Source organism: Enhydra lutris, unplaced genomic scaffold, assembly GCF_002288905.1.
Source record: "Enhydra lutris kenyoni isolate GAN:26980312 unplaced genomic scaffold, ASM228890v2 scaffoldscaffold21, whole genome shotgun sequence".
NCBI classification, from domain to species: Eukaryota; Metazoa; Chordata; class Mammalia; order Carnivora; family Mustelidae; genus Enhydra; species Enhydra lutris.
The window spans coordinates 27,378,169-27,501,750 of record NW_019154105.1 but is presented as its reverse complement, the minus strand read 5'-3'; the positions used below and the strand labels follow the sequence as shown (position 1 = coordinate 27,501,750).

The window sequence follows — 123,582 nt, the reverse complement described above, 5'->3', positions numbered from 1 at the left end:
GGGGCAATTTGCTGTGCATCAGTAAATCACTAATTCAGCCCTTGAGCCTAATCATGTTTGGGGAACTTCGAGAACCTGACAACAGCAAACGTATTACTTAGTGTCTCTTACAATTCTGTGCTAGCACGAGGTGGTGGTGGAGGTTTCCCTGAACTGGGAACACCACTGCCCTCTTCTCTGGATCCTTACTGCCAATTTGGGGGGACAGAAAGATACAGAAACAGCTTGAATAGTAACTACTGACTCTTGACCCTCTACTGAGCCAAGTGCTTTAGCAACCTTATCTCCTGACGGAAATACAGCTAAGTTATGTGACCTAGTTGCTAACTGAGGTCCCCTTACTTTCAGCTCTGGGTAAGATGGCCTGAATCTGGGGCATCTGAGGTGGCTCTGCCTTTGGATTGGGTCATGATCTCAGGGTCCTGGGATTGAGCCCCACATTGGGCTCTCTGCTCAGCGGGGAGCCTGCTTCCTCCTCTCTCTCTCTGCCTACTTGTGATCTCTCTCTCTGTCAAATAAATAAATAAATAAAATCTTAAAAAAAAAAAAAAGAAAGAAAGAAAAAGAAAAAAAAAAAGATGGCCTGAATCCTCCTTCCACTTCCTCCCAGAGGCAGTGGTCCCCACCCCCCCAAAGATTTCTGTGAGTTGTGGGGAGGTTAAAGAGCAAGGTTCAGGTTTTTATGGTCTCTCTCAATTACTTTCCACTGTCATATTTCAGTTCATAGCTGGTCTCACTCTTGCATTTCTGACTTGGGTTAGGAGGCTACAATGCAAAGTAGAGAGAGTGTATTTAATACACCTAGCCGGGGCCGGGCCCTCAGCAGGCGCTCAGTATTTCCCAAAGTTCTGAGGAAGCAGGTCTACACTGACAACAAGTGCCACCTCTCTACTGTGACAAGCACACCTAGAACTCGGAGTCTTCCTTGACTTCCTCAAAACAAAGTAAAACAAAACATTCTCTCCATGGGGTTTATTAGCTTATTTTACTGAAGATCTTGGAAAGACAGGGAGGAGTTTACGTTATAGAAACCCAAAACAACTTTAAATAGAATAGATATTCCTTTGTTTTACAAATCTTTTGTGCTCTCCATATCATCTAGCTTAGGAATCTCTCGCTTAACCTTTTCTGGTTTCCGCATCCACCCCACATATCTGTTACTTTCTAATGCAGATCCAATTATCTCTTTTTCTTGGTCTCCTTCTTACTCATTCATCAAGCTCTCAGGACCTACTTACATCTCAAATGGGTATCCAAGGTGGAGACGTCAATCCTCCTCTCTCAGTAAATGACAGAATAAGCAGAAAGTTTGCACAACACAGTTAAACTTAACCTAGCACAGTTAATCTATAGAGCAGTGCCCCAAAGCAACTTCAAATTATTCATTCTTTTCAAGTGCACATGGAATATTTCCCCAAATTGATCATGTACTGGGCCAAAGAACGAAAATTCAACAAATACAAAGTATCAAGTTAATACAGAGCATATTCTCTAATGACGAAACTAAGCTAGAAACAGATAACAAAAAGATAGTGAGAAATCCCTAAATATTGGAAATAGAATAATAAACTTCTAAATAACCCATGGGTCAAAGAAGAGCTCACAGTGGAAAATATTTTGAACTAAATAGTAATGAAAATGTGGCATATTGAGAGATACAGGTGACTTTAATAGACCACTGACCCTCTATTGGGCCAAGTGTTCTACCAAAATTACTTTCTGTTAATGAGCATCATTTGATCCATACAGATATAACTGTATCTGTAGTTATGCTCTATATAGGTATCTATCTATCATCTATCATCTCCTATTGTTCTGTTCTCTGGAGAATCCAGACTAATACAATACCAAAATGGAAAAAATGTTAAATGAAAGTAAAATTATAGGCCAATCTCTATCATGGGCATGGATGCAAAATTCCTAAGCAAAATATTGACAGACTAAATCCAGCATTGTATAAAGAGATAATATGTTATGACTAAGTTAGGTTTATCCCAGGGAAGCAGTCTCAGTTTAACATTTGAAAGTCAACCAATATAATTCTCCACCTCAGCAATATATGAAAAGATTTATCTAAGAAACCATTTGTTAGAACTTGATATCCTTCATTATTTTTTAAAAGATTTCATTCATTTATTTGAGAAAGAGAATGAGAGAGAGAAAATGCGAGCAAAGGGAGGAATAGAGGGGGAGGGAGAGGTAGGGGAAAGAATCCCAAGCAGACTCCATATTGAGTGTGGAGCCCCACGAGGGCCTCAATCCCATGACCTTGAGATAATGACCTGGGATGAAGTCAAGTGTTGGACATCCAACTGACTGAGCCACCAAGGCATCCCTTGTTCACTATTTTTTAGAAAATGTCTTAGCAATCTGGGAATAAAAAGAAAACTTAATAAAGTATATGTACAAAATCTTACAATGAACATGGTAACACTGAACTATTGAAAAAAAAACTATTGAGAAAACTATTGAAAAAAAATTTTTTTTTCTTGAGATCCGGCATGGCTTTTTTTTTTTTTTTTAAGATTTTATTTATTTATATGAGAGAGAGAGAGAGCAAAAGGGAGAGCACAAGAGGAAGGAGAGGGAGAAACCAGCTCCCCACTGAACAGGGAGCCTGACATTGGGGCTCGATCCCAGGATCCTGAAATCATGACCTGAGCCGAAGGCAGACACAACCACACAGTTGTTCCCAGTCATGGCTTTTTTGATGAGGTCAGTGAATGCCTGCTATGACTACTTCGGTTGTCCTAGAGGTCCTACCCAGAACAATAGGGCTAGAAAAACAAATAAAAGGTATAAGAATTGGAAAAGAAAAAATAAAATTGTCATTATTTCAGACCACATGATTTGTTTATGCAAGAAAACCCACCAGAATCTACAAATAAACATTTAGAATTACTAGAAGCAGAAATGAAATGGAAAACCCACGTTAGGAGAAACTGGGAATAAGTCATCACTCAAAAGAACTGCAAGCCTGCTTCAAGTCATTCTAAGTCCTTGCTCCTTAAAGTATGGAACCATGGACCATCAGCCCTGTATTAGGATTCTCCAGGGAGAGAGAACCAATAGGATGGAGATTAGATAGATAGATAGAGATAGATAAATCCATCTATATAAGTGGATTTATAATATGAAATTGGCTCATACAATTACAGAGGCTGAGAAGTCCTGTAATCTACCATCGGCAAACTGGAGACCCTCAGAGACCCAGAGGAGCTGGTGGTATAATTCAGTCTGAATCTGAAGGCCTGAACCAGGAAAGCCAATGATACACATTCCAGTCTGGGTTTGAAGGCCCGAGAACCAGGAGAGCTAAGGGCAGGAGAAGATCTATATCCTAGTTCAAGCAACCAGGCAGGAAGAAAAAAAGTGTGAATTCCCCCTTCTTCCACCTTTTGTTCTACTCAAGCCCTCACTAAGCTGTATGTCGTCCACCCATATGAGGAGAGAAATATACTGAGTCCACAGATCTAAATGCTAATCTCATCCAGACACACCCTCCCAGAAATACTCAGAAATGATGCTTAATCTGGGCATCCTCTGGGCTGTCAAGTTGACATGTAAACTTAACCATCACAAGCACTGACATCCCTGGGGGTGGGGGGCCTTCTGGAAAATGTGGATTCTCAAGGTTTGCCCCAGTTCTCCTATATCAAAATTTTCACTTTAACAAGAGCCACAAGTTATGTCAGTTGGAGAAGCTCTGATCTTGGTGGACCAAGAAAATCTCAAGCCCTGAACTGAGACTGAGGTGACTCCGAATGGCTGAAGGACCAAGACTCTTGGCAAAATAAGTAAATAAAATATGATAAAATAAAATCCAATGAATAATCCTCTTAGGAGGGAGCTAATAGATCTCAAAGTATTTCTACAAGTAATTCGTACACACAATGTCCACTACATAACCAAAGATAACTGAGCACAATAGGGGATAGGACACCGTAAACCATGATGAGCAGAAACAACAGAAACAGACACACTGAGGCTTCAGGTATGGGATCTATCAGATACAGACTACAAAAATTATGCTTACTGTGTTCAAGGTCATAAAAGCCATGCTTGAATATTCTGACAGGAAATGAAGACCATAAAAAGTGACGCGGCAGGTTTGAAAAAAAAATTCTAGAATTCTCAAAAAAACTATACTTGAAATTAAGAATTCAGCGAAATGTTAAAAAAAAAAAAAAAAAGAGGGGCACCTGGGTGGCTCAGTGGGTTAAAGCCTCTGCCTTCGACTCAGGTCATGATCGAGTCCTGGGATCGAGCCCAACATCGGGCTCTCTGCTCCGCAGGGAGCCTGCTTCTTCCTCTCTCTCTGCTTGCTTCTCTGCCTACTTGTGATCTCCGTCTCTCAAATACATAAATAAAATCTTAAAAAAAAAAGATTTTATTTATGTATTTGAGAGAGAGAGCTGGCAGGGGTATGGGCAGAGGGAGAGGGAGAAAGAATTTCAAGCAGATTCGACGATGAACAGGGAGCTCCATGCAGGCCTTGATCTTAGGACCCTGAGATCACGACCTAAAATGAAACCAGGAGTCAGAATTTAACTGACTGAGCTACCTAGGTGCCCTCAGTGAAATGTTTTTTTTTTTTTTAAAGATTTATTTATTTATTTATTTGATAGACAGAGATCACAAGTAGGCAAAGAGGCAGGCCGAGAGAGAGGAGGAAGCAGGCTCCCTGCTGAGGAGAGAGCCCGACGTGGGGCTGGATCCCAGAACCCTGAGATCATGACCCGAGCCAAAGGCAGAGGCTTTAACCCACTGAGCCACCCAGGCGCCCCTCAGTGAAATGTTTTAATACCAGAATAGAAAACTAGCAGAAGAACTGGAAGATAGGTAAGAAGAAACTCAAGTCCAGAGATGGAAGTCTCCCAGGAAATAGAGATAAGGGGAAAAGGCAAATGCATGCATTTTATTTTTGCAAAGACATTATCTTTGGTCTACACATAAAGAAAAACCATAGGGGCTCCTGGGTGGCTCAGTGGGTTAAGCCTCTACCTTTGGCTCAGGTCAACAACCCTAACCCTAACTCTTAACAACCTTAACCCTAACTCTTAAAAAAAAAAAACACATTTAATAATCTCTTTACACCTTTACACTAGTGTGCTTCAAAGTCATGTGCTCTGTGCAAGCCTAAGGATAACCCTTCAATAGTTTTAACAGAAAGTACATAGAACCCTGGTATTATGTAATCCCCCTTAACCTGATGGTTGTTATTCCAATGCGAGTTTAGTCAGAGGGCCTTTAACCATGTGGTCTGGCACATGCTTGCCATTGCTGAGTCCTGAGGTAAAATAAAGGCCCTGATGTTTGGGGTGGGCTGAGGGTGTGGCTGACCACAACTTCTCTGACTCTGGGCCCTCTGAGTAGACCTGCTGGACTGCCTTGGAGTAGAAGGCTCGGACCTGTGGTAGATTGGGGGGAGGGAGCTCAAGGGGACTGCTTTGGAGACTTCGAGAAGGTGGCTAAACTAGAAATGATTAATAAGCTGGCAACCCCGCGAAATACAACATGCTCTTAGCTCTCCTTATTTTTAGGGGCTCTGAGGAAATCTATGGATTAGAAGTTAAATCAATTCTATGGAAATTTGGGGTTCCTGTTAATGATAGCACCAGAGTTCCTACTCTATAATTGGCTACAGGATGACTGGAAATTCTAATTCCTCCTCAATTGTAGCTTACTTTGTAGAGAGGAAAAGTGGACAGATTCCTCATGTTTGTACTGCTTCCTGGCAGAGTAAGATACTATATAAACATTTTCTTTGCCATAACAGAAATTTTCTAACAATATCCTTGTAAACATTTTCTAACATTTCTGGCAGTTTTCCACTTGGATTTATTTTTTTCCCTTAAAAATTTTAGCTATCTAGCAATATGCTGACTATAGCTTTTGTTTTCTTTCTTTTTTTTCCAGATTCCCTTTACATTTAAGATGAGAATTCACTTGTTTCTTCAGTATGCCTCTAAGGGGACAGGTATTATGGACGGACTGTGTGCCCCCCAAAATTCCTATGTTGGAATCCTACTGTCTAATGTGACGGCATTAGGAGGTAGAGCCTTTGAGAGGAAATCTGGTCACAAAGGTGGAGCTGTCATGAATCCGATTAGTGCCCTTATAAAGAAGAGACCCAAAAGCTTTCTGTCTCTCTCTGCTCTTCACCATGTGACCATACAAGGAGAAGACGGCCATCTACAAACCAGGAAAAGAGCCCTCACTGGATAGTGGGTCTGCCGGCCCCTTGATCTTGGACTTCCCCGTCTCCAGAATTGTGGGAAGTATTTGCTGTTTGTTGAAGCCACCCAGTCTATGGTCATTTGTTATATCGGCCCAAACAGACTAGAACAGCTCTGATAACCCAGTGATGCAACCTGGGGTGGGGGTGGTCAGTAGAGAGGAAGGGAGTCCAGTGGGGAGAAACGGAAACATCCCAATCTCTGTCCCTACTTGACAGTGGTCACACTTGTAATAGCTGATGTCTCCTCTGTTCCAGAGACCAGGCTTGCCTTTCTTCTCTCTTTGCTCTCCAACCAAATTTTCACTTAGTGGAATCTAGTAATTCAAGAGTTGTATTCTCTTGCCTCTCATTTCTTATTTGCTTTTTTTTTTTTAAAGATTTTATTTATTTATTTGACAGACAGAGATCACACGTAGGCAGAGAGGCAGGCAGAGAGAGAGAAGGAAGCAGGCTCCCTGCTGAGCAGAGAGCCTGATGTGGGGCTCGATCCCAGGACCTGAGATCACGACCTGAGCCGAAGGCAGAGGCTTTAACCCACTGAGCCACCCAGGCACCCCTCTTATTTGCTTTTCGAACATCAGTATGCTCTTTTAAATTTTTTTAAGATTTTATTTATTTGACACAGAGAGAGAAAGAGAGAGTGCGCACAAGCAGGGGGAGCAGCAGGCAGAGGGAGAGAGAAGCAGGCTCCCGGCTGAGCAAGGAGCCCGATGCGGGGCTCGATCCCAGGACCCTGGGATCGAATTTAGGATTTAGGCAAATCCTAAGGGAATTTGCCCATTTCAGCATCCTGGAGTTCATCATCACAGGGCTGGAGAGGACTCCAGGACCCAGGTAAATCAGCTCTCACTCTACAGGTGAGAAGACAGAATTCAGAGGCACTAGGTGACTGATGGAAGGATACAGCTAAATAGTAGAAAAGCTGGAACAAGAACAGTTTTCTTTTTTAAAAATATTTTATTTATTTATTTGATAGGCAGAGATCACAAGTAGGCAGAGAGGCAGGCAGAGAAAGACAGGGGGAAGCAGGCTCCCTGCTGAGCAGAAAGCCCAACTCGGGGCTCAATCCCAGGACCCTGAGATCGTGACCTGAGCCAAAGGCAGACGCTTAACCCACTGAATCCCCCAGGTGCCCCTACAGTTTTCTTGACTCCCTGGCCCAGCATTCCACCTTCCTCAGGATCCTGCCTCTTGTATAATTTGTTGGGGAAAAGCATTTCTAGGGAATATCATGAAGATCTGATGCATAGTCCAAACCTCTTTACTATGAAAACTGACGTTCCAAACTGAGTTACGGCTGCCTGACTTACAAATGTCTCAGATACACAGACGGGGCCCTAGTCCTGGATTCGCCATCCTGCTAGGGCAGAGCTGATCTCCCACTGGGGCAGGGCCCACATTTCAGGGGCAGATTTCTTTCCCAGCCACCCCTCTGACCTCATGTGTCTCCTTCACTTTGTCAGACCCAGTGTCACCACCTTGTGGAAGCTCTACTTCCTCCATCTTGTGAGGTCCCTTGACTAGAGGGAAGCCATGTCCACCCATTGGCAAACTTGGTCACCAATGGATTGCCTGCTGGCTGTCTGGCGGTTAGAGTTCATCCCACTTTCCCTTACTCTCTCTCTGTCTTCTGCCCCTCCAACAACACTCCCACCTGAAGGAGGCAGGACTTTGCCTCTGCTGGAAGTTATGAGGGGACAGAGACTCAAGGACCCTCTTGTGGTTAAGGACATTAGCTCCTTCTACCCACGGCGGGGCTCCTTTGAGGTCAGGGTCTACTACCACAGCCCTTGTTCCCCTCCAGTGACTTAGCTGAAGGATCAGGCCAGGGCTCTTTGAACATTTTAATGTGTACCGCTGCATTATTTAGAATTTAAACATGGAGCAATGCAGTGTATACTCTCGATGTATCTATTTGTAACTCACATATATGTTTGCCTACAAATTCATATATCAAATATAAGTAAAGCTTAATTTCCCTCCAATATTTTGGGGTAAAAAGAAATAAACACAGAAGTTATAATAGTTTCTCCCTGCACTTCCTCCCTCCCCCGCCACTCCCCAGAACTGCAGAGTTAGGCAGTGGATGGAGCCACACCATGGGACACGTTGGCGTTCAGGAGTAGTAATAACAATTGCGGCCCCTTTTGGAGGACCTCCTGTGTGCCAGGTATGGCACCAAGGCCTCCGTTAAAATGTTCCATGGAATTCTTGCAGGGGCACCATGTGGTTAGCATTATTGATTCTCATTTTATTGTTGAGGAAATGGATCCTGAGTTCAGTTCATGATCACCACCGGCCAGAGGCAGGGCAGAATTCAAGCTCGGTCTCTCTGATTTGAACCACGTTTTAGTCGCTGTACCTGCTTCTTCTGGGGTCAACAGCAGACTGCCACTGAGGGCTTCCCGGGTTTGGGCTCTCTGCTGAGCCCTGGGCAGAGAGACCGAAGGTAGCAGACGCTACCTCCCTAAAGCTGTTGCCCTCCTGGGTGGGCTCTGACATCCTGCAGACTCCCTTAGATCTGACTGTAAAGAGTTTGATAAGGTGGAGCCTATTTTATGAGGTTTAAAGAAATCACTGCATGGAATTTGCTGGGGACATTTTTTTTTTAAACCTTAAAATACGGTGCGCCTGGGTGGCTCAGTGGGTTAAAGCCTCTGCCTTCGGCTCAGGTCATGATCCCAGAGTCCTGGGATCGAGCCCCGCATCAGCTTTCTGCTCAGCAAGGAGCCTGCTTCCCTTCCTCTCTCTCTACCTACCTCTCTGCCTACTTGTGATCTCTGTCTGTCAAATAAATAAATAAAATCTTAAAAAAAAAACCTTAAAATACATAATTATGCAGCCTTATAAAACATTGGTAATTCTATTGGCTTTGTGTCTTGGAATCTTATTTTCATTTATAGGGGTATTTCGGGGGGAAAATGCACTTTAAGTTTCAAACACTCAACATATGAGGTAACTTTTCACAGTCTTTTCAAAGATCTTGGATTTCCCGAACAACTGACTGAGGCAAGAAAGCTATTATGGCATTTTGGAAAGATTGGCAACGAGAAGCATTGATGGAATTTTCAGATACAGTACTAGGTCTTCGTGTATTCTGGCTAAGTGATTTGATTATTTCAAAATACTCTAAAGTGAATATATCATAGGAAAAGAAAAGAAATCATTGCTCCCAATTCTTTTACCAAATAAATAACTCGAAGCTTGACGGTATATTCTTTGCTCAGCTGGAGTTTGCGTTAGTGTCCCTTACTTACAGAGCCTTGGCCCTTACCAACATAAATATCTAGACACTGAAGGTATTTCTCTTCATCTCCACTACTGTCACCTGATGGCAAGTGACTGCATCCTTAAGTAGTAATGGCGAATGTCACCAAAATCACTACTTAGTAAACGCCTGTGTTCAGAGACTGAACTTGTTCTTTTCTGTACTAGTGACAAAACACATTGCTTTGCAGTTGACAAGTCCTTTTCCATCTATAATCTCTTTTTGAGCCCCACTATCGTCTAAAACGGATTACCTATTATTATATAATAACTTGTGTCTCATGATTTTGCAGGTTAGAAATTTGGGCAGAACTTGGCTGGGCAGTCCTTCTAAGTGGCACTGACTGGGGTCACTAGCCGGCATGTGGATGGTGGCTGGGCTGGACCGGAGAGTCCAAGGTGGTTTTCCCATATGACTGTGCCTTGATGAGGACAGCTGGAAGGCTAGATTTAGCTGAGCCCTTTAGCTGTTTTCTCTATGTTGTTGGGTAGTTGGACTTTAGATATGGTGGCTCAGGGCTCCCAAAGTATTTCTTGATAGAAAATGGAAGCTTCCAAAAAAATAAGGTCTAGACTCGGAAATTGGAATAATGTCACTTCTGCCATATCCTATTCACTATTCAAAGATCGTGAGCCAAGACTCCACTTCTCAATAGGAAAGGTGTCAAAAAATGTGTGGCCATCCTTACCCCACCACAGCTAGATTTCAGGAGGCGTCTTCTGCATTCTCTAGCTGAGGAAACTCATACTCAGGCTAACTGAGTTGACTTGCCCAGGATAGCATATTAAGTAACTGCTGATTCTAAGACCGGTGTCCATACATTGCAGGACACCTTACTGGACTCAAATAAATATTTTCTGAGGGACACAATATGCAAACACTGCTTCTTGTTTTGCTCTTCCTGTTTGGAAAGTCACTGGAGACGTCCAGGGCATCCGAGGCCCAGATGGGCCTTCTGTTCTGTTTCTGCTGGTGCATGTCCCCAGTGCCTCTCTTCTCCCGTTTGACCTGTTTCCTGTCTGAGGCAGGAATGAGGCGAGCGGCAAGAAGGAGAAAGTGGAAGACGGTTAATCAAGACTTAATTCCACCAAAGCCAGCAATGGGTCACAGCGGTCTTCCTGTGTGGCGCAAATGGCTCTTTGCAAAGCTCCTCTCAGTCCATGACATTTGCTCTCTTGCTCGGATTTGGTCACAGGAAACTCCGGGATTATTTCTGGAAGAAGGCATTTTGTCTTTACCAATAAGCTACGCTTCCAGCTGCCTTTATGTCAAAATTTCAAAAGATGTTTCTTTTCTCATCTGCTGAAGCACTGATTAACTTTTTTTCAACTTTCTTTTATAATACAGCCTATTGCTGTAATTTATAATATTTATATCCTAATTATGTCAGATATTATTTATAATATAATCATATTCCTACAATAGCCTCTTGCTACTATAGCCCATTGCTATATAATAACCTTTCGATTTAAATTTATGCACCAAGTTTTTGCAAATACCTTGTCTCTTCTCTTTCAAAGTGCTGGGACTGGTTTTATTTACTGCGTTTAAGCCTGCCTCATTTTTCACCCAAAACAGCAAACGCATTGAAGAAATCTACAGGGCACACTGGAAATCTACATCATATGTTGAGTAGGGAAAAATTCCCTTCCAAGTGCTTATGAAAGTAACCAGGCTGAACAGCACATCACTTACACAGGGCCAGGACTTCAAAGCAACAGCAAAATTAAAGTTCAATCAAAGCATCATTCACTCAGAACATTTTTGCTTTGTGGATATCAAGTACCACATGTACTTGCAGTGGCTAGAATTTCCATAAAAGGAACAACAGGGGTGCTAGATTGCGTTACCTGAAAGTGATGGTAGCTGTTATCACAAAGGGAAAAAAAATTAAGGCAGAGGAAAGATGATAGGAGTAGAGTTAGCTGAAGATGAAAGGCAGAGTGCTTGAGCTCGACAGGGGGATATTAGTGGGCCCAAGAGCTGTGGCCATCTGATGTGTCCCTTTATTATCTCCTTTATTCGCAACGCTTGAGGTTTGGGGAATTTCTGTGATTTCTGAAGTACCACCTGGCCTGCCTCTCTGGCAGGGAACGCCAGCGTGGCTCCGTGTAATGCCCCGGTTTCCAAAATGGGATCTCTGGCTCCTGGAGCCACCTAAGACAATTATCTGGGTGCAGGAAAAATATTAATTAGAATTACGATTTTATTCTGTCATATTTTAGTGCTTTAAATTTCTGCCTTGGGGTTATCGTGATGGCAATGCTATTGAAAGCCAGGTCCATCAGAGGCCGCTTTGACATCACCTGGGAACCCGTTAAAAGTACAAACTCTTGGGTCACATCTCAAACCATGGCATCTCTGGTGCTCTGGGGAGGGGGCCGGAGGAGCTGTGCCTGAACACCACAGGTGCTGCTGGCACCCACTAACATCTGAAGAGCAGACTGGTTTCTGATATATATATTTATAATTAAGTACATACAGGAGACACACTCGGAAGCTTCTCCTGCGGGGATGGGCAAACACAAACGTTTGAAGATATGCTGTGGCGGAAATGTGTTAATTTGAGAACCACAGATATCCTTGTCCCTTTTCTTCTACTTTGCTAATCAACCCCAAGTCAAGGAGGGTCAGTTAGCCTCTTGTACTTTCTGGGTGAGATGAAGCCTAGGTTACTTAAGCACTCCGGAGAATGAGAATCAAGTGAGACATCACTCTCCCGTGGGACTGTTAGGGGTGTCCTATGAGCTTGCATACACCAGAAACCCATGGTGAGCCCTGAGCACAGAACAGATGCTCGCTTTTTCTCTACAACCCCCCCACCCCCGTAAGGCTGTAGACCCCACAGCCCAGTGGTTTATGCTTTTCTGCCTGCTAGGGGAGATCTATCAGTCCCAAGCCCATCCGTGTATGTACAGAAGCCAAAAAGATCTCTTATATCTACAGGCTACAACCTGGTACATTACACTTGGTGAAGCCTGGACCAGAAAGACAGGTGGAGAAGGCAGCAAATGAGTTTACTGGACGTGTTGACCTTCCAAGAGCTGCTTATAATTTTAAGCTGCGAAGAAGAGCCGTGTCAGGGATGGGCCTAGAGACTGTAGCGGTTCAACCTCGTGCTTTGAGGGACGCTTGGTAAAACCACGACATCACCGATCATCTTCAGAAAGGCGGGGGCCTCAGCCTCCAGCTGCCCGAGCTGCCTGGCAGCCAGACGCAGGGCAAGGAGTGCACGGGAGACTGGGAAAAGTGCTGGCCAGAGCTCTTCCCAAGACCCCTATAAGTACTCCTAACCTCCAGCATTCTTAGGAATCACCCAGAGAGCTTGTGCCCTTGGTGCATTTCTGGGCCTCACTCCCAGAGATTGTTAGTCTATGGTATGAGTAGGCCGGGGACCCACTGTATTGTGAGCTGTGTTTGTTCTGTGAACTGTTCAGTGAACTGTATTGTTCACTGTACTGCAAACAAGCTTCCCAGGTGGAAGACTGTAAGGGGTTCGTGCAGAAGAGATTTTATAGGCCCTGAATCGCACATGTCTTCAAGATGATAAGCCCTTTCCGAGCTCACTTAGTGTAAGATTTCTTAACCTTCTTCCCTTCACAAAAGCCAACGTGATTGCCATTAAGATAAGTACATGACACTTTCTTATTAATGTATTCACACTGGACAAAACCACAAACGTTGGTAAGGACTCCCTATCAGCTGCAATAATTCACTGCAGACCGAGGCATTGAAAAGGTTGTGTTTCACTAAGTTCCCTACTGTTGAACTAAACACTGCCTTAAAAGGAAAACTCATCAACATATAAAGAAGAGAGAATAGGTGTTAATATAGGGATGACCTTGAATCCACCCATGGTTTTTCAAATAATTCATTAGTAATCTTGAGTACTTAATTACTCAATTACTAGGTTTCCTGGTGCACAAATCACCACTGGCACATCACCGTGGCAGAACCTGTGGCTGTCCCCCGATGTTTCTTTTCCTTGGGCCTCTGTAAGAACCTTCAAATTTTAGCTGGGCACATGGACACCTGGGGTGGGGGTGGGGGAGTGGGGGAGGCTCCATTTCCCAGCCTCCCTTGCAGCTACAGCAATCATTGTAGGGGTTAGGAACAAGTTCTTGGTGACAGGATATAAAAAGAGGTGGCATGTCAAGTTTCAGACAGGGTCCTTAAAGGGGGTCATGCCCTTTCCTTCCTTCTGTGGCCAAAATGTAGAGATGAAAGCTAAAGCAGCCATCTTGGACTATGGTGCGGAAAGCAAGTTTTGAGGACGGCAAGGGAAAGCCAAGGAGGAGGAGCCTGGGTGCCTGAAGATGCTGGAGCTGTCATGAGATCCTTGGGCTGTCTATTTACAATATAGAGAACTTTATTTCTATCCTACTTAAACCATTGTTATTTCTGGCTTTTCGACACGTGTTGGGATCCGAAGGTTGAGAGCTCTAATCCGGCCAACCCTCTTGGGTTTCAAAGGAGGACAAGAAGCCTGGAGAAGTGAGTGGCTCACCTGAAATCACATAGCAAGTGAGGCACAGACCCGGGAATGAAATCTAGGTATCTTGGCTTCTGGATCAATGCCCTTTTTACCACCCCAGGCTTTCACAAAGTCACTGCGAGAAGCCATGCCTAGAATGGAGATCAGAGTTCCGCTATAGAACCGAGATGACTGACTGAACACGTGTGCCTACCTATCTCCTGTCCAAAGTCTTGTTGTAAAGGCAGAGAAAACATTTTTAAAAGGGTAAGTCCATGATAGTGTGGGAGTACAAGAGATGGTACTGTTAGCGGATTACAGATTGAGCGTTCCTAGAAATATTGCTGAGAAATTCACAAAAGGCAGAAGCAGATGGGATTGGACTGAGGAATGTAGCAAGTTGTCCAACTGCATGATACATTGAGACATCAGGAAGGAAAGCAGAGGACTCCACCTTCTGTCTCGGTCTGCTCAGGCTGCTATAACAAAATAACCATAGACCAGTGGCTTCAAGCAACAGATATTTATTTCTCACAGTTCTGGAGGCTGGAAAGTCCAAGATCGAAATGCAGGCAAATTTGGTTCCTGGCTTATAGACAGCTGCCCTCTCTCTCTGTCCTCACATGGTGGAGAAAGCAAGCTCTGGTGTCTCCTCCTCTTTTGTAAGGATGCTAATCCCATCATGGGAGCTCCATACTCCAGACCTCCTCTAGACCTAATTACCTTCCAAAGGTCCCACCTCCAAATGCACTGGCAGTTAGGGCCTCAACATACCAATTTTAGAGGGACATAAACATTCAGTCCATTACAATTCCCCATGCCACAACTAAACTCAGGGAGGTCTAAGAAGCTGTTACATTCATAAAACAAGGGGAGAAAACCCTTCGCTAATGGGTTATTATATAGCACATAGCTGACAAGTGAATTACTGAATAGGAAGACCAACCCAAGAGGTTGGGCTAGAACTCAAAATGAAGATGGCTAAAGGGGGAAAAAAGTTAAGATTCATGGTAGATAGACCTAGAAGTTTATGCATTTGTGTAGAAGGGAATAATGAAGAGACTAGAGAGGAAGAAATAAAGAAATAGTAGAAGAAAAATTTTCAGGGCTGAACAAAGAGGAATCTTCTAATGGAACATATCCTCTAAACCCTGAATAGGATGAAGGAGACTAAATCCAAGTCAAGAGACACCCTAGCGACATTTCAGAAATCACAGTCCTTGTTGCTACTGGATCTAGACACATTTCAATATTGCTTAAGACTGTGAGATTGCTACTGCTTCAGTAACTCAACTCCTGAAACAACTCTCCTATACTCTGTTCTCAAGGTGTACAGAACAAAGAGCCAAAGGCTGGGTCTTGATTGATGTGCCTCAAGAGGAAAATGCACAGAAACACTATAAATTTAGATTCTAGGGATAGTATCACATAAAACAGAATACAAAATAATAGTGAGGGAGATAAACAATAATTCATGGTAGAAAATAATAATATTATATCTGTGCCTGCTATTAGAGCCCAACAAAAAGAACATCAAGGAAACCTGCTGCTTATAAAGCTAAGTTTATTGAAGTTGCTGAGCAAGGAAAAACATGATCTGACAAAGTCTTAGTAGGGTCTCCAAAGAGAGAAGTTAGGAAAGGATACTTACAGAGTTTATAGGACTGAAGGACATCCCATTCTGTCAAATTGACAGAATTTGTACATTTGCCCAGTTGCTAGAACTGTCTGTGGTCTTTGGAACACATAAATCCATGTGATGTTACTGTTACTATAGTCTTATCTAGAAACATACGGGTCTGAATGAACTGGTGTTGAAATAATTTGGGTTTAGATAGTTTATATTGAGTATGGTTTGGTACTTTTGAAAAATCAAAGTATGGGGTTTTTTAAATTTTTTTGTTTATATGTTTGTTTTTGCAAATTGGGGTTCCCATTTCTTTTCCTCATTAGATCTAGGCTACTGCCTGGATGGACACTCAATGTTGAATGAATTAGTAAATTAACTATTAATGGGGAATCCAGAACAAAGGTAAAGGTCTTAAATGTCTACATGCAAAAGCATATGGCAATGTTGCTTAATGAAAATGCAGATTCCTGGGGATTCTCTCCCTCCCCACTCCAGATAATTTGATTCAGTAGGTCTGGCTTTGGGGTGAGGTGATTCTGATGCAACCGGTCTACAGTTGTCACTTTGAGAAACTAGCGTAGTGGCATGGGGACAAAGTGGGCTTGAGATGTTAATAAGTGCAAGGAAGTAAGACCTACAGGTACCTAAGAGATGGTAAGACAGGATGGATATGTGAACTACGGTCATCAAGAGAATCAAGAGTTATGATCCCCTCAAAACAAGCCAGCTGATGTAGAAGGGAGTGAATCTGTCCACCTCTAAGAACACACCTGCCTACCCGTCCATGCATCTCTATGTGATACACAGTGGCAAGCCCTTAGCTGAGATTTAAAAGGAAATCAAAGTAGACTGGTGGCAGGGCGGGGAGTGGCATTGCCATGGTAGAGCATTTTAGATTACAGTGTCCTCACAGATATGTTACTAGGTTATTTCTTATCAATAATAAAAGACCTACATTGGAATGCATTATGATGTTTTTTATTGAAGTAAATGAACATCAAATTCACCATTTTAGAGTGGACAACTCAGTGGCAGTTGGTCCATTCACAATGTTGTACAGCCATCCCGACTATCTGATTCCAAAACTTTTGCATCATCCTACAATAAAACTTTTTCCTAGGAAGCAGTTATTCAGCCCTGACTCCTACCCCCAGTTCCTGGCAACTGCTGATCTACTCTGTCTCTACAGATTTGTCTATTCTGGATGTTTCATGTAAAATGGAGTCATACGATATGGGACCTCTTGCATATGGGTTCTTTCACATGGCACATGTCTCCAAGCTTCCAAGTTTCATCCACGTTGTAGCATGTATCAGTACTTCATTCCCTTTTATGGCTAATAACACTCCATTGTATGCATATGCCACAGTTAGTTTATTTATTCATCCGTTCATGGACATTTGGGTTGTTTCCACCTTTTGGCTATCATCAATAGTGCTGCTGTTCAAGTGCGTGGATTTGTTTGAGTAGCTGTTCTCAATCGTTTTGGGCATATATACCCATGGGTGAAATTGCTGGGTCATGTGGTGATTCTGTTTAGCTTTTGAGGAACTGCCAAACTATTTTTCCCAGTGGCTGAACCATTTGACATCCTCATCAGAAATGGACAAGGGTTCCAATTTCTCCACATCTTTGCCAACACTTGGTATTTGTGTTTTTTTCTTTTTTAATTATAGCTATTTTGGTGGGTATAAAATGCTATCTCATTGTGGCTTTTATTTGCATCTCCCTAATGACTACCAATGTTGAGCATCTTTTTGTTTGTTGGTTGGTTATTTGTATATCTTCTCTGGAGAAATGTCTACTCATGTCCTTTGCCCATTTTAAAAGTTAGCTGTCCTTCCCCCCCCCTTTCTTATCATTCAGACTGTCAACAATATTTATTGTGAACCTAATGAATGTGGTGCATTTGGGTACGATGCAGAGTTACAAACACAGTAGAAAATATGTTCTTTTTCCCCTGTAGGTCTCATTGGTATCATGAAAAAAAAAAATCTGAATATAGTTGACATGGTTGTCTTTTTGTTACTGAGTTGTAAAAGCTCCTTATATATTCTAGGCCCCAGGCCTTTATCAGACAATACGATTTGAAAATACTTTCTCCAGTCCCATCCATGTTGATGCAAAAGCTGGGTTCATCCTTTTTGATGGCTGAGTAATATTCCATTGTGTGTATGGACCACATCTGGGCATGTATTGCAAGGAGAATTGGGTGTTATATGCAAACAATGAATCTTGGAACACTGCATCAAAAACTAATGACGTACTGTATGGTAACTAACATAACATAATAAAAAGTAATAAATAAATAAGTAAACTAGAGGTGTGGCAATAAAAAAAAAAGAAAATACTTTCTCCCATTCTATAGGTTGTCCTATGGTTTTTTTTTTAAAATAAATTGAATAGATTCAAAATTATCTTTATACTAACATTAGTTTCAGTCCTTTTCATTTTGATGCTATGAGTACATCTGATACAGATGCTATGAGTAACGCTTGTAAGGAACTTGCCATATTTCTTACAACAGGCATTGTTGTCTCAGCTTTTGGGCTCCCTATCGTATTTGCCAGAGCACATCTGATTGAGTGGGGAGCTTGTGCACTTGTTCTCACAGGAAACACAGTCATCTTTGCAACTATACTGGGCTTTTTCTTGGTCTTTGGAAGCAATGATGACTTCAGCTGGCAGCAGTGGTGAAAGGAATTACTGAACTATTGTCAAATGGACTTCTGGTCGTTTGTTGGCCCATCCGCGCACACACGAGCTGGGGCAGGAATGCTGAGTGGTACAGCAAGCCTCTTGGGGGTATCCTAGGTGCTCCCTTCTCACTTTCATTGTAAGCATACTATTTTCACAGAGACTTGCTGAAGGATTAAAAGGATTTTCTCTTTTTGGAAAAAAAAAAAACAGTATACATATATGCAAACCTATATGGTATAGATTATCTCACTCCTAATCTTAATGTCTGTGGAACAAGTTGCTCACAGGAACATATTTTTCAGGAGTATCAAGGCAGAAAAAAGATTGAGAATCACTTTTCTAGACCAAGGGTCCAGGTTCAAGAATAGGATGATGTATTCCTGATTCCTGTGTACCAAAAACTGGTATAAGGTCTAAAACAGTAACAGGCAGGACACCAACTAACCTAATATCTGAGGCCGCATTGAAGCCACACTGACTTTGCCGTTAAGCCATATGATTGGGATACTTCTGCCTCAGGATCTTTGTACTTGCTGTTTCCTCTGAGGAGAGTACTCTTTCCCCACATGGCTTGTACCCTCATCTCCTTTAGGTGTCTGCTCATATGGAACCTTCTTTGTAAAGCTTTCAACACTCTAGTCATAACTGCAGCCCCCATCCACTCTCTGAAACTCCCTATCCCCCATTCTGCTTTATAATTTTCTTTAGAAACACTGAAAATACCATATGTTTATTTATATATTTCTGTTTGTTTTCCTTATCTTCCAACAGAAATATAAGCCCATGAAGGCATGGATTTTTTTTAACATTGAGATACAATTCACATACCACACAATTTACCTACTTAAGCACACAATTTACCTACTTAAGCATACACCTACTTAAGCATACAATTTAATGGATTTTTAAAAATAATCAGATTTGCCTAACCATCATCACAATTTTAGAATATTTTCATTCCCTCCCCCCCCAATACATTCCCCATTAGCAGTCACTCTCCTTCTTGCCACCCCCCCACAGGCAATAACTAACTGACTTTTTGTCTCTATAAATTTGCCTATTCTGGACTTTCCAGAATTGGAATTACGGACATTCCATAAAATTGGAATTATACAATGCATGATCTTTTGTAACTGGCTTCTTTTGCTTAGCATGTTTTCAAGGTCAATGTTGGAGCATGTATCAGCACTTCGTTCCTTTTCATTGCTAATATTCCATTGTATAGCTATGCACATTTTATTTATCCATTCATCAGTTAATAGATATGAATAACGCTTCCATGAATATTTGTGTACAAGTTTTTATGTGTACATATGTTTTTATATCTCTTGGGCATATAACTAGGAGAAGAATTGCTGAGTCTGGGTCACATAGTAACTCTATTTTTAATCTTAAAAGGAATGCCAAACTATTTTCCAAGTGGCTGTACAGTTTTACATTCTTACTAGCAATGTACAAGGAGGGTTCCAATTTCTTCAACACTTATTTTCCAACACTTTTGCTGAGATTTGTTATTATCTGCCTTTTTTTTTATAACATTCATCCTACTAGATGTTCAGTGTCTTTTATTGAGGTTTTGATCTGCATTTCCCTAATAGCTAAGATGCTGAGCATCTTTTCGTGTTCTTCTTGGACGTTTGTATACCTTCTTTGGAGAAATGTTCATACAGATCTTTTGCCCATTTCTTGATTGGGTTATGTATTTTTTTTTTTTAGGTTTTTACTTAAATTCTAGTTAGTTAACATACAATGTAAAATAGTTTCAGGTGTACAATATAGTGATTCAACACTTCCATACATCACCCAGTGCTCATCACAAGTGCCCTCCTTAATCCCCTTCACTTATTTCACCCATCCCCCACCCACCTCCACTCTGGTCACCATTATTTTGTTCTCTATAGCTAAGAGTCTGTTTCTTGGTTTGCCTCCCCCTCTCTTTTTTCCCCCTTTGCTCATCTGTTGCTTAAATCCCACATATGAGTAAAATCATATGGTATCTGCTTTTCACTGACTTATTTCAACTTAGCAAATTAGTACTCGCTGGTTCCGTCCATATTATTGCAAATGGCAAGATTTCATTCTTTTTATGGTTGAATAATATTTCATTGTGTGTATGTATACATATATACATATACATGTATATATATATATACCACATCTTCTTTATTCATTCATCAGTGGATGAACACTTGGGCTATTTCCGTAATTTGGCTATTGTAGATAATGTTGCTTTAAACATTGGGGTGTCTGTATCCCTTTGAATTAGTATTTTTTAATTCTTTGGGTAATGACCTAGTAATGCAATTGCTGGACCATAAGGTAGCTCATATCCAGAAAGAAGTTGCTACAGCCAATGTCAAAGAGGTTACTGCCTGTGTTCACTTCTCAGATTTTCATGGTTTCCTACCTTACATTTAGGTCTTTAGTCCATTTTGAATTCATTTTTGTGTTTGGTGAAAGAAAGTGGTCTAGTCTCATTATTTTGCATGTTGCTGTCCAGTCTCCCCAACACTATTTGTTGAAGAGACTGTCTTTTCCCCAAGGGCTATTCTTTCCTGCTTTGCCAAAGATTAATTGACTATATACTTGTGGGTTCATTTCTGGGGTTTCTATTCTGTTCCACTGATCTATGTGTCTATTTCTATGCCAGTTCCATACTGTTTTGATCACTATAGCTTTCTAATATATCTTGAAGTCTAGAAGTGTGATGCCTCCAGCTTTGCTTTTCATTTTCAAAGTTGCTTTGGCTATTGGGGTTTCTTGTGGTTCCCTACAAATTTTAGGATTGTGAATTTTAGCATTTTATCTCTGGGAAAAATGCTGTTGGTATTTTGATAGGGGTTGAATTAAATGTGTAGACTACTTTGGGTAGGCATTTTAACAATATTTGTTCTTCCAATCCATGATTGGAAGATTGGGATGTTTTTCCATTTCTTTGTGTCATATTCAATTTCTTTCATCAGTGTTTTATCATTTTCCAAGTACAGGTAACTTTTTAAAGGTGTGAGAGTTCTTTATGTTGTTTAGCTACAAGTCGCTTACTAGATAAATAATTTGCAATATTTTCTTCCATTCTGTGGAGTGTCTTTTTACTTTCATGATGGTGCCCTTAGTAGTACAAGTTTTTAGTTTTGATGAAGTCCAATTCATCTGTATTTTTCTTTTGTTGCTTGTGTTCTTGGTGTCATATCTGAGAAAGCATGGTCTAATCCATGCTTAAGTTCACAAAGGTTTCTGCCTATGTTTTCTTATAAGGGTTCTATAGTTTTACCTGTTATGTTTAGGTCCATGATTCATTTGGGGCTCATTACTGAATGATGTGAGGAAGCAGTACAAGTTTATCCTTTGCCTGTGGACATCCAGTTGTCCCATTACCGCTGTTGAAAGGACTACCCTTTCTCCATTGAACTGTCTTGACCCCTTGCTGAAAATTACTTAAACATAAATGCTTGTAATTTTAATGTGTGCACTCTCAATTCTATTCTATTGATCGGCAGGTCTACCATTATGCCAGTACCACACCGCCCTGACTACTGTAGTTTGTGGTAAGTTTTGAAATTAGGAAGTGAGTCATCCAACCTTATTCATATTTTCAAGATTGTTTTGGCTATTTGGGGTTCCTTGAATTGCCAGAGATGAATTCTTATCTGTCTTGTTAATTGTTGTATCCCCAGAGTTTAGGACAGTGCTTGATACACAGTAAATGCTAAACAAGTATTATTTGAACAAATAAATGAATTCTTATAAAATTATAACAATAATGATTATGAAGTGGACATCTCTAAAAAATATCCTGCTTAGCATTCCTTCCCTCTATTCTTCAGGAAAGAACACTCACACAGGCTTGGAAAACTACCCCTCACTAACTTCATGTTGTTCTTTTGGGGTTTCATACCACAGTGTCCACCACCCCCTGGCCCCAGAAGACAGTATATGACTCAGGGCTGGCCAATTCCATCCCATCTCCTGCCACACGGAAAGGCTTTGGTATGATCACGTGAGTCAGGCCCTGTCAATTAGAGTTCTGTCCTGAGATCACCTGTTTTAAGGAGTGACAGCATCCCCCCACCCCACCAATTTTAAGAGAGTGCATCCTACCAAATTGAGAAACGTGCAAAACAACCAACAAAACCACCGCTGTCATAAAAACAGGTCAAAACAGATGGGAGTGGCAACAAGACAGAGTGGGGAAAGCCTCCTGTTGAGCTCTAGTTCCTGAATCCAGTGGACCCGAAGCTGTACTACCTCAGCTGAGCATAGTAAGATTCTCAACTGCATACAATGCAACTACTCTGGTTGACTTCCGCAGATGAGGAATTCAGTGGGAGAGCACTGGGACGCTCACAGAATGCATGGGAAGTTTGAAAAACCTAGCTGAAGCAAGAGCCAAATAGGGTAGAGCCGGATCCAGATCCTGCCACAGAAGTTGTGTGCTTAGGATGCCAGACCCTTCCTGCTCGTGCTCCACTCTGCTACTCTTGAACTTTTTGCTCTGCCCTCGGACTCTCAACCTTGCCACAGTCAAGTAACTATCTCTAATTCACTCTTGCACCTCTGTTCCACTCTCCCTCTCTCTTTTTTTCCAAGTAGGTTCCATGCTGGGCATGGAGCCCAACCCAGGGCTTAAACTCACAACCCTGTTGATCAAGACCTGAGCTGAGATCAAGAATCAGATGATTAACCAACTGAGCCACCCAGGCACCATTCTCTGAAGAGGTAAAGTCTTGGGCAGGAGCGTTTCCTTATGTGGCCCTGGGTCAGCCACCAGGGCCCCCCTTCTCAATGCCAAGACCAGCATTTAATAAATAAATTTGCTTCCTTTATTATATTTGTTTTGTCTTTTTTTGATTAAAGGAGCCAAAAAAATTACTCCCTGTTTGGCCTAAGCCACATTGGCTGAATTTCTATCATTTACAACAAAAGAAATCTGATTCAAGGAAACAAAAATAATAGTAACAGCCACAACAATTTATGGTATTTTAGCAGGTCCTGAGATAAACGCTTTATGTCCTGTATTAGTTTCCTATGGCTCTGGTGACAAAATGCCATAAATGTAGTGGTTTAAAACACCCACATTTAGGGGCGCCCAGGTGACTCAGTCGGTTACGCGTCTAACTTTTAGCTCAGGTCATGATCTGGAGTCCAGGGATCAAGTCCTGCACCAGGCTCCCCACCCAGCGGGAAGTCTGCTTTTCCTTCTGTCCTCCCTGCCCCCTGCTTGTGCTCTCTCTCTCTCAAATAAATAAATACTATCTTAAAAAAAAAAAAACCCACACATACTTACTGCAGTTCTTGAATCAGAAGTACAAAAGAGTCTCAAGAGGCTATAAAGTCAAGGTGTTGTGAGGGCTCTCTTCCTCCTGGAAGGAATTCATTTCCTCACCTTTTCTAGCTTCTAGAAGATGCCAGCATTCCTTGGCCCTTTCCAGTAACTGCTTCACTCAGACCCCATCACATCTCCTTCTCTGACTGACCCTCCTGCCTCCCTCTTTCACTTCTAAGGACCCTTGCGATTACATAGGGCCCACTGGGAGAATTCAGGATAATCGCCGCATCTCAAAATTCTTAATCATATCTACCAAGTCCCTTTTTCCCATGTTAAGGAACACATTCACAGGTTCCACAGATGAGGGCATGGGACACGCTTGGGATGCCAATGTTCTGCCTACCACACACGAATCATCTGTTGAGTCCTCACAACACTCCTGTGAGGTAAGTGGTGCTCCTGTGCTCATTTTAAAAATAAAGAAATCTTGCCCAGAGAGTTTAGATAATGTGTCCTGTGTTGAGCAGAAGAGTCCATGTTCAAGTCTCGGCTGCTTTTCCAAAATCTGGTGTGTTACCCTTTCGCAACCTTACCACTTGGCTTCAGTAGAGTGGCTGGTTTGGGAGTCTTGGTGAAGAAAATATGGACAGGATCTGATGGATGCATCATCTTTGTGTTTCCCTTCTAATCTGATGAATTGAGAAGAGACAAAACCCTTGGATCGTGAGATACAGTGAAGAGAAGCACCCTAATTCTATGATCCCTATTTGCAAACACTAGCTTATTCAGCAGCCTCCATTTCAAGCCAATAGAGCTGGCCTTATTTAAAGGGGCTAGGAATCTCAAAAAAACCTCAAATACCAGCTCCTTTAACAAAGCTAAGAGCAACAGTGGCATGAGATAAGAGTACGAAGCTGAAATTCTTCAGGCCCTGGAGTTCGAGGGGGAAGGATGTACCCAAAAGAGCGACTGTCCTTAACTTGGGAATAATACAAAGATCGGTGAGACAGTAGACTGTTCTCAGCTGACAGAACCACAGAGCATCTCAGGTAGCCTGACCCCCTTAGACCAGGCCTTAGTTGATATTAAGCACAGGGTGAAAAACGTCTTGAATGTTCAGCTATGGACTTTGAGATCTGGAAAATGCTTGATCTTAAAGGCAGTCCCCTAGCACTCAGCATGCATGGACAGAGTAAAAGCTGCTGACTCTTCCCTATGAAATCAGGGCCATCAGCTCTCCAAAGCCAAATTCTAGACAAACCGGAGCCCTTTGTTAACATAAGCAAAAGCTGGAGTCTGCATATGCTCGGGGCCCCTAGAAACCATGGGTGAACTGGTGGAGATGAGAGACATACAGGAAAGCTACTCTGTACTCCACTATTCCCACTTTATCCAGTCCCAGTGGACAAAATGGCCACCCGTAGAGAGTTAATCGAGTCTTGATTCACGAAACGTTTACTGAGTTTCCGTTCCATGCTGGAGACAATACGAGATCATCCAAGGCAGAGTTCAGGCTCTGAAGGTGAGTCAGCCTGAGAGAGGAGAGGTTTCTCGCGTGGAAGGATGGGGCCTGGCAGAGGGAGGAGGCCCATTGGACTTGGGAGGAAGGAGAGCTGGGCCAGCTTTGCTCTGTGAGCCAGGGCTCTCCAAGTGCAAGTGACAGAAACTAATTTTGAACTACAAATAGGAAGTGGAATGTCATGAGAGCAATTGTCTGGGAAGGCAGGGGATCGGCTAAGCCTTAGAAGTGCTTGGAACTAGGGACCAGATGGCCATCATGACGAGGCCATTGCCTGGGCTCTTCCGGGTGTCTGGAAACCTCTTCCTTCCCACTGAGTTTATTCACTACTCATTATTCGTGTGTCTCCAGTCACCTCTTCAGGGGAGCCTCACTTCTTTCCACTCTCTTCCCTGACTGAGGCACAACCAGAGCCTTGGCTGGTCTGTTTGAGACTTTGGGGCATATTAGAAAAAGATGACCCTTTTGGATGGACCACCAAGATGTGAAGAACAAGATGCCGCTCTGAGCAGACGCAGCTTCACACCAAGTCCATGGGTCGGTGAGCAGACTGTAAGTGGTACTTTAGCACCTTCGCCCCCTTGGCTGTGCTCTTTTGTGCAGTGCATGAACTGTACACCTGTACAAAGTTGCTGAGTCAGCTCTGCTATTGTATGCCCTCAAAAACTGTGTTCATTTTCTCCTACTTGTCAAAAGAGCCATTTTACTTTGCTTGCATGGTTACTTAAGGAATGCCTCCTCTGCAAGCTCATAAGCCCCATGAGGGCACCAAGTGGGGCTGTTTTTGCTCAACGTGTTATTCCTAGAGCCTGGCAGTGTCTGGCACACGGAAGGCCCTTGCTGATGGTTATTTCGTGAACAGATGAATGAGCAAGCAAGAGATCACGTGCCCACTGGGAGTGGGAGGGATCCCGATTGGCTATCAAAACTTTATCTGATGAATGGTGAGGGGAGCAGTTCCCCCAAAAGAAGCAGGGGTCTTCCTAGCAAAAGAGGGGAAGGCCAGGCAGGAGAAAGTCCAAGTGGCCCCACCGCTTCTGTGTCTTTGTCTCCTCACCTGTGGGATGAGGGAATGTGCCCGGCTCACCTCTGAGATTGTCCTGTCCAAACATTCTATTCCCCTTTGTTCCCGTTCTGTTCCCTCCTGCCAAGTTCCGTTTTAGTGAGGCAGGTGTTCAGTGGAAAAAGACATGACTGTGGGCAACCTCAGGCAAAGAAGGGCTTAATGGAGGTGAGCCTGAAGCGGAGTCGGGAAGGGCTGGGACGGAGCTGTCATGGAGACAGGGAGGAGGACAGGCTGGAGGGTGGGAGGGTGGGAGGCTGGCTGGGGGAAGTATGTTGTTGGTGCTGGGCCACGTGTTTGTTAGGAGTCTTATTTCAAGGGTAAATATCTTTGTGAGGGGTACTATGTTCACGCATGTGTATTTCCCCTGGATTAGCTTATCGGAGAACAGCAAGCCAGTCATGCACAAGGAGCAGAGGGAACGAGACATTGGACAGGTAAGTTCTGATCATCAAAATAGGTCCCAGGGACTACATGCGGCTCTGCCGTGCGTGAAGCAGGCTGATGGCAGCGGGCTCTGTATTTTGCCTGCGTGCCGTGGGGCGGCGGGGCCTTGTTTTGTTCCGTTAGGGGCAGAGTGACTTGGAGGCAGGGGAGAAGGAAGTGTCTCCATTTCCTAAGCCAAAAATGGAGTGAGGAATTTCGGGAATTTCACCCTTTCTGTGGCCCCTGAGTATCATGATCTCTCAGCATCAGTCTGGTCTCCTTCCGATTTTCAGGCAACTCCTCTGTGTCTTTCCTCTGGGATGTTGTTTAAGCTTGTTTCAATATTGCTCTTACTAGGGAATAGAGAGGTTCGCCTTCTCTCACTGAGGACGGACCTCGTTCTACAAAGGGCAGGGGTTTGTCCAGGAGGGCTGGCCACCAAGCACCACGATGACAGGAGCCCTGGGCTCCTGGCAGGGGAGCTGGAAAAGGGAGAGAAGGCTAGTGGGGAGCAGGGGGCAAGTGGCAGAGGCTTTTTTTTTTTTAAACTTTTTAATTTTTTTTATAAACATATAATGTATTTTTATCCCCAGGGGTACAGGTCTGTGAATCAAAGTGGCAGAGTTTTGACCCCCAAGCAGTGGTAATCCTTTAAAGCTGAATCACCTGTAACCATACTCTGCTACTTTGAGCCCTACTCTTTTTTTTTTTTTTTTTTAATGTTAGCTCCATGCCCAGCTTGGAGCCTAATATGGGGCTTGAACCCACGACCCTGAGATCAAGACCCGAGCTGAGATCAGGAGTCAGACACTTAACCAACTGAGCCACCCAGGTGCCCCTGAGCTCTACTCTTATATCCCGCAATGGGTAGTCTTGGTGCCAGATCCCCAGATTGTTTTAACAAGGAAGAGAATAAAGTTCCACACCCCAGAACTAGGGAAACCATGTTTCATGTTGCCACTGACGATGGGCAGAGAGAACACGGGACCTTTGCCCTGGCCCCCTAGAGTTATGCTGGGCTTGACTGCCTACTGGTACAAGAAAAATAGGTATAGTTTCCACAATAAAGGACTTGGAATGTGCGTTGGGTTGGGGGGGCGGTTGTTGCACAGGGTGAGCAAACAGCCCTTTGTACGAGGCCATATGAAGAAGCGACACAGCAAAGCGATGAAAAATACAGATCTGAATCCAGGTTGCCTGGGCTTAATTCTCCCAGTTCTGCCCTTAACTAGCTGTGTGACTTTGGGGAAGTTACTTTCTGTCTGTGCCTCAGTCGCCTCACCTGTAAAGCGAGTTTAACAGAAGTTTCTACCTCTCGGGATTGTTGAGAGAATTAAACGAGTTGACAGGAACACTAGAATAGTGCCTGGTAATAAGTGAGTGGTACTTAAATTAAGTGTTTGCCCGTACAGTATTTATAGCCCCTAGTCTATTATCTGTGAATTGGAAATGTTTCCCCAAGCTACGGTTATCTAAAATTTGAATGGAGGTTTAGAACAGATCAAGGTTGTAGTGACAGAGCTTTGAAACCAGAACCAGTGACTGTGAGGTGGAGGGATGAAGAATGAGATGAAAGTAGGTGCAGGGAGTCAAGGTCAGACTTGCCCAGGAAATTGACCAGACCATGGGGGTGGGGCAAGGTGGCTCCGGGGCCCCAGCCCAGTGGGAGCTGCTCAGGGCTTGGGATCAGGGGATAAGAAAATGAAACAATTAGATGAGAGGGAAGGCAAAGGGTGACTGTGGGCAGGGGAGGACCCAGAGTCTGGCTGGGGGTGGCTGCAGAAAAAGCAGCTTTGACTGCAACCCAGTTTGGAACTGGAGGTGAACGAAACTTGGAAACAGGAGTTTATTTTTGGCATCTCCTCTCCAAAGAGCACTGCTTCTCTCTTGCTCTTTGTCCAATGGTCCAATACACCACACTGCCTTGAAACTGCTGCCCCCCCAGAGCCAAGGCTTCCCTCCTCTCCTACTGTTCTACAGTCTGAAACCGTTCACCTCACCCACCAGTTCCCATTACTTGAGCACAGGCCCAGATGACAGTCAGACTGGGGAACTCCTCTCTTGCCAACAAATTCCGATGGCCACGGACTAGTCCCTCAAGTGTCTGGATTTTTAAAGGGAAATACTTGTGAACTCAAATGAATGTCTAATCTAGGAGTTCTTAATTTAGGGGGTGATGGGATGGATGTAGGGGGATTTCAGGCCTTTGACAGGGAGTCATCATTTTCAATGATTCTTAAAGGGGTCCTGTGACTCCCAACATGTTAAGAGCATTCCCTTTAACCTATCTTGGCTAAGGCAGTATAACAAACTAAAGTGTAAATATTCAGGTCAGCTGGAAGGAAATACTTTCCAATTGGACAAATCAGTGATATATATGTGTGTAAGTGGGTCTGCACACGTGTGTATATGCGCATGCACACACGCACACGCCTCCAAATTCTTTCCTTTTTCTAATTTGTAACGATAGATCTTTTTCTGAAATACTTGGATTCATTACTTTCTTCCCACAACATGGCTTCTGTGGTAACTTCAGTTGCGGGGTGGGGGGTGGGTTTCAGGTGTGTCGGGGGCTTGTGGTCACTGAGGCAGATGTAACCAGCTTGTAGGAGTGGGAATCTGCTTAGTCACAGGTTTCTGACATCCTACATCCTCTTCCTTTCTACAACAGGAAGTTCTTACTTCCATAACATGTTATCACCAAGGAAGTGAGCATGTATTTTCCTCGGCTCCTGTCCTCCTCTTCCCTCCCCCACTGCCTACTGCTGCCTGCCGGCTCTACCCACTCTCCCAGAATGCTTCACTTTGCCATAATGAGATGCTCGGCTGCCGTGCAGCCACCGACGTCTGGAGATGGATGGGGCCTCCTGTACTGCCCTGAGAGGGATGTTAGAAAGACATTGTATTCATGGAAGCAGGCTAGAAAAGGCGAGGAGAAATGAAGAGCCTGACAGCACACAGAAGCCATTGTACAAGTAAAATGGTTATTTTTTTCTGCCCATACCCTGCTAGCTGGAATAAGTGAAGCAATGGTATATTTATGAAAGTCACTATAAACCTCATGCATTGTTTAGATTTGATTGGAAAATTATACCTTCTGAGATCGAATTTAATGCAACATCATTAGGACTTGATTAGCTCGATGCGAATGAGGTGAAAATACCCAATTCAGAAAAGAACATGTGGTAATGAACACAATTTTATTCAAACACTCTGTTAAATCCCTAGGCAGGTATGATTTCTGAAAAATAGAAGGCCCTGGGTAAAAAGAAGAAAGAAAGAAAGAAAGAAAGAAAATAAAAACTCCAGTTTAAGCATTCTATAGTTGTGCTGGAGAAATTAACAACAACAACAAAAAAATTGAAATTGAAACACTGATGTCAAATCTCAGCAGAATTAGAAAATTCTTAGCTTTTCCGAGAGATCCCTAAAATGGCAGTTCATAAAGAAGGAAACCTGGATTTTCTAGATAACTTAGAAACACAGACTCATTTTTACTTGAAATAGCTCCAAGCATAAAAATTAAACCGTACCTCACACAACTGCATGAAGTTCACAAGGAAGTATGTGAAAACATCACATAATTGGGGCTCATGCATTTATTCCTGCTTCTGTCTCCTTTTATAAGTGCTTGTACATATGTTATCATATTTATCCCTAGAATATATTAATCCTATGTTTATAGATGGAGGAATTAAGGCCCAAACAAGTTTAATGCCTCCTTAAGTGGGAGGGTCTGCATCTTATCCCAGGCTGGCCCAAAGGTAATACTTAAAGACACTTTGCCTCTGGTACAGCAGATTAAAAATCTTTTATACCAGTAACTGCGTCACTCAGGGAAGGGTAATATGACTTCAAAGGACGAGGAAGAGAAATTAGTCACTATGGGAACACCATATGTACCTCTAGTTATGTAGAATCCCCTGTAATTTACTACAATCTGTTTAATTGCTTAGGAATTTCCTATGTACATCTGAACTTCCAGTATCAATCAATTTTCTCTAAGCTAGTTAGTTTGAATGACACAGCATTGATACTGGGTACTCATTTTTTTTCTTTACTGTGTAAAATCTCACATTTCAGTTTCAAACTAGACTAATTTCATATGGGTGGCATGTCTTGGTGAAGAACGATTTTGTCCCTAACTCAATGTTCACTGTAAACTCTAGAAAGGAGAAAGGAAGCCAAGTTAATAAAACACAGTGACTGTGGAGGCAGGGACCAGCTTAGAGGAAAAGGAAGGTTTGGGATGACAAGCTGGCTGTGTGGGGGAGGGATTGATTCAAGGATATGGTGAGTACTGAGGCTAACAGGTATGGAGACAGGTACCTTTCTGTGCTCTACTTACACTGACTCATTCACGTAGTTCTCACAACATACCTATAAGGTAGTTCCTATTATTTTCACTATTTTGCAGATGAGGAAACCAAAACACACAGAGACGTGAAATAATTTCTTTTAAATGATGCACTGTCTTCTTAAGCCAATGGGTCTTTAATCCAGGCCATCTGAATTAAGCCTATGTTCTGCTTCAGGAAAAAAGTATCAAAAGTGTTGCCATGGCTAACAATGCTCGGTGTAGCATTGGTTCCAGAAAGTTCCATCCCTTAAGGTCTCTTTTTTATTGTGGGAGTTACACTATTGCCCCAACAGAAGTTGATGGAAAAAAAAAAAAAAAAGAAAGAAAACCTTTTAATGTCATTATAAATGCACATGACAGGATATCAATTCTATGAAATAACCTGGAGTGATTATAAAGAGGTCACTTGCTTGTGTGGCATTGTCGGTTTCTGACCTCTAGCACAAGAGGGGCAGGGGAAAAGGAAGCTGATGAAAGGAGAGGATGATGCCATCTTTTCAGCTTGCCAGTCATGACCAGTTTTGAGGAAGGACTGTCCCTGTTGGTGACACTGGAGGAAAATGTCTACTTCTATGCTTTTCCATTCACCTAATGATTGGAACATGATTATGTATAGGTATTGAAAAACAAAACCTACATTTTATCTACCCTATTAGCATTTGGTAAGTGGCTAATTGCAATACTGTTCTATGTATATATGTGAAAAGTTACGGTGATATTCTTAGGAAATTAAAAGCTAGATAGCTGAAACCGTTTCCCAGTAGCACAGGCCTCAACGGTTAAAAGACTAATTCCCGTGGGCTGAAGGGGCTGCCCCCTCCCACTCATCTATCAGAGTAGGGAAATTATACTCAGCAGTGCCTCATTGGATACTCTAGATAAATAATCTCATTAATAATATACCACGAAGTCGATAGCTGTTATTGAAATAAGGTCAAAAGGCTAAAATAGATAAGAAGGACGGAGTCACCTGGAAATAATCTTTCAGACTCGTTTTTTTCATAATATATATCAATAAAGGCAGCCTGAGTGTCTACATACTCAACTCTAGAAAGAAGCCAAGTTTCACTATCTTTTAAAAACACATTCACCTCCATATTATTGTATCCTTAAGTAAATCTCTCAGGCATGGAGGGCATACGTTAACCTGATTAAGAAGAGACGGAATATTATATAACACAGGGAGTTTGACCACTTAGGTACACTGTTCCTTATTAGCTAGGTGGCAAGTTACTGAAAGGTCTAAGCCTCAGTTAACTTATCTGTAAAATGGGAATAATATTAGTAACCGCCCCCCCGCCCCTCCCTTAGAGTGTTTTGAGGTTATGTGGAATACTTTAACAAGGAAAGCACTATAAGAGTATAAGAGTAATGCCTACCACATGGGAAGCAACTAAAAAAAAAGTTGGAATCACTTGGATAAGCAAACTGTTAGTTGGTTATGAGTTTGGAGAAATGAACTATCCTGACTTCTACTGATAGATTTACTTTTTTTGGTTTGTCTGTTTCCATGTAATCCCATCTAGCCTGACTTTTTTTTTTTTTAAAGATTTTATTTATTTATTTGACAGACAGATCAACTTGAGAGATCACAAGTAGGCAGAGAGGCAAGCAGAGAGAGAAAGAACGGGGGTGGGGGGGGAGCAGGCTCCCTGCTCAGCAGAGAGCCTGATGCGGAGCTTGATCCCAGGACCCCAGAGATCATGACCTGAACCAAAGGCCGAGGCTTAACCCATCGAGCCACCCAGGCACCCCTAGCCTGACTTTTGATAACTAGTGGAGCTCTATACACTCTCTCACTTCAATCTGAGGCTGAATTAATTCCTCCCTGACATGACTTCTTTCCAGCTCTCTTCCAATTTTATCAGGGGCTTATTTATCGATTTGTCTAAGCAGGCTTGAGTTTATTTCAGTCTTAAGACTATGCTATTCTCTACTCTGTGCCCCCATCTCCCAACATATGCAGAACAGCATGCTATGGTGGGATGTGTGGAATTTGGGGAAAAGTGTTACTCTACCATCACAGTCCCAAGACACTTATTAATTTTCCCCCCAAGGATCTGAATATAAAGGCACAGAAGTGTAACATTATTATCTTACTAAACATCCCCCCCCACAGAGATCAAGTTATTTGGAGATGGTACCAATGAGAAAAAAGTTAAATGTTCTATTACATATTGAAAAAATTTCCTGTTGAATTTCATAAAAGGGAAGGCAGTATTCCAGCCAGGAAGTATTGGATTTGTATTAGATTCCTATTACAACTCTTAAATGGGAAGGAAAAGTAATTTACCCATCTTTGGAGTTTTGAGGCTTTGATATGGGTTTGGGGGAAAGACCTGGTCTAGGAGTTGAAAAACCTGAGTTTAGTTATTGCTTTGTAATTAACTAATTGAGTAAGTTGGATTAGACATTTAACTCCTTTGGACCTCAACTCTCATATGCTTAAAATGAGGAAGATGGATTTTCCCAAGGCTCCTCTCAGATCTAAAATTTCACATTACAGTCAACATTCAGTTCACTCTAAGGAACAATTAAGTTGTGTCTACTATTTGAAAGCACTATACTTGATGTTAAGGACATAAAGCTAAATATAAGAAAATTCCTGCCCTCAAAGGTTTATAGTCTTGTGGATTATTAAAATGATGGGGTGATATCTGCAGAGTATTATGTAATCACTCAATTACACCTATTTTACTATTCATACATGTGGGGCCCTGAGTTTTAGCAGACTAAGAATAAGCTTAGCCCCTCGATCTTCAGGCTGTAGTTCACCTACCAAAAAGATGTTTTAAATTACTCTCTAAGTCTATTTTTCATTTGAAAATAACCATAGTGACCTCACTGAAAGTGATGCTGAGAAATAACAAAGGTTAAATATTCTATATATTTTTGTGGACACCACGAGCCAGTAAAGAGCTGGGTGCTACGGGCAAAGAAGCGGGCAGGTCGCTCATGTAACTTACCCATTACATACATTATCACCAAGTTTGCAGCAAATAAATCAATATAGTAAATGGCTACCTAAAACAAATTAATTGTGAGCTTATTTTAATTTGGAGGTGTGAAGAAGCAAACCCATTTCTGTGCAAAACAACAGTTGTGTCTCGGCCCTTAAAGTACCGTGATCAATAAAAACATACGTTTTATATATATAAAATTTTATGATTTAAGTTCTACAGAATTTATTACTTCCTAGATAATGAAAAGGTTGCAAACATAAACGGGATAAAGTGCAGGAGCAGCTTTTCCATTTTGAGTAAGGAGGGACTTTCTTAGAGTTAGATCTACCCAACAAGGAATGGCCTCTTTCAGAGTTTAGAAGTACTTACCATCTCTGCAAGGCCCAGCTGACCAACCTGTCATTGTTAAAGTTCACCAATATGGATGAGAATCTTGAGAAGAAACCTACAGTGGATAAATTCAGGTCAATTCTGAGATTCTATGATTAGGTGAAGTGATTCATAAATATTCAAATGATAGAAGTATGATAGATATACAATTACAAGGATGCAATTTACCCATGAGACATTAGGGATTAAGAGGGACGAAGTATACAACAACAGGAGTGGTGTGGGACAGAGGAACTGGTTTGATCCAGTTCTTTAAAAATACCTTGGTTATGGTGTGACATTTATCCCGATTTGAAACCTAAATTTCAGAACCCTGAAACTCGAAAGCATTGGCTGAAGAAATCGAAAACCAAAATGACTAATGTTTTGTTACCAATTGTATGTGATGTAATCCTATTCCTTGATTATATAATGCTCTGGCTGTAGGTTAGGGTAGGGCCTTGGGATACAGATAAGTGGTGTATGTATCCTGTGATTGGGGTGGGAGGGGGCTATCCTTCCTAAATATCTCAAAATATCATTCTGCTACACTATGGTTAAGTGTGATGAGATGGTTGGGAAGCGTTGAAAAAAGTGGTTGCAACTTATGAAAATGGTGCGAATTCTTGACTTAGGAAGCTCAATGGTCCGACGAATTTACTTACATTAACACCTTCTTTTGCCAAGTAACAGCCAAATGAGGCCCTCTCAGAGTCAGTGAGTTAGATTCAGGCTAGGTGTCCTTGAGGGCTCAGCACCTACCTTCTGGACTTGCCAGTGTGCCGGACGGAAGCTCAGAGCGTGGCCCTAATTTCCTGTATGCGGTGTGGGGCGTATACAGATGTGTGCATGACGGACAATGCCTGTAGCATTCGAAGCCTTTAGAAAAGCTTACGTGACCAAGGGGGAAGAAGTGTGATTTCGAGATGTGCATCTCGAAAACGGGGAGCGGGCAGATTGTTGTAATTGTTGTACAAGAATTGGGAATTTATTCCTCACCCGAGGGTTTGCTGGAAGTGAGGACGGGGCGATTCTTTACCCAGTTTCCAGCAGTAGGAAACACCTCGCAAGAGAAGTCCCAGTCCAAGTTCCGCGCGGACGGGGCTCCTGCTGAGAACGGCTCGGAGGCGTGCGAGACAAGTGGGGAATCCCAGTAGGGGGGGACTCCCCTACTCCTTGTACGGGACACGAGCTGCCCCAACTGCGCTTTCCCTCCTCTGCTCTTCGCGGAACACCACGCGTGCTTTGTTTCAGAGCCGACGCATCTTTCTCGGTTGGTCTGCAGCTCCACCAATCCCGCCCGTGACGGGGCGGGGCTTCAGGGTCAAGGTGGACCAATTCCCCAGCCTCGCCCCTACACGCGCTTTCGGACCCCCGGGGATGAGTGACAGCAGCTGGGTCCAACCTGCTGCTCCAGACCGTGGCCCCCGCCAGGGGCGTTACGGGGACGAGGCGCCGGGGCCAATCGCATTGGAGCCCAAGGGGCGTGGCCTCATTGCCAGCTCTAGACCGGCGCCCCCCGCACTCCTTTTGTCAAATGAGAGACGCGGAGGGGCGGTCCCGCAGCCGAGGTTCAGCCAATGCTTGGAGCCGAGGTGGGCGGGCCGGGTGTGCTGGCGGCTGGTCCTCAGCTCCGAGCCGAGGTGCGGCGAGCCGGTGGGGGGACCGCGAGGCGAGCGCGGGAGCCTGGGCGGAGAGTGGGGTGTGAGCTGCCCGAAAATGCACTCGGATGCCGCCGCTGTCAGTGAGTAACAGAGAGCGAGCGGGCCGGGGCCGGGCGGTTGCCAACACTCTCCACTCCGCTCCCGCAGTCCCCGCCCCGCGCCTCCTGTCCCGAAACGCGCCGGGAGCCCCTGCCCGGGAGCCACCCCTTCCCCTCCCGGGGCCGCGGCGGGCGGTGACGCTGCGGTCGGCGCGGGGCGGGGGCGGGCGTGTGGGGGGGGAAGGGGCCGGCCTGCCGGGGGAGGGCGGAGGTGAGGGGGGTGGGGACTGGCTCCTTTTCAGTGTTGGGGGCAGGGGGGGCGGGACGTGCGATGAAGGGCTGGGACCGGAGTGCCTGGGGTGAATGGAGGTGGAGGCGGCGGCGGGCGCTAGCGGGCAGGGCCGGGGGTGGCACCGGCGCGGGAAGAGAGAGCGAGGGAGCGAGCGAGCGGGGCGCAGGGGTGAGGATTTCCTAGGGGCTGAGCGGTGCGGGCGGCTCCGTGAGAAAGGCGGGTGAGTGCGAGGGGAGCGCGGGGGCGGGGACAATGGGAAGAAGGGCTGGATGGCGGGGGTGGGGGGGAACAATGCGGTGGGGGAATGGGGGTAGCGGCCGAGCGGGGCAGGAGGGCGGGCACGGAGATGAGGGCTGATGTAACGGGAGAGCGAGGTGGTGGGAGGGATTGGGGTGTGATGGGATAGTTGGGGAGTCCGCTGGGCTGGAGAGGCATAGAAGGGTGGTGGGGTAACTGGGAGTGGTGAGAGGGGGCAGACGTTGGGGTAATAGGATTGAGCAGGTGTTGGGAAGAGAGGGTAATTGGGAGTGAGAGGAGAGGGAAGAGGGGAGGGTTTGGGGTGACAGGATGGGGGCAGGGGTAGAGGAGGTGCGGTGGGGGTGTAGAGCTAGTTGGGAGGAAAGGGGGGTTGGGAGGGGCCAGGGCAGGGGGAGGACTGTCAAGTCCAGATTCGGTCCGTGCGGGGCTCGGGGTGGGGGGGAGGTGTCAGACTATGTTTTCTGGGAGGGGATCCCTCCCCCCGATCAAGACAGAGTCCGTGGAAGGGGGAGCCCTGAGCTTCGGGTGTGGGGAGTGGAGGGGGCGGGGCTGAGGTGGAGGGGGCGGGGAGGTGCCCTGAGGTTGGCGCTGGCCGCGGTTCCCCCAGAGCGGCGGGAAGCGAGGTCAGCGCTGGCGCGGGCTCCGGCTGCGGGACTGGGAGGCGGGGCCGGGGCGCGGGCTGCGGGTTTTCCGTGGTGGGATCCGGAGGGGTCGGGCCTTGGAGACCGGGTGGGGGGTTTTGCGCAGGGGAGGTGTTGGGGTCCCAGGCAGTCCGTGGGATTGGCAGTCTGTGACGCAGTTGTCTAATTTCTGGTCGTCAGGTGTGGACTCTGGTGCCTGGGGACCCGCTTCCCTGCAGGGAGGGCCGGGCCAGAGGCCCCACGTAGCGCTCGCGGGGCGCGACCTCTGACAAGCTTGCGGGGAGGACGCTTTAGGGGTTTCCTTTAGGGTCTGGCTCCAGTGGCCGGGTGTGAAGGGGAAAGGCGGTCGCGCGGAATTCTGGGACGTGTAGTCCGCGCCGCGCGGAGTCGCGGTTGGGTTGGGTGCACGTGGGTAACTGTGGAAACGAGTCCCAGAATGCAGCGCGCCCCTCGGAGCCTCCCGGCGCTGCTAACTCGTGGTTTATTCCCGGAGGACCCGAGCGAGCCCTTGGGAGCCTCTCTCGTCCCCTGGGACTGGAGCGATTCACTGGACCTTCTCCCTGAGTCGGCGGGAGGGGGAGAACCAAGCCAAACGCAGTCCTTTCACACTTGGGTTCTTGATTCCCGAGTTGATTACTTCCCCCTGCGTTTAGTGGCCTTATAGCACATAGGTTTGGAGAAACATTCAGGGTGCAGCACCGTCCAAAGCAGAGTTTAGGATGCTGTATTTATTGTGGCATCCAGCGTTAAACAGAAGGTTAAAAGGTTTCGTCTTTAGGTAAATCTGGGAATGCAGTGGAGACCCCTGGAACCCTTCTGACGATAATATAGATTATGTGTTTGCATTTCCTGGGCTCTTTGAACTGCCCAAAGATAGGACTTCCTGAAAGAAGATGGCCTTGAAATGAATTGAGTAATTGAAGGTGGCTTAGTGGAATTTAGGGTGGAACTGTGCCCTTTCATAAACCCCGCATAAAGCTGAGCAAAGGGAATATAAGATGTCTTCAATTTTAAAGGGAAGGTGGGAAACAAATGAGGCTAGCAGAAGGTAAACTCAGTGGACGACCTTAAGAGGTTTTTGTGTTTTTTTTTTTTTTTTTTTTTTTTTTTAAGTTGAGGGTGTAATTCTTTTCTCTTGGCCTCTTTAATATTAGAGACCTTCCTCTCTGTAGATGCCCCAGACGGGACATCCTTTGCCAGTTCCTATTACAATTTATTTATATGCTGAATTACCATTTATATGCTGAATTTGAACATTGCAGAATCTGTCATGTAGAGGGCGATAACATTAGCTCAAAGATGACAGACTATTTTTCTGTGATATATAAGGTATTATGAAACTATTGGTAGCTTAGTCGCTAGAAGAATATTACAATGACCGTAATGATAAAATTTTATCAAAAAGTCCTAAAATTTGGAAACCTTTTAGTGTGGTTACAGATATACTGAACTTGATGAAGTGATTAATGATTAAATCGTGGCCGAAAAATGGGGCAATGTATGGTTTTTTCAGGAAAACATTTCTGTTCATCTTATATTTTACTTAATCTTATGATGAAGTATTCATGAAGCCTGTTGTGATATGTAAGTATGTAATATGGACATGTTTTTTAAAATACGCACTTAATGCTGGAATTTGTTTATATAAAGCATGAAGTGTCCGAGGTTGAAAACTAGTTATAATTGTGTTCAAGATGGTGTTTTAAAGAAAATATTAGGCTAGTAATTTCTTTCTCTTTTTATTTTTGTTACAGCGCAAAGATCAGGTGCCCTTTACACACACACGATCCCCCTCTCCTCCAGTCCCCCAGACCCTAGGTTTTTAAACATGATCAGCTTCTACTTTATGCTGTGGATTTCGGGTTCTTCTTTGATTTTTGGTCTTTGGGGAGGTTCTTTATTTTCATGTGAACTAAGATATGTGTTTAAACATGTTTCTTCTACTTTTCACAGAATTTTTTGTTATTTTATATTGGGAAGGATTTTTTAGGTTATCTTGTTTATAACATTGCCAGAAGAGAAAGTCTCCCTCATTTTCTCCATTTTAGAGGACTTCTGTACATCACTCTTTCCTTCCTTTGGTCCTGCCTCCAAGAAGTGCTCCTGTCAATCAATACTTGATCACGCTTTTTCAAATGTTATTTATCATTACATCCCTTTCTGTTTTTATCTTTAGCTGCCCCCAACAGCTCTTACAGGTTACTGCTTTCTTCTTCTTCTTCTTCTTTTTTTTTTTTAAGATTTTATTTATTTATTTGACAGAGAGAGATCACGAGTAGGCAGAGAGGCAGGCAGAGAGAGAGAGGGAAGCAGGCTCCCCGCTGAGCAGAGAGCCCGATGCGGGACTTGATCCCAGGACCCTGAGATCATGACCCGAGCCGAAGGCAGCGGCTTAACCCACTGAGCCACCCAGGCGCCCTACTGCTTTCTTCTTGACTGCAATATGTGTTTGTAATACATGTTTGCATTTTCTCATCTCAAGAATAATGATCTTGTTAACTCAGCAGAATAAAAATCAGCCTGTCAGAAACTGACCTCATGATTTGACCAGTGTTGTATCCGTCATTGGGAAGTAACAATACACTGCAAAAAATGGCATAGATAACAGAATTTAGTATTGTCCAGTAGCAAGAAGTGTAGAAAATAGTTGGTTGTAACGGTGGTGCAGTGTCTGAATGATGTTTTTGAAGACTCTAGTCTCTTTGCATCCTTTTCTTCCTCTATTTTTAGTATTTTGGCTTATGGAAAGCCTCGGGCTCATTGCTTCACGTTGGCAATGTGGTTGCTGTGGCCCCAGACATCATGCCTGTGTGAGACAGGGAAGGAAGGATGGAAGATGTTTTCTTATAACGCCCTCTTAGCAGAGAGGAGTCTTCTAGAAGGTCACCTTGGAGACTTCCCATTCACTTTTGTTGGGGAGAACTGATTTCATGGCACTGCTACTTGTAAGGAAGTTTGAAAAACTGGAAGTCTGGCATTTTTCAGTTTCTGTTGGGAGATGTGGCCTTCGCTAGAGTGGTAGAGCAGTGAGGAGAACACTCTGGGTTGGCAGCCTACTGGTTATATCCCTGATCCAGCTACTTTGTCCAGCTATCTCTGGCTTGGTCTCAATCTTTTTTTAATATGCTGATTTATTTTCTGCTTCATTTAAAAATAATTAAAGGTGACTTACTAAGTATAGATAAAAGCCTGGGAAGAGAAGGAAATTAGGGGCGCCAGGGTGGCTCAGTCAGATAAGCGTCCGACTCTTAATCTCAGCTCAGGTCATGATCTGGGTGTTGTGCGATTGATCCCAGGGTCAGACTCCACACTCAGTATGGGGTCTCCTTGGAATTCTCTTTCTCCCTCTTTGCCTCTCTTGTCTCTCTCTCATAAGTAAATTTAAAAAACAGAAGGAAAATAAACCATAGATTTACAGGCTGCACATAATTGCTTGCCATATGTTAGAAATAAGTCATATATTTGGCTCTGAGCTTCCTAGTAGTCAAAACAAAGAGGAAAACAAGACTAATTTCATTCATTCGCAATTCATTTAATAACTGAAGCTGGAAACTAAGTCATTCCTCATCCTCTCGTTTTCCTGGCTGGTGGTGAGAGCGAGACTGCCTATCCTCCCCCCATGGAACTCTCTCCTACCTGTGGCTGCCGTCCTAGGGCTCACCCATCTTGTTGTTAATCTGCAGTAATCCTTTTGCTAGCCTCAGCCCCTCTCACTTTGTCCTCTGCATCACCAGTTTAATCACCTTTGTCCTTAGGATTGCCCCACACAAAACCTCAAGGGCTCCTGTTTGCTTAATGAAATGCAGACTCCTTGGAACCTGGAGGTGAATTGGTTTGTGCAGTTTAAGCTCCGTTTCTGCCCCCTCCCACCCCCTGCCCACTGCGGCCTCCTTGCCCACTGCCCTCCGCGCTCCTTCTGCAGAACTGTTCTTTACTGGGTTCCTGTTCCCTCTCTAACAGACTCATCCTTTCCCTCCGTTGAATCTCCAAAGTTGGGTTTACCTCTGTTCTCAGTTCTGTCTAATATAGCAATAGCTGCTCGCTTACTTGTCCCTTTCCCAGTTAGAGTCTTACCTCCTTGAGATCTAGGACTGTCTGTTTAGTATCCATTTCTCATCCACGATGGCACTTTGTTTAGGGCCTCAAATAGGTATTGAATTGCACTTAAATGGTCAACTCTTAAATAGTGAATTATCTGGAAAATTTTAGTCCTCCCTCGTGCTATTTAGCATGCTTCTGAATCGTCTTTCATTATCTTCAGATTGTCTCTTCAGGGACTACAAACTCTCACTTATTCATTCGGTCTTTTTTGACAAAGTCAGCCATAAGCAAACCAATTTAAACAATAGTTCTTTTGAAATACGTGCAAAGATACCAGTTTCGAAGAATGTCTGTGGCATGGAGAAATTCTCAAGGAGCAAGTAAAATGCTGTTGATGGACTAAGGGCCCTGGAGTCTGTGTGTGAAAATGCGTGCTTCCATTTTGGATCTGGTGTGTAAGTCTTGTGTAGAGAAGGCTAAGGCAGGGCTTGGCAGGTCTGACGTTCCCTGTCTTTTTGTTTTATGGCCAGATTCTGGTCCGTAGGGTTTATTTCATGTTAACTACACATTGAGATCACTGGAAGGCTTTCTTCATTTAGAAAATAAACTTTGTTAGTTGGAGGTGGATTTTCTGATTATCTGATATTGACGCAGATATCTTTCTATAGTTGGTCATCTTGAATTAGTGTTAATAGCTTCTCATAGCTTGTTCTTTTTTCTTATTCTGAGATTGGGGTTAGGAGAAGTACCTCTTGAGAATTATTCTTTTAAGCAGAACATACATTTAAAAAATATGCTCTGGGGTGCCTGGGTGGCTCAGTGGGTTAAAGCCTCTGCCTTCAGCTCAGGTCATGATCCCAGGGTCCTGGGATCGAGCCCCACAACAGGCTCTCTGCTTAGCAGGAAGCCTGCTTCCTCCTCTCTCTCTCTGTCTGCCTGCCTCTCTGCCTACTTGTGATCTCTGTCTGTCAAATAAATAAATAAAATCTTAAAAAAATAAATAAATATATGCTTTAAGTAGAAAAAGATATTGAAATGCATTTTAAGGAGAATCATATATTTTAGCGATTATCACATCCCTGTTTCAGAGCTAAGGACTTTTTTTCTCTTGTGTCCTTTATTCTAGCAGACAAAGTATTTGCTACTCTGGATTTGAATTTTCTCTTAATTAGAAAACACTCTTAATGAGTCATTTTCAATTTAGGAAGGTAGGCTTATAGTTTTTGAAACTAATAGACTGAGTACAACACTAAATGATATGAAAAAGACTCCCACCCTCCCCAAGTAGCATTACCTGTGGTTATGATTCCTTTAAGTTCCCTCTTTGAGGAATTTTTTTCTTGTAAATATTTTTTGAAAACCTTTTATTACTTGCTATCACTAGTATTCCCAAAGATGGCGTGTCATCCATTTCTGTTCGTGGTGGGCGTCCTCCGTCTTAAGGGCCCTGGCTCTTTCCCTGATTGGGAAATTCCTACCTTTGCAGGCCAGGCTGCTCAGACACGCCCACCAGAGTGTGAATCCGAAGATTTCCTAGGCCTTCTGTGAACTAACCAATGGCTCTTTAAAAAAAGAAATCACGGTCCTGTTCTATTAGCTGGTTGGTTTCTGATGCTCGAAACTCAGAATCCTGACAGACTGAACATCCGTACCTGTCACTGGTCAAGATGTGGCAGAGGCCCTGGAAGAGACGGGCAGCGATGTGCCTTACTACCCCGACTGGACTCTCTGTTCAGGGTCCTAGGGTCCTGATCTGAGGTTACCCAAAGGACTGAAGGAGCACACAGTCAATGTCCGTTGTGGGCGCCGCCTTTGCCAATGGTCAGTCAGGCTCTGAGCTGCACATCAGCCGCCCTGCTGGATCTCATTATACGGAGCTCTTCACTGCTTGTCTTTTTCCAATCACCTCTTTGTCCTTAAAAAAAGAGAGAGAGAGAGAGAGAGAGAGAGAGAGAGAGGTGTGATGCTCAGGAGCTAATAATGTCTAACTTCTGGTGTGTCTTTTTGGATCTAATTTGGGAGTATTAGCCTGGAAATGTTCTTTGTGCCTTTTTTTGGGTAGAACTCTATCTGATAGTCTTGATTGCTTTTTAGTATTTACTGAGTATCCTAGACATACTATAAAATTGTACCTATTTTAAGTGTACAGCTTGATGAATTTTGATAAATATCTATACCGGCATAACCGCTACTAAAATTAAGGTCCAGAATGTTTTCTTGACCCCCACAAAGGTTCCCCTGTGTTCCCTTGCAGTCTGTACTTCTCCATCTCCTACCACAACTTTTGGCTTTTCGTATATGTCATCGGAAGCCACCTTCATGTTAGTTGATGATTTGTCATCTTGCTGTTCATCGGGATATTACAGTATAAAAAGGTGTGATAAATCTCTCCTCCTTTTTTTTTTTTTCCTGAACTATTAAGTCTAGAGAAAAATTGTCAGTGCAGTATAAATTATAAATCCGGTAGTGCTTTACCACATGGAACTGTCTAGAGTGAAGTTACTCGTCCTTTTCAAGTTTTCCAGTGGATGGCTGTTCTGTACCACCCAAAGACACAGACGGCTAGCATTTGCTCCCTGAATGTGATGATGCCTTTTAACTATTATCTGGGTCAGGTTGGGAAGACAGTTAATAGTTCAGAGTTGGCCCTCGAGTCAAATTGCCTGGATTCACATCCTTGCTCTGTTATGTCTTAGCTGTGTGACCGCAGGTGAGTTACTCATCAGCTCCTATGCACGCACACCTGCGTCCTCACGCCTAAAATGTACGTACCTACCACAGAGTATGGAGATGTTCGGTCTACACTGCTTACTGATTATCTACCATGTACCAGGCCCTGTTCTTGCCTCTTGTGAAGTTCTCAATCTGGCTTAGGGGAGGGAGCCTGTAAGCCCGTAAACCATACAGTGTGGTGGACGGTTGGAAGTTCTGTAGAGAAGGATAAAGCAGGGGGTGGGGCACACAGGTGCATGAGCACGGAAGGGAGAGGAGTGGAGGATGTTGTAGTTTTGTTTTTTTTTTTAGATTTTATTTTATTTGACAGATAGAGATCACAAGTAGGCAGAGAGGCAGGCAGAGAGAGAGAGAGGAGGAAGCAAGCTCCCTGCCGAGCAGAGAGCCCGATGCGGGGCTCGATCCCAGGATCCTGGGATCATGACCTGAGCCGAAGGCAGAGGCTTTAATCCACTGAGGCACCCAGGCGCCCCAGGATGTTGTAGTTTTTAATAGCAGGGTCACTGGTGGGAGTGAGGGGCATTCCAGGCGGCGGGAAGAGGAAAGCAGGGGCTCTGGGGAAGGAGCAGACCTGTGGTAGGAATTCCATAGAGGCTGGTGGACTTGGAGTGGAGTGGGGAGCTGGGCAGAGAGGAGGAGGTAGGAGGCGAAATCAGAGTGATCCCAAGGATTAAATGAGAAAAAAAACCCCCACAGTTTAGAGAAGTGCTTGGCTCTCTTCTGTTTTAGTTGCTAATGATTGCTGTGTAATGACGCTGTCCTCGTTAGGCTTTAAAAGGAGACCCTGGAGAGGAAGAGAGGTTATCAGAAAGAACCAAATGAGGCATTCCCTCACTTAGTCATTCACCAAACATTTGAGGGTTTCTTGTTGCCAGGCAGTGCCGTAACACACGTGACTGGGGGTTCGGGGTTGGGGCCCCGTGTCCAAAGAGCTTCTTCTGGCGGCTTTAGCAGTGCAGGCAGAGAAGTAATGGACAGCTTAAGTATGGCACGATGGCAGCTAGGTTGGTTGGGTTGCCCAGAGTGCTTTGGAAACAAACGGGAAGTCATTAAAATTAGACTTCATGGAAGGGTTAGCATTTATCATGTGGGTTTCGCTTCTGAAGTGTTCCCCCCCCCCCAGGAAAGAGTTTTGTGTGTGCCCACCCCCCTACCCCCCGCGGTGGGGGAGGGGGAGGGTGCTTTCCCAGGAGAAGAGACAGCAAGGGTCAAAGTACTGAGAACTGGGGCTGGAGAAGGGGCTGTTGGTAGGCTGGGGTGAAAGGGGATAAGGTGGAGGGTGAGCAGGAACCCGGTAGTGAAAGGCTGAGAAGAGGGACCAGAGAGAGGAGAGGAGAAAAGCCATAAGGCAGGGCGCAGGGAGTGTGGAGGAACAAGGGGGAGTGGGGAGGGGCTGACACATGTTTGGTGATTATTGTTGGGCTGTTCCAGCTGCTTTGCCTTTGTTAATACCTTCAGTTCTCACAACAACCCACAGAAGCAGATTGTGTACTGTTAGTATGCCCATTTTACAGATGAGGAAGTTGAGGTGCAGAAAGGTTAATTAATCTTCTCAAGGTCACACAGCTTCTAAGTGGTGAATTGAGATTCTAACTCGGGCATTCTGACTCCAGGGTCTAGGGGCCCCACCAGTGCCAGTGAACTCAACATTCTATTTTTGTCTTTGGCCTATGAATGTTGATAGCAGAGCCAGCAGATGTGGTCATCTCCATTTTGCTTTTGGTTCTTTTGTTGTTAGAATGGGCCCCAGTAGCATCAGGATGTAGGAGGAATTCCTTCTTTCCCATCCTTCCTGTCCCCTAGTTTCTGTCATCTTCCCCTCAATGACAGTAGGCTTTAAAAACTGATTCTAACTGGGGAACTGATCATGGCAAAGAGAAGTCTTGCATTCCTTAACTCACTAGTGATGTTGGCATTTTAGTCTTCTTGGGTCTTAATTTTAAACAGACCTGTGTTAACTACTTTTTAAGTACACTTTTTGTAGTATTTTTAAATATAGAAGATACCGGACAACATTGCAGAAAAGCTACAAAACATAAAATTTACCTTTTAGGGGTGTCTGAGTGGCGCATTGGTTAAGTGTCTGACTCTTGGTTTTGGCTCAGGTGGTGATCTCAGGGTCGTGGGATCGAACCCCACATTGAGCTTTGTGCTCACCAGGAGTCTGCTTAAGATTTTCTTCCCCTTGCCCTCTGCCACTCTCCCCTCTTGGTATGCTCTCTCTCAAATAAGTAAATTAACCTTAACCAAAAAAAGCCAAAAACAAAACCCAAACCCCTTACCTTTTAGTAGAACTACTAATGTGTTTTCATATAATATCTTTGAAATTATTTTTTTCTCTTTTTTTTCTGTAGTTGAGATTAAGTCCTTTTCTGCTTTAATATCCCTTTCTTCAAATGCCATTCCCAAAATTTGACCACAGATTACTTGTTCTTAATTAAACAGGAAGCTGAAGAAGATGGTTGTACATTCAAGTCCAGGCAGCTGGCTGTTGATGTCATACTTTTAATGACCCGTCACCTTGTCATCCCTTCTGCCTTGTCTTTACTTTCTGATCTGGCTTCAGTGTGTCTTAGTCTCTTTTACGTTCTGATAATAATGGGAGTAAAACAGTGCACCTTATGGGCGCATGGGACGGGCCTGTGCTCTGCTCGTGCTTCTTAGGCACCATCTCGTTTCACTGTTGCAGAAGCCTTGTGCAAAGGGGCCCTTTAGAGCAGCTGTACAGATGGGGACACTGAGGCACAGTGAGACTGGGTCACGGGCAGGGTCACTCAGCTGGAATGTCACGGAGCTGAGACTCTAGCTCAGGCCTTTCTGACGCCAGAGCAGCAGAACTCTTGTCACATCAGTGAGATTAAAGGATGATTTTTCCTCTGAACTGTCGAGTGGATCTGTGTTCCTCAGTGGGTGAGGCGGGGCACAGGGAATGAATCTAGGGCCCCTTGTACCTTGTCACACTTGGAGTGCAGCCACGCAGGGTGTCCTGAAGTGGCCGGCTCCTTTGAGATGGCACTGGCAGGCACAGGCCACGGAGTGGATGACGCAGCTAGGTGGCACGCCGCCTCTCTGTGCCGGATGGCTTCTCCTCGCAGCCTCTTTTATGGGTCCTGGGAGAGCCCCAAGGAAAAAGCCAGCCGTGGTATGCTTGGATGGCTTTCATTTTGGAGCGTTCCGTGAAAATGCTGAGCCACCCACAATGACCTGTCTCCCACCCCTTATCCAGGTTCCCCTTGCCATGCCTCACCTTCTGGCTTTTGTGCCTTGTAAAGTGGCAAATATTTATTGATGAGGAGAGAGATGCTAATATCTTCCCGCTGCTACTTGGTTTCTCATTTTCACCTGGCTTTTCAGTTTCGTCATCTTTTCCCTGGATCTCGCTCTGGTTCTTTTCAGTGCGCTGGTGGGGTACCAATGACTGAGTTAGATTCTGGTCTGTAGCGTGCGGAGCTTGTCCCGTTGGCGGGTTGGCTGCCTGCAGGCTGGGGACCGAGTCAAGAGTGGGGCTAGAGCTCCCTTCTCTCGCTGCCTATTAGAATCATCTGGGCTGCTGAAAAATCAGTGACCCCACTTCCATCTGGATGGGGGCCCTGGCCGATTTTTCCAGCTTCCCAGGTGATTCTCTGTGGGCAGCTGCTGGATTAGTTTGAAAGAGGCTTCACTAGCAGGCTTGGTTTGGGCTGTGGGGAAGAGGGCGCTGGGCCGATAGTGCATCCCGGGTAGTGCCTACCTCACGCCGGCCACTGTTCTAAGCCCATCACATCATTGACTCATTCCGGCCTCGCGGTATCCCTATGAGGCAGGCGCTGTTAGGCATTTTATAAAGAGATTCCTACTTCCTAGCAAAGAGGGGCATGTCGGATGAAGCGGACCCACAAATCTAGCACACAAACGTAGAGAAATAAATCTAAAGCTGGTGGGGGGAGGAGATGCTGCTTTTGATAGGGAGTCGGGAGAGACCTCTCTGCTGAAGTGACATTTGAATAGGTGGTGCAGTCAGCTGCGAGGCTTTGTGAACACCGGGAGTCATCGACGCGGAGGGCAGATTAAATGCAAAGGCCCTGAGGTAGGAATTCACGTGAGTCTTCAAGGAAGAGAGTGGCTGGAATGGAGTGAGCAAGGATAATGGAATGAGATGACTTAGGTCAGATCATGTAGGGCCTTGTAAGGACTTGTTGAAGACTTAGGGTTTTTTTTTTTTTTTTTCTTTTATGCTGCAGTAACAAATCTGAAATCTTGTTGACTGAAATCAGACATTGTTACGTGTTCTCTTCATAGGTTGGTAGGGGTCTCTTCTTGGCATCGCTGGCGTTCTCATTCTGTCTGAAGCCCACAGGAAAGAGGGCTCCTGCTTCTAGAAGGAAGGAGACAAGGCAAACCTAAAGAATACATTTCAGCTACCATACACCCTTGACTTTGACAACAGAGTATTTTTCTTTTTCCTTATCACTGAGTAAAATTGACATTTCAGGAGAACGGGCCATATAACCTGTAACTTAGAGAGCCCCTGAGCATTCCGTACCCCAGTTAGAGAGGCCGGGCTCTGCTTGCTCATGTTCTGGTTCTGTCTGAGAGACATTCAGGACCAATGCTGATTTTGATAACCTTTACTTTTTGTCTGATTTTTGTCTCACTTCTTTGTCATTAACATGGTCATTATTCTGCCCCTTCCCTCCCCAAGAGCCTTTACTGCTTTAGTTCATCATTTTCATTGTCATCCAGAAGCATTTATTAAGCACATACCTGTGCACAGTGCTGCATTAAAATCCTTTATACCTGGGCGCATGGCCCACTGATGGGCCAACTAGAGTCTAGCTAATAATAAAATATTTTTAGGGGCACCTGTATGGCTCAGTCGGTTAGGCGTCTGACTCTTGATTTCGACTCAGGTCATGATCTCAAGGTCCTGGGATGGAGCCGCATGTCAGGCTTGTCCCGCTCGCTCCTCTTCTTCCCCTGCAGGCATGCGTGTGCTCTCTCTTTCTCTAAGATAAATAAAATCTTTAGAAAAATAATGAAATACTTTTATTGATTGTTAGTGCTGAGAAGAAAGAGGTGTACCTGAAGTCAAATAACATTGGTGGTGTTGGTGGTATCTTGTCTGCCCATCTCTTCTCTTTAAAGAAAGGTGGTGGGGACCCCTGCGTGGCGCGGTTGGTTGAGTGTCTGGCTCTTGCTTGGGCCAAGGTCCTGATCTCAGGGTCGTGGGATCAAGGCCCCTGTGGAGCTCGGTGTGGAGTCTGCTTAAGTTCTCCATCTCCGTCTGCCCCCACTAAAATAAACAACAAAAAAAAGTTGGTAAGTTGTTTTAGATTTAGCCAGTTTTAGTAACTTTTAAGAAAATGTTAGTCTAAGTTTGTGTACTTGATTTTTAACAACTTCGAGTGGGAGAGAGTGTTGCTTTTTTTTCCTTTAACGGACCCTGGAGATTGATCCGTTCTCGCTCTGATTAGAAATAAGCTAGAATGGAGGAATGGGCTCCGAATTGGGAATTCGTAGATCTGTGAATCACTCCCCGCTTGGCCACAGCCAGCTGTGCGATCCTGCCTGAGCCAGTAAAGGGAGAATTGGACAGATGGACACGAAACACTGAACTCCTCCGTGCCGTCTCCTGAATGCAGTCATAGTGGTTTTTCCCGATAGTGCGATCACATTTTATCTGGACGATAGTTCTGATTCCCTGAGTAAGGTCAAAACCCCCTGTATTAAAAACGTCCCTTGGAAATGCTTTCAGAAGGTGCCCCGCTGGAGGTTCCCTGAGATCAGCCCAGCACGGCTGGTTCTTTCCTCCGGCGCTGGAACAGATCTCTGGCTCTTCAGCGGAGCACCAGTTGAAGCAGCTGGCTTGCATTTAGGGAACATGTTTTATGGAAAATACATTTTTAAATACTAGACTCATCCAGTGTTGTGAGAGTCACAAAATGTGACTAGCACGTGGGAACGGACTGACCGAGCAGCTATGGGATCTGTGTGCCTGTCTCCGGCTCATTCAGTAGAATGGACAGCGGTTATGGGACAAGTGAAGTTTCTTTTCTTCTCTCTTCCTCCTTTCTTTTGGTTTTTCTTTTTTCTTTTTCCTTTTTTTTTTGGCCAAGTGAATGAGGTCGAATTTGTGTGAGTTCCCTGCGGGTATGGGGAGGCCCCACTGTACTCAGTGTTGCTCCTCTCCACTGGTCCTGCCCCATCTCAAATCAGGCCCTAATCCTTCCTCGCCTCAGTCACTTCCGGTGGTCTTTGTGAGGGGCCATTCTGAAGCCAGGCCACCCACCGTCCGTGCCACGCATTTGCTGCCAAGTGATCCTTCTAGACAGTTCCCAAATTGAACACTGCAGCACCTGGACCCACAGCAGTGCTCCTCAGAGTTCTCCGCTGACATTCTGCTCTGGCAGAGGTTCAGTGACTTCAGCGTCCCCAGGATCCCGGCAGCAGAGCTCAGTGTGGTGACATCTCCTCGAAGTCTTGTGCCGTACTCCTTTGTGTCCATGTAACACTGTTTCAGGTGAATTACTCCTGAGTAGGTTTGATGCTGCTTGAATGTGCCATGTCTGTCTGGGGGCATACCCCCAGGTGGCCCAGGTGGAGACTGGGCCTTGAGAGAGTAAATCTAGACTGGTAAGCAGGGTTCACAGATTTTTCATGTTCTGACCTTGGCCTTCTTTATGAGTTTCGTCTTTTACCATGCTGCTTCTCACATCTGAAGGTCTAATGGTGTGGATGCCCTTGAAATGCCCTGAACGTACTGAAATTAACATTTGGTGCCTTTGATCTGCATTCATTCATTGAGTATTTATTGAGTGCCTGTTATGTGCCAGGTATCGTTTTAGGTACTAGGGATGCAGTAGTGGGCAAGACCAAGTCCTGGCTTCCATGAAGCTTACCCTTTAAAGGGGGCAGAAGATGACAAAGCTGTGATACAAAGAAAAGAAAAAGGAAAGGAACGTATGGGAAAGTGATAAAGATCGAAGAAGGGGTCCTATTTGTTGGTCCGGTGAGGTTGTATAAGAAGGCACCTGGTGGTGCAGCCCCGTGAAATGTAAGGGCAGCCGTATTCTCTTCAGAGAGCAGAAGGCTCGAGGCAAAGCACGAGTGAAGGCCCTGAGATTGGAGTGTGCTCGGAATATTCACAGAACAGCGGGAAGCTCACGCTGCTGAGGTGAATAAGCCAGAGGAGGACGGGTGGGAGATGAGATCGGAGAGACGGGCAGAGGCAGAGCGTGCAGGGCCCCGAACCCAAGAGAAGGGATTTTCTTTCGCCTCGAACACCTTCCCCTTCCATCTGTAACTTTTGGGTGAGGTTGGAATTAATTGTAGTCTGTTCCATATGCTAGCTATTTGCCCCTCTCTTTACTGATTCTCTCTTCCTCATTGATTTGAGTGTCATTTTATTGTATATTAATTACATATGTGTGTTTACACAGATGTACATATGTTTATCAGCGCTCTTCCATTGATTTATCTCCTCGCACATGTACCATTGTGGTGTAATTATTGTGCCTTTATACCCAGCATTGGCAAATTACGGCCCACGGGCCAAATTTGGCCTACTACTTAGATTTTATAAATAAAGTTTTATTGGAACACAGCTGCCCTCATTTGTTTATGTGTTGTTTATGGCTGCTTTGCGCTCTAATGGCACCAGCAGTTGCAACAGAGATGGCATGGCCCACAGAGCTAAAAATGTTTACGATCTGGCCCTCTACAAAGAATTGACCAACTTCTGCTTTATACTGTGTATTGCTATCTGATAGGGCACGTTCTTCCTCATTCTTCCTTTTCAACAATTTCTTGGCAAGGCCAACGTGTTTATTCTTTCAGATGAACTTTAGAATCAATCTGCCTGACTCCCTTCCTTTTCTCCACCTCTTTTGGGGTGGAGATCTGGAAGGCAGGAAGAGTAGGAATTTGATTGCATTTAATTTGTAGTTTAGTGCAAAGGGAAAGTGATTGCTTTATAATACTGAGTGTTTGCATTCCAGTAGTGTAATATCTCTGATATCTCACATTTGTGTGTTTCAGTGAACTTTCATGGTTTTTTCATTTGTATGTTCCATATTTGTTTATTCTTGTATGTATGACTGCTTTTTGTTGCTATTGTAATTGAGATCATTTCCCTGCTGTCTTTGACAAGTGACTATGGTATGAGGGAAGGATTTGATTTTTAAGAGTTGAAATTGTTTCTGACCTTCTGGAAACAAACTCCTATTAGGACTGTTAATTTTTAAAATTTGATTCTTTTGGTTGATAGTCATTGTCTGAAGTTACATAATTGTTTCCTTCCTAATGTTTGGGCCTGTTTTATCGTGGTACTCTATACCTAGGGTAGGTTGGGGACATGGACTTTGACCCCTTCCCCTGCCTCCTCCCCCACTTGTTACTCATTTTTTTCTTTTATCATATATAGGTCACAGCAAATGGTAATTACAAAACAACAAACAAAAACGCAGGAAGCTTTATCCCAGTCATCCTCTGTTGATGGTTGTAAGAATACCAGATCATTTAGGCATGCTGTTTATTAAGCAGACTATGCCTTTTTTGCACAGCCAGGTTTGGCTTTTAATACAGGATAATAGGGTTTGCATGTCGTAGAGGAGAGTGAAACCCAGTCAGTGCTTTACTGTGGAGAGTCATTTGATCATGGAATAAAGGTGACTTAACCTAGCATTTATCCTTTGGAACTGAAATATGAGCAGAAGAAAATTTTTATGAATCAGTTAGTGCTTTCCTAAATACGTTCTCTGGAAAGCATTTGATTTTTACCCTTAATATCTATTCCTTAAGGATGTGAAATCTATTTTAGATTTCAAGGTCTGTTACTTGCCCTGAGCACTAAACAGATGAACCATAAATTCAATATGTGTTAACTTTTGTGGATTTATCTTTTAATGGCATTTTGGTCTTTTTTTCTCTGAATTTGTGTTTCCTCCTTAGCTGCTTCTTTCCTTGGTGAAGCTAAAGAGAAAGTATACGTGTTGCTGCTTTCTTTTTCCTTTTGGTGATGCAGTGATGAGGTGATGAGGACAGTGGATGTGGAAATGGAGAATCCCTGACTGTATTGTATGATTTGCGAAATAAACCTTTTAGCCACATTGCCTGTGAACTGAAAGTTCATATGTAGAACCTAGTCTTAAATGGTCTTTTTTTTCCACTATATCAAGGTTATCTTTGACTGTCATCATGGACACCGGTTGATGGCGTATGAATATAGAAATGCCATCATAGGCTGTAAAGACGTACCAGGCCACATGCCTCAATCACAGAAGTGGCCCCAACTTGGGAGTTGGGGTTTTGGGGCTTGACTTGGACCAATGGAAATTAGGGACCATTTTAGATAGCGGTGTGATATGGAAAATGATGTTAGCGAATGTAGTGATAATTGGTCTCTTTTATTGGACACTTAATATGGTCTAGGCATTATAATGGATGTCTGCCATATCTAGGAATCATAATCTCATTTTATAGATAAGAGCGGTGAGATTTAGGTTAAATAACTGGTAGACCTGAGATTCACATCAGCTTTTGGTCTTCACAGAGAGGTCGTAAATCGAAGTGGTATTTTGGCTGTGATTTTTAGTACAGGACTCTGTGTGTGTGTGTAGAAGGATTTAGAAATTTTAATTCATTCAGTTTTTTTTTGTTTTTTTTTTAAGGGGGGGAACAGAGGGAGAGGGAGGAGTTTGGTTTTTTGGTGTTTCTTTTTTTGTTTTTGTTTTTGTTTTTTTTTCAGATTTTATTTATTTGTTTCACAGAGAGAGATAGCAAGAGCAGGAACACAAGCAGGGGGAATGGGAGGAGAAGCAGGCTTCCCACGGAGCAAGGAGCCTGATAGAGGGCTCGATCCCAGGACCCTGGGATCATGACCTGAGCCAAAGGCAGACACTTAATAACTGAGCCACCCAGGTGCCCCAAGAGAGAGAATCTTAAGCAGGCTTCACACCCAGCCTGATGCCAGGCTTGATCTCTTAACCCTGAGACCATGACCTGAGCAGAGATCCAGAGTCAAATGTTTAACCAACTGAGCCACCCAGGGGTCCCTCATTTAGATTCTTTTATGTGAATTTCAACAGTTGAATTAACATCAGAGTGGTGAAAAAGTATAGCATGGGGGTGGGGCATCTGGAAACCTGGGTGCTTGAATGATCTTTGGCAAGCCCCTTATTCTGTGACACCCCCCACCCCGGTGTGGCTTCAGTGAAGAGAGAATCTAATCTAGATCCTTAAATTTCTTCAGATTTTAGTTTTTGGGGGGGGGGGGGTGGGCAGGAGTTTATTTCAGGATTTAATGCAGAGATGATGATGGAGTGTATCATTTGTCTTCTGATTTTGAAACAGAGAGTACGAAGAAGGGGAGGTTATGGTGTGGTGATAATGTGGGTCAGTCACATTAAAGAGTGGGGCTCTTTGTGTTCAGGCCCCCCAAAGCCTCTTGTGGATCAGAGAGCACGGTTGCTCCTAGCTTTAGAGACCCCATCAATGTTTACTAAATATACGCATAAGTAAATAAACGCACACACATATGTTCACATACTCCAAATGCTTTCCTAAACGTTTTCTGTGCAACTGCACTGATTAAGATGGAAAATCATGATTCTGGGCCACATTATGTCATCATTTACCTTAAGTATGGCTGAAGCATTCAGATGCTAAACAAGTAACACTTGCCTTTAGTCAAGCCCGTTTAGGGTCTGAGGCCCTGCTCTGGTTGTCTCTCAGCCAAAAAATCTGGTTAGTTGGGCAGTTCTTGATGGCTGTGAGCAGAGCCTCTGGCCATCACTGCCACCAGGTGGGTCCAGCAGCACACCTGTGTGTGTGTGTGTGTGTACGTACGTGCCTGCTGCTCCTGACAGTGACTTGTGAATGCCAGGGGCTCTGCTCTACTGGCCTGCCCAGACCTGGATTCCTGGCACAATTTTGAAAAGAAAGTAAAGCTTTCTAAATACTGGCAGGGAAGTCCGCTTGCTTTCCAGCCTCCGAGCAGCAGCCCAGAGTCCAGCCCAGCACAGACAACTTGTAGTGTCTGCTCTTTGGTCTTTTCTTTGCATCTAATACATGTCCCAAAGAAATTGTTCCAGTGAAAGGCGATTTTTTCCCCCCTTTTTTATCAGAATGGCCTAACTTGGGGGAGTTACAGTATCTTTTCAAGGTTACTTTCAGACTAACTTTTCTGATGGTAAAGGAACTAGTATAAATCTTGATATTTTATGAAAATACTCTTTGATGTTTATTCAAATATAAAATGGTTTGTAGACTTTTAACTTATATTTATGTAGCCTCATATGTGTGCAAGCGACAAGAAACATTTGAACTTAGAGATTCAAAAGCCTAACAGTTGAACGTTTTATGTTGTGTGGGATTCTAAGATGGGGATATGATTGAGCATGTGATCCTGAAATTATTAGAGACGATGGGGGATAACGTTCTTGGATTTGGACAGGTTTATGAGCATGATTTCTGCTTCTGCGTTCCTGGGTTTGTGGCATTTTTTAATCTTGCAGTGCAAGTAACTGTAGGCTCCATCCCTGGGCTCTGGGCTCCTGGCCTCAGCTTGCAGTGGAGTCCTTTGATTTGTCTGTGTTCGTTTGATGGTAGGGGAGGGACTTAGGTTCCATTTTTGCTCTCTCTTGTATAAGAGCCAACAAAATAAATATATTGCAAGAAATGCCAAATGGTTGAGATGCTTTTCTGTACTTTCCTGTCCAGGAGCTTGCTTTGATACTGTATTAGTAATTCCGGGGAAGAGAAAGGGAAAAGGAAAGAGAAAGAGAAAGTGAACATGTTTCTTCTGAGATCTTCTATTTGTGTGACTTTAATTCGCTAACATTATTGACATTTTTCTCTTACATTCAGGTTCATTGCTGGTAGGATTTTACAACTACTGAGGGATTTTTGTTTTTCCTTACTGTTCACATGAAAATTTCATGAACTTAAACATTCGGTTGGGAATTTGACTTTATTGCCAGACTCTATTTCTAAGAGATAGGTCAGTAGTTGCATGTTGTATTTTATTTAATAAGTATCAAATTAATGGAGAATACCATTCAGTGGTATCCAAACATTTGTTTTTCTTCACTTCTGAGTTTTCTTCTTTTACACTGTTTTGGCAGCCTGGGAAATAAATGACACTGAATTTTCTTCTTTTTCTTTTAAAGACTTCCAGCTGAACCCTCATCTCTCAACACTGGCAAATATTCATAAGATCTACCACACCCTTAATAAGCTAGTAAGTCAACCTCTTAAAGACAAAACTACCAGCTGTTTAAAGTAGTTGTTTTACGTGTATTTGGTAAAAATTTAGAGAAGATTATGAAGATACTGGCTGTTTATGAAAATGTTTATGAATTTTCATACTTGCTGTGTGGTGTGTGATTTCTCGGTAATAGTGAACATATTTCTTGCAGAATCTAACAGAAGACGTTGGCCAAGACGATCACCCAACAGGTATCTGTAAATGCTTACACTACTTAATTTTAAATAAGCCTTGTAATATAAAGTTATGAAGGAGAAGGACGAGCCGAGAATGCTGTGTGTTGTAATACACCAACAAGCTGTTACTTGGTTGAGATGTTTCTCAGGGTGTCTGAGGGGAAGCCATGTTCTAGCTCCCTCCCAGCAGCGCATCTGTTGTGGGGCTCTGGCTTCTGTCAGAGTAATTCAGTCCCTTTAAAGGGGCTGGGAATCCTCCCTAGTGGCTTCACAGTACTGTTTCTTTACTCAAGTATTTTAGTTTATATTAAAAACTTACTACGGTGATGCGGTTCGAAAAGTATCCCACAAATGGTTATTGAATGGAGATGACCGATCATTTGATAGATGAGTAGAGTGTTGGATGTATGTGTTGTATAGGTCTTGAGGATTTATGAATTGGAAAATGGAAATTAATAATTACAAACAGTTCTCTAGACCTGTAGTTCTTAAACTTTAGCTAGCTTATAGCCCTCTAGGGAGGGCGTGTTAAAACAGATTGCTAATCTCCTCCCCCAGAGTTTCTGATTCTGTAGACTGGGGCTGGGGCCCCAGAGCGTGCATTTCTTTCTTTCTTTCTTTCTTTCTTTCTTTCTTTCTTTCTTTCTTTCTTTCTTTCTTTCTTTTTTTTAAGATTTTATTTATTTATTTGACAGAGATCACAAGCAGCCAGAGAGGCAGGCAGAGAGAGGAGGAAGCAGGCTCCCCGCTGAGCAGAGAGCCCCATGCGGGGCTCGATCTCAGGACCCTGGGATCATAACCCGAGCCGAAGGCAGAGGCTTTAACCCACTGAGCCACCCAGGCGCCCCTAGAGTGTGCATTTCTAACAAGGTCTCAGATGATGCTGGTGCAGCTGGTCAGAAGACCGCCCTTTGAGAACCACTTCCCCAAACTGTTGCTAATCTGAAGGTTCAGAAACTTGGACTTGATCTGTGGTTACTACATCTCCCAGCAAAAATCATTAAAATGTATTTAAAGTTTTTGAAAATGACCATGGAGTACAGGCTTGTTGGTGAATTTTGAACAGCACAAAAGCGAATGGAATAAAAAGTGACAGTCCTCGTCTCCCAGTCCAGCCTTCCCCCATTATGCCGTTTAATATGTGTTCTTTCAGACAATTTTATGTATGCATATACTTTTATAGTACTTTAAAAATTCAGCATCTCTAAGATCATAATGTACATATTACACAGCATCTTGCTTTTCTTTTCATTTAATGGTATATCTTGGAGGTTTGGGGATTTAGAACTCTCCTACCTTCTCCTCCAGGTTGGTTAAAACCAGTTGAAAATTAGGTGTAAGATGGAGATTGAAGTAACAGTTTTGTTGGAGAACACAGCTCTGGTGTGCAGCGAGAAGGCGGAGGCTTTTCTGTGTTTCACCTGAGTGAGATAGCCTGACGCCCAGTCACCGCCACAGCCAGATGAGCCCAGGCCGGCGCACCTGCTGTGCCCCCTCCGGCCCGCCGGTTATGACAGCGGAGGAGTGTGAGCTTCTGGCAGCAGACCAGTGTGAAAGGGAGTTCAGAAGGGGCTGGGCCCCTCTGCTCAGCTCTTTCTCCCTGGACCACTAATTAGATCAGACACTCCTCCTTCCAGGGCAAGGAGTGAGAGAGGTGGTGGGGGGTGGGGGGTGAGGGTGGGGGGCAGAGTCTGTGCTAGGAGTGTTCTAGAAGGCCAGGCCACAGAGGCTCTCTTCACCTGATCTTTCTGTGTCAGTAAATCAACTCAAGGGCAATCAAAAGCAATTTGCTTAATACATTTTGAAAACAACGTGTGCACGTGGTTTTAAAAGAAATGTCGAAAAGGTATAAACTAAAAAAATGAAAGTTTCTTTTCCATTTTATTACCCCAGCTGTCATCCCCTGTTAGCAGTCTGCATTTGACTCTCTAGGGGTAACTCTTAGATTCTTGTTTGTCTCCCCAATGATGATGGTATCCCCCCTAACAGTATATATTTATATGTGCCTCTTGTGTTTGTCACTCAGTGTATCTTGATCTTTTTCTAGTAGCACATTTATAAAGCATCTGCTTTATATTTTCATGTCTCTGCATTTTTAAAGTTCGTGGATCTATCATAATGTTTCTGCAGCCTCCTACTGATACACATTTAAGTCTCTTTGACTCGGCTGCTCTCAATTATGCTGAAATAAAATTTTCAGGGCCAGTTTTAATAGTTCAGAAGTAAAGCACGTTTCTCTCCAATTCTGAACTGATACATTGGTGGGCTCTGAGGAGTTTTTTAAACTTCTGAGTTCACGCAATTTTGATTGAAAACTGAATTTTGTGTTGGTACAGCCTTGAGGTTGTCTCTTCTTTAGCAGAAGTAATAAAACCTCTTAAGTTCTGAATTTTGTACATTATGTAGTTAACTCTGAACTTTAGATTCAAATGAGTATTGTTACTATAGTAATTTTATGTCTAAATATTTAACCTGAATGTGGCAATTTAAAAACTGGAAACTATAATTAAGAAAATGAAAGTGGAAAATGTATCTGGCCTCATGCCTCCTCTCTCACCCTTGGGGACAGAGGATACGTGTGCTGTTTGGTATGTAACATGCTGGTGCAATGCCTGGTACCTCGTACGTGCCCGTCAGTGTCAATTAGCATTAGTAATTTCTTCGAATAGTCCCATTTCATTAGCATTTCCCCATATGGTTATAGCATCACTTGTGATTACCATACCTGACAGAATGTGCTTTAAAAATCAGACATTAAATCTGTTATGTTTGGAAATCTGAGAACATTAATCACCGTAATGCTGCTTTGAATCTTTTTGGCTCAGCCATAGTCTCAGCAGTCTCTATAAGAAACTGTACATGGAGGAGCCAGTCCTAAGTCCAAGAGAGGCTGTTGTCTTCCTGCTCTGTCTCTTCTCACACTTTCCTTTGCTGCTTTCGGTCTTCCTCCCACCAAAAAAAGAAAAAGAGAGACAGACAGAGTTCATCTTGGACAAGTAGCCCCAAATCCAGATTATAGGGAATGAATAAGAAAAACCAAATGGAAGGGACAAAAAACAACGAATGAGGAGAAAGATGACAGATATCCAAAGTCAGTATTTAGAAAGGAACGGCAAAATTTTCTTGTCTTAAATAGGGAAAAAGTTTCCCATTTAGACACAAATAGTTTCACTCAGGCAAGCGAGTAGTTCAATGATCTGTTCAAGGACATGAAAGAAAATATTAGGTACTAGAAAGGTGTTTTGAAATGTAATCTGTTTATCAACCGAAATCACTATGTCTTTGTGACATTGTTCAGTGACAAGTGAGGCGAAACAGCCATATGAAAAGTACTGAAGTGGCAGAATGAGCTTTGAATGTTATTAAGTGAAACAAGGTTATAATAAACTCAATAAAACGAAAAATTAGTGAGATTTTTTTTGTGTTAGAACATGCATTTATGCTGTTAGGAAAAGTCAGACAAATTCTCTGATTTTATGGATCTCTTGAGGCCCCAAAACAAAAACATTCAAAAAGAAAAGGCAGTGGAGCACCTACTTAGATACTGTTTATTAAGAATAACAGGTTTAGGGATGCCTGGGTGGCTCAGTCGGTTAAGTGTCTGCCTTAGGCTCAGGTCATAATCTCAGTGTCCCTGGGATCTAGCCCTGCATCAGTCTCTCTACTCAGTGGGGAGTCTGCTTCTCCCTCTCGTGCACACACTCTCAAATAATTACAATCTTAAAAAAAAAGTGGGGCGCCTGGGTGGCTCAGTGGGTAAAGCCTCTGCCTTCATCTCAGGTCATGATCTCAGGGTATTGGGATCGAGCCCCACATTGGGCTCCCTGCTCAGTGGGGAGCCTGCTTCCCCCTCTCTCTCTGCCTGCCTCTCTGCCTCCTTGTGCTTGTGCACTCTATCAGATAAATAAATAAAATCTTTAAAAAAAAATAAGTTTAGCTAAATTATCCTCAAAACAGCAAGCAGGATAGTCATTAAACAGCCTTTGGTCTGATCCAGGTGAACTCGAGTTGCTGTTTAAAATAGATTTTGTGGGACCAACTATTAAATAAGCTGAAGGATGTTGGCAGTATTTCTGATTGTTTAATGTGAAAAGACTTCACCGACTACCCGATTTATTTGAAAATATAGACAGTGAATAGAAGATTTCATTTGTTCTATTTAGTACCTGAGATCACTTTGGATCCACTTTAGTGATCCGAAGTTCTTTTAATACTAAATCAAAAATAAGTGAACCTGAACTCAAGTCATAACCCTTGGGTAAAAAATACAAGCAATTTTTATTGCCTTCTTAAGGACCACACACACACACACACACACACACACACACAGACACACACCCCAGCATCAGGGTGGATTTCACACTGTCCATCTAGTGTAGAAATACTGAGACTTAACGCCAGGACATCAAGATGATATTAAAGAATGTCAGAGTTTGTGATTGTTAGTTGAGATTCTTCTCCCCCTCTTCCTCTTTCTTTATTATTATTATTATCAAAAGGCTTTTCTTTCCTGTGTATCTGCCGAATATTTCTCATGATATAAGATGGATCTTTAAAATCTTTTTCATTCAGTGCTTTCTCTTGGATGATTGGCAAAGAATGAAAACTTGTACCTGTGATCATTTCAAGTGAATTTTGGGATTTCTTAAAGTTCCTCTATGGAAGTTGCTTTTTCTTTGTTCAGCACTTATTGATCTAGGAACTTTTGGGTACTCAACTCTATAGGTCAGTTTTCTCATCTGTAGAATTGGGACGGTAATAATATCTCTCAGACTTGTGAGGATAACTTTAAAAATGCTTCAGAGTTATTCTTTAAAATGTCCGCCTTTACATTTTGCCTCGATCGATAATGTCACATTGATTGTACTTCCATAGCTACTTCTGGGGGTTAAAATAGTCCATTATTTGAAGTAGACAACATTTCATAACATTTTTATAAGTTGTTTTTTTAGTTTAAAGTTTAATTGAAGTGGATTAAGTGATATAAATTCTGAGTCAGTAAAGCCAAATTTTAATGACACAAATAAATAAAAATTTATAAAATATTCATTTAAGTGATTATAATTTTTATTATAAAAAGACATTACAGAGGTATTTTAAGAAGCAAACATTCTTGGGGCATCTGGGTGGCTCAGTCGTTAAGCATCTGCCTTAGGCCCAGGTCATGATCCCAGAGTCCTGGGACCAAGCCCCATGTCTGGCTCCCTGCTTGGCAGGGAGCCTGCTGTTCCCTCTCTTGCTGTATCTTTCTTTGTCAAAGAAATAAATAAAATCTTAAAAAAAAAAAAAAAAAAACATTCTCGAATATTTTTGTTTAAAAAAAGTCTTACTTGCCAGGCGACTTAAAGTTGAGTACTTATTTTATTGACAAATGGAAAAAAAAATTCTGAAATGATGATATACTGTCTATTCATTGGTATTTTAAATATCTGGAAAGGCACTGAGGAAACGTACTTTTTTTTTTTTTTTTTTTTTTTTAATTTTTTTTAAAAGAAAAAGTTAAAAAGTAGGCAGAGAGGCAGGCGGGGTGGGGGGGTGCGCGGGGGGGATAGGAAGCAGATTCCCTGCTGAGCAGAGAGCATAGTGCAGGGTTTGATCCCAGGACCCTGAGATCATGACCGGAGCCGAAGGCAGAGGCTTAACCCACTGAGCCACCCAGGTGCCCCTGTACTGACTTTTTAAATAGAATTTGATTTACACATGTTTTAGGAATGCTTATTTATTGAGAGCCTACTGTAGGGTTCTCAGTAATGTATATATTGGCTGCTGTGTATGCACAGGTGAACCAGATGGGGCCCTCCAAGCCAGCATGTACCTTTGTGTGTGCACTTACAAACCCTCGGTGTTGCCCTTGCTCAGGTAGACTCCCTGGAGCTCTGTCGGGGTAGGGGGAAGGGAAGCAGGTTTGGCGCACATAAGCCTTGAGTTGTGTGCTCTCTGTGTATTTTGTTGATTTGGTTCATGTGGCAAAGTGTATTGTAAGTAAACTTGCTTTCCTCAGCATTAAAAAATTGCTTCATGTAGCCTGAAACTTTTCCCTGACATTACGGGGTCTAGGGTTCTACCTCTGGAGCTATGCTTTATGGCCCTTTGTATCTACACTGGGGGATGAGTTTGACACGTCTTTCCTCTGGGGCGGGGTGAATGGGTCAGTGAGCCAGTGAGGGCACTGGGAAGGTGAACAGACGTTTCTTGGTGAAAGATGGCCCCATGTAGCCACTCGCCTATGCTGGTCATTAGACTAGAGCGATCTAAGCAAAAGCCGAGCTAGAAGATAAAAAATTTTTTTTTTTTTTTTTTAAAGATTTTATTTATTTATTTGTCAGAGAGAGAGAGAGAGGGAGAGAGAGCAAGCACAGGCAGACAGAAGGGCAGGCAGAGGCAGAGGGAGAAGCAGGCTCCCTGATGAGCAAGGAGCCCGATGTGGGACTCGATCCCAGGACGCCGGGATCATGACCTGAGCCGAAGGCAGCCGCTTAACCAACTGAGCCACCCAGGCGTCCCAAGAAGATAAAAATTTTAATCAAAGAATAAAATGCCGAATTGGGGCTCAAATAGGAGTGCATTTTACACAACGTGAAACTTTTCACAGAAAACATTCAGCAATAAGGAAGAAAATAAGAGAAAGTTGAACAAGTGAACTTAAGATGTTTGTATGTTTACCGAAAATAGGATACCCTTGAAAAGGAGGCCTCAGCGAAGCTAGACGTTGTGCCAGTGTGTCTACGAGGAAGCAGATAGCAGAGGAGCTAGTGGCTTAACCTTTATTGGTGAATGTTGGTGGAGACATTATTGTAAACAGTGTGCATTATTCGTGGGCTGAGGGGATATGGTGCGTTTTCCTCCGTGTTCCGCAGACACTGGTGTAAAGGGGTGGTTATTGCCGCATGAGGTGCTTAGAACCAACCCATCCCCAGTACTGGTTGGAAATGACTTTTTTTTTTAAGAGGGAGAAGGAAACTGAGCAGAGTGGAAGGGGGCAGGGAAGGGCAGGAGGAGAGGGAGAGAATCTTAAAACAGATGCAGAGCTCCATCTCATGACCCTGAGGTCATGACCTGAGCTGAAATCAAGAGTCTGATGCTTAACAGACTGTGTCACCTAGGCGCCCCGACTTCTCTTTATAAATAGACATCAAGGAGCAGAAAGTGAGCTTTGAGGTTTAAGACAGACCACTCTTCCTTCCTTCCTTTCTTTTTTTAAATTGAAGTGTAGTTGACATGCAATGTTGTATTATTTTCAGGTGGACGACATACTGATTTGACAATTCTATACGTTACACGGGGCTCCCCAGGATAAGCGTAGTTACCATCACTCACCCTTATAAGGTTATTACAATATTATCAACTCTACTCCCTGTGCTCTACTTTGCATCCCTGTGACTTACCTATAAGTGGAAGTTTGTACCTCTTAATCCCTTTCACTTACTTTGCGCATCCGCCCAGCCCACATCCCCTCTGGCAGTCACCAATTTCTTTGTTATTTATGAGTCTTGTTTCTGTTTGTTTGTTTTTTCATTTTTTTTAAATTTTTTTAGATTCTACATATATAAGTGAAATCATGTGGTGTTTGTCTTTTTCTGACTTACTTCACTTAGTATAATACTCTCCAGGTCATCTGCGTTGCAAATGGCAAGACTTCATTATTTTTTAATGGCCGAATAATATTCCACTGTATGTATACCCCATATCTTCTTTATCCATTCATCTATTCCTGGCCACTAAAGTTGTTTCCATTCTGGGCTGTTGTAAATAATGGTGCACCCAGCATTGGAGTCCATGTAGTCTTTTCAAATTAGTGTTTTTGTTTTTCTTGGGTATAAAGACCCAGCAGCAGAATTGCTGGGTCGTAGATATTCCTATTTTCAATTTCTGGGGGGACCTCTGTACTGTCTTCCAGAGTGGCTGCACCAGCTTACCTGCCCACCAGCAGTGCACGATGGTCCTGTTAGCGCCATGTCCTCGCCAACATGCGCTCTTCCTTGGACACACTGTTTCCAAGCCGTGTGGCTGGCTTTCCAGCCAGGCGGGACACACTGTTACACTCTGCAGACCTTACCCCAAAGCGTTCATGGACAAGAATAAATCTTTTTTTTTCTTTCTTTCTTTCTTTCTTTCTTTTTTTTTTTTTTTTTTAAAGCTTGGGTCACTGTGAAACTCTTTGGACCTTTTTGTACGCTTTAGTGTTATTTATAAACAGGACCATTCTATAGGGAAGACGGGGTGTGTGCGGTGGTGGGAGGCTCTTTCCCCACCTTCCTCTTCCAGTTGCCGCTGCTGTTGCTGGGGTCAGAGATACCGTCTGCCTTTTGTCTCCAAAAAATTCTCCGTTGCCATCCTTGCACAGGATCTGGGGAGCTGGAGAAGGGTGACTGCGGGTTGTCTTTTTCGTCCTGTCTGGGGTCTGCTTCTGAGCTAGAGGAGGAGGCAGGATCCTTGAGCTCATGCATCGTTCAGTGCCTGGCACTGGGCAGCCGCCCCGTTCGGGCTGTGGTCATGGTTTATGACAGAAGAGGTGCTCTCGGCCGCTTGGTGCCTGCAGCACGTCGCCCTGGGAACCTAGCACCAGGTGTGAGCCTCACTGTGAACCAGGATTGAGGTTCCAGTCCTGATCAGCGCTCTTCTTGGGGCTGTGACCTATAGCTACGGACAGCTCTCTCCCTGCCCTCAGAGCAGGTTTCTAGAAAGAGCTGCCGTGTGCCCTGTGCGGGCTCCCTCACCCGCATCCCTCTGCAGCCAGGCCCGCCAGAGCCTGACCTCCATCCTCGCCCCCTGCTGCTGTGGGCCCTTCATCCCTCAGTCCGGTGGGGACCTCCGCTCCTTCCTGAGCTGACCTCGGCTGCCCTGGACCACACCTCCAAACCTGCTCTCCTCCTTTGGCTTGTAAGTCTTGATGCTTTCGGAGTGTTTCTCCCCGCCCAGGTCTTTCTGAGCCCTTGTGCATCCACCCTCGCCTGGAGCTCTGTCCCTCAGAGAGGCGACACTGCGTAGTGGCTGAGCGCGGGGACTTCGTGGCACAGCTGCTTGGCTTCTGTCATCTGCTTTACCTGCTGCTTTCCGGCTGGGACTTAATCTTCATTAAGTTTCTTCATCTGTGAAAATGGGGATGCCAGCCATGCCTACATCCATGGTCGCTGCAAGCACTCGGGGCTCTGGGGTCTGCCTGAGCAGCGCGGACATCCCTCCGTTCCGGCCGTTAGAACGCGTGTCTGTTTATACCCCTGCCGTCTCTCTACATACAGTGTTTGGCACCGAAGCACTTTCAGGGCGTGTGTTTCTTCACGAAAGTCCCAGGAGGGAGGCATCATAGTTCTTGCTCTTAAAATGGTGAACCAGAATAGGTCAGTGATGGACCAAGCCACATAAACTTACTCACTGAACGCAGATCATTCGAACACCAGCACCCTTCCTTAAGCTCCCTCTTGTCCTCTGACTCAGGGAGAGCCCAGGGCCTTCTACCAAGGGACTAGTGGCAGGAGGAGAGACGTGGGGGTCCTGAATTCACCCCTCAGCGCTTTGGGGACCTTGGAAAACCACTTGAATGTCCAGGCTTTGGTTTTTCCCATCTGTCGAGCAGAGATAACAATCTCTACCTTGCCAGACTGACATTCGGGGTTAGTGTGGGACCCAGATGGCATATCTGGTAGCACCTGTGCCAGGATGGACACATTTTAATTATCTTATAATTGTTTTGTAAGTTGTAATGGCTTTAGACAGTCCAAAGCAAGACTGTCTGGGTTTGAACTCCAATTTTGCCACTTAACCTAAGCTCTCCCTGCCCCCCATTCTCTTATCGGCGTGGGCAGTAATGAGGATTCTCTTTTCATAAGCCGCCAGGTAGGAGGTTAACAAGTGAAGACATCGTTTAAGTGTTAGAAACCGGGCCTGGCTCACCCTTAGGTCCCTGTACGTGTTCCCTATTGGGATCATCTGTTAGTACATTTTAGTATCTTTTACCAAATGAAGGTTTGCTTCTGAAAATCCTGACCAAAAGTGGCAGAAGCAGACTAAAAATCAGTATGGAAATTTTGCTCAAGATCCTGTCAGGCTTCTGTCCAAAAAATCTAAATCTTGTTTTTCGGATATCAGCTATCCCTTGAAGCTTAACAGTATTGGGACTAATGTGCTTGTTTGTGTTTTAGATTCAAGGTTACTGGTTGATCTGACCTTGCCCAATGAAATACACAAATGAGATAGCAGTGCAGTTCCCTTTGAAGGAACACTGACCTGTGAAAGAGACCGAAAGCTTTGATGATTTACATTAGTGTTTTTGGAGAGTAAATGGAAATCATGATAACTTCCGTTTCTAATGTGTTTTTTCGGGGCGGGGGATATTAACTTATTCGAGTCATCGCTAGGTTTATTTCTTGACGATAACATTTTCCCAAAGAGGAACCAAAAACCTTTTTTTTTTCCACCTTAGAACATTTACAAATAACATCAAAACCCTTTACAGTATAACCGCGGACGTTCTTAATTTGGCGGGTGGCGTGCTCTGGGGATGTGGGATGTTGCTAAACTGGCTGTTGTGCCCTGTGACCCTTTGTCCCTAGGAAGCCTGCGCTCGTGCAGCTCTTCAGACTGCTTTAGTAAAGCGATGCCACCGAGGAAAAAGAGAAGACCCGCGTCCGGAGATGACTTATCCGCCAAGAAAAGTAGACACGATGGGTATGTCGCAGAGCCAGTAGATCAGACTCGATGACGTGTATCAAAGAGGCACACTTTCAGAGTGTAATTATCTTGGGATATTTATTTTACGTGTGGGTTTATGAACGAAATCCAAATTAGGTAAGTCGAGTTCTTAGAAATTGAACTTTTATCTCGGTCCGTTGAGCCACCAAAACTGGTGTAGAGTCTCTTTCTTTCCTTTCAAGGGCTTGCCGTCTGTGCCCGTTGAGGACCACAGGATTGGTACGTATCTGTCCTCTAAGAGGGTCTCACCAAACACAATCACAGGAATCCATAATTGCTTTCACGAGGGCCCCCAGGGCCCAGTGGCTGGGGGAGCGCCCGGGGGCCTGGCCGCTCTGAGCCTGCTTGGAGTGTTAGCCGGGCAGACCAGTCTCAGATGAGTGAGAATTTCTTTAGAAACCGTGAAAAATAAGACCCTGCAAACCACTTCTCTTTCAGAGAAGTGGTTTTGGTTTTCACAGAAGTGGTTTTGGTCACTCCGAAAGTCAGTAGACTTGTTTATCTTAGGCATCTTTAATCTTTCATCTGGATTTTCATGAGTCATTGGGAACAGACATCATAATTTCAATCTTTTCTGCCTTTTTTCCACTTTCCTCCATTCTGGCTTTGTAGGTTACTTCACTCATGGGCCTGAATATTCACATCTATGAACCAAGGGGATTTAGATGAGATTTTTCTGTTGTTTTCTTGCCATGGGACTTAATATGCTCTTCCTCATTTGGAAGGATAAAGAACTCGACTCTGAAAATGGGCATCCCTCGTCCTAGCCCAGATGAGCAGCAAATGTGATCTGTAAGAAGGTAGCAGTGACTAAGACAATCACCAGCAAGGTTTCGACCAGTGATTTTCAGCTTTGGGAAGCCAGTCACTTGATACTTCTTTGGTGGTGTTGATGCTCTGGTCATGGAGCTGTTAAATGATAATAGTCACATGGAGTTTGTGACTCTGTCCACCGCCCTCGTTACTTCTCACCACTCGCTGGGATAACTCCGTATGAGAAAGCTGCTTAGAAACCGGTAGCTGCATTGCGGGAGGGTGTGATGTCTTCTTGCCGATAGGATAGCATTTCACTGGCCACCCAAGGGGTAGGGGTCTGTAGCTTTGGCTGAGTTTCATTCTCGGTCTTTTCAAAAAAAAAAAACAACCAACTTTATTTACATACCGTAGCTCTCATCCACGTTAAGTGTACAATTCAGTGATTTTTACCAAGTAGTTAAGAGTTAACGCAACCATCACACAAACCAGTTTTAGAAGATGTCCACCACCCCAGTGAGATCCCTGAGGCCCATTCACAGTCCCCCTCCCCAACCCCGTTCTCACCCCCAGATGCCCACAACCCCCCATTTAGCGGCCGTGTACAGATTGGCCTTTCCTGGGCATTTCACGTGAGCGGTGTGTTTGTGTCACGCTTCTTTGACTTTGCATGTTGTTTCTGAGGTTCATTCATGTAATCACATGTATCGGTATCTTTTATTTACCAAATAGTACTCAATTGCCCTTTTTTTTTTAATTTTATTTTTCATAAACATATAATATCTTTTTATCCCCAGGGGTACAGGTCTGTGAATCGCCAGGTTTACACACTTCACAGCACTCACCATAGCACATACCCTCCCCAATGTCCATAATCCCACCCCCCCAACCCCCCTCCCCCCATTAACCCTCAGTTTGTTTTGTGAGATTAAGGGTCACTTATGGTTTGTCTCCCTCCCAATCCCATCTTGTTTCATTTACTCTTCTCCTACCCCCTTCACCCCCCATGTTGCATCTCCTCTCCCTCATATCAGGGAGATCATATGATAGTTGTCTTTCTCCGATTGACTTATTACGCTAAGCATGATACCCTCTAGTTCCATCCACGTCGTCGCAAATGGCAAGATTTCATTTCTTTTGATGGCTGCATAGTATTCCATTGTGTATATATACCACATCTTCTTTATCCATTCGTCTGTTGATGGACATCTAGGTTCTTTCCATAGTTTGGCTATTGTAGACATTGCTGCTATAAACATTCAGGTGCACGTGCCCCTTCGGATCACTACGTTTGTATCTTTAGGGTAAATACCCAGCAGTGCAATTGCTGGGTCATAGGGTAGTTCTATTTTCAACATTTTGAGGAACCTCCATGCTGTTTTCCAGAGTGGTCGCACCAGCTTGCATTCCCACCAACAGTGTAGGAGGGTTCCCCTTTCTCCGCATCCTCGCCAGCATCTGTCATTTCCTGACTTGTTAATTTTAGCCATTCTGACTGGTGTGAGGTGGTATCTCAGAAATACAAATCAAAACCACAATGAGATACCACCTCAATTGCCCTTTTTTATGTAGAGTACTTCGAAGCCATTCAAACATGGCAGCGTCCTCTGTAGGTCTCCATGTTGTTGATCGGTTACAGTCCGTGAGCTGAGAATGTCTCGGCCCAGGATTGGAAGCTCTCTGTTTGAACCATTGGCCAGTCCCACCTTTGTTTCTGGGTAGTGTGGCCTATAGAAGAGATACAAAACTGGGGGGTTTGCTGTTTCAGTATCTTGATACCCTACAGCCATGCTCCGTATGAAAACCCAGAATCTCTAATCGGGTGTATACAGATATTCTGGTGAATGTCTAGGTCATGAATAAATTCTTACTAAAATGTACTTGTGTATGATCTTTGTAATATATAATATGTAAACTAAAACTATATTCTTAAGTGTTGACATATATATATATATATATATATATATATATGCATACACATACGTGTTTAGGCAATTTATACATAGATGAGGAAAAGAAAAGGTATATAGTCGGAAATTTTCTGTTGAAAGGACTACTTTAAAGATCCTGCCTTCTCTCCCTTCCCCAGATGGGGAACATCTTGGTTCTTAGGTCCCAGTCGTCACAAAATACAGAACTCCTGCAGAGTCAATATTGTAGGAGCAGGCTGCTGGGCTTCCTGACTTGGTTCTGCAGCTTATGCTGGATGTTTCCATACCAATGGGGCATGACAGGAGAGGGGCCGAAGCCAGGCTCCTGTACTTCTCTCTTCTGAGTTTTTTTCCCCTTAGGCGCTTGGACATAATTTTATGTTTCTTTTTATTTGCTTAATATTCCCTTGACGTGTCCAATACCGACGGGTTCTTCCTTAGACTGCGTTCTGTGCCCCCCCCGATTTGTAAGACCTGGAAGGAGAATTTAATGCAGAGACAGGAGTGAGTTGTAGGGTCATTGCTGGGAGGAAACACCTTAGCCAATTCTGGCTGCGTCTCACTATATCATTCTGTAGGTTGTTCTGGCTCGTGAGGTAGAGGGGAGTATATTAAATCAGTCCTTACTGAGTACTTGTTAATCAGAGCAAAACTTGTATCAAGTATTTACCATTTAATTCTGTTTTGGGTCTGACTGTGTTTAAAAGTGTAGTTACAAAAGCTGAAGATTCCACGTGCAGGAAGCAAAATGTTTAAAATATACTGGAAATACTGGTTGAATAGATGTCTGGTTTGGGTAAAAGAGGAAAAAACTGTCTGCCACTTAAAAGAAACTCCGCATCTTTAAATAATTGCAGACTCCTTTCTCCATTTCTAGCATGTATAGGAAGTATGATTCAACCAGAATAAAGACGGAAGAAGAAGCCTTTTCAAGTAAGAGATGCTTAGAGTGGTTCTACGAATATGCAGGTAGGTCCTCGTTCAGATGATCTGAGGCTGTAAGGACTGCCTTAGGAAAGAGTGAAGAATTTAAAAATGTGTACTTTTCTAATGTGGTATGTGTGCCGTCTCTTCCTGTTTGAGGGAGGGAACATAGTCGAAACAAGTCACCAAATGTCCTATTTATAGCCAGCAGCTAAGCCAAAGAATTCAGAACACTAGAAGGGAACTGAGAAGATGAATGCACTTGGGAGAAATACTCGGGATTGCTAGGAAACCTACTTAGAATGCTGGTGGTGGGTGACTCTTTGGTTTGTACATCAAAGTTAAAATAAGCTTTGCTGCTTTGAACCCTTATGTGCAATGGAATTTCTTCTATTAAGTGTCTATTTTGAAAGCTCATTTGGCAAAAGTTTGTTTTGTCATTTAAAGTGTCTCAAATTCCGTCCTGTTTTTGCAGCTCACAATAACTGGTTGGATAATATCAGACTGAAATCCAGGGTGGCTTGTCACTGTGGCTGTGTGCAGGGTAAAAAGAAAAGGAGTATTTCCAGACGAGTTTGAGCTGAAGGCTCTCCTCCCCTTCCTCTTTGCTGTGTTTCTGGCCCTCTCCTAGCCTGCGTATTTGACAATTTCAGCCCCTTTCAAACCGATTTTCCTGTCCTCTGTCTCTGCTCCCAACTAGGTTTCATGGACCTCCTGTGGTCTTACTTAAAAAACAAAACAAAAACAAAAAACTGAGCAGATCGGACATGTCATTCCCTAACACTCCGTTCCAGCCTCACCTCCTGCTGCAAACTCCGTGCTCCCTGCAGGTTAAAAGACCGCTCCCGGACTCGCTGCCATCCCTCCACCTGGAGGGTTTCCTCTCTGCTCTGACATCTCACAGCTCTTGCTGGTCATCTTTGAAGCCTCGTCATTAGCTTAATAGCCTTCTTTGTACTGACCCAGGACATTTTCATAACTGGTTCACATACCCTTTTATTACGTGTCAAAGCGAGGGTTCCTCCTGTTGGTCTGATCTGCTCTCCCCCCGCCCCCCGCCCCCCTGCACCCCATCCCCTACCTCACCCTGTTCGTTTTCTATTAAGAACCTTGTGCCTTTGGCCACAGAAGTTGTTCCAGGGGCTGGCAGGTAACTCAGGCCAGGCCAATCTGATCAAATTCCCTGGGATTTTCAGATTGAAGCTAGGAGAAGAGCATTTTCTCTCCTGGGTGGTAGACTTGAAAGGACATGATCCTGTTTCCCTGTAGGTCTTTTGATTTTCCCGAGCTACTCCGATATCTTTCTAATGAATTCTCCTTCATTGCTTGAACTAGTTGGAGCTGGATTTTGTTTGCAGGGCATGGACCTTAGTACAAATACTTACATAGTATTAGAATGTATGTGTTTCCATGTTACATCGAGAGAAAGTGAATCTCTCGAAGACATTTTGTATTCCTAGGAAAAGCGGTTGGCCCTTTGCCAGGTGTTTGATACTTGGGTGCTGAATGTGGTCTTTTCATATTTATATTACTTTGATTATGAAGGTTTTTTGCTTTCTTGTCTTGGTTCACATTGATTTTTATGGAAATAGGTTATGAAAAGGAAAAAGTTTTGTCTTTTAAACAGACAAAAAGTACACTTAATTCTGCCATCAGAGCATAGCTATTTTGTGTGTGTGTGTGTGTGTGTGTGTGTGTGTGTGTGTCTTTCCAAGCAAACATCATTTTTTCATGGTATGGCCACATTTCTGTGTCCTTTAAAAAGGGCAGGCTACAGTTTTCCTTCTTGTTTGCTTTTCTCTGGCTCAGGAAGGTGACATTTGGGATAAAGATTAAGCCACATTCTTTAGGTTCCTTGAAATCCCTGCCAGGTGGTTCCTTGCAGTTCATCTCTGCAAACAGTTTTTGTGGGTGCGGCCATCCCTGTTTTTACTCCCCTCCCCCATTTTGTCTTCTTTTCCTGTGTTGGTAGGGAAAATGGCTTGAAATTGGGTCTAATGAAGAGCTCCAGCTGATACCTGCTTTCCCTTCTAATATCCCATGCACATGAATAAAAGCTGTAGATCATTATTCAAGAAAAGCAAATGGTGACATGACCCAGGGCGACTGTCAGGTGGTGCTGTGGGATGAGTCTGCGGGGCGGGGGGGTGGGGGGGTGGGGGGATGGCAGGCTAGGAGGCTGTGGTGGGGCAGGGGAGGGGATTGGGGCACTAACTAGCAAGAGGAAGGCTTTAGCACCCATGGTGAGTTCTGTTTCCTTGGGAAAGAGCAACTGGCATGGGCTTGACTCCTTGCACTCTCATCTGGGGTGGGTAGAGGGGCGGTAGGGGCCTTTGTGGTGTAGTCATCTCACTGGGGTGCCTCTTCCCTTCTTCCCAGAGTTCATTCCTCCTTTACACTGTGACTAGGGAACATTTGAAAGCCACATCCCAGCTGGCTGCAGGTCTCGCCCACGAAGGGGTAGGCTGGCCATCTTTTCCGGCGGTGTGGCTCGGCTGTGGGGTTGGGGAAATCAAAGCCAGAGAAACTACCATCTGCTCAGTCCAGCTCGCCTCCCTGGTGCCTCTGGAGGCCTTGGCGGCTCCTCTACAGGGGTTAGTTGGTGGGGGACCGAGAGCCAACAGAGTGGACCCCTGGCTGGTAAGGGCCAAGCTCCCCTGGTGCTCTGAGAAGGGGTTTTTTAACATTGGTACACATGCTGTGGTTCCTGGGGTGCCCTCCACTGCCCCCTGCTCAGTAACAGGGCCTTGCTAATCAGGTTGTCACTGGACGAAAGTGCTTGAGATTACCTGTCCCCCACTGCCCATGGCAGACCTCCATCTGCAACAGGAGTCCCAGCTCTTTCCATTAGGATGAAAAATAACCAGTGTTACCTGAGCAATTGACCTGATAACGTCTACTTTCTGAAGTCTATCTAAGAATAAGGAATTAAGCCAAACACGTGCCATTGTCGAAGTCAGAGTTACAAGGAAGCTCACATATATGTAAACCATAGAAGTTTTCCCAAGTCCTGACTCCAGGTCCTTAGTTTCTGTTTTGGATTAAGTTCTATGACAGGATTGTGTTTGGGTTTACCAGAATGAGATTAAGGACCAGGAGCAGATGCTAAGTGACCAAGTGATCTGTCAGCAAGGGAACAGAGGTTACAGGTAAGGTAAGGGACAGTGTGGCCTCATTTGCCTCAGGGATGCAGGGTCATGGCATTATGGAAGCTTTCCCCTGAGGGCCTGAGGCCACCATGAAAAAGGTTAAATATATTTATGAGGGGCCCCTGCTTAGGATGGTGGGGAAAGTGGGGGGGCTACTTTTGTTTTTAGAGCGTTGTCGGTATATCTGCTTTCCAGATATATCTCCACTGGCTTGTTACCAGGGCAATCCACAGCTTAGGATTTTCGATACAACTTTTAAAAATCATCTCCTTCATGCTTCACCTCTAACCACTTCGTGTCAGCCAGTTCTGTATTCAGAATGAAGACTTCTCAGTTCTTAATGGTGGAGTTAAGATGGCTGAATTCTACGTGTGAATTGATAAATTCCTGATCCCAACGAGCAGCGTGATTACAACTAAATCTCAGTGCATGCACGAGAAAGACCATGGCTAAAAGAGAAAAATTGTTTTAAGTAGCAGAATTATGGGTATCTTTTAAATAATGTTGATTGACAAGCTATATTTTACGGTTTTTAGGATAAAATACTACTTTGGCCAGAGTCATGCCCCTGCAAGGCATATGGTTAAAACTTGCTCTTTAGAGACAACAGAGGCAAGTATTGTAGGTAATAGGACAATGGCATCGCGTAGAATCTGGAGGAAAGGAAGAACCCTGGAGAACTTAACATGATAGCCGCGCGGTATATGTCAGCAAACCTCCCCTGAGGGCCTGCTGGGTGCCAGGCTCTGGGGTGCACTCAGGCTAACAGACAGACCCGAGAAGCATCGTCTTTGGGCTGAATACTGGCAGAGAGAGGCGTCAGTGGCCAGTCTGGAGGGTGGACAAGGTCAGCCGGGACCCACCAAGTGCCTGTGCACAGGCCTGGGGAAAAGGAGGCACCTTACAAGGCTCAAGGCTCACGGTTACGGCAGAAGAGCACTTTCCAGTTGGGAGGAATGGAAACCAAAGACAGGAATTTTAAATGAATTATAAAGTAACTTTTTCTTTCACATCTGCAACTACCTCTCAAGGGGTCCTCCCAGTAGTGACCAAAAAAAGGCATCTGTTCCTAAGAACAAAACCTCTTAGCATAATAGGAATGGGTGGATATTTCCTCACAAGAAGAACTCTTCTTGGATCTTGTCGCTGGAATCTTTACAGTAGTAGAACCATGGCCAGGACAGTGACCCGTACACACGCTTCCGTGCAGGGAGGTGACGGAAGACAGGCCACTAGCAGAGCGCATGTGCGGGTCCTCGCCTGAGCAGACCACCAGGTACGCACGGGGACCAAAGCGAGGGGCAGGATTTACAGGCCTAGTGTGAACCCTTGTGTGTCAGCAAACTAATAAGTGATTTCATTGTGTATTTGCTCATACCTAAGTCTGAGAGCAGAAAACACCTTTTTCTTTTTAGTCTCCTTTGCCCTGATTTTGTCTATTGGAGCGTTTTCCCATGTGGCTGTATTCCTGTGTCATTTGCAGAATATTTACGTGCTGCCCACGTGTGGGTGTCCACACCCTCAAAGCCAGAGCTTGCAGCCTGTCAGGTGGTAAAATGCTGAATGTGTTTTCATTTGAGTGAAGAGAGATAAGGGTTCTCACCCCTGGCGATGCTTATTTGCCCATGTTTTGGAAATGATGAGCCAGTGCTGTTAGACAAGAGATGGAAAGAATGGGGAATAAGTCATTGGAAAGGAGCAGGCAAAAACGAACATTGGCTGGAGATGAAATGATCAGATTCTCCCTGGAAAGCCACGGAGAACTTCATGGACGAACAGAAACAGCAAATAAACATGGACCTATTCCATGCCTGTAGAATTCTATAAGCAACTTATTTCGGGAAGGCTATTTAAAGGACTGTTTAATAAATGATTGTCTCTGAGGAGTAGGGAAGGGTTGGAGGGGAAACTTGCTTTCTAATTTTTTTTCACTTTCACTTTGACATGAACTTTTATATCATGTGTGTGTATTAATGTAGCAAAACATAACTGGATTAGAAATGCAGTTCTTTTATTTGGATAATAATTTTTATTATTGTCTTAATATTTAAGTATTATTTAAAGATTTCAGTATTTAAATTTTTGTTTCAACAATAGCTTTTACCCCAGTCATCAAGATAAGTAAATTAGGACTATGTAGAAAAACGTGTAAAGGGGCGCCTGGGTGGCTCAGTGGATTAAGCCGCTGCCGTCGGCTCAGGTCATGGTCTCAGAGTCCTAGGATCGAGCCCCACATCGGGCTGTCTGCTCAGCAGGGAGCCTGCTTCCTCCTCTCTCTGCCTGCCTCTCTGCCTGCTTGTGATCTCTCTGTCAAATAAATAAATAAAATCTTTAAAAAAAAAAAAAAAGAAAAAGAAAAACGTGTAAAATAAAAAGAGAAAAAAAGAAAATCCCCAAAAAGGGGAACGGATTTGAATATGTGAAACAAAACATTTTGTAACAAAACAGCACATTTGTGATGCGAAGGAGAATAACAACATGCAGAGAAAATATTTGCGGTGGCCACATTACAAGGGAAGGGCCTGAGTTTGACTTGAGGGGAGCCAAGGCTTTGAAGCAGGGAAATGACATAAGACTTTCCAACAAGCCCTCTAGGTGATTTTAATATTCATTTTATGTTGAGGACAGCAACCTTATACATTTATTGTTGTTTATTATTTTTTTTTTAAGTAATCTCTACATCCAACGTAGCACTTGGACCACAGCCCCAAGATCGAGCGTTGCATGCTCCGTGGATCCTGCCCCCCTAGGCACCTCTGTATATCATTATTTTGTATTGAAATTACTCCTGGCTGGCTCGGGTGGTTACGCATGCAACTCTTGATCTCCGGGTTGTGAGTTCAAGCCCCATGTTGGGTGTACAGATTACTTAAAAAAAAAAAAATAAAGAAGAAAAAAAAAAGGAATTACTCCTATGCTCTGTCTTCCTTCCTGGAGGGCAGGGCCCATGTTTTCTCCGTCTTTAGCAAAGGTCCACCGTGTGTCAGGTCAGTGTTACCTGGATGAAACAGAGCTATGAAGATGGTGGGATTCTGCAGGGCTTGCTAGATCTAGGGGCTGTGCAGAGATTGTAGAGGGACTCCTGTATTCCACTCTTCACTCATTCATCCAGTACGCTTTCTAAAAGCACCTGCTCCGTGACAGGTGGGGTGCTGAGGGTCCCTTGGAAGTACATAGCTCTTACTTTGGAGGAATCACGAGGGAAAGACACAGGAGCCAGGACTTAACGCAGATGGGCCGCATGTGAGAAGATGCTCCTGGGATGGCAGGGTCACAGAGGACTGCCCCTCCCAGTCTCTGCAGGGGTGCGGTGGGGGGGAGTGGAGGACTCCCTGTCTGGTTTCAGTCTTCAGGACTGAACGAGCCGGCCAGCTAACACTGGGAAGGGGGAGAGGAAGACGGGCTGAGGCCACAGAGAACAGTCTGGTGTTAGGTGTGTGGCAGGACATGTGTGCCGAGCAAACCACAGGTAAGTGTTTCTGGGTCTCAGTTTTTATTCATTGAGGACTGCTTATTGATTCATTTCTTTCTAAGAAGATTGAGCTGAAGGTGGAGAGATGGGAGGCTGAAGAGGAAGGGAGGCTCTAAATCCTAGAGAACCTTATTGGATATGCCAGACTTTGGACCTCATCCTCGGGGAGTGGGGAGCCACTGAAGGGCTTGAAGCCAGCATGGGGTTTATGTCTGGGATGGCTCCTTTAGGTGGCTGTGCGCAGGGTGGGTCGGGGGATGCGGGGCTATGGAATTCAGGAGAATCCCAAGGAGACTGCTGTGGTCATCTGCATGGGAGAATAAAGCCTGAACAGGCTAGCACAGGATAGGTGCGCCTCAGAAATATTTGGAAAGCAGAATTGGCATGGCACCTGCTAGTTGACCGGACGTGGAGCATGTGGAAGAAGGGAGAGGTCAAGGATGACTCCCAGGTTTCTGTTTTCTGGTGGGGCCACCAGCTGAGAGGGACTACGGGAGGATAAGCAGGCGTGGCATGGAGAGATGATCTGGTCAGTGAGGTGGTGGCTGAAAATGAAATGCAGGAGGTGGCTCAGGGCAGAAGATGAGTTCATCTGTGGCCGTTCGACAGGACGTGGTAGACAGTCCCAAGCTAAGAGGGAAAGCGTGGGCCCGAGAGCTTGAGTGCCCTTGCAACTTCCTTGGCAGAAGGTATAGAAGGGACTAGGAAAGGTTTCAAGATGGAACTCCACACGTCAAATTTAACATGTTGGGAGGAAGCAAAGGAACACATGAAGAGGCCAAAAGAGAAGTAGGAGGAAAACCAGATGAGAGAGGGTACTTCCAGAAGCTGTGGGCAGAGGCAAACTTTGTGAAGAAAGAGCTCCAAAGTTTCAGATAGCACAGAGAGTTCAGATAAAAACCAGTTGTCTGTTAGATTTGGCAGTGAAGGTGTTGTTGGTGACCTTGGCAAGAAGAGCTTCAATAGAGAGAGAGGAGCAAAAACTAAATTGCAGTGGTTGAAGAATGAATGGGCAATAAAGTAGAGCTAGAACATGTAGGCAGTTCTTTTAGGAGGAAACAAAGCTGAAGCCAGAGTGGGAAGAAAGAGGCTTTATTGCCTTATCAAGAACAGAAAGACTGCTTGCTTTTCTCCTACGGAAGAGAAGCAATTATGTTATTTCCCAGTTAATTTTGTAAAGAATGTTATGTGGTTCTCGGGTTTCCAGAGATTATTGTATATATTGAAATTATCACCAAAATAAGATAGAGCTATGAGCTCCTTGAAAGAGAAGGAGTTGAACTCAGGTAGCCTTATCTCTAGACGCAAATTATTTGTAGCCTGTGTCCTCAGGTTGGAAGACGTGGCAATAAACTGACTTAAATCATTGTGCAGAGCCGAATTCTTTAAAAAGTAATGGAAATTCCAGAATATTTTCTAGTTTATACTTGGTGACTTCTTTTTTTCAGAAAGGATTATGGCCTGTGTTACTTGATTTTAGTTTCCTTTAATCATATTTTAACTGTATAACACTACTATAGGAGTAATAGTGTACCTGGTAAGATTAAATTTATATAAGGTTTCATTTCATCACAGGTACTGATGATATCGTAGGCCCTGAAGGCATGGAGAAATTCTGTGAAGACATTGGTGTCGAACCAGAAAATGTAAGTGTAGCCTATTAAGGTAGGCAAATCAGTTGACTATTTTCCTTACCTCTTTTGTCCCTTGACAAATAAAGCAACAGTAAAAAAGTAACGGTGTGTGTTAGTTTTATGAGGCAATCTAGGCAACAAGTTCCAATCTAATTTGATTTCTAAGCAAAATTTTTTTTTTAATTTTTTTTTTTAAAGATTTTATTTATTTATTTGACAGAGAGAGATCACAAGTAGATAGAGAGGCAGGCAGAGAGAGAAAGAGAGAGAGAGAGAGAGAGAGAGAGAAGCAGGCTCCCTGCTGAGCAGAGAACCCGATGCGGGACTCAATCCCAGGACCCTGAGATCATGACCTGAGCCGAAGGCAGCGGCTTAACCCACTGAGCCACCCAGGCGCCCCTCTAAGCAAAATTTTTTCATTGCAATTGGTATGGTGTGACTGGTTAGTCATTTTTTTCTTGTTTACGTTCTTGTATTTGAAAGGCCTGGTTATAATAAAGTAATTAGGCTAGATGTTTAAAAAGTGGTATGGGCCTGTGTACCTTCAGTGGGGATCAGTCAGGAGACTGAGTCACAGTCTATCTGTCCCCCTCTGTAGTCATTCCAGCCCAATGTAGAGTTTGTCCAGATCTTTGAATAATTAATTATTCATCAGGGTTTTGAGTAGGTTGTAATGATCAAGAATTTTTCATAGCTCTTCCACTTCTGATCAGATTTAACACAGGGATTACTTTTTAATATATAAAGGCCCTAAGTATGTCCTTAAAAATTTTTAATTAGAAGTTACTTTATACACTTAATTATTTTTTCTTAAGTCTTATCATCATGGTATTGTTGAACATTTTTTCCTGTCCTACATCGTCTCTCTTACACTAACATGAAAAACGATACTATACAAGTGCCCTGGCTCATTAACCACGCAGTCTGATACCGCATTAGCCTCCGATTTAACAAACATGTCTTAGCTTCTAAATGAATTTATGATCTAGAAGAGATCTCAAGAGATCGTCCCTCTCATTCAGACTCTTCTTGGCAAGATCGCTGGTGCTCATGCTCTTAAAGACAACTAGAAATGAAGACGTCACACTTTTTCTTAAAACTTTTCTTTATCCTTAACATTTCTATGCCTCTGTCCTGCCCCAACTCCCCCCAACGCTTTACTTTTTCTAAAGAGCTTTTAGCTCATTACATGGATTTCTGTCCTTATATTTTTTATTTTAATGTGATCTAGTTCAGGGATCTTAATAAATTATTCAGCCTGCTCTAAAGGTTTAGGGACAACTGGGCCAATAAAGAGTATTTGCCTGATGAGGCCCATAGACTACTAGTCATAGACACAGAAAAGAATATTTCACCAGCTTTATGAAGGAAATTTCCTGATGGTGGCTGGGCTGAGGTTGGCAGAGTGTTTTCTGGACTGAATGGTAAGAGGGGTAAGAGTGAGTTGGGCCTGAGAGCAGACCTAAGGAGCACAGATGTCAGCCTGGATGGGAGGAGGGGTGGACAGCAGGGCCAGGAAGGGAGGAGATCAGGACCGCCAATGTGAGAGGCATTTCGAGAGGCTTTGTGGGAGCATTTACTCCCGGGGCAGGGAAGGCCTGTTGGAGAGGAGGGAGTGCTGCCCTTGATTCTAGTTCTTCAGATAGCTGTCCTCAGCTACAGAGAGCTGCTCTTAGTATCCTTTTGTGGAGCAGTGATGAGGCCTTTCGTTCTCGATTTCTGTAGGAAAAGAAATAGTCTTGAAATGTGAAATCACACTGAAGACCGGGAGACCGAATTCAGAATATTATCCTAAAGTATTTATTACCGTGCGTCAGTTCTAAGGCACCAATAGAAGTTATATTTTATATCATCACTAAGAAAGAAAAACATTTGCTAAGTAAACTGATATGCATCAGTTGTGAACACATCCCAATGTCGGAAGTGTTAACATTTGAAAAATAAGTGTTGAGATAGTTTTTTAAAGGCTTGTCATGCTCTGTTGACTTAGCACTTGAAAACACTTTAAAAGTAGGTTGTAGGGCACCTGGGTGGCTCAGTCATTAAGTGTCTGTCTTCGGCTCAGGTCATGATCCCAGGGTTCTGAGATCGAGCCCCACATTGGGGCTCAGTGGGAAGCAATAAATAATGAATAAAATCTTAAAAAAAAAAAAATAAATGTTGTAAAGCCCTCACCTTGCCTGAGACTTACAGCTTATAAAATTTAAGCAGGCTCGTAAAATTCAAATGTGCTGTCATTTACTAAGGCAACAACAAAATCCTTTATTTAAGTAATTAGCATCCTGATAAGCTACCATAAGAAAAAGTCCATTTTGTGTAAAGAAATACTCATCGCAAATATCGACTTGGTTTTTTAGCCACATTTCTTGCATATTAGTGTGTGTGTGTGTGTGTGTGTGTGTGTGTGTGTGTCCTAACCATTGTTTTAACTTAACAAGTGTTTATGTGGACTTTAAATCTCTCCAGTAGAGGATTTGAGTATAGATATTCTGTGAGAAGATACCAAGTTTGAATTAGAAAATGTGGGTCATTTCACCTAGGTAAATTGATATGCCAGAGTCAAAATTCCAAGAAAAGCTAAGGGTTAGGGAGAGATCCTCTACTGTGTAAATATTTGGAAGAACATGTAAGCTCTTTTTGGGAAGTTCTTCTGAGTAGCCCCCTGGTCTCTTAAGGTAAAATTTTTTAACCTGTTAAGCGATGATATTTTGTGATGATATGCATGGTATGTGGAAATACTAGTTTACTAATCAGTTCTAGTAATCTACCTAGTAATCTAGATTTTTTAATCTAAGAAACGTAGTAACTTTAAAAATTGACATGTATTGATTTAATTGAGATTTGGTGAAAGGGCTTAGAGAATCAGTTCTCACAGATAATAATTTCTAAGGTGGAAATTTCACCATAAAGTCAGCATGAAGAGAAAGCTTTTCATTAATCTTGCAGTTAGAAATTAGACAAAACTGGACATTTTTAGTCTACAAACTAGCTTGTTGGCGAACAAAAGGACAGACTTGCTGCATCTCCTAAATACTATTGTTCTGAAGTACTTAATGTGTGTGTTGGCTCTCAGAGGCTAATTAAATCATCTCAAGCGATTTCTAATTGACTGCTTGCCTTACTTTTTTCCTGTTATGTCATCCTCTTACCACCATCACTGTCGGACCCAGTGGGTCCATATGGCTGGTGGCTTGATGTTTGGGGAAGTTCTTCTGGTAACTGAAATGAAGCCTTCAAGTCCTGTGTAAAGAAATCAGATTAACTGCCAAACATGGAACATGTTAGTCCCTGGCCAACATTTGCAGAAACATATGTTTTCTTCCCATTGTTTTTTGTTGTTGTTCTTACAACAGGCAGACACGTAGCCATTTGTCAGTGTATAGCCCCGGTTCAGGACTTGGGTGTCCCTTAGGTATGGACAACTGTCCAGAGATAACCAGCCCCACAGGGTGGTGGGGTGGTCCAAGCAAATCCCCATCCCTCTTCTTTACCTGTCTAGGGATGACCTCCTTTCCTTTTCAGTTACTCCTCATCTTATGTTGGGTCTTTGAGGTAGACGAAATGGGAAGGCTTCCTCCTCTTCCACACTCATGGATGGGCAGGGTCAGCTCTGTCGCTGTGCGGAGCCCTGGATAGTTAGAAGCTGGACATGCCTTTGAAACGTTGACTTTACACCTTCAGGGATTTATTAAGCTCACCATCAGGATCTGTGGGCCGTCTTTTCTCTAAAGCTGCTAAGTGATAAGCTGTGCCGTAAACTAGAGTTGTCACGGTTCCTGATAACGCATTTCCGAAGGTTCCCTAGAAGCCAGAGTAGTGCCCCACTGAGAAGTGATCGGGCTGGGCCACTCAGCCTGTGCTCGGTCCAGGCACCACGCTTTTTAGAGTGGAATGTTGGGCTCCTCTCAGATAATTTTCCTCCAGTCTATACAGTTAAATTCACAAACATTATTGTGTATCTGTGATACGACTCCATTACTACATATGACCCATCACCCACCTTTTTATTTTTGTAGCCCGCTGCTCTGCACCTGCTCTTTTCACTTAATAAACCTTGGAGATTGTTCCCCATTTCTGCTGATGGCTCTACTTCATTTGTCTTAATGGTGGCATAGTATTTCTTTGTGCAGAAAGCATTCAACAAGGAAGTATTTAATTAGGCCCTTATTAATAGATGTGTGGTTGTTCTCAGGCTTTTGCTACTATAAGTAATACTGCAGAAAATATTGTTGAATAATAACATCTTTCTATACGTGTATCTGTAAGGTAACTTTCCATGAGTGGAGTTGCTGGGTCGTAACTGGTTTTAATTTTGGTAAATATTGCAGAATTGCACTCTGGAGTGGTTAATGGCTTTACACTTCCACTATCGTGCATTGTAAGAGTTCATGTTCCTCCAAGCCTTTGTCAACAGACGAATGATCAAACTATTTTTTAGATGTCTTCCAAACTAGAACGCATCATTGAAGTTACCCTGTTCATATTTCGGTGACTAAACTACCGTAAACACAGGCATTGGGAAAGTTGTTGATATGTTTTAATTCCTAAGATCTGTCATTCTGATTTGATTGGTCGTTCTAATTTTTTGTTTGTTTTTATACAGGTAGTTATGCTTGTCCTCGCTTGGAAATTGGATGCACAAAACATGGGTTATTTCACTTTGCAGGAATGGTTGAAAGGAATGACTTCTCTACAGTAAGTCCCAAGGCTGCCCTGGGAGTGGAGTTGTGGGGGAGGCCTCCATGCACTTCCCAGCTGGCTGTTTCCAAGGGAGGTTAGGGAGCCCGGGCTGGGTGACTGGAGGAAGCCAGGTGATCTGGCAGACTTCATCTGTGGCCACAGGTGTAAAGACCAAATCCCATTTTTACATGGTGAAGAGGACATTATGCATGAATTTAAATTAAAATTTTTATGGAATGTATATTGTTTATTTTAGTATTCTTCTAGAGCAGATCTGCCCAATAGAAGCCTCTTCTCATAGATGTGAGCCAGTCTGTCATTTTAAACTTTCTAATAGTCCCATTAAAAAAGGTTAAAAGAAACAGGTAAAATTAATTTTAATATATTTTATTTAACTCCAAATATCCAAACTGTTATTATTCTAACATATAATCAGTATTTTAAAAATTAATGAGCTGTTCTTTTTTTCATATTAAATCTTCAAACTCTGGTGCATGTTTTAACATTTCTGGTCCACCTCAGTTTGCATTAATTGCATCTAAAGAGCTCGGTGGCCGCGTGTGTCTGGTGGCTGTCCTATCAGCACAGGTTTAGAGCTTAAACAGTAAAGGCGTAATAGCATCTGGCTTTCAGGTAGGGGGAAGACTTTGACTTGAGTTTAACTTAAAAATGAAAATATTTGATATCTTCTATTTTATATTCTCATGTTAGCTTTGGGAAAAATTGGAACCTCATTACGCTGGTAATTAAAAAGTAATAATAATGATTCTATTTGTATTACCTGAGCCAGAATAAGGAAAAAAAAAAAAAAAACCCAGTGGTTTTATGATGATGGTTTTATGAGTTCACTTTGCATGCATGCGTGTGTGTGTGAGTGAGGGAGAGCACACACTAAGAGTTTCATTCAAGGAAACAGTTGTTCCCCTCTGCTGGGCACTGAAGGATACGGTTGGGACGGGTACGTAAATATTTCCGTGGTCCTAGAAGGTGAAGTGCTGATTCTTAACATGGGAACTTTGATCTTTTTTTTTTTTGCACTTCAACTTGGAATAATAGACTTTGATATTTACTGGATTGAAATTGGAGTGGAAATGGTTTTATGGTTTTATTGAAACAATTTGGAACTTGCCAACTTACTAGTGTCATACATTTGTTGTTGATAAAAATGCTGTCTTTGCACCTGGCTGTAGTAGTTGATTACGGTTTTCACAGCTGCCTGGTGAAGAAGACAGATCAGGCTTTCTCCTGCACATTTTACAAATGAGGAAACTGAGGCTTAGCAGGGGTACATGATGTGTTAAAAGTCAGTGGCAGAAAGGAGAAGAAAGCCCCAGACTTCTGATTCTTAAGTCACATTCTTCCTGTATCAACTATTGTCTGATAGGGAATGAGTTTTAGGTAAAAGTCAATAGCATGGTGCCTAGAGTTTGAGGGATTAAGTCCTCTGAAATCTCTTTTAAAAATTGTGGTTTTGGTGTTGGGCACATCTCCTTGACAGTTTTACATCTACTCACTTTCATGGTTTTCCTCGCTGTCTTTCTCTGCTGCCTTCCGAACACGGCACAGGATGGCTACGCCATTATAAGGGTCCTTGTCTTGATGAAGGCATGGCCATATCAAGGTTTTATTTCAAGGCTTCAGAGGAGGCACCGTTAATATTTTTCAGACACACTTTCATTTGTCTTAAGAGGGAGGGTAGAATATCCAATTTACGTCATTCTGGATTCTTCTTGACGTTTGCCTTTACCAAAGAAAGTTACACAATGCCAGGCTTTTCCCATGTGGGGGCCACCTTCCCTGGGAAGTGCGCAGCTCCCTGGAGGAGGTGTGCGTATGTTCGGGGGGTGCAGAGGGGGATGCAGGAACCCTGCTGGTCCTTCGTTGGGAGCCCTGCTTAACACTTGGTGTGACACACTTGGTGGCAGATGCGTTCCTGTACGAAACTTGGTCCTTGCCGTTTGGGGCGGAATGACAAGCCCGACCCACTCAGGACATTGAGGAGCCTGCTTTCTTTCCTCGTTGTGGAGCTCTGAGACGGCTTTCCTCATGACGGAGGAAGAGATAATTACTCAGAATAACCTCTAAAGGTTCTTTATAGTTCGGATTAGTCCAACATCGAGTTTTAAGAACCTCCACTCCCCCTCCCTCGGGCCTCCATAGATGCATCATTTGTTTAGCAAGTATTTGAATGGCCGTGACGTGTCAAGGGCAGTGTTTCTACATCCTGGGGAAACAAAGTCCATGAACAAGACAGTCCGTTCAGGGCAGGGGCTCGGAAGCAAAGTTCAGGCAAAAGATCTAAAAGTAATAAGGCCACTTTTCTCTAGGCTTCTTGAATTGAGTAAGTACTGTGTTTATACGGTGTGCACGCCCAGTAAATAAGGACAAGAAGTAAATAAGGATGGAAACTAATCATTCATAGGCTGGAAAGACGGAAAGTAGTCCATCTTCTGAATGACCTGTTTTGGATTTTTTTTTCTTTTTTGCTCTCTTTTAGTTTTATTAAACGTGCCTAGGGAAGTGTTTTGAACTCAAACTGGAATTAAAGTTATATGACAATACCTGTATTTATAACATATTAGTATATTTGATGAAAATGCTAAGCTTAAAAAAAACTGTATAGTGGGAATGTGCCAGAGACAGACAGCCCATGGGTTTTGGAACCAGAGGTTTGAATGAGCTCCACCACTTCCTGGGTGTCTCCACCAGCGCCTCTCGAACCAGAAAGGGGGAGTGGTGCGCTGTGGTTCACACCTGAGCTCTCAGAACTCTGCCCGTACACACCGGGGCTATGTTTCGTGAGTGCTGGAAGGAGTGACAGCAGCTGGTGGGGGACAGTCATTGCTAAGCTTTGTAGATCATTCTCAGTCAGAAGGCACAGCTCATTTCAGTCGACTCTTTGTTTTGCTTATTGCCTTCTTCCAACATGTAGGCTTTAGGTTACTTCTGATGAATTAAGCTTATAGGGATGTTTACCCTAAACAGAACAAAACAGTGTTAGAGATGTAGCTGACTCAGCATAGAACTGATGAGGGGCTAGAAAAATACCTATGGCTAAGTGAAGGGGTAAAGGCCTTTCCCCAGGTAATAGAGAATTTACTTTTGGTTTCAGAACCTTTGAGGCTTATTGTTCCAGTTTCTGGTGCTTCTGAGTCTGTTACAGGAGCAAAATCACAAAAGAAACCATCCCACAATAAGCGCACATTTTGTTTTGGGAGGTGATATCCCTGAGTGGAGTGGCATGGTCTGTCACTCTTGGGCTTGGGCCGATAGGAGTTTTCTCACTTGTGCTCCACCGAAAAGTAGGGAAGATGGGCTGAAGATGTGGCTGCTTTCTGGAAAGTCTCTGGAGGTTTGCTTCAGTGCCCCAAACCGGTTTCTTCACAGGCCCTGCACGTGATCTTGTGGAGTGACCACTAGATGGCGATCTGTGGCTCGAATAGGGTGGCTCAGCGGCCTGTTCCCTGATGGGGGTCAGTCTAGAGACTGTGGGGCAGGACCCCCCTTTTTAAAATTAAATTAAATTAAATTTTATTTTATTTTATTTTTATTTTATTTTTTCAGTGTTCTAAGATTCGTTGTTTAGGCACAACACCCAGCGCTCCATGCAATATGTGCTCTCCTTAATACCAACCACCAGGCTCACCCATCCTCCTGCCCCCCTCCCTTCCAAAACCCTCAGTTTGTTTCTCAGAGTCCACAGTCTCTCATGGTTTCCCCCAATTCCCCCCTCCGATTTCCCCCAATTCACTTTTCCTTTCCTTCTCCCAATGTCCTCCGTGTTATTCCTTATGCTCTACATGTATGTGAAACCATATGATAATTGACTCTCTCTGCTTGACTTATTTCACTCAGCATAATCTCTTCCAGTCCTGTCCATGTTGATACAAAAGTTGGGTGTTCATCCTTTCTGATGGAGGCATAATATTCCATTGTATATATGGACTATGTCTTCTTTATCCATTCGTCCATTGAAGGGTATCTTCGCTCTTTCCACAGCTTGATGATTGTGGCCATTGCTGCTGCGAACACTGGCGTACATATCAGGGCCCCTTTTTAAGCAGATTAAACCCTTTATTGATGATATTAGCCCTAAACCACGTCACTGTCTTTGGTCCATCCACGAAGTGAAAATTTTACTTTGGGCATTTTATGCTTTACACTCCAGACAGGAGCTCTGGGTGTCTTTCAAGCAGAAGGATGTCTTTGGCCGGGGTGGGGGCAGGACTCCCAGGCAGGCACTGAGCTTCATTCACGTTTGGCCTCGTGGTCCTGCCTGAAGACTCGCAGCTCCTTTCTTTTCTGTTAGCTGTGCCGCCAGAGCTCTTGTCTGGATGAGTGGTCCCTGCCCTCGAATCTGTTGCAACAAACATCTTTCTTCTTCCTTTCATTGGGCAGGAGTCCCCTAAACCACCTGCCCATATCTGGCTGATGTCCTGTGGCTTTGGTCCTTCACCTGCCCTTCCAGTGAAGAGCAGAGACCTCGGCCTTAAATGTTTTGGGGTTAGCTGGTTGCTCTCTTCTTTGACCCTCCCCCATATTATTAATAAAATATTATTAGTTATGTATATATAAACAATAAAAAAATCAAACCATACAGTAGAATGCCCAATGCAGAGATAGCTTGTTCTCCTCCTGTTTCCTAGACTCCCACTTACTGCTTTCTTGTATGTCTTTTTTTTTTTTTTTTTTAAAGATTTTATTTATTTATTTGACAGAGAGAAATCACAAGCAGGCAGAGAGGCAGGCAGAGAGAGAGGAGGAAGCAGGCTCCTGCTGAGCAGAGAGCCCGATGCGGGGCTCGATCCCAGGACCCTGAGATCATGACCAGAGCCGAAGGCAGCAGCTTAACCCACTGAGCCACCCAGGCGCCCCACTTGTATGTCTTTTGAGCAACTGTTCACCCCACATTTGGGGTCTGACACTAGATCTCTATCTAGGCTATCAGCATCTTTTTTTTTTTTTTTCTTTTCTTCCCCAGTCTTTCTCCATAGAGATCCAGAGTGGGCTTTTCAAGATCCAAGCCCAGTTATTGTGGTCTTTCCCATGGTGTTGGTGTAGAGGGTGGCTTCCATTTTTTTTTTCTAGCATTCAATTAAAAAAACAAAACAGTCTGGACAGCAAAACCCTTTACAAGGCCTGGCCCCACCTCCCTTTCACTTCCCCTCTTCATCTATCCTGTCTAGTCACAGTGGTTTTCTTTTCATCTTAACTTGGCATGCCCCCTTCTGCCACTGGGCCTTTGCACGTGCTGTTCCTTTTATCTGAAAGACTCTCTCTGCTAAAAATATTTGATGTCTGCTTTTAACTGTCAGCAAACATTTCAGTCCCTTCAAGAAGCCTTTTCTGACTTCTAAAATACTCTAATTGTTATCTTTTTTTTTTTTTTTTTTTTTACTTTCTAAACATCAGGAAGAAATAGAGGACATTCTAAATTGTTGTAGATTCATAGAAATGAAGCATTTACTCTAATTTTTGGCTTTTAAATATTTTATTATCTCCTTAGATTATGGGAACTGTTTTGTAGTTAGCTACAAAAAAGAAACCTTTAGAGATTTATTGCTAAAAATAGATCAGTGTGCTCTAGTATGAACCATATTATAGTTTATAAAGTATGTAAAATGTTTACATTGATAAGACTTACAGTATGTATTATTTATACTTAGTAGGAAGCACACCCAGCATTGAAAAGGTTAATATCACTGGTGGAAGTGGTGACTCTTGGTTCTCCTTTTTAAGGGCTAGATATTAGGAACAGAAAATTGTAAAAATAGCCAATTAGTCTACTTCCTTAGGAAAAATAAACCGTGTGTCACTTACCTGTAAAAAATAGGTTTTTATCACCAAAGCTCCCTGGAGAAATAGCTGATTTCAGGTATAGGGTAGAGATAGTACAAAGTGAGCTAGGATGTCTTGTGCCAGAAGCAAGGACGTGCTCAGAGACTGACGGGGACAAATCAGAAGGACAGTGGCACCAGCTTGGAGGGGTTGCTGACCAAATGAGGACAATTTGTGCATCACAAAGACGAAAGGCAATGCAAGATTATAACACTGAATAAAAAGCAAAAATCCTTAAGTCCAGAAGAGAAGAAAGGGGGTGAGTAGAACTTCTCTTTATAGAAGAGCTCCAGCCGGTAGTGTCACAGCAGGAGAGAGTCAGAAAAATCACCATTTCACATCTTCAAATTTAAGGTCGATTCAAGCAGGTGGGTGCTAAAGCTACCAGATGAAAGTTGTTGAGGAACAGGATTCAGTCTCAAGATAGCAGCCCATAAATTATATACCATTTCAGAGGAGGGAAAGTACCTGTTAGTGGAGAATCTGAGGGAAGGTACTTAAATTGAATGAAACAATTTAGAATCACTCACAATGGGCCAGACTGACATTAGGAGCTTCCCCATGGGACACAGGGAGAAGGATATCATGAGCAGTGTTCTTACCGTAAGTAGTTAGCTGAAGTATAATCCTAGGGAAATTATCTGACAAACTGGGATTCTACAAAACGACTTTTTTCGAAAATGGCATTGTCAAGAAAGACAGAAAAAGTCAGGACGCCCTTCTAGAGACTAAGGAGATAAACAGCTAAAAGCAGTACATGAGCTTTGATTGGATCCTGGATCAAGAAAAAGCATCTATAAAGAAAATTGGGGGAACAATTGGAAGTTTTGTATATGGGTTGTACATTAGCTAAGAAAGTTGACATTGGTAAAATATTAAGAGTGATGATGGTATTCATATGTTTAGGATTGAAGTGTCGTAATGTTGGCCAGCTACTTTCAAATAGTAGCTGGTACAGAAAAAAAGTGCCTGTATGTGAGAAAGTGCAAATCTGACAGTATTTGCTATGAACCTAGGGGAAGGGTATGTGGGTGCCTGTTTACTATCCTTTCCATTTTTCTGTACATTGGAAATTTTTTTAAGTCAAAAATGTGGGAAAAATAAGATCGTCATGAATGTGTTCTTTAGGTATTCTGTTTTATGTAACGACCCAGTTAAGAAAAAACTCAGGTTATAATTTGCCTTTATTCTGTTTTTCTAGATGTGATACAACAGAAAAACTCAGAAATACTTTGGAATACTTAAGATCATTATTAAATGATTCTACAAACTTTAAACTTATTTACAGATATGCATTTGACTTTGCACGGGTGAGTTCTCTGGAGCCTATCCAGATGTTTCCCTCCCCCCCCCCCTTTTCTTACTGCCTTTTGAGGTTCGTTTTTACATGCTGCAAGCAACAAAGTTGAGTAAGTTACTCCCAGGATGCTAGTTAGAACTTCTTCCTACATGTACGCTTTCTAAACTAACTGATTCTGGGCAAAAATGTAGCGTGTTAGCAAAAGCTGTGATGGCAGACCTTCAGTCGTTCTTGAGATTGGCTTAGAAGTCATTTACAAATGGGCATGCGGTAGACCGTTTTCTTAAATGTCTTTGAGACAGGCTTGGGAAAGCTTGTCATTCTCGTGAAACAGCAGACCTTCACCCATTGAGTTACCGGAGTAAACCACTCAGATCGAATCCACCTTCCCTCTGGGTGCTGTGTTGTGTTTGGGAGTCGTTTGAAGTTCAGACCCGAGCGGATTCCAGTGAACGTGACTCAGACATAGTTTCTAGTCATCGTGCTGAAAAGTGAGCAATCTTGTTTGTCACGTGGTGAGGCCCATCTGAGTGTGTGACCGTGGTTCTGCTGGAGTGAATGAAGTCTCGTTTTCTCAGCCGAGTCACCGTGGGTGGGGAGTCCCGAGGCTCGGGCTGGCGCTGTGTTCATTCACACACAGCCCACGGCCCATACGGTTATACTCCATTCAGGAACGGTGTTGTGGTCTCTGTTAGGCTTGTGCATTTCGTGGATTCAGGTGACAAGGCTTTCTTGATTGATTGGTTTTTTTTTTTTCAAGATTTTATTTATTTATTTGTCAGAGAGAGAGAGGAGCGAGAGTGAGCACAAGCAGACAGAGTGGCAGGCAGAGGCAGAGGGAGAAGCAGGCTCCCTGCCGAGCAAGGAGCCCGATATGGGACTCGATCCCAGGACGCTGGGATCAATACATGAGCCGAAGGCAGCCGCTTAACCAACTGAGCCACCCAGGCGTCCCTTGATTGATTGGGTTTTAAAGCAGAGAGTTCAGGGACAGAGAACTTTTTTTTTTTTTTAACATAACCCCATGCTGATCTTTTTCCCTTTTTACATGCTTTGACTCCGGTAGGTCAGCCCCAGGGGTTTACTTGATGGTGAATTCTGGTGCATCTGTAATAACACATTAGTAGTTCTCTAGTATGTCCTCATTTGTGAATTTTTGCATTTTCATAACCTACCAATAAAATCACAACACATCAAAGTTTATAGATGTTAGAAATGATATGGTGCAGCTCAGACACAGTGTTCTACTAAATGGCATTTGTGAAATTGTACATGGGAGTTATTTGCCAGATGCTTTTAGAATAGATACGTGGTTTTTAGGATTTTATTACATTTTATTACATTTTATTACATGAGACCGGTTTCCTCCCAGAGTCCGCTGTTCTTACTGTATGGGCAAAGTGTGTTTCAAAGCATTACAGCTTCTCACCAAAATAAGCCCTGTTTTCTAGCTTTTCTGTTTGGGGGTCAGAGATTGCCACATACCCGCTGCTTTAGCCCCGAGTTCCATTTTACTCCTCGCCCCGGCTTGCCTCATCTGTGGCCCATCAGTGTGGCCTGTCAGTGTGGCCCATAAGCGTGGCCTGTCAGTGTGGCCTGTCTCAGAAGCCCCCTTGGCTGGCCTCTTCCTTGGTGCTTCCACCACAGCCTTGCCACTCAAGGCCCTAGTTACTCCAGGCCTGCACTGCCGCAATCACCTTGTTTCCACATCCTGTCACTTCTCATCCAGCGTCCCGTCAGGAGGGTGTCCCTCGTCTGCCTTCAGCCCCAGGGTCACCGGGCCACCTTCCAGCTCTGCAGAGCCTTCCTTCCGCCCCCTGGGCCTTCAGGGTACGTAGTGCTTCGCCATGTGTTCGGTATGGCTCTCCCCCCACACACGGTGCGTGACGAGCAGGGGTGGGTTCAGCCTCCTTCACAGAGGAGGAGAGTGGGCCACGGAGAAGCAGAGACATCGCACCATGACCATGGACCATGCCATCCATCAGCAGTAGATAGGGACTCAAACCCAGGTTCTGGTCCCACGTCCAGGCCACGGGTCCCGCGGGTTTCCTTTCTCACAGGACACTGTGTTGTGACGTCCAGCCCGCTGTTTGCTGAACCTGCCCTGGCCTTTCTGCTTTCTGCCTTTCGTCATCAGACCCCCCCGCCCCCCGCCCGGAGCCCTGCTTGTGCTCCCACAGCTCTCTGCCACCTCGGGCTTCTGGGCCCAGCCACCCGCATCCCCTTGTCCCCTTGCCCACAGCCTCCCCTGCCCTCACAACCTCAGGGATCCTGCCCCTGCCTCCTCCAGCGCGGCTATGGAGTTTGGGCACAGGCCTGCCTTGTCTGGGATGGAGCCGGGGAGTCGGCATTTTCCTTCTTTGCATCCCCAGTAGCAGCCAGCAGAGATCCTTGCTTTTACTGAGCGCTGCCAGTGAATTCATAGGCCCTGGTAGGTAAGATGAGTAACTGCCACCCATATTAATCCTCACCAGACACATTCAGTTGGGCCAAAATACGCTCTGGGATGGCTTTGTCATTGGACCCTTCGGTTTGGTTTGCTTCACTGCATCCGCCATTTTGAGATGTTGTACGCATTTTCGTTGGCGTTCAGTTCAAGAAATTTTTCATTTTCCCTTGTGATTTCTTCTTGGACGCATTGGTTATTTAGAAACGTGTCGTTGGTGTTATTTTCCACATATTTAGGGCTTTCCAAGTAATCCTCTCAGTGATCCCTGGTTGAATTCTGTTGTGGTCAGAGAACATACAGCACGTATCATTTCAGTTCACCACACGTGTGGAGACTTGATCTGCTGTCCAGAATACAGTCTGCTGCGATGAATGTGTTTTTGTGTAAAACACATAAAGAATGAGTATCCTGCTGCTGTTCGGTGAAGTGTTTTATGACGGTCAGTTAGGTCACGCTGGTTGATAGTGTTGTTCCGGTCTTCTCTGTCCTTCCCGTTGTCTGCCTTCTAGGTTCTGTCCATCACCGAGAGAGGAGCGTTGAACTCTCCAGCTTTATTCCCCCTGTCGTTTTCATCACGTATTCTGAAGTGCAGACATTAGGTGTACATACAGTTCATACGGTTACAGCCTTTTAAAGCATTGATCCTTTAGCATCGTGAAATGTCTCTTTATCTCTAGTAATGTTCCTTGTTCTGAAATTTACTTTGTCTGATACAGATAGCCATTCCTACTTTCTTTTGATTAAAGTCTGCAGGATCTGTCTTTTTCCACCCTTTTACTTTAAACCCATTCGTGTCTTTATGTTTAAAGTGGGTTTCTTACAGATAGGATATAGTTTCCTATGGATAGCCTATAGACAGTCTGAAAATACCCTCTCGAGATGCTTAAACCATGTACATGTAATGTAATTATCGGTATGGTTAAACTTACGTCTCCTATAGTATTTTTTTCCCTGTTTGTCTCTTCTGTTTTGTTCCTTTTCCCCCTTTATCATGATTTCTTGGATTGAGGTATTTTTTTTTTTAAATGGTCCCATTTTAATCATTCCATCCCGGTATTGCCTTAATAGCTGTCTCTCTGTTTCATTTTTCTTGTGGTTGCTCTAGGCTTGACGTATACATCTTTATATTTTCACAATCTACAAATAATATTTTACCACTTTATGTATAATGCAAGAACCTTTACAATAGCAGACTTTCCTTTTGCCCTCCCATACTCTCTGCTGCTGCTGGGGGACATTGTCCTTGTACTATAAATCTCACAGTATATTGTCTTAGTCTGTTCAGGCTACTATAACAAGATACCAGAGACTAAGTAGCTTATAAGTAACAGAAATCTGTTTCTTGCAGTTCTGGAGGCTGGGAAGTCCAGGGTCAAGGTGCTAGCAGGTTAGGTCTCTGGTGGTCACCTGAAGCCTGATCTTAGATGGCTCTCTGCTGTACCCTCAGCAGAGGGTGGCAGAGGGGAAGAGGGAGTTCTCTGGGGTCTCCTTTTAGAATGGCATTCACCTCCAGCCTCATGACCTAACCACCTCTCAAAGGCCGCATCTCCTAATACCCGTGACCTTGGGGGTTAGGATTTCAACATACGAATTCAGGGGGAGCCACAGACATCAGACCATAGCATACATTGTTATCACTTTTTCTTTAAATAGACAAAAATATCTTTTATTAGCCATGTTTGTGCTCTTTGACGTAGATCCACATTTCTTCCTGGTATCCTTTGCCTTCTGCCTAAAAAAATTCCCTTTAACGTTCCTCATAGTACAGACTTTCTGGCGGTGAATTCTCTAAACTTAATTTGCCTTTGATATAGGAGGTGCTTCTCTGGATAAAAGATTAGAGATTGACTGTTAATATTCTTTAAATGATCTCTTTCCCTTGTCTTCTGTCTTAAATAGTTTCCGACGATAAGTCCGATGTTCATTTTTCCGTTGAACATAGTGTCTTGTTTTGTAGCTGGTTTTATTCGTTTTCCCTCCTTTCTGGCAAGTGGATTACAGTATGCCCTGGCATAATTTTCCTTCTGTTCATTCTGGTTAGGGTTTGTTCAGTTTTTTGAATGTGTGGACTTAGTTTGTATTACATTGGGAAATTTGTCAGCTGTTATTTCTTCAGCATTTTTTCTGTTCCCCCTTTCTGTCTTTCTGGGACAGCAGTTAACACCTGTGTTAGAAGCTTGATTTTGTCCCACGAGCCAGTGATTCCATGTTCAGTTTTGGGGTCTCCCCTTATCCTTTGTAATATTTCTTACTATGTCTGCTAATAATGATTTTTTTCTTCTTCAGTGTCTAATTCTGCTATTAATCCTGGCCTGTATATTTATCATTTTGGGTGCTGTATTTTTCAGCTGGAAAAGTTCCATCTGAGCCTTTTTTCTATCCATTTCTCTCCTCATTATGTGATAATATCTTCTCCTACCTTCTTGAACATCTAGAACATGTTTATGACAGGTGTTTTAAAAACTCTTTCCTGGTACCATCACGTCAGTCGTTTTTACGTATCTTTCTATTCCTTAATTTTTGTCTTGATTATGATCATATTTGACAAGTTCTCTGCATTCTTAGTAGTTTTTGTTTTTTTGGCTTTTGATTGGATGCCAGATGTTATTGGTTCCTGACTTTTGTTGTATTCCTTTAAATAAGATTGAGCTTAAGCATTTTCCAGGTGTACAGTTATAGTTCCTTGGAACCAGACTGATCCATCCTTTGAAAGTCCTGGTCTGGAGCAACCTTCAGTTTTGGGATGATTCAGCCCCACTGGTAAGTCTCTTGAGGATTCTACCCAAGGCCATGTGTATTAGATCTTTCCACTGTAGCTGGTGGGAACACAGGGTTTTCCCCAGCCCTGCGGAGGTCTGGGAATTTCTTCTTACTCCTTTTCAGTGAGTGGTTGCTGCCTTCCCTGCACTCAGTCTCTTCTCACACTTGCACAGATAAGTCCTTGGCCAATGACTAGGGGAGACACTTTGTGGATTTCTAGATACCTCTCTGTGTAGCTCCCCCCTTTCTGGTATTTTGTCCCACAAATCATAATCACCTTTGTCTCCTTGAACTACAGCCTGTGTCCTTTCCAACTCAGCAAGAACCCCTGGGCTTGGTTTGGGTTCTTCCTCCTGTGTTCTGGGTTGGAACCTGCCTCAGAACAATGAGAGGGTATCACCCTAGGCCTTCCGTCCTATCTCCTTCTAGCGGTCATGGTCCTATGCTGCCTGTTGTCCATCGTGTGACAGCCATCATTTCAGATAATTGGTCCAGTTTCCCAGTTTTTCAAAGTGAAAGGGGAAATCTGATTTCTCTAACTCCATCTTGGTTGGGAAAAGTCCATCTCCTCTTTTTTCCCCTCTAATATTTATTTTTTCCTTACTAAGAAAGGACTCCTGGAAGTAATAACATATAATTAACACAGCAGACCTTTTAAAACCAAACTTTTAATAGAAATTAAGCTTTCTTATTGTTTCAACATCCTAAATATTCCCTATTATAAATAACAATGGTTTATGTTAAATACTTTCAATTATACTTTAATATATATGAGGAAGGAAGCTATGATACAGTACCAGAAAATGGCAAGATGACCTCTTTGACATCTCTCCACCAAGATTATATAGCCCTATGAATGTGATGGTTTTTTCCCTCACTTTCAGACTTGTAGCCAATTAAAAATAGTGGTTAGTTGTCATTATTTTTCTAACTTAATTTTTGACTTGAACTTATTTTTATAGTCTCATGGATATATTAGAATTGTGAAACTTTAGAGCTGAAAGAAACCACAAGAGACCACGTGGTCCAGTGTCGTCATTATGCAGATGATGAGCCTGGAAGCCAGAGAGGAGGGGACAGCACGGGGCTCTTGCAGAGCCACACTGCATTCCCTGACTTCACACTGTCACCGTCTTGTGGTGTCTTGGTGGAGGAAGATGGTGGGACACACACATTCAGGGGTTGAAATGGCCAGTTCTTTCATACAAGTGGGCATTTTTGCAGAAGGGTCCCCCCCCCAAGTGTAAATATTATTACATAAACAAGTATATGGACTCATTTAAAATAAAACAGCCATTTTTTCTTGATTCCTTTCTTTTTTTAAGGATCTAGTGAGACTAAGATTGGACAAATGGAATGAGGTAAAAGACTAAGTATAGTAATTTGTGTTGATCTGGGAAGAGTTATTAAATATGTTACATTTGGTTTTTCCTGTTTTCTATGGCAGAGGCAGGTAGCCAGCTGCAGTCACGGGGCGAGTGGACACTCAGAGTTTTGAGGAGCGTAGATGGTGGGCCGAGGGGGGCGCGCAGCCCCGCCGTAGCCCTGAGAGGAGCAGGCCCCGTCCGTCCCGGAACAGAAAGGAGAGAGAGGGCACGTGGGGGGCCTCCTAGAGTGCCGGAGCTGATCCGGAGGGACAGACCGAGGGCTGGAAGCAGGGAGGCCTTCTGCTCGAGGCGCCGGGAAGAGCGGGCCAGTTCTCTGGCGGGAGTTCTTGACCCCGCACTCCTGGAGGTCCAGCTTGAAGAAGTGGCACCGGAGGGCTCCGTGGAGGCAGAAGAGCCCGAGCGCCTCTTCCTGGGAGGCGCGGTCGCGGGCTTAGTGGGCGGCAGGCTGCTCCCGGGCTGGCAGGGTGCTCCCGGTGGCTGGTACAGTGCTCCCTGCGGCGGTCCCTGGCGGTGCGCGCTTTGCAGGGGGCGGGCCGCAGCGCCTGGGCGAGATGGCAGAGGTTACACAGCGCAAAGCTCCGGTGTTGTCTTCCTCTAAGTGAAAACAGCCGCTGAGTCATTTCCCTGCAAACCCGAAATGACCGTGAGTGTCACCTACAGAAGCTGCGAAGGAGCATTTCCCAGGCCTGGCTCAGCAGCCCGTGTCGGCAGAGAATTCGGCCCGACGCGACGCTGACGCGAGTCTGTTGCGATCTCGGGAGCCGCTTCCGCTTCTCTGCTCACGTGGGTCAGTCTCCCCGCGCGTCAGCGGCGCAGTTGCCTAGTTTCCCTGTCTACGCCCCCCGCCGCACACACCCGCCCGCCCGCCGTCCCTCCACTTTCTTCTCCTTCTCTTCATTGTGAATTCGGAAGAAAACGGGGGTGGTCCCCCCCGGGGAGGATGCAAGTAGGAAGGAGGGGTAGTGCACTCATCCCGAGTTCCTTACCCTGAGCATCCCGTCAGCGGGGCGGACACGGTTGCTCAGCCCCTGGTTGTAAAGCTGTTGGGACGTCGCTGCCTCTGAACCTTTTTCAGGGAGGTGCTGCGCTACTCACCGAAGAGCTCAGGCTTGGACTTGACCGACTGGTTGATGACTGTCATTCAGCTCCCCGTGCCTCAGTTTCCTTATTTATAAAGTGGGGGTTATAATAACGCCTGTCCTAACAGAGTCGTTGTATTAAATGCGTTTAAGTATAAGGCGCCTTTCACAGCTTTTGGTGCGGTTGAAGTAGTCCATAAATTACCCTATAGAATTAGGAACAGCTGTTCAGTTATTCTACACTGACATGATTTAGGTTGTCTGCAAACCTCAAGTTCCAATAATGACTTGTTTTCCAAGAGTAGTGCTTACAGTCAGAGAATCTGTGCCAAGTAAAATGACAAGGAAAGACTGTTGGCAGATTTTTTTTTTCTTTTGTTTTAAAGGAAGTGTCAATAATTTAGCTTAATTAAGTAATTGTTTTGCAAACACTGTTATCTTAATGAATGCTGGGTAAGTTCTAAGAGCAAAACTCTTTCACTTTTCCCAGTGGAAGGGCACTCTTGGGTTTTTTGACATTTTGCTTGTTTTTTCACATGCATTTAAAAAAAAAAAAAGACTCCCCCTTGAAAAACTGATTTATTGTATTATCAGTTTCAAAAACAAAACCATATCAAAACTCGAGTTCTTTAGCACTGTCTTTACTTTGCATTTGTTCCCTTAGGTAGCTGTGTTTAGGAGGACTGCGTTTGCGCTTTCTTTTTTATAATGTCAGTGGTGACCTAGAAGAATTGCAGGGTGTGTGTCATAGGTCTTCAGTTTAGGCCTTTTGATTTCACGCACCAATTTCTGCCTTGGTATTTGCCATTTATGTTTGTGAGTTGTAGTCACAGTTGGTTTCTTGAGTTCACCTAGTCTCTCTTGAAAACAAGAGGGATTTTTTTTGAAGGTTTTTTTTTTCTTTATACTTTTAATAACTTGGGGTTCCCCTTTTCACATACAAGTTGTTTTTTTTTTTAAGATTTTATTTATTTATTTGACAGACAGAGATCACAAGTAGGCAGAGAAGCAGGCAGAGAGAGGAGGAAGCAGGCTCCCGGCCGAGCAGAGAGCCCGATGTGGGGCTTGATCCCAGGACCCTGAGATCATGATCAGAGCCAAAGGCAGAGGCTTTAGCCCACTGAGCCACCCAGGCGCCCCGTTTCTCATACAAGTTTTAAGCTGTTAACACTTCGTGAAAATTGGAAACAGAGAATCTGGAAGTTGGGAACCTCTTGTACAGAATATCTAGATACCTAGGTGGTGACAGATTCATTTTGTAATACCGTATTTACATATTTGAATTGCTTTGTTTCTGTTATTGTTAAGTCATTTGAGCTAGTTAAGAAAAAAAGTGTTTAATTTTCATATTTTACAAGAAGACTTATACTGTAACAGTCTTACATAAACAAAGGTACTTTTTATGTATATATTGAATATATGTAAATAGATACTACAACTTTAAATCAGACCTTGATAAACGTCATCACTTTCTACATTCACTGTTGTTAGACTTTAGCTTGAGGAATGCATTTAGTCCAGAGATGACACATAACTTCCTCAGATCTCCAGAGTAATTCTTTTGGTTTTACGGCTGCCCCACGAAGAGGCCCGATTCGTCTGTAACTGCGCTTTTAAATAAAAATCTCTGTTTAAGGAAGACAGCAAGGCAGAATCTAGTTGTGTGTTGTAGGGAGTTAGTGTATCTTTGGTGTCTAGAACCTGTTTGGTTCCTATTATTCTTTGAAAAATAAAATTCTTTTCTAAGCTGTTCTCCTAGACAATGGAAGTGCGTGCCAAGAGATACCCCCACTTCTTGGGTCAGGAGTAGGCAGGAAGGGAAGTTTGGTTTCTTCTCCTTTAGCCTTGATGGGCCTTTGGGGGATGCTGACGGACTCTTGACAGACTGCCTCAAGGTCCTTTCTGCTTAGATTCTGACCTTGAGATGCAGAAATCTGTCCTTTGCTCCTTGGTTGCTCTAAGAGCAGAGGGTCATGGGTCACTGTTGACAGGGGACTATTCAAATTTCTCTCAAGGAGCTCCTGTATGTCTTTGCTGTACTCCTTGAATTTGTTAAGGTGATTTTTTTTTTTTTCTTTTTTTAACTGCCCATGATGTCGATGGCTGCCTCATAGCATCCTAGAAGATTCTTTTCACTTCTGATTGGGAGCCCTTTTGCAGAGACTGCCATTAGGATCATTGTCCGAGAACCCCCTGGGCGTGTCTCCAGTTTTGCTGGTTAGGAGATGTGTGCTGTGGGAGCTCTCAACCGTGCTGTTCCCGGGAACTTTGAGCGTTTCCATTCATGGTCATTTGCACTTAGTCTGTATCCCCCCACTGGCAATGTTGGTTTTCAGCGAGATGCCACTGTTCAGACCGCGAGTGCGTCCATAATATCTTTCTCTTATTTGCTAGGCAGAAGATGGTGTTAGTGATTGCGAGCTGCCGGCTGGCACCCTTGCAGAGCAGGAGTAAGTGAGTGCTGTTCAGCTTCCGGTCCTGTGAGTCTGATGCCTTTCCTCCATGTTTTGGCATCACTGCCGAACACATGCATTGAAATTCCTTCATGATCATCAGTTTGTCAGATGATTATATTGTTGCAAAGAGTCTGTCCAGGTCCTTTGTATCTTTTTTTTTTTGTCACCTTAGTGTATGTCCATCGTGATGGGGACAGAGGCATTGATGTTGGAAGAAGGCACAACTGTATCAAGGCAAGACTAGCGACGTTAGGCGTAGTGAGTGATTGATTACAAACTCCTCAGGGGGAAAGGGTGTGCAGGACGCCGGTGGCCTCAGCCCTGTGCTACCTGAGCGGTTGTTCAGCAAATGAACTTTGAGCCCCGTCCCGTGGTGCCGCGTGTGTTTTTCAACAGTTTGCTCGTTATTTTATTTTTTTGTGGATTGCTTTATAGTGTGGTGTGCTGTTGCTGTGTGCCACACCCATGTTACAGGGTAAGGGGAAGTTGTCCCTTTGCTTGCACAGTGCATCGCAGAAGTGTGAGCCCCTGAAATGCAGCAAAGGAGGAGGGTGGTTGGCGAGAGGTGGGCAGTCTCGGGCACTCTCCCTGGGAGTGAGTCCCGCAGCCCTGAGCAAGAGCGTATGCGTGGCCAGGAGACAGGCAGAGAACGCCGTGGAAAGGAGGTCCCACCTGTTTGCATGGAACTGTGGAGCTGGGCCCCCACCATCATCAGACTCAGTTTGCGTGGCCTGTAATGGAGAAGGGGGACTTGGACCAACTGACCTGGTCTGTCGGGGAACAGTCCTTAACCCTTTGCGACTGGGACCAAAGACAGACCTGTTGCCCATCTTCCTGTATCTGCATCTGCCCTGTTTGCTGTTGTTGAGCGAGGCCCTCCCATGGGCCGTATTGTTCAAGTCCTTCACTTTCAAATCCAGTGTCATGGCCAGAAATTCCGTGTGTACTAATGAGCACCTCAGTGTTAGAGTCCTCGAGGTAACAGTTAATTTGGTCGGAAGGTATGTGTGGCTCATACGTGGCTGACCGTGGTAGTCCCAGTGTCATCCCTGAATTTGACGAACACTGAGATTCCGTCCCAAGCGGGATGGCCAGGCTCTCACTCTCCCTTTGTCGAAAATCCTTTTGCACATTTCCGCTGTACTTAAAATACCACAAGGAGGCTAGCTTCGGATATGTGAGGTTACCGCTCATGGGCCCAGATCCTCAGTCCCTTTACTTAGAAACAGCCTGTTTGTATGTCTGGAATGGAAACTTGTGTGAAAGGTGAGAACGAGAAAGTAGGATCCTTCATCGCAAGTAGAAGTGAATTTGAACTTAATCTGCCCATATTCAGGTTTATGTATTCTTGCTTTTCTGGTTTCCTTATAAAATATTGTCTTTCCCTTGGCTACTAGTTAGGGGTGTTCTGCTAAGAGATTCCACATCTAATAAATCCAAGGTAAGGAGGACTGCAGCACGTTAGACACTTTGCCCCCCAGTGCGCGGATGCGTTCATCCTCTCAGAATCTCCAGAGCCCCAGCATTTATTAGGAGTTGATTTAATTCCAGCTTTTTAGGTTCAAGAAAAACAATGAAAAACACTTAGCAGTGAAATAAAATTGTGGGAAAAAATGATTTTTCTTAAGGAAACCTGATTCCTAAGCATGGAAATCGAAACCTTTAAATTCCATTTAGTAAAGTTACAGGCTTTGGGGTCCATAATTATGATTTGGATAATTATTGTAAATGTCGCAGCAAGTGATCGAGTTGTAGATTTTTCTTTATCCCGTGAAATGATCATAGATACCGTGACTACATAACTAATCGCTCTTGCATTAGGGCGATCACTCAGTTGACATGAATCTTGCCCACGGTAAACTGATACGGCACCGAACTGATTAAGCCCTTCCTTGCGTTTGAACCGCCCCCTCCCCCACCTGAGGCTTGGTTCAGGGTTTTTATGGTGTATGACAAATGAGCTGTTTACTAATTTTGTGTTGAAGTGAAACAGAAATTTGGATTATTGGAATTTATTATTTGGGGGCATCTGGCTCATCCTTGTTTTTGTTTGTTAAACAGGAAAAGGACCAGCGCAGCCTAGACATAAACACTGCCAAGTGCATGTTGGGACTGTTATTAGGAAAAATCTGGCCCCTTTTTCCAGTTTTTCACCAATTCTTAGAGGTACCAAATTGCTATTTTATGGAATGTATGTTTGCTTGCTTAGAACTACCAAGTCTACTTTATTTAACCATTTCACATAATTTTCTGTTTGTTGTACTTTTCTGCCTATAGGAATGATGGTGACGTAATCGCTGTCTGTGAGCAGTTCCCCGTTTTCCCTGGGGCTGTCTGGGGGGGGCGGGGTGTATGTGCCGCATCACTTCTGGGTGCAGGTGCATTGGAGACGGCCATGGCTCTGTCCTTCCCGCTCTCTTGCCCCCCTTGACCTCCGCTAGGATATCCTGCTCTGCATAACAGCAGTAAAACAAGGTTCACTTTCTTTTGTGGCTGTAGATGAATTTCCACTCTTATGAAGCAAAGGTTCAGAAGCGGCTGTCCACCTTCTTATCATAGGAGTTGGTCCTGTACTGTTCTCTACTCTTTATCTCCAAGAATGCGGGCACCTAGCTCAATCTAAGGGTTAGGCACACTGGCAGCATCTCCCTCAGTTTCCATTTCCTTTGCGTTTGCGTTAGAAAAAATGTCCAGAGCTTGACTCCACCGAGGTTTGCTTGCTCTAAGTGTTCATGATCAAACGTTTTGAGCTGCTGGTTATCGGAGCTGGTTTTGATGCCCTGTGATACTGTAGGACCTGGAAGTAACGGAGACGTAAGTTTCAGCTTCGGGGGTTGTCACAGACGGCATCCTTCTTGTCCTCCAGACCCAGACCCCTTAAAAAGTGCCCTTTGCTTCAAAGGACGAGGGTCCTGGGTCTTTGAGAAAAACTTGGGCCCTACCCTGACTCCAGCTTCATTCTCGCCTTAATCTTTCTTACAGCTCACTTTATGCAGTGATCCAGAAAAACTTTGAGCTGATCTGATTCTTTGAGGACTGTAACTAAAAATTGCTTTTAACGGTCACTAACCAGGACTCCTCAAGACGGGTATAAGATACAGTTTTTACTATAAGAAGTATTTATTGATGTGACAGTCCGTGGCTACAAGTGATCTGTTCTAATTTCTCTGGCCGTCCCATGAAATGTTAGCTTTCTTCGAAAAATGAGTAGAAATAGGTCCTGTTCTCAGAGTAGAGCAGAATTTGAGCCCCGGTGCAAGGAGTTTTGTAGCTGAAAGACCTTGCCGCAAGCCAGTCTGACTTTGCATGGTTCCAGGAGCATCTTCAGCTGTTTCCAAGACCGATATTTGCTTTGAGTTGCTTCAGAAGTTCAACTTGTAGCCTGTGCTTTGTTCCCTCTTTTACATTAGTTGGCTTTTTTTTTTTCTTTTCAAAGGACACAGCGAGCGTTTCTTTTGAGCTTCTCTTGTGTTTGCACCCTCAAAACCGTGGGCTCAGCTCTCTCTGCTCTTCCCCTCCTCGTATTGGTTCCCAGTGTTCCTGACTTTTAGTGGGTAGGATTTAAAAACTGTTGAATCTGAGTTTTAATTTTTCAGTCTTTATACAGGAATTGTGTACTTTGAAAAAAAAAAATACCTATGGCATATTTTTTGTCTGAGTGGAATAGGAGAACTACTTCATGGGTGTTCTGATTTATTACTTTTATGATAAGATTCAAGGTTTGAGTGATTTAGAGCAGTAACTCTCTCCAACAGCTAGAGCACCTAGCTCTGAGACCGCTGCTAGCCCTTCGTCAGTTCCCGGAGAGTAACTTCCTGCTGTGTGTGTACTTGACAGTGAACGTGCTGATCAGGCCAGGGATTATTAATGGGGAGCTCCTCTTTATTTAGCACCTGCTTTCTGCCAAGCACTGAATGAGGTACTTTACATAAATTATCTCTTGTAATTCTTGCAGGATCTCTATGAAGTAGGTTAATGAGGGCTTTGGCAGTCTAGAAATTTCACTTCTAGGGATAAAAATCATGTTTCTTTGATGTGCTTGTCATTTTGTGTTGAGCCCTCATAATATTTTCCTAATGGGAATTGTCATCTTCAGTTCTACTCTTGCTGTCTCTCATCCTTCTCCTAGATTGGTGCTTAACATACCTCAAATGAAAGAGTTAACCTTCGTGAACTTTATTAAGTTGACGCGCACAGCAGTTGAAACCGTGTCATTTGTTCACTGTAAGTGTCAGTAATTCATGTCACTTTTCCCTCCGTCAGCAATCAAAATATAAAGTTATTAACAAAGACCAGTGGTGCAATGTGCTAGAGTTTAGCAGGACAATTAACCTTGACCTCAGCAACTACGACGAAGACGGAGCATGTAAGTACCGGGCACTGGGTGCGCGCTCGTGCTCGCTCGCTCGCTCTCTCTCAGTCTCTCTCTCTCTCTCTCTCTCTCTCTCACACACACACACACCCCAACCCCGCCCCCCCCCCCCCCCCCCCCCCCCCGCCCCATCCATCAGCACACCCTTCTCACTGGGAAGAGCCTTATAGCCCCTTTGTTTTCTCTCTTCAGGGCCAGTGTTGTTGGACGAGTTTGTGGAGTGGTATAAAGACAAACAGATGTCCTAGGACTTTATGCATAGCAGCGAGAGAGTCACTGTTACCACAGATCTGTCAACCATTAGCCATAAATTGCTGTTTGTATCCAAGCGCATGCTGCTTTTCTTGCACTGTCTCCCTTTTGCAGGGACGTTTTGGTGTTTGCTATTGAACGGGCCGGCTCAGCTTGCTGTGTAGCCTCGTCCTCTTGGAAGGCTGCTTTGCAGTTTGTACCTAACACTACAGATTGGTGACTTTGCCAGCGCCCTCACTGTGATGATGTGTATATTGCTGTTTAAATTTTGTATATGTGTATAAAAAGACAAAGCTTCACCTAGAGATTATTTCTGCAAAACTGTATTGTAAAAATAATTTTTGTGGCATATTTCTAGTCCCTTTTTTCAAACGAACCAGTTATACTCTATTTGGTCTCCAGTGTAGCATTTCAGAACACAAGAGAGAACAACCTTTACCATAAGCGAATGTTGCCAGAATTAACCTCATCGTTTAAGAGGCCAACTTGTGGAAAGAGGTGCGAGTCAGACCTTCGCAGAGGCACATGCCAAATATAATTTGGTTTACTTCAATGTGAGTGTTTTTAAATGATGGAAGGTACAATTATTTGAACATCTAGACACGTACCATGCCACAGATGCTTTCCACCACGCAGGGTGTAGGTTTTTATTCTCTGATGTTAGGCCGTAGTAGTTTGAATATAGGTACAAATGAACAAATTAAAATTGCACCTTTTTTAAATGAGTTTGAAACTCTTGTAAACTTCCTTTGCTGTTTTTGTTTTGGGTTTTTTTTGTTTTGGTTTTGGTTTTCCCTTTTGTCTTCTCTTTGTCAGTGTTGGGTCTCCCGATGCTTCCCGTGCCATTCTAGGTAACATTGATTTTGCCTGCTCCGTGGAAACCTGATGGTTTGCTGGCAATTTGTAACCGCAAAGCACCTTTAGTTGTGGTTTAGATTTTTAGTTAAGCTTTCATGGTGTTTAATTTTCTAGTTTTCCTGGAAAAAGAACTATACTATAAGTGAGAGGTGTTTTGTTTCGTTTTCTTTTATGCTAGGCTTTTCCTGGCAGAATGTCCATTGCAGGCAATGGACACGAAACCACCAGCATTGAGCTCATTTTATCACACGGTAGGACCTTTCCTGGAGGGGCCACTTGTCATTCATTACCCGAGTAATTTGTACAGAAAGGTGATAGCCATTATTTATGTGGATGAGGAAACAAGAGTAAACAGGACGGTATTTTTAGGTTTGTATTTTATGTCTGGTTTTTTTTTTTTTTTTTCTTTTTTTTTTTTTTTTTTTTCCCCCTTGCCTTACCCTTCTTGAGGAAATGTATAGATAACCTGTTTCCCCCTCAACTATCTGGTGCTATTGAATGACTAACTTAGTCCCTAAAGTTTTGTGAAAACATAAAAGTCTAATGATTTAAACTGATAAAAAGCTAATGGTGCATTTGGACAGGTGCATGCTATAGGTATGAGCAAGATCCATGATGGAATAATGATTGGAAGAGGTTCGGGTTATCACAAAATCTGGCCAAAAAAAATCTCTTGGACTAAATGTGAACCTTTAAATGGCATTAAATGAGCAAAAGCACACAGACAATGCTACTCCTGACCACTATGTCACAGTTTCTTTGCAAACAGTGTTCAGATTTTCATATTATTTTCTCCCTAACTGAACCACCAAAGACAGAAATTTTGTATGTATATATGGTGTGTGTGCATATACAAAATCATGATGCGGTAGAATGAAATCACTCCCTTTTTCTACCAAAAAGAAAGGTTTGGTTTGCTGTGAAATAAACCAGAAGTGTGAAAAACTCTGTAATGATTAAGCAGACTTCATCATTCCTTGCTTAGGAATGGTAGACTCGTCTCTCTACCTTACAACCTCATACCAGTTTGCACAAGTTAATAACCGAAGAGAAGAGAAGGTGTTGACGCAAGCACAGCCCTTGGGACCAATCTGTTCCATCCCAGCAGGTGCCTGGTGTTCGAGGCGATGGGCCAGAGGCAGGTGTGAATTTGTGAAGAACTCGATTCATTTTCAGAAGTATCCCGCAAAGTTAAAAAAAAAATAATAATAAATCACACTTTAAAGGCAACAGTTCTTAGATTCGATCTGCTGTAGTGTTGTTTAAACAAGTAGAAGTCATAGATGAAATTATTTTCAGAGTTATGGTTAGTACTGGAGAATGTTCGGGAACACTAAGCACAGCTAATCCTAACATAAGAGGATGGTTACGGGGAGATGGTCCATTTCAGCCGCTGTGAACATTTTGATGATCGGGGGGAAAAACCCAAGGGAAAACTATTCGTGATCTGGAATATGGAAAGTAAGTATTCCCAAGCAGTGACGATCTCGTACATTTAGAAGACTCCAAATGGTTTTCGAGCTCCCTTGAAAAAGAAGCCTCTGTGCCTGTGGACTGCTTGCCCTTGGCTCTTGATTTTATGCAGTTATTTTTAGGGAGACGAAAAGGGGCCAAACGAGTAACAAGATGCTTTTCTTTTAAAAAATGTCCCTAAGTTACATAAAATTGAGCAGTCATCAGACACTTAACTTACTGGCTAATGTTCAAGAAATTAGGGTGCCTTCTTCTGGTTTTTCTTTCTTACCTGTCTACACCCTTTCTCTCTTCCCACGGTGTCTTGAACTACACATTGCAATACTCCATCGTCATGATACAACTTTGCGGTGTTTACTGGTAGGTCAGAAATTTCACGATTGGATTTGCCATAAACACCCACTATAATGTTACATGCAGCCTTTTCAAAGCATGAACTCTGAATTAAGTTTTTACAAATCCGACTAGACAAGCCTCTAACCTTCTCTTTTAACAACACACATCTGTTGCCTGTCCGTCTCCATTTTAACAGTGCTTTTGAAGTTTATACGGAAAGCTTTCCGAGTTAGTGTGTGCCCTTGGTTTTTATTCTTACAACTGCTAAAATACCTCTGTAAGCCTTATCTTTTATTCTTTCATATGTTGTATAATAAATGTATAAAATTCATTGACCAACTAAGTGTTGGGTGTCTGTAAATGAGACCAAAACGTGGGTTGCTTTTCATCCTAAGGCCTTTCCCTGGGGGGTTACTGTTAAACGGACGGCAGCCAGCCTGTGACTGTGAACGCTTTGTGTGGTCAGTGTCTGCATTCCGCCCATAGACGCGTGCAAGTTCTGTGACTCCAGCTTAACTGAAACCCTGTTCTGCCACCTAACTTGAGTACAGCAAACTGGTTTTAGGTTTTAATGGAATTGATGTAAAATGATATCCCATAAATAAAAAGTATTTGTGTTTGGTTTCAGAACCGATTCGTGAGTTCTTTCTTCTCTTCTTGGGATTTTGCTTCAAAAACCACGTAAGGTAGTTTTAAAGTATTTTCTCTTTTACTTTTTGGTACCCCCCCCCACCACCGAACTCTTTATACCGAAGAATCAAAGCTACAGAAAAAAAATTCAAGAAATATAATGAACTTCAACCCATCCATATACCTATCACCTAGATTTTCTGCTTGTCAACGTTTTGCCACCTTTTCTGTGGCATTCTGAGTATGTGTGTGTGTGTGTGTGTGTGTGTGTCTGTACATACGTACACTTCTCTCTGTGGATAGATACACTTTTCTTCCTGAACCAAGAGTAAATTACATTATGATGCTTTATACCTAGTATTTTGAAACAAGGACAGTTTAAGAACCATGATACAATGATCACACTCAAGAAATTTCACATTGATACAGTTCTATAACCTAATAAACAGTCTAGATTAAAATCTCTCTCTTCATACCAATATTGGCCTTGATAACAATTTTATTCATAATCCGGGGAAAAGCACCATACGTAGCTGTCCTGCCTCTCTCTAGTCTCTTAATCTGGAACAGTTCCAGGTACAGTACAAACCCTCAGCCAGACAGTGAATTAAAAAGATATGCAACCATACGCTGTGGATTTCTAAAACTCTGAGCTAATAATTGAGTGCTTGGAAAATGCCAGAGCCAGGCAGAAGTGCCCACTTCACTGCCTCTGGTACTACTGTCCAATTAGTCTCTAGCAAGCATCAGCCCCGCTTACCACTCTGAACTTGTCTGATGGTGGAGTATCAGCTCGCCGATGGCAGGACCTCTGGCACAGCACAGGTGCCCCGAAAATGCACGTAGAAGGAAGCAAGTCACAAGACCGTGCAGGGCAGAAAATCGTGAGGACCTAAGAAACTTCATGTAAAGATCAGAGAACCCACAAGGACCGACCCAGACTTTTTAAGACTCCCAGGAGCTTGAAGGCAAGACAGGAGGTAGAAGACAAGGTTCCTAAAACACAGAATCTCCAGGTACACCATTTTAAATTGGTGACGCAGATGGGCTTTCCGCTATCATTTGGACCGAAGCTGGGCTCAACTCTGGAAAATCCTCTTGCAGACGCCTACAGAGACAGTTGGTGGAGATGAAGGAAAAGCTTCATTCTATATGGACTGCAAGCACTGGGAGAGGGCCAGCGGTAGGACGGGCCCAACCTGGGCCACAGGGAACAGCAGAAAGTCACGAGGCACTTTGTGCAACCCTACAAAGCAGGAACACGAGGTGGGTTTCTCTGGGCAATACTAGTCCGCATAAAAACCCCAGTCCTTGAAATGAAGTTCTCCAGCAATGTAATGAGCAGGATGCTCCGGGGAGGGAATAGATGACTAATGCCTGCTCCACACACACGCGCACGCACACACACATGCACACACCCAGCTTGAGCTGCATTGCCACAGACCTATGAAAGCAAGAGGTTACAGGATGGTTGCTCCAACGGAAGCACATTTTTTAAAAAAGATTTTATTTATTTATTTGACAACATAAGTAGGCAGAGAGAGGGTGGGGGGAAGCAGGCTCCCTGCTGAGCAGAGAGCTGGATTCGGGGCTGGATCCCAGGACCTTGAGATCATGACCTGAGCCAAAGGCAGAGGCTTAACCCACTGAGCCACCCAGGCGCCCCTGGAAGCACATTTTTAAAGACAGCTCTTTGAAATAATGGGACAAAGAGGCACAGTGAACGGAAAATGGAAAACATTACCTGCAGGAAAAGATGGAAGATCAGGGACTCCACCCCAGAGCTAGAGGGGTGAGAAGGAGAGGGAGCTCCTGGACAGCACCTTTCTTGATTCGTCTGAACCCACAGGGAGGCAGGAGGACGTGCTCCCCATGGAGCAACACACATCCCCCCTTTTGACTCGCCTGAACCTTCTCCCCATATCTTTGTGTGAAGAAGAACTTCCAGGTAGAAGATGAGAGAGAAGCTTCTGTGATCCCTTTAGAGAAGAATTACCCATGGAACCTAGTGACAGCTTGGAAGGGGAAAAACCTAACGCGTGCGGAAATGATACAAGAGCTTCCTGGCCCTGTTTACTAGCCTAAGCCCTTGGGGCAGAAGGGAATCCCAAACAGAGCACGCTCACTGCTCTTGGCACATTCAGCAGCAGACAGTTGGGTTTATTTCCCCCCAGAATCTGTTCGTAACATTTATCTTTAATTGCCGTAACAAAACCCAAAACCGTCCCCTGTGTACAAGTCCTTGTTCAGAAATTATAGTGAGTAAGTGGGCTATGCTGACAATAATAATTGGAAACTGAGAACAAATTGTCTACAGTAATTAAATGGAAATTTTTTAAAAACATCATTTAAAATGTAATCTCTTCTGAGGAAATGTATTCAGTCCTTTGGAAATAACGCCTTTGCAATCACTCTCTGAAGCATGTGGGCTGTGAAGAGCCGGGGCGATGAGAAGGTAAGCTGAGGAGGGTTTTTTGTTTTGTTTTTTGTTTGTTTATTTTTTTGCCTCTGGCACTTTGTAGCCGAGACATCTCAGAATTGCTGAAATTTGAATATCTGAAATTCAAACTAGTGTTTTCTAGGAATCTCGGGATAAATGTGATGATGAGAGTTGCAGCTGTACTCAGAATCAGTGAACTCATTCACCAAAAAGTTGTGGCCAACTTTCAATAGTATATTAAAAGCCCCCGCATTTCTGGGCGGCTGAGTGGCTCAGTCAGTTAAGCGTCCGGCTCCTGATTTTGGCTCAGGTCAGGTCTCGGGGTCGTGAGATTGAACCTCACAGCAGGCTCCGTGCTGGGCGTGGAGACTGCTTAAGATTCTCTCCCTCTGCCCCTCCCCACTTCTCTCTCTCTCTCTCTCTCTCTCTCTCTCTGTCTTCCTCCCTCCCTCCATCTCTTAAAAAAAAAGCCACTCCATTTCGTCTACTTGCTTATTTTTTATTTTGGCTTCATTACCCGTGGGGGCTGCTACCCACACCTTCTTGAGAGTGGGATTTGGACAGGAGTTATGACTCCATCACAGATCATCCTAATAGAATAATACGTGCCTTTTAGCACCCTATTCTGCATGTCTGAGTGCTCACTAATGCTTCAAATTCCTCCTCCTATATTTCTCTCATCGAGGTTGATTTTCACATTTGCAGTGCGATCATTGTAGCAACAGACTTCAACTGTACGTTAGGCACAACTCTTATGTGAAATTGGGAACAGAGGCATTAAAATAATTTTAAGTGTGCAAGAGTGGGGGACTGGGATAAATAGAAAATCGACAGATTGAAAAATCTGGAAGGATCTCTGGGCGTGGGGGTCTGTGCCCATTGGTGTTAAGTGGCATGAGCCACTGATAAGTGGTAGACCAGAAAGACACCCGGTGCCAAGAGATCCTTTGGAGAATACGGCATTATAGGGATAGCTGGGGACTCGGCGGGGGTTGACTCTTAGGTGCTACAGTGTACACAGAGATAGGATATAGGGACAGTAGAGAGACTGGGCTTTTTAAGACAGGGAGTTTGTGGTTGTCATGAAGAGATATGTAATTGACCAAAAAGATGCCAACAGAAGAAATATCTCAGGAAAAAGGATATGAAATATACCGAGGCAGCTACATCAAGCAGGAGATGGTAAAGCACGTTCCGTCGTGGAGGAATGGCCTCCCAGATCCCCAGAGTTCACTCTGAGGACATCCGACTATAGTTCAAAACTCCCACATAGTGCGAGGCTTCTAGCCAGTGAGAAATGCCCTCTTTTCCCTCTCCTGGAGGGAGGCAGGCACCCTCTGCCTTCCTTTGGAGACTGGCCCTAAGCCTGTCCACTCACCAGATGGAAGTGACAGGTGCAGAGCACCCCAGCCCACTCCCCACAAGAGAGAGATGGGAGGTCAGTCTTCCAGGAGTATCCTTCCCCAGGCCCAGCCACTAAGCATTTTCATAGAGGGGAGGACACCCATGGGAGGAAGACCCCCAGGGGTTCTGCAAGGGGAGTGGGAAGCTGAGTGCTGGGAGATGAAGGGTCAGACAGGGTGGCAGGGAGATTTAGGGGTGGGGAACCTCCAGCGGCGGCGGGAGGAGCCATGAAGCAGGGCCAACGTGTAGACAGTGCTCGGAAAACAGTTCCCCTACTGACAGATTTCCAGAGACCCCAATCCCAGGCGCAGGGAGAGCGTGGGCTAGCAGAGACCCAGTACTGTCCAATTGTCACAACCTTTGCAGCTAAGCAGTTGGAGGACTTAGGTCTCCCCCCTAGCCCACCGCCATCCTCAGGGTAAGTTGCTAGAAGGCACCTACAACCCTCTCTCCCTGTTGCTCCGGCATGGAGATTTGGGGATATAAAGGAGCAGGCTTTTAAGGGTCTTTGAGGTCAAGTACTTTTTCAGTTCTGACCACAGTGAGATGACATTGCAGGTGACAGACCCGTGACAATGAGCAAGAAAAAAATAAATGAGACTTTCTGGTTCAACACAATCATCTTTGCTACCTTCTACACTGATGTCATGTATGTACTCGTGGATTTTGAGACTTAATTGCTAGCAAACTGTAACGGATTCAAGGGAGGTAGGAGACAGGAAGGCCAGTTGGTGGCTACCTGACCATATTTAACTCCTTTCAGAAGAGAAGGCAACTAGTGAGGTTTTATACTGTGTAAACACCAGTGTTTGACCCTGGTCTCCTGAGACACCTTTCAAGAATCATGGGAAGTATACCAAAGAAGCTGAGGTTTGGAATGTTTACGTAGCTTGTGCTAAGTCACGTGGCTGGAGGGTGGGAGAGTGAGGGTTAAACTCGGGCAGATGTCTCCACCTCCAGCAGCTTGGTAGGGGGCCATGTGATATGGAGAAAAGGTTGCCACAAGGAGGGGTGAGGCATGTAAGCCCTATGTATGCTGCTTGGGTCTCTGATGGACTTCCCGGTGCCCCCCTTCTGCTAATTTTATCAAATCCTGGGGAAACACAGAGTTCAGGGATCAGCTGATTTTCAGAAGTGGTAACATATGGGTTGGTTACACTTCAGCCATGAAATTGAGGTCACTGGAGTAAGAATATATATATATATATATTTTTTTTAATTTCTTTTCAGCGTAACAGTATTCATTGTTTTTGCACCACACCCAGTGCTCCATATTTTTAAGATTTTATTTATTTGACAGCACAAATAGGGTAGTGGCAGGAAGAGGGAGAGGGAGAAAGAGGCTCCCCACTGAACAAGGAGCCCGACGTGGGGCTCAATCCCAGGACACTAAGATTATGACCCGAACCAAAGGCAGACCCTTACATGACTGAGCCACCCAGGGACCTTGGAGGGAGAGAGTCTTAAGCAGGTTCCATGCTCAGCATCGAGCCCAATGTAGGGCTTCATCTCATGACGCTGAGACTGTGACATGGGCTGAAGTCAAGATTCGGACACCCAACCAGCTGAGCCACCCAGGCATGCCTGCGGAGACTTACTTCTCGGTAAGTCCTTCTGCCCTTTTTGAATATGTGAGTTCACACCTATGGTACTGCTATGACTGACTAACCCATGGTACGCACCTGTCCCAGTGGGTACCAATCCATAGACTTCACTGAGCCTCTTGCACTCTCTTCTTCAGAAATCTGAATGGAAATATACTGAAACAGACAGGAGGAAACAGATGGGTATGAGATCTATAATATCATGATGATTTGGGGTAGATTGTCATTTTATTTATTTATTTATTTATTTATTTATGATTTATTTATTTGTTAGAGAGGGACAGGGTACAAGCATGGTAAATGGCAGACAGAATAGGCAGAGGAAGACGCAGGCTCCCCACTGGGCAAGGAGCCTGGTGTGGGACTCAATTCTAGGACCCAGGGATCATGACCTGAGCTGTAGGCAGAAGCTTAACTGAGCCACCCAGGTGTTCCTAGATTGTCATTTTACATTGTTTATATGTCAATAAGTAAAAAGCTGATTGGCACAGAGCATCAGTAAGAAGCAACTACGAGATGTGCCATTCCCTGAAAGACAGATGGAGCAGTTTTAGTCCTCAAAGTTGCAAGACCAGAACCCATTTTCCCAGCTGTCTTTGCTCCACTTCTTTATATCCAGTATCTGTAAGACTATTGAAACCATGAAGTGATCTTTCTTTTATTAAAGAAATATCATACAGAACTTTACACTATATCTATGATTTCTTGTACACAATATTATTTAATGTTAATCATTCAAAAATAACCAAACCTACAAAAAGGGGCTAGACTTTTTTATTAAGAAAGGAAAAAAAAAAACAATAGAAAAAGGGCCCATAAGAAATTTGGATATGAGGATTAACTGATGTGGCCTTTAAATAACTATAAATTATATTTATGAGAGAGTATTTCAGCAGAGAAGTGGAAACTGTAAAAAAAGAATCCAATGGAAATTATAGAACTGAAAATTTTAATAGATGAAATTAATAACCCAGAGGATAGGAGTTCACAGAAGAGTAATAAGCCCAACCAAGACAGAATTAATGAATAAAAAATACATCAGAAAACATCTAGACTGTGGCACCTGGGTGGCTCAGTGGGTCAAAGCCTCTGCCTTCGGCTCGGGTCATGATCCCAGGGTCCTGGGATCGAGCCCCACATCAGGCTCTCTGCTCAGCAGGGAACCTGCTTCCTCCTCTCTCTGACTGCCTCTCTGCCTACTTGTAATCTCTGTCTGTCAAATAAATAAATAAAATAAAATAAAATAAAGAAAGAAAACATCTAGACTAAAAAAAAAAAATCTAGACTGAAGAACCAAGAAACTAAAAAAGAAAAAAAAAAAGGTGGAAAACATAGAAACAAGTCAAGAGATTTACAGCACAGTGAAAAGGTCTAAAATACCAATAATTTCAGACCTGGAAAAAGAGGACAGAGGACATGGCAGAGGGAATATTTTAAAAACAATGCTTAAGAATTTTCCTAAACTAATGAAAATAGGAGGCCCCAATTCAAGACCCACGCAGGACAAATACAAAGCAATATACAAGTAAAATCTCTCAAATAAATGAGACAGAAAACCTTAAAAAGCAACCACATGTTAAAGTAGAAACCATAAAATACTAGAGATAAATTAAAAACAAATAATGACCTGAAAACACTGAAGAGCAGGCAAAAACAGGCAGAGTCTGAAGGTTAGTTGACACCTGAGTTAAGAGAATGGCACAGAAAAAGGTTTTCATTTTTGACAGCTTTTAGTTGAGTTGAGCTTTTTAGCTTTTTGTGATGCTCCAGTCTGCACCACATGAGATGAGTAAAACTTTAAGAAACTCTGCAGCCTTTCTAATAACCAGAAATCAGATTTCAGGGCAACCACATCCTCTAGAAAGTGAAGGGGAATCCCAGAAACAGAGCCAGGAAGGAGAAATCCCAAATTCTGCACATAAACTCTGTCCAAATGTTAAGCCAATCCTTGAATCACGCATATGCAGGGCAGGCTGCCAGTAACCCAGCTAAAGATCAAACTACTGAAATGTGAGGTGCCACACAATGGACAGAATTTGCTATTTGAACCTAAGCAAATTAACCAACACCCTTTGGAGGAATATAACAGAATACAGAATTTCCACAACAAAACAATCACAATGTCCAGGATACAACCCCAACTTACTTGACTTATGAAGAATCAATAAAATATAACCAAATCTCAGAAGATAAGATTATCAATGGAGACTGGTCTTGAGGTGATCCAGATGTTAGAATTAGCAGATAAGAATTTTAAAGTGGATATAATGACTGGCTAAAAACATAAAAGAAAACGTGGTCATTAGAAGGGAAAAGATGGGAGATCTCAATAGAAGAATAAGAACTATAAAATACATCCAAATGGGAATTCTAGGAGTACAAAATATCTCAAATTAAAAGTTCACAAGAAGAAGATTCAATAAAAATGAAGATAGATTAATGAATATTAATCCAATATGAAAAACAGGAAAATTTTTAAGAAATGAATAGAAACTCATGCATCTATGGGACACCAGCAAAGATCTAAAATACGTATGATTGGAGTTTCAGATGGAAAAAATGGGAAAAATGAGACAAAAAGAAAAAAGACAAACCAAAAACCCACAAAGAACCAGAGGCTAGATTTTCCCCCAAATTAGTGTAACACATACATTTGTAGGTTTAAGAAGTTTAGGAAACCTGAAATAAGATACATACGAGTAAAACCATGCCTAGGCACATCATAGTCAAACTGCTGAAAACTAAAGAAAAAGAAAATCACAAAAGTAGCAGGGTAAAAAAAACCAAGCACTACATACAGGAGAACAATCATTTCAGTAACCTTCACTCCTCATCAAACACAAAGAAGTCGAGAAGACCTTGGACCAATACCTTCAGAAAGCTAAAATCAATAATAAGATTGTTAACCCAGAATTTCTATACTCAGTGCAAATATCCTTCAAAAATAAAGGCAAAGACATTTTCAGATAACTGAAAATCAAGAAAATATGTTCCCAGCAGTTTTGTAGTATGAGAAATATTAAAGGAAATTGTTCAGGCTGAATTGAAATCCTATCAGATATAAATGGTACAGAACATGTAGGACAAGTTAATAAAAGGGAAGCAATGGAGTAATCTAACTAATGAAAATGAAGAGAAGACAAGAGATAAGCAAAAAAAGAAAAGAAAAGAGATAAACACAGGATACATAGTATAATACATACAGTAAGATGGTACATGTAAACCCAAATACATCAGGAATTAGATTCATTGCAAATGGACAAATTACATGACTTAAAAGACAAAGATCTTTAGAACAACAACAACACAACCCTAACTATATGCTGCCTATAAGAGGCAACTCTTAATACCAAAATATTTAAATAATAGGGTAGATTAAAATGAGTCATTGCAAACATTACCAAAGACAAGGCTGGTAAAGCACTTCTAACATCAGACAAAATGGATTTCAAGACAATTAACATTACTGAAGATAAGGAGGGAGATTTCATAGCTGTAAAATGTTCAATCCACCAAGAAAATAAAATAATTCTGAATCTTATGAACCTTGTAACATGACTTCGAGATATAAGAAGCCAAAAGTGATAGGACCGAAAGGAGAAACTGACAAGTCTGCATAGTTGGAGATTTTATCCCATCTCTCTCACTGACCGATAGAACAAGCCAACAACTGGGCATGAAAGCTGCTCAACATGTGATCAACACAATTATCAAACTTGACTAACTTGACACATAGGACACTGCTTTCAGCAACTTCAAAATAGGCAATTTATTTTTTAAGCAAACACAAAACAATACCAAAACTAACCATATACTGAATCAAAAAGTAAGTCTCAACAGATATCCAATCAAGTACCAATACTGCAAAACTAAATAATGGTCTCAGAATTCAGGAGAGCAGTTACCCGTGGGTAGGGAGCTAATGGCTGGAATAAGACCAGAAAACGCCACTGGAATGTTGATTATGTGCTGATTATGTTCTGATTGTGTTTCTCAATCTGGGAGCTGGCCTCGTGGCTTTATACTCAGTTTGGAAATGTATTGCTGTGTAATTATGAGCGCTTTCCTAATGTTCTGCCCAAGAAGTTAACAATAGCAGCAAAACCCTCCTACGAAGCAAAATAAAACAAAACTTCAAGCCTAGGTGTCCCTACCAATGAGTCCTTCCAAACACTGAAGGAAGAGATACACTAACACTTGGAATCTTGTTTTATAGTGTCATTGTAACCTAGGAACTCTACAGGAAAAAGTATTGTAAGTCAATTTCTTTTAAGACATAGGTACAAAGCTCTAAATTATCACATCAAATTGAACCAAAATATAAAGATCATCAAAAATTGGGCTTATTCCAGAAATGAAAAATTGGTTTCACTTTTGAAAATCAATCAATGCAATCTACTGTATTTATAAAATAAGAAAAAATCATATAATTCATATAATCTTCCTAGATAAAAGATTTCATACAACTAAGCATTTGAGGTTCACTAATTAAGCATCTGATGATTCATAACAGTTAATCATCTGAAAGATGCAAATCAGAATCCCAGGGAGACACTCCTATTCTCACCCTAGAATAAAATGACTGACAATACCCAGTTTTGATGAGAATAAGGAGCAACTGGAACTCATGCGTGTATAGCACAAGTGCAATTTGGTACAAATACTGTGGAAAATTGATTGGTTTTATCATACAGATACCCAGTGATTGATCATTTCCCCACTAGTTATATACTCATCAGAAATGCCTACATAGAGGGTGTGTGCTATGGGGAGTGCTGTGAAGTGTGTGAACCTGGCGATTCACAGACCTGTACTCCTGGGGCTAATAATACACTATATGTTTATAAAAAAATTAAAAAAAAAAAAGAAATGCTTACATAGGGGCACCTGGGTGGCTCAGTCAGTTAGGCGTCTGCCTTCGGCTCGGATCATGACCCCAGGGTCCTGGGATCGAGCCCCATGTGGGGCTCCCTGCTCAGCTGGGAGCAAGCTCCTCCCTGTCCCTCTGCTTCCCTCTGCTCATGCTCACTCTTTCTTCCTCAAATAAATAAATAAAATCTAAAAAATATAAAAAAAGACATTAAAATCTATGTTCAATTTTAGTATATGTGCTGCCAAAGGGAGCATGAAATCTATGTTCAGAACAAACTACATACAACGGCTTACGTGATTGTTTTGGTTCTAATATAAAATGAAAGAAACAAGTTGCAAATTTATTCTCTGTTATTCCATGTATTTAAGTTTCAAAACCAAGAAAACTAATTTATCATGTTAGAAATCAGGACAGTGGTTAGCTCTGAGTGAGAGAGAAGCAGTGATCATTTGGAAAGAGAATGGGTGAGGGGCGAAGTTCAAAGTTCAAGGTTCCCGTCGTGACTTTAATCTTAGGACGATGGTAATACATGTTTCCTCACTTTGTGACAACTCACGAAGTGGTTCGCTTACTGTTTGTACCCTTTTTTGGTATATGGTATTTTAGGTCAATCAAAGAACTTATGATAGCATAGGATATGATAGCATGACTACATGATAGCATAGGATATCACCCATTTTCTGGAAGTTCCAAAATCTTTGAATTGCCTGGTTCTTGTTCTGGAAGACAGCAATAATTTAGCCTAGGAGTGTGTAAACCCTCACATAGCCCAAGAATCAGGCCAGTGGGCCCAATGCAGAGCTATAGATGTGATACAGATGTAATATAGATGTGATACAGATGTGATATAGATGTGATACAGATGCGATACAGATGCGATACAGATGCGATATAGATGTGATATAGATGTGTAGTTGTGATACAGATGTGATACAGATGCAATGCAGATGCGATACAGATGTGTTACAGATGTGATATAGATGTGATATATATGTGATACAGATGTGATATAGATGTGATACAGATTTGATACAGATGCGATACAGATGCGATATAGATGTGATATAGATGTGTACAGTTGTGATACAGATGTGATATAGATGCAATACAGATGTGATGCAGATGTGATACAGATGTGATATAGATGTGATACAGATGCAATACAGATGCGATATAGATGTGATATAGATGTGATATAGATGTGATACAGATGCAATACAGATGCGATATAGGATGTGATATAGATGTGTACAGTTGTGATACAGATGTGATATAGATGTGATGCAGATGTGATACAGATGTGATACAGATGCGATACAGATGCAATATAGATGTGATATAGATGTGTACTGTTGTGATACAGATGTGATATAGATGCGATGCAGATGTGATACAGATGTGATATAGATGTGATGCAGATGTGATACAGATGTGATACAGCATGCAAAAAGATAAATTCCTCAGCTGGCAGAACGGAACCACAAACCTGCCAATGACCTCAAAGACCAGATGATTTAGGAAAATCCTTTCTGGGGCGGGTGTTTGGAAGAAGGCTCCCTTAACGTATACCCTGTGGGAACTGTCCTGTTCCTCCTCTGTTGGCCGGTAGAGGATGGCTCATGGATCGCAAGCAACAGAGACATGAGAAGTTTGCCACCAAAATAATCATGGGTACCCTCTGCCGAGTGCTTTGTATGCCCCAGGCTCTGTCCTAAGCATTTTGTAGACAATAACTCGTTGAAGTCCTCACTACAAATGTATTATTCTCATTACACTGATGAAACTATCAAAGGCACACACTAGTGTAACAATTTCTCCAAAGTCACAAAGAAGGGAAGAGACAAGTTTCGAACCAGACAATCTGGCCACAGAGCCCCAGACTCTTAACTTCTAACCACACGGCTCCTCCAGGCTAATTAGCAACTTTCCAAACTGCATTTGCATATATGCTCCATAATGATACAGAAGGAATACAGCTTTTTATGCACTGGAAGACTATTCTTCCCACCCAAGGAAATTATTCCCCCCTCTGCTGGCGTGGTTAGAAACTCATCAGTGTGGAAAGCCCTTGCTTTGGCAGATTTGTAATAGAAAACTCTCCCTCCTGCCTAGTAAAGCAGGAAGCTTGGAATTAGGGGAGGCTGCTTAGCAACTAGAAGCTTCTGACCCTAGGCAAGCTTGGCTGTGACAATGATTAACTCTATCCATTTCTGGAAGCAGTAGGAATCCTCTCTTTGCAGAACTCTGTTCTGCTCAAGACTCAATTGTTCCAAATCCTCATCTCTCAGGAAAAAGAGAGAATATGGACTGCATATCATTTTGTAACATTAGACTTTTCTCAGTGGGACTCCAGTGTATTTTTTGTTAGAGCTTCTTGGTTTTGATTTATCTGTGCATGGGAAGATAGATGAAATTCACTGAATTTGTTTTTTTGTTTTGTTTTGTTTTTCTGATGAGCCACAGGGCCAAGGTGGAAACCAGCAATCCATATGTTGACAACCATCTCCTTCCCTTAAGCTGGACAGATTGTTCTGCATTTCCAAAGTTCCAAATTTCTGCTTGATCTGACTTCGCCTTATAGTAAGTGAAAACTAGTTACTTCTTCAAATTAAGTTTGAAGCAACTAAACGGAAAAGGTTCAAGGAATTCTCTAACAGCTAAAATATTACATATCGTGTCATTATGACTCATTTCCTTCTGGAAATGTGTTTCTGGAAATGCTTGGCTGAGGAAAGTGATTTCAGACTAGTAGAACCCCGACATGGCTGAGTGTTTAGGGGTGAGGTCGGTCCAGGAACTTTGATCCCAGCCCAGGTAACTGTTGGGGGTCTGCAGATGGCAAAGACTTTCTTGGCTGCAAGGAAGGTTGGCTGAAGCCAACGTGAATTGTTGTAACCGCTGCGATGTGTCCGCTTGTCTGGGCAGCAACCTTGGGGTGTCAGGCCTGCTACCCACAGCTCATCTCATGCAACTTAATTATAGGAAGACACATTTTAAGCGATTCTTAGATGCTGAGTTGGTGTTGCTGCAACTCGATTTTTTACAGTCACTGAATAGGTGAACGAGAAGCACAGACATGCCAGGTTTCTAAGGAGCCAACCCCGCCCGGACTTCTGGTTTCTGTTTCTTGGAGAGGAGCTGATTCAGATGTTCTCAGTGGGCCAGACTCCGGTTCTGTTGTTTTGCTCGTACATTCCCACGCTGCGGCAGCTACTGACCATGTGCCATCAGACACTTTCCCTGTTATTCTGACCTTGTGAGTAATTAGACTTTTCTGTCCTCCTGTAACCTTAAAGCTTTCCCATCGAAGTAATACATGCACATGGTCGTGGATAGTGCCATTCGGACGGGAGTCTAGCGACAACCAAGTCACCTGTGGACTCATTCTCAGCTCAGTCCACTCCTTATCACGTTTTTTAATTTCCAAGAGATTCCTCTTACTGCTGGGTGATTTGTTCCCTGATGTCTCTGTTCACTGCTGAATCATTTCATCCGGGTGGTTTAGCACAGCCTTTTTCTTTAGTGTTTTTGGGTCTGAATCAAACAAGTGAGGGTCTGCCGAGAAATCTGAAAACTCACCACTTTTCTCGAACCTCTCAGAGAGCTGAAGTCCCAGGTCAACCCACAGACTTGAAATCTAAGGGAAGCCGGGCACCTCCCAGGAGGAAGGGGCCATGAGCCCTTGCTCAGCCCGGGTGGAGGCTGCTGGGTGCATACAAGCCAGTAACAAGAATTTAACGAAGATTTGTAATGGATTGCTGAAGGCTGAGTGTGACCAGCACAAGAATACAGAATCCCTTGGAGCTGCCATATTTGTACCCATTTGCACATTCTTCACTGGTCTCCCCATATGCTCACAAGAAAAGCTGGGGACAGGGTGGTGAGAACGGTGTGCGTCATGGCCAGGGAACACAGAGTTTAGGGAGGCAACTCTCTTAGAGCAGGCCTGCTCTTCGTCTGTGGCAAGAGGTCACCTCAGCCCTCAGGCTGCTCTCTACAAACTCAGCCCTGAGAAGCAGCCAGAAAAGGGGGAGAGAGCCTTGCTTGCCTTCTTGGCACACCCAGGAAGAACATGGCGGGCGGGATGCCTCTCCCAACGAGGTCAAGAACCAGTCTCAGAGGACCCAGCCCAGGAAGTTCCTTCACCGAATCGAGTAGACCCTTCTCTGCTCACCAAGCCTAGGCCACAGGCTTGCTGTTGAGGACAGGGGGATCTGAAATCGTGGAAGTGGAAAGTTGGAAGCTGCCCCTGCTGGTCTGAGGGACTGGAGGAGGTAAGGAGAGAGGAAGTAGGAAGGCAGGAAGATGTGCTTCCTCAGTATGGAGAAGGATGAGACCAGGGTCCCTCAAGATGGGTGACATGAGCCTGGGGAAATGCTGAGGGCATCAGTCAGGGCTCTGGGAAGGGATCACCTCAGACAAATCCCCCCTCCCCCACACTTCTCCCCACAGACCTGGAGCCATCACAGCCA

The 123,582-nt window shown here is 43.6% G+C and overlaps 1 protein-coding gene across 2 annotated transcripts; it reads left to right on the top strand.

Annotated features, from left to right (window-relative positions):
- The first annotated feature begins 35,920 nt into the window (after positions 1-35,920).
- LOC111149001 (defective in cullin neddylation 1 domain containing 4) lies at positions 35,921-106,216 on the top strand. 2 transcript variants are annotated; one of them, XM_022505870.1, is made up of 11 exons: positions 35,921-36,023; positions 56,093-56,163; positions 56,342-56,381; positions 66,917-67,031; positions 70,617-70,708; positions 78,860-78,930; positions 83,522-83,613; positions 90,638-90,746; positions 102,930-103,034; positions 105,132-105,234; positions 105,433-106,216. In XM_022505870.1, the coding sequence occupies exons 1-11, from the start codon at positions 35,999-36,001 to the stop codon at positions 105,486-105,488; spliced, it is 879 nt and encodes a 292-aa protein (XP_022361578.1). In that variant the 5' UTR covers positions 35,921-35,998; the 3' UTR covers positions 105,489-106,216. The 2 variants fall into 2 exon arrangements, with proteins under 2 accessions (XP_022361578.1, XP_022361579.1); XM_022505871.1 differs by lacking the exons at positions 35,921-36,023; positions 56,093-56,163; positions 56,342-56,381; positions 66,917-67,031 and adding an exon at positions 67,196-67,274.
- Positions 106,217-123,582: the final 17,366 nt, after the last annotated feature.

Excerpts from the sequence above, each read along its gene's own strand:
- LOC111149001 (XM_022505870.1), top strand. The coding sequence starts at position 35,999 with ATGCACTCGGATGCCGCCGCTGTCA. Across the intron at positions 78,931-83,521 it reads TTGGTGTCGAACCAGAAAAT|GTAGTTATGCTTGTCCTCGC; the intron begins GTAAGTGTAGCC and ends GTTTTTATACAG. Across the intron at positions 103,035-105,131 it reads TTTTTCACCAATTCTTAGAG|CAATCAAAATATAAAGTTAT; the intron begins GTACCAAATTGC and ends TCCCTCCGTCAG.